Source organism: Eucalyptus grandis, chromosome 5, assembly GCF_016545825.1.
Source record: "Eucalyptus grandis isolate ANBG69807.140 chromosome 5, ASM1654582v1, whole genome shotgun sequence".
Taxonomy (NCBI): domain Eukaryota; kingdom Viridiplantae; phylum Streptophyta; class Magnoliopsida; order Myrtales; family Myrtaceae; genus Eucalyptus; species Eucalyptus grandis.
In genome coordinates, this window is record NC_052616.1 from 26,911,876 (window position 1) to 27,056,054 (window position 144,179).

The window sequence follows — 144,179 nt, forward strand, 5'->3', positions numbered from 1 at the left end:
ATCTCTTTTTATTTTTTATTTGTGTCGTTGCTGTAATTCATGAGAACATACCTAATGAGTATCTTTTACCACAAAATAAAACTGATATATTTCAATTTTTAAAATAAAAACGAATGCATCGTGAAGACTAATTGCTATTTTAAAATTAAATCTAAGCTAAAAGTGTAGTTTCACTTCAATGTTAAAGCATTTTATTATGCTTAGTAAACTATCGATACTCTCTTCTAAACCCAAAAAGAAAAAAAAAATATCAATAATTGCGAAGCCGCATTGTCCCTCAAGAAGTTTCCTAAGCCATAAAAACTATGCAGATGCACATGTTAGCACTCTTTTTCGATCCAATTTGGTAAGAAGTCGAAGTGCATGTGCGACTTATAGCAGGCTCGAGAGCATCGAAACAATGGCAGTCTGTATAAATGTATTATGCATGGCTGGTGTGTATGATGCACCGCACGCTCAATCTCAACTCGGTTGACTCATACATCACCGAACATGTATAATATCTCATTGTGCACGTATCACGGACTAGAGATTTCAAGACTCAATGGGCCAAAGAAGTGGCCAAGATGACCAGATAATTTTTGAAGCTTCTAAGGGCCTATGAACCTCATGTGTACTGCAAAATATTCTTGGGGCAATATGAGAAATATACACTTGTATTCCAGAGTATTCTTTGTAATTAAAGCCGGCCGTAGATGGAAAGATGAATATTCACTGTTAGATAAGGGGAGATGTGAGGTTGTAATCAAATGGTTCATGCATAAATAGGGTCCCTTCTCTTCATTTTATCGCCCAGCAATCTAAACACTGTTATAGACAATAGTCCTTCGCTTTTCTCGAACCATCTTGTTATTGTGAAACCCTGGATACCAAACACTCCATTACACTGTTATGACTTCACCACTTGTGCCTTTTGGGTGCAAGTTTTTGGTCTCCCTTTAGAACAATGTACAGAGGAAATGATAAGTAAAGCGGTGAGGAACATAGGTAAGGTGCAGGAAGTAAAATGTGGAAATAGAGAAGGCACATAAATAAGAGCAGCCAAAGTTCGTGTGGAACTTAGCTTACAAGAACCGCTGAAACCTGGGAAACTGATCCGACTAGATGGAAAGAACATATGGCTTGACTTTCGATATGAACGTTTATCCCACTATTGCTATTCCTGTGGTATTCTTGGCCATTATGCAACGTACTATACAGCTATTCCCTTTGATGAGACTAAACTGGAAGGGAAAGATAAGTTCAACTATGGTCAATGGTTAAGAGCAGAAGTACGAGAACACAGTCCATATTGGCGAGCCTTTTATGAGTTAGATCCTACTCAAGATGGAACAGAAGAAATCATACCTGAAACTCCTCAGAATTCAACTCTTTTATTACCTCTCACTCTTCACAACTCTGAGCAACAACAAGCAAATATGGAAGTAAGAAAAAATCAACTTGGTGATCAATCTACCTTTACTGTTGCTCCCCAAGAAGATATGGCGCTCAAGCTGAAGGCTCCTATTCCAAATCAGCATGAAATTATTAAAGATCCCGACGTAGGTTCCTCCAAATCAAAGAAACCTAAGAGTTCCAGGCTACATATCAAAGCAAGTCCTCTTAAGAAAGCTAAAAGGTATGCTCCTTATGAATCGCGCTCTATGCTCACTGAAGAAATTGATGACTCCCATCTTATGGATAATCCGATTTATGAGGTCGACAGGGCTGATAGTTGGGCTATGGTGGCTTGCCCCAAAAAGCCACTAAGTGACAAATGAAGCTAATTAGTTGGAATTGTCAGGGTTTGGGCAATCTCCTAACAGTTCAAGTGCTACGAGCCCTAGTGGCCCATGAAATGCCCGATCTAGTCTTTTTAATGGAAACCAAAAACCAGGACATAGTAATCCAAAAAATTAAGCAGAGGTTGAAATTCCCAAAATCTTTTATGGTGAGCCCAATGGGTTTGGCTGGGGGGATGGTAATTTTCTGGATTGATCAGGTATCATTATGTATAGAGAGACATAGTATGCATTTTATAGATATGATATGTACTATTGGCCCGAGTGGACACCCAATGAGAATTACCCGTCTTCATGCGCTAGTGGTCTATCAGCTACGACAAAATCTTTGGGCCGAAATGTGTCACCTCAGCTACACCAATAACCTGCCATGGATGTGCATTGGAGATTTTAATGAGATACTATACCATTGGGAGAAAGTTGGCAAGAGAATAGCTGAGCCCTACAGATTGCAATCTTTTTGGGATTTTATAAATGAGTGTTTATTAATGGATATTGAGAGTAAGGGATGTGCTTTCACATGGGTGAACAACAGAGATGGGGAGGATGTGGTTAAGGAAAGACTAGACAGGGTACTATGTATGATGGAGTGGAGATTGTCTTACCCAATTGCCGAAGTCTTTGCATTACCAGCTCTAGGTTCTGACCACAGCCCGTTGTTACTAAATACTGATCCCAAACCACCGAGTAAGTGCAAAATTTTCACTTTTGAAGCTTTTTGGCTTCAAAATCAAAACTGCCGAAAGGTTGTCACTGAGACTTGGGCCTTTGAACAGCTACCGGACTCCTCTTTAGCTCGCAAGTTTTAGGTAACTTCTCGGGCACTTGATAGGTGGAGTAAATCAACGTTTTCCAACAGTCGTCGTCAGATCCATATCCTACAGCAGCAAATCTAGCAGCATATCAATCAAACAGGACATAACTGTGATAAAGCAAGGTAAATCGCCTCAAAGATGAAGTTCAACAATTATGGCAACGGAAGAGCAATATTGGACAATGAGGTCACGCATTAATTGGTTGAGGTGGGGGGCGGGGGGACAAGAATACCAAATTTTTCCATGCGGCTACTATACAAAAATGGCAAAACAATCGTATCAGTATGCTTCAAGATGAGGATCAAGGCAGATCAGAGACTCTGAAAAACTGAAAAACATAACCATGGATTTCTTTCGCAACCTCTATCGTTCAGCAGGACACCAAGATTATCTTCCTATTCTAACGCAATGCCCCCAGATGGTCACAGCATAGATGAATGCAGCCCTAATAGCAGAGGAATCTCGGGAGGAAGTTAAACAAGCTACATTTCAAGTAGGGGCAACAAAAGCCCCGGGATTGGATGGCTTTAATGAGTTGTTCTATCATACTTACTGGGATGTTCTACAAGAAGATATATTTACCTTTGTGCAAGAATTTTTCACTTCAGGTGTGATGCCCCCAGTTTTTAATAGAACACTTATTACTCTAATCCCCAAGACATCGCATGCTCAAAGGTTAGATCAATACCGTCCCATCAGCCTGTGTAATTTCATATATAATATAATTTCAAAAGTGATGGCTAATCGCTTGAAACCTTGGTTACCGAGTTGATCTCCGAGGAACAGAGTGCCTTCATGACTGGTCGACAAATCCAAGATAACATTTTGGTAGTCCAAGAGGTCCTGCATTAGATAAAAATCAGGTCAAGAAAGAAACATTTTCAGGCCATACTAAAGCTGGATATGAAGAAAGCATATGATCGGGTTGAGTGGGATTTTCTAGAGGCTTATTTGCGACAACTGGATTTTCACAATACATGGGTTAAATGGGTAATACAATGCATAACCACAGTATCCTTAAGTATCAAATTAAATGGTGAGCCATTACCCTACTTCTATCCTACTAGGGGGCTTCAACATGGAGACCCTCTTTCTCCATATATATTCATCCTTGTAGCAAATGTCCTATCTATCCTCATCAAGCAAGCAGTCGACATGGGAAATCTGAAAGGGATAAAATTCAACAGGTGCTATCCTATCCTCTCTCATATGTTCTTTGTTGATGAAGCAATATTTTTCTTAGATGGCCGTCTCCTTGAATGCCAAAATTTAGCGAATATCTTTACGGGCCAGTTGTGAATAGAAATAAATCTGGTCTCTTCCTTAGTGAAGCTTCTCCAAGAACTCTACAGTAGAACCTAGCTAGAGAATTGAGAGTACCCGTGCTTGAAAAAACCGGGAAATGCTTAGGAATACCGTCGGATTGGGGGGTGTCTAAAAAGGATATGTTTGCTTGGATCTTAGGGTGGGTTAGTGCTAAGTTGGCGGGCTGGAAAGAAAAACTCATATCTAAAGGTGGGAAGGAAATACTGTTAAAATCTGTGGTTTAGGCTCTCCCATAGTACGCCATGTCAATCTTTAAGATTCCAGTATCTATCTACAAATCCATTGAACAGAAGATAGCTAAGTTTTGGTGGCAAAATCATAGTACTAGATTGGGAATCCATTAGAAGGGTTGGGACCTACTTAAAGAGCGTAAGGAAAATGGGGGGCTTGGTTTTCGTGATTTACTTGCTTTCAATAAAGCACTTTTGGGTAAACAAGCATGGCGTCTTCTCCAAAATCCATCACCCTTGTGGAGCCGACTATTCAGAGGTCTATATTTTCATTCTGCTGACTTCTGGCATGCGACTAAAGGACATAGACCATCCTGGGGCTGGCAAAGCCTTCTCTTAGGTCGTGATTCCATTTTACCTCGGCTCCAATGGTCTGTAGGTAATGGGAAGAATATTTTCATTAGAAAGGACAAATGGTTATCTAGAGGAATTATTGGGGGACCTGCAAATAGAGGGGATCCAGAGATGGTGGCTGATTTTTTACATTCAGAACAGTCTACTTGGAATGTTCCTCTTCTTAGGAGAAGTTTTGATGACCAAATAGTTGAAGATATTACTGCTATACACCTAGGTCCAATGTCCACTATAGATCAAATTATTTGGATAGGCACGCCAATAGGAGAGTATACGGTGAAAAACGGCTACCACTACCTTCGACATACAACCCCACCTAATGATCCTAACTCTGCATCTACATCATATCACACACCATCCCGATTATGGAGACAGGTCTGGACTACAAAGACTTCCTCAAAAATTCGAATTTTCTTGTGGTCCCTCTGCCACAACGCGTTTGCTGCAAGGGATAACCTATACCGACAACACATCCTTCCTAATTCGATCTGTCAATTATGCCCAGCTCAACTCCCTAAAACCACATAACACATTTTTCTCCTCTGCCCATGGACTCAGAGTATCTGGTCCCATCCCAAAGTCAACCTTGACATCTCAGTGTACAATACAAATCGTATGGATGCTTGGCCAGCAGATATATTCGCAAGTGGAATTATTGTACTTGATCTAGAAACAATTGCATCCCTCCTTTGGTAGATATGGAAAGCTAGAAATCATGTAATCTTTAGAAATCAACGAATAACGCCTGCACAACTTGTAGATTTGGCGTTCATAGATGCAGAGCTTCATCGTTGGTTTCGGTAGACGGCATAAAAAACAGAAACAGGGAAAACGTCGGTTTGTAACTCTCGGCGGTGGACTCCCCTGGATCCAGGTATTATAAAGGTAAACATCGATGGGGCTTTTCCCATAACAACAAAAATAGGATCCATGGCGTGCATTTGTAGAGATCATGCTGGACAGTTGATTGATGGATTCTCTCGGATTGTACTAGCTCTCTCCCCACTACAATTGGAAACTCAAGCCCTAAATATGACTCTAAAATACTTGCTACAGCAAGGCATGGGAGAAGCTCACGTACAGGTTGAATCAGATTGTTTAGTGCTTGTCGAAGTCGTTAAGCTGATCGCCACCATGGGACTGTTGAACGCTGTTCGTGGAGAGTGCCGCTTTGATCTCGCGTTTTCCTCATCTGAGTATCCGATACTGCAGGCGTGAAGCTAACACAATTGCATATTGGGTTGCCAAGGCCCATGGCCGTGATACACTTGTTGCAAATTGGGCCTTCACCTCCTCAAATACTTCTGGAAAAATTATGTATTGAGTCCCAGCATATGGGTTTGTAATATTTTCACTACGTAAACGAAATGCTACGTATCTTTAGACCAAAAAAAAATCTAAACACTATATAAAAATTCAAAACTTCTCTCTACAAGTCTCTCTACACTTTTTGTGTGAATGCGAGTAAGGCTGAATTTAAAATTCATGTAGCCCTACTAGCTAGAAATAATTCAAATACAATGATTGAGTTAAAATTAAAGCATACAAATTATATAAGCAACTTAAATCGTATGAAATTGTGCTTCAAAAGAAAACGAGATATTCTACAATTAGACATGAAATTTAAAAGCGAATAATGAGACTTTAATATTTTGAATAATATACATAATAAGGAAATATGTTGTTACATTTTCTTTATGTGGGGTCAGTGGTGTTATGATTCAAAGAACAAGTCTATTGGGGGTTTTAAAACTTGTCGCGATAATGCGATTAAGTTTTTTCAAAAAGTGTAGTTATGCTTCAAAACTTTCAATGTCGGTGCAATCAAGTTATTTTTTTAACTTCGTTAGTTTGGTTAATGGAACTTGTTAAGTAGCATTTTGTTAATTATTTTCTTTTACAAATCTTAATTAAACTATTTACAAAATGAAAAAGGATATTTTTTTTTAAAAGAGAAAACAAGCGAGAAAAAAAGGTTACAAGCTTTCGCCGGTGGGCCACTACGCCTCCTATTAGCAGAAAGCGCCGGTGGAGGTCGTATTTGTTTGTTTGAAATCATGTTGAAGTGTGAAGGGAGAAGAAGCAAGTCTTTTGCATTTGTTTGTTCAATCAAGTAGAGAATCATAGAAAACGTCTTCATTATGAACACACAGAATTTCGTTGCTGAAAGAAGATAGATGCTCGAGGGAGCAACGAGACCCTGTTTGAAGCCAAATTGAGCGCGCTTAAAAAGACCATACGCAGGGATTTTCCTCTTGTCAAGTAAAAGATCTCAATATCCTCCTTAAGTTGATGGCATCGAGAGCAATCTTTTGACATTTTAGATGTTCTGGGATTGCTTTGTATTTGTTAGCAGCAGCTTTTTATGAGCTGAAACTCCTAAAGTTTATGCGGGATGGAGTGAATTTGTGGAAGCCCTTAGCTTTAGCGATAGCATACCAAGCCTGCTTCTTTAAAGCCTCGCCTTGTATCATGTGAAAATGAAGGTTTGCTTGGATCTCTATGGATCGGGCAGCAAGTACATTGTGCAAATTCTAGAGTGTTCTTTAGCCCGGTGACCTCTGCCAGTCCTTTTGGGCGATGGGGGTGACGGCGGCCCACCGACGAGCTCTTTTTTTAGCTTGATTTTTAATTAAAAAATTATAATTTATTATTTTTTTAATCTAATTTAGTTAAGATACGTGAAAGAAAATAATAAAAAAGTGCCACTTCAAGAGAGAAAATAATTTAAAAAGTGTTGCATTGGCATTTTCGGTTTGCAAAATTGACAGAATTATTAACAAGCGCCATGGTCTATAAAGCACCAACACTCTTTGGAAGCTTTTGTGTTATGCTGGACACTTCGACACGTGTTCGAAGAGTATCGAACACGTCTAGTTTGAATTCATCGTCCAGCAGTTTATTATGTCTAACTTTTATGTTGAGATATCTGCCATCGGTCATTATTTGCCTTTCTTACATTTTAAGCTTAGTTTTAATTTTTATAGGAGTAACATTTTGCTTCTGGAGGCTACTTAATTAGATTAAGGGTGCGTTTGATAACGTTTCTGTTAAAAAATTGTTCCAGGGAATAGAAAAAAAAGAAGCTATTTCCATTCCGGGGAACAATTTTTTAACAGAAGAACGCGTTTGGTAACTACACAAAATTTCTATTTCTAAAATAGAAAAAGAACAAAAACACGTTTGGTAAACTTGTATAATTGTTCTATTTCTTTTTATTTTTTAATATTTTTATTTTTTTCATTTTTTCATTTTTCATTTTTCATTTTTCATTTTTCTTTTTTTTTTCTCTTTGGCCGGCAACTGGTTGGGCGACGTCTGACGAGCTCATCGGAGGCTAGGCTGGCCCTGGCAAACCTCCCCAAGCCACTGGTGAGGCACGGCCTCACCCAGATTTGGTAAAGCCGAGCCTCGTCGAGGACAGGTTGGCCTTCAACAAGCTTGCTAGGTCTTGCCCTAGCCTGGTGAGGCTCCGATGAGGCTTGGCCTCACCTAGACAGTGCGAGGTCGGCCTCACCCTGGCCTGGCGAAGCCCGACCTTGCGCCGGCTAGGAAGGCCGAGCCTCACCATGGCCGCACAAGGCTTGGCTGCCCGAGGCTCGGCCTCGCCTAGGCTGGGTGAGGCCACCTTGCCCAGATCTAGTGAGGCTGACCTCGCCCAGCCATCGGCGACACTCCGGTGAGGTCGCCAACGAAAGAAAAAAGAAGAAGAAGAAGGAGAAAAAAAATAAATAAGTTTTGTGTTTTCTTTTGTTTCTTCATAAAGTGTTATTGGGAACAAGAAACAAGAAAATATATTTTGAACAAACGCGTTTCTGTTCTTTTTTGGTTCCCCGGAACAAAAGAACATAAATTATATTCTGGGCCCTAACTCTCTTCTATCAGGTTACTCATAATTTCTTCATTAGGAACCTTTCGGGTCATTCATCTCAGATCTTCTTTCTAATTCAATGTTATTTTGTTTGATGATCATTTAACATATAATAAATCACCTCTGAAAAAAAAAAAAAACTTTGGCATTCGTCTTAACACTAATTGTTATTTGCAAATTAATTTCAAGCTAAAAATTCAAATGTGCCTTCACTATCAAGCGTTTTAGGAGAAAGTACCAAAAAAGTTATAAATCAATTGCAGTGGTACCAATTTGATCATAAACTTTTTAATTCGAATAATTTAATCCTAAACTTTACCACAATGGTATTAATTAAGTCCATCCGGCTAATTTTGATTAGAAATCGTTGACATTGACGCTGGCTATCCTACGTGGCACGATCAATATAGAATGACCTTGTCGATAAAATTTACATAGTTTTTAATATTTTTTTATTTTTTATTTTTTTATTTTCTATTTTTCTTTGACGACGGCAAGGGTCACCGCTACCCTCGCTAACCATTGGGTGAGGCCTTGCGAACCTTTGCTCGCCATTGATGAGGGTTGTGGGCCCTCAAACAAGCCATTGTTCGCCTAGCCGAGGGTCGACAAGGGTGGCCTTGGCCAAGCCACGAGGGTTGAGCCCTTGCCAAAGGTTGCAAGGTCGAAGGTTGGGCCTCGCGGTTCTCGCCTACGATCGATGATGGACTAGGCAAGGGCCCAACCCTCATCGGCCAAGATGATAAAATACAAAAAGAAATATAAGAAAACAGTAATAAAAATTTAAAAATTCAGAAAAAAATATTAAAAAAAGTTATAAAATTTGTTCACATAAATGCGGTTGTGTCATGTGAAATGGCTAGCGTATATGACAGTGATCTCCAGCAAAAATTAGCTAAATGAATTCAATTGGTACCAATATAAAAAAAATTATAAATAAATTTGTCCAATTAAAATGTTTAGAAATGAATTTGTATAAATATGATAAGTTTAGAACTTTTTTTTGCTTTTAGTTAAGTTGAAAATTTATATTGAGATATCTGTGATCCACCATGAATTGAGGACTCGTATTAAGTGAAATGTATTGGTTTTCTTATTTATGAATGCCCAAAATATTGACCTGAAATTGTTTGGTCAAAATTGGAAAAGGAAATTACTTAGCTAAAAAGGAAAATAACTCTTGAAATTCACTTCCATTGTCATAATTTTAACAGCTTATTATATGAGTAGACTAGCATAATGGATGCGACGAAAAGAATATTAAATATATATTAAAAAATAGGGAGTTGGATAAGAAAATAGGTAAAAAATCACAACAACAGTCCGCACAAATTAACTGTGTGATGGTTTTATTTGTATGTTGATGGGCCTAAGTTGGCCCGTCCGCCCATGTTGGGCCTAAAAGCCCGGCCCGCAATATAAAGGCCCATGGATGAAGGGTTGAGATATGAAGGGGTGTTACGTTGAGGGGATGTGCCTTTTGGAAAAGACGTATTTAAGGGGAGAAAAGAAAAAGAGAACGTACCTTTTGGTTGAACATACGCTTTTCTTTTCTCCCTCTCCCAAAACCAACGTAACTTTTCTCCCCCCTTAAACCAACAGCACGCTCCTTGGTAGACTGGGATCAGATTCTTCCTCGAACTTCAACGATTGGTATTTAATTTGTGGATAATAAGGTACGCTCGATTCCGTGGCGTGTCTTTGATCGGTGATACATGTTCTTCTTGGGCTCGTCTTCCACATTCATTTTAGGGATTCGATTTAGTGTCGAATCCGTTTTTAAAGAATCAGTAATTCCCAACACTGTGTAAATACTAAGTGTAAATACTAAGTCCTTAAAATAGATTGCAATTTGAAATAGATTGCAATGGTAGCTATAACAATAGAAACACTAATTTTAGGAGAAGTGAAATATATATAGATATATTTATATATACAATGATTTAATATACTAACACTTACGAAAAAAAAAAACGAGGTAGTCGTTGTCATCCCATGTCACATATTTTTATCATGATATGCATGGAGGTGGAAAGACCGCGTGGGCCCCAATCTCTTGTTTCCAACGCACGAAAGTGCCCTGGCCAACGGTTCCGGCAAGAAGCCGGACACAGATTTCCTTTGCTTGGCTCAATCTAATTCTCCAGGGGCTCTCCATAGACTTTTCCTCAATGGATGACTTTCCATCCCAACACTCCCCCTTAAAATAAAAGGAAATCCGCAATTCATCGCCATGTCCATCAACTTCCGATTCGATTCAGAGAAACTCCTGAAGAAGAGGACCCAAGGAAAGAAGCCAAGAAATGGGGTACGTCGTGTTCGTTTCGCTCCCGATGGTGATCCTCTTTGTCATCCTGTGCTTCTTATGCTACCGCTTAGGCAAGCGAAGGGGCCAAGAAGAAGGCCAGGACGTCACAGCACAGCAGCTCGCCACAGCCAATGGAATTCCGATGCCACCATCGGCGCCTGGGTATCCTCCTCCGCCACTGCCGCCCGCGGGATATCCTCGGCCCCCGCCACAGTACTTCCCTTCTCCTTCTCCTCAGAATCCTACCGCCCCCTACATCAAGCAACAACACGGCACGAGTTATCAGTAAATTTTTTGTAAATGATTACTAAATCCATGATTGTGCCAGTGCGATCATGTCATCAGTGAGATAAACTGGATTCCTTCTGTTTATCCGAGTTTTGATATTCCATCTGTAAATTTCCTTCTTATCAGTCTTGTCGGAAAGTCGGAGGGTGTAAATCAGTCCACTAAGATTATCATGTATTTAAGAATCCCAGCTTTTCTTTTTCCTTTTCTGGGCCAGATCCAAGAATCGAAGTATTGAGTTGATAATGACTTGATTGGTTTTCAAGGTGAGTCGGTTCCCACATTTGAATTAAGAACTGGACTAGATAGAATCAGTTTCAAGCTCTTGATATTAGGACCGGTTGTGAATTTTTCTCTTTTTCGGGGGGGAGTTAGTCCTCTCTCTCTTTTCTCCGTCTCATCTCTTGCTTGTGTTTTGGAAGTTTTCTGTCCTGATGATCGAGTGGGTTTCTAGAGGTTTACGGTGGATTAGATCATCTATGGCTGCCATTAGTTAGGTTTGATGTGGTTTTGTATCTCGTAATGAAGGAGAGTGATTTTTGCTAGTGTTTTTCTGCACACGAGCAAAGCGAATGTAATTAGCAAAAGAGATCGTGGTGATTTGGGTTGTCGATTTCATTCCCTGCCAGTAAGATGTATCTTGACAACTACTATCCCGTTGACGTTGTTGGCAAGGCTTATATTGTTCCACCAATTCGGTTCTGCTCAAGGTACTGGGAATTTGATTAATTTTCATCCTTTCTAAATTTTGGGCATTGGGAATTGGACCGATTTCCAGAATCACCCTATATCAGTTGGTCCGATCTGATCCGGTCTAGTTCCCAACTTAGATTGAGACCATACTCACTCTTAACAGCAACTAAGATTTTGGTAGCTAACACCTATAACATTTTATAAGCAACAATTTATGTAATTAATACTTTAGAAATTGAAATATTTCTTATTAGTTGTACTTAGCAAGAAATTGGGACACTCATTAACAAGACTCCAAGGTTTCGTTTGTTTCACGAAAAATAAATTATTTGAAAAATATTTTCGTAAAGATGATCGTTTGTATCGCTTGAAATAACTAACCACTAAAAAAATATTTTCATTACCGATAACTATCGATTTATCTCTAGATATTTTGTGGACCATGAAAGTATTTTTTTTTTTTGTCCATATTTATAAGTGATATAAGTAATCATTTTTATGAATTTATTTTTTAATTAATTTATTTTTCAGGAAACAAAATCACCCTAATAATTTGTTAGGTCTATCTTTTATCTAATAAAATCACTAAATGGATTTGATGCGCGACCATGTCTTATTTGGTTACAGTTAGAGAATAGACTTAACCGCGGTTATTTGTATGACAGCAAGACAATTAAGAAAATTTCGAATTTTAAAATCATATAAAGTATAAAAATTGAAAGATCTCATCTCTTTTTATTTTTTATTTGTGTCGTTGCTGTAATTCATGAGAACATCTGGCCGGCCACCTAGTCTTCCAACTGGCGCCATCATTTCCCTGTACCACGCCCCAAGTTTCTCTGGGGGAAGGCGTCGTGGGGATCAGACGTGGCTGCCCTCTCCCATAAAGGAGTGTTCGGGTCAGCCAATGGGGCCGGAATCTTTATTCAGGCCCGGATCCCGGCCTGAGAGGGGCGTAAGGGGTCACTCTCCCCAAGGAGGTTCTCCCTCCGTTTCTCTCTTTGAGCAGTTTAAGGACCTGCTTAGGTCCAACCTAATGAGTATCTTTTACCACAAAATAAAATTGATATCTTTCAATTCTTAAAATAAAAACGAATGCATCGTGAAGACTAATTGCTATTTTAAAATTAAATCTAAGCTAAAAGTGTAGTTTCAATTCAATGTTAAAGCATTTTATTATGCTCAGTAAACTATCGATACTCGCGTCTGAACCCAAAAAGAAAAAAAAAATATCAATAATTGCGAAGCCGCATTGTCCCTCAAGAAGTTTCCTAAGCCATAAAATCTATGCAGATGCACATGTTAGCACTCTTTTTCAATCCAATTTGGTAAGAAGTTGAATTGCATGTGCGACTTATAGGAGGCTCGAGAGCACCGAAACAATGGCAGTCTGTATAAAGGCATTATGCATGTGTCACGGGCCGATCAATTGGGATCGTGACCACGCGGCGACTCGGGCTCTTGAGTAGGCTCACTTTCGGCCCGTGACACATGGCTGATGGGTATGATGCACCGTACGCTCAATCTCAACTCGGTTGACTCATGCATCACCGAACATGTATAATATCTCATTGTGCATGTATAATGGACCAGAGATTTCAAGACACAATGGGCCAAAGAAGTGGCCAAGATGACCGGATAAGTTTTGAAGCTTCTAAGGGCCTGTGAACCTCATGTGTACTGCAAAATATTCTTTGGGCAATATGAGAAATATACACTTGTATTCCAGAGTATTCTTTGTAATTAAAGCCGGTCGTAGATGGAAAGATGAACATTCACTGTTAGATAAGGGGAGATGTGAGGTTGTAATCAAATGGTTCACGTATAAATAGGGTCCCTTCTCTTCATTTTGTCACCCAGCAATCTAAACACTAGATAAAAAAATCAGAACTTCTCTCTACAAGTCTCTCTACACTTATTGTGTGAATGCGAGTAAGGCTGAATTTAAAATTCATGTAGCCCTACTAGCTAGAAATAATTCAAATACAATGATTGAGTTAAAATTAAAGCATACGAATTATATAAACAATCTTAAATAGTATGAAATTGTGCTTCGAAAGAAAATGCGATATTCTACAATTAGACATCAAATTTAAAAGCGAATAATGAGACTTTAATATTTTGAATAATATACATAATAAGAAAAATATGTTGTTACATTTTCTTTTTGTGAGGTCAGTGGTGTTATGATTCAAAGAACAAGTGCATTGGAGGTTTTAAAACTTGTCGCCATAATGCAATTGAGTTTTTTCAAAAAGTGCAGTTATGCTTCAAAACTTCAATGCTTCAAAACTTCAATGTCGGTGCAATCAAGTTATTATTTTAACTTCGTTAATTTGGTTAACGGAACATGTTAAGTAGCATTTTGTTAAGTATTTTCTTTTACAAATCTTAATTAAACTATTTACAAAATGAAAAAGGATATTTTTTGTAGGGTTAATACCCTAAAAAATTTGAAACTAGTACACTTGTGACAAATTTACCCTAAACTATTTTTTTGACCATGAAAAAACCCAAACTATTATACTCGTGACAAATTTACCCTGACTAACTATAAACTATTTACAAAATGAAAAAGGATATTTTTTTTAGGGTTAATACCCTGAAAACTTGAAATTGGTACACTTGTAACAAATTTACCAAAAACTATTTTTTTGACCATGAAAAACCTCAAATTGGTACATTTATGACAAATTAACCATAAACTAATTTATTCGACCGTAAAAAACCCCAAATTAGTAAAATTGTAACAAATATACCCTCTGCTAAATTAGATTAATACCACAAAAAATCACAAAAATTGTAAATTATGACAAACGGAGCGTAAAATCTCAAATTAATATATCAGTCAACTGTTACATGTGATTTAACTTAATAATTTGACAATAAAATTTAACGAAAACTAATAAAGGGTAAATTTGTTACAAGTGCACTAATTTGAGGTAAATTTGTCAAAAGTATACTAGTTTTGAGTTTTTGGTGGTCAAAAAAATAGTTTTGAGTAAATTTGTCATAAATGTATTAGTTTGGGGTTTTTCAGAATATTAACCATTTTTTTAAGAGAAAACAAGTGAGAAAAAAAAGATTACAAGCCTTCACCGGTGGGCCACTACGCCGCCCATTAGCAGAAAGCGCCGGCGGAGGTCATATTTGTTTGTTTGAAATCTTGTTGAAGTGTGAAGGAAGAAGTCTTTCGCATTTGTTTGTTCAATCAAGTAGAGAATCATAAAAAATGTCTTCATTATGAACACACAGAATTTCGTTGCTGAAAGAAGATAGATGCTCGAGGGAGCAACGAGACCCTGTTTGAAGCCAAATTGAGCGCGCTTAAAAAGACCATACGCGGGGATTCTCCTCTTGTCAAGTAAAAGATCTCAATATCCTCCTAAAGTTGATGGCATCGAGGGCAATCTTTTGACATTTTAGATGTTCTGGGATTGCTCTGTATTTGTTAGCAGCAGCTTTTTATGAGCTGAAACTCCTAAAGTTTGTGCGGGATGGAGTGAATTTGTGGAAGCCCTTAGCTTAGCGATAGCATACCAAGCCTGCTTCTTTAAAGCCTCGCCGTGTATCATGTGAAAATGAAGGTTTGCTTGGATCTCTATGGATCGGGCAGCAAGTACATTGTGCAAAATCTAGAGTGTCCTTTAGCCCGGTGACCTCTGCCAGTCCTTTCGGGCGATGGGGGCGACGGCGGCCCACCGACGAGCTCTTTTTTAGCTTGATTTTTATTTAAAAAAATTATCATTTATTATTTTTTTTAATCTAATTTAGTTGAGATACGTGAAAGAAAAAAAAAGTGCCACTTCAAGAGAGAAAATAATTTAAAAAGTGTTGCATTGGCATTTTCGGTTTGCAAAATTGATAAAATTATTAACAAGCGCCATGACTATAAAGCACCAACACTCTTTGGAAACTTTTGTGTTATGCCGGACACTTCGACACGTGTCCGATACTTTTTTATATTTGATCAACACATGTTGGAAAATCCGATACCCTAATCCAGAATTTGGACATGCAAATTTGAAATTCTGACACTTAATTCCGACACGCATAGGGTCAATTTAAAAAAAAAAAAATCAGTAAATGAGGAAATGATAAAAAAATAATAAAAATAATAAATTGAGAAAAAGAAAAATCTAGTCTTCTCTTCCTTTCCAACTCTCATTTTCCGTGATATAAAATTTACCCGTCAAGTTTTTTTCCTCTTCTCTTCCGACATGCTTTGATAAGTGAGTGTAAAATGTGGATTGCTTGTTTTTTTTTTTTTTTTAAGTTTTATAGATTATTATAATAAAATTGAATCTATCAAATTGAAACAATGAATAATATGAACAAATGGTGGATTTATGTTTTTAGTGTAAATTCATTTTAGACTCTTTTTTTGGTTATTTATTCATTTATGAATTTGAATCAAATTAATTTGATTAAAATAATCATAAAAATGATCATTAATCATGTATATATAATATATTTAAAATATAATGTATCCCAACATATTGGAATCTCTATTTTTTGAGAAACGACATGTCAGCATATCGCGTTGTGTCATGTCGTATGTCGCATGTAAATATCGATACTTCTTAGGTCATGATGCACTCGTTAAGTTTGTTTAGTTTCAAAAATCAATTTTAAATTATTTACTTCACATAACATGAGAACTCGCTTTGTTTGGTTGAAAGAAAATTTTATTCATTATTAACTTCATGACAAGACAAATCCAAACAAAGCAATATTCAAAATATTGCAAAACAAAGCCAAGTTTAGAAAACATGAAGGATCAACAAAGCAATAGTAAGGTTAGGCACACACTTATTCCACAAGGACGAATCTGTCAAGCAAAATAATAGGCTACCAGTCACTGAATCTTATATTTTCATCAATGATGAATATACGCTGGAAATACCACCGCCTGCAATGGCGTTGCTAGCTTGAGCTCCCTCCCTCTTACGAAAGGGGAGGAGTTTGAATCCTAGAAGCGTTGCTAGGGATTCTTAAGCGTGACGTCGGGGTGATGGGTCCTTCACTAGCGTCACTCCAAGTTTGCTCACCGGTTGTCGGCTGTACGGGGTTCCTTGGGTCACCAAAAAATATATATATACACTGGAAATTCCTTCTTTAATAATTTTGGTGTTGCCAATTGGCAGCACTCGTCTAGGCTTGGCTACCTCTACATCATCGTCATACGAAAACAACCAAATAGGTTAAATAAACATAAATCTAACATGATTCAACAAAACACCAAAGTCCGTGTGATCACCATTGATATTGAAGGTAGAAAATTTGTATACAGACAAAGTAAAGAAGTATCGAATCCCCCAAAGTATATTTATTAAACTATTAGATCTAAATCGAAAGAAGGTAGTTTTCATATCTAAAACTAGATCGGGAGAAAAGAGCTCCCATATCTAAATCAGGACAAATGAAAACATAAGAGGAGAATAATAAAACACAAATAAAGCAAGAGAGGAGGGGAGCATGGAGGAAGGTTGAAGAAGAGAGCGAGAACTCAATAATTGAAATCTATAAGATTTTTGTAATTAATTATGTAACAAGTATTCGAAAACACTCGATAATTAAAAATCCTCATCAGGTGAAAAAAAAAAAAAAAAGACACTAAATTCACCCCTAAATGGCTCCATCCACCTGCAGAGGATTAAAGGGACGAAATGATTCGAATTGCAGGGTCCCATTCATGATTCCGCACCGTCTCAATTTTGTTTTTATTTATTTATTGCCTTGTCCTAATAATGGCAGACAAGGCGAGGTTTGGGCTGGAGACTTCAGACGTTCGGGATGGTGACTGGACGGTAAAGCAGATATAAAAAGCAGAAAATCATCTAACTCCCTACATACACCTTTTTGTGCGTAATTATTTTTATTACTCGATTGTCTTGCCTTGATTACGGCAACCGGCAATTATGTGCAATGAATTTTTTTTTTTTTAAAAGATGCAGAAAACCTAATTAATGTGATTTCTTGTAAGATCCATCTAATTTAACAATTTATGCGAATGGTATTATATGAATCATATGTAACAATAAATATTTTGAGCTCTCTGCAACTCCTTTACGACAATCAATGGCTTTTGGTCCCCAAAATCAGGCTTGCATTTCTCGTCGACATTGATCGGACTTAGAACAAGGAAAACCAGAGGTCCTTGATCTCCAATTGACCTTCTTAGAGATCAAGCTAATATTCATTTGCTCATGCTTGACCCAATCCTTAGAGCTCGAGCCATCATTGTTCTATTCTTTACCTCCTGTGAAAAATACAGAATAGGCTTCTTTCCTTGCTAATAGAATTTTCAAAACTCTTTAATAAATGTTCGATTAATATCTATTGAAAGGTTGTGGTCTTGCGTAATTATCTAAGCACTATGCAATTGGAGGTAGGGGACCAGGTTTTTCACTTGGATTTTGAAAAGTTATTACATGGATTTCCTCCATACATGGGAGTCTCATATGAACCTTGATTTTGACAAGGCCTACGCTAGATTTTGACTGAAATCAATCAAATTCAATGGATTTAGCGATTTGGCGACGTCAATTATATTATTGGTAGGGACCATCAAAATTTACTGGTTCGTAGAAATTAAATATGGTTGCTTGAAGTCCATGTAATGATTTTGTTAAACCAATACTTCATCTACGAAGATGGGTCTGAACAGATGCAATTAAAATTAAAATTACATTTGACTTTGTAATTTTTTAATGTGGAAGTGGAACTTTATGCCTTCGGTAACTACCCGTCAGTAAGATTCCTCTTTAACCTCATCAAGCTTGAATTTTTAGAAGACAGAATCAGATGTTTTTTTAATGAAAAATTTCTCCGACTCAAGTTAGCAAGCGGATTACGAGTTGAAAGGGTTAATTTTTCTTTGGCAAAAAAAGAAGAAGTTATATTGATATCTAGTTTTTTTGGTCGGCAAGTAACATTCATTACTAAAACATTGCTGAAGCTCAACTAAGTCTGGAATCAGTACATAATAAAGACCACGGTGGCCTCACGCCCGCCCGGGGGGATAGGGGTGATCGGTTCCGGTTCGGTCCGGTTCAACCTTGGAACCGGGAACCGGACCGGGAGCACCGGTTCCCAAAATTGCGAACCGTGGACCGGACCGTTTGGTCCTAGGACCGGGAACCGGACCGGACCATCGGTTCCATCGGTTCCGGTCCGGTCCGGTCCGGTCCAAAAAAATCAACTATACTTTTTTGCACTAAAGAACTAAAGAGTGACCGCGCTCTTGACTGATCAATTCCATTCGATTCTCGGGCAATTCAACAAAACTAATCACACGTGTTCCACATGCAAAATATTCAAACTTCACTTGTGTGATTCACGGGAACTCTTGAAGTCTTAGTCTCACGTCGAAACTATCAACGAGATTTTTTCTATAAATAAAAGAGTAATAAAAAGGATTTTAATGGTCTCTTGGCCACATAAGAGGTTGCTACCTAAAATTGCAATTTTGGTTGCAATAAGTTATCATGTTTATATGTTTTATTAATTCTATGTATATAAATTATATATAAAAAAGTTTGGTTCGGTCCGGTCGGTCGGTTTGGTCCAGTTCCCACCTTGAAACCGGGAACCGGACCGACCGGCCACCGGTTCCAAGATTAGGAACCGGAGACCGGATCGCCGACCGTGGGAACCGCCCAAAACCGACCGGTTCGGTCCGGTCCGGCCGGTTCCCGGTTCGGGCGGTTCCCGTTGCACACCCCTAGTGGTGGATTATGCAGCCAATTATTTGGAAGAGTATTGTCCCAATGAGCGTTTGCGGCCCAATTGGCAATTTGTTGGGTTCCCTAGGAATATAAGACACTGGTACAATTGTGAGTTGGGCCAATAAGCCTTCGAAGTCCTCTAAAATAGGGGGGGGGGGGTGGATTATGCAGCCAATTATTTGGAAGAGTATTGTCCCAATGAGCGTTTGCGGCCCAATTGGCAATTTGTTGGGTTCCCTAGGAATATAAGACACTGGTACAATTGTGAGTTGGGCCAATAAGCCTTCGAAGTCCTCTAAAATAGCATCGATAATGCATGGGCTTGGTGTTTGGCCTTATACGCACTTCATAACTGATAAGTTATCCCAATTTTTTTTTTTTTTGGTAATATGAAAAATCCCAAACTTTGTTAATTGTGACACATTTGCCCCACCAATGGCATTTTCGTCTTTTTTTTTTTTTTTTTTCTTCTTTTCTCTTCCCCCTGCCGTTGGGGGAGGGAAGAGAAGAAGAAGAGAAAAAAGAAAATAAAAATAATTTAAAAATTAAAAGATGAAATGCCCTATAGTTTAGGCTAAATGTGTCATACAAATATAAGTTTAGGGTTTTTTGTGTCACGAAAAAAATTTAGGGTAAATGTGTCACATTTGGTAAAGTTTGGGGTTTTTCATATCACGAAAAAAAATTATGATAAATTTGTTACTTTAGGCAAAGTTTGGGGTTTTTTGTGGTCTTTTCCATTTTCTTAATAATAATAAAAAAAATAGGGAGAAAGATGATCCCCTTTTACCTTATGCCTCTAGTTGGTATGAAAGAATGGAGAGGTTCCCCGTTAACTTTGATGCTGAAAGTGACTATAGATATACATGTTTTCACCAAGGAAACCCAGCGATCGTTGAATCCCATATTCTTCATGCATTCGCATAGGAAGTCCCATTCCACATGATCCTAAGATTTCTGCAAATCAAGTTTTAGTACCGCTCGAAACTTCCTCTTTCTTTTTCTGATTTTGAGTTGGTGCAACACTTCTTGGACAATTAGGATGTTATCTTATATTTGTTGTCCACTAATGAAAGCACTTTGTTTCATTTCAATCACCCTGATTAGCCAAGGTTTCAACTTATCAACCATAACTTTGGAAATGATATTATAGCTGGAATTGCATAAGCTAATGGGCTTATATTGTGTTATAGATTTAGGCCTTGCAACCTTTGGAATAAGGGCAATATGAGTTCTATTGAGAGAAAGGTCTAAAGTACCTCAAACAAAGAACTTTTCAACCATTTGGTGCACTTTTTTTTTTGAATTATCTCCCAGTGATATTGACAAAACTATCCATTCAATCTGTCTAAACTTGGTGCCTTTGTAGCCCCCAAATTGGAAAACGGTTGATTTTACTTCTTCTAATATCATTGGCCTTACTAGAGTTTCATTCATTTAATCTCTAACTATGCAAGGACATTGGTCTAAAATCGGCTGAAGATTTCTAGGGCAAACTATGCCATAGAGACTATGATAGAATTTATTTATGTGCTGTTTAATTAGTTGAGGCTACTTGCGCCAATTCTAATCATCTACTTTCAACATGGATAACTTGTTCCTTTGCCTTCGTTTCACTATTGTAGCATGATTTTATATGACTACAATTTTCACTCTTTAACTAGTCTATTATGATAATACTCTCAACTACTCCAATTATTTTTAGATCACGAGTCCAATAATAGACAAGTGTGTTGAAGAAGTAGAAGTTCAAAATGAGATTATCTAAGGAGTTTATCGAGTTTGAGAAAAGTAGAAGCCATACCTTTATACGAAGTGGAAAGGTGTTTACAAATGCATCAAGGCAAAAATAATATTCTAGAGTTGAACAAAAGGATGAAACTGTGGGAGGAAATGCCTAAATGATATTTATATCCGAATGAAGAAAAATAGAATATTAAAAGCAATACCTAAGGTGTTGGGATACTCAGTGTGAAAGGATAGAAGTACCTGGAGCAATGGCAATGCTAATAATTTATATTTGTGGGGACAACATAAGAAAGACAAAAGTACTCCATAACACAAGAGAATGAGAAATGTTGTCCACTACCTAGACATTGACTTGCGCATTTTACAAGAGGCATGGCAAGTGTCCCACATCGCCTCCCAAGAGCAAGGAATGTCTAGCTAGTGGTATAAAAGTAAGGATTTCATCTAGGATTAAGCATCTTTGCGCTTGGGGCAATGACGCAGCTAGTGAGGTACTAACCGAGGCGCGTCTATTGCTGGTTGAAAACTATTTCCAAACCCCCTCTTTGGCCTAGGTTCAAGCCTTGGCCATTGAGAATTTCTGGAAGGGCTCCCTTTGGGTTAAAGCCCTACAATCATTAGTTCAAAACTTACTAGTTTGAATGTTATTTTTGTTTCATATAATAAAAAAAAAATCAAGTTCTTATATTTATTTTGAATGGATGATTGTATCAAAAATCTTAAAATTTATCATAAAAGTGTGATAAAATCTTAAAACTTTCAACGAATTGGTCCAATTAACTAATAATGTTGCCTAGCTTTTTTCTATAACTTTCTTAACGCACTCACCAAGTGCCATTTTGGGAAAAAAAAAAAAAGCTGAGTTTTTACAAATAAAAAAAATTAACTAATAATGTTGCCTAGCTTTTTTCTATAACTTTCTTAACGCACTCACCAAGTGCCATATTTGGGAAAAAAAAAAAGCTGAGTTTTTTACAAATAAAAAAACATATATTTGTTTTTTAAAAGGAAGAGATCAAATAATAAAAACCTAAAAATTAGATGAAAAACAATCAGTCGCTGGCGAGCTTTGATGAAGCTCAAGCGGCCATGACATTACGAACTACCATGGTCATGAGCTTCCAAGCTCCTTCCCTAAGATGAAACTTGAGTGGCCATGGCCAAGGGCTCGAAAAAGCTTGAGTTTCCATGGCCAAGTGCTCCAAAACAAGCTCAATGAAGCTCAAGTAGCCAGGTCAAACTCAAGGAAGCTCCAGCAGCCAATGGTCGCGAACTCTTATCAATCTTGAGAACTCAATCACCGTCAAAATCCACAAATCGAAAATCATGTTTATAACAAAATTTCATGAATAATTAAAAAAAAATATCTATCTTTTTATTTTTGAAAGAAAAATTGCAGTTCTTTTTCTCACTTGTTCTTCTTCTTCTATTGTCAAGAGCCTTTTTCCTCAATAGGAAAACGTGCTTCTCTTGCAACATGCAATTTGCCTAATTTTTGTCTTCTTCTTCTTTTGTTTTATCATCAATTCATAAACTTGTATTTCACTTCCGCATCAAGATATGAACTTTTTGTTTGGTCTATCTTACTCTAATTTTTAATTCACTTTTAGATTTTTGTCCCGTCTCTCTGTAGGGTATGAGAGTCAAAACCCACATCTGAAGCTAATCTTCCCCACCTCAATCACCCTTTGAGAAGATGAAAATTAGAATCCTCCACCTCCCCCTTTTCATATGGGAAGGTTGGCTTTTAGGGCAAATCCCAGTGATTCAAGATATCAACTCGGAGAGACTTTTTTTTTAAAGATTATCCCTCTCTTTTTTTAAGGATTTCATTTTTTAGGAGAATTATTATATCTTTAATGGCTTTGTTAAAAAAGAAATGGCGTCCATTATCTAAAAATTGAGTTACACATTTACAAGGGCATGGCAAGCGTCCCACATCACCTACCAAGAACAAGGAAGGTTTAGCTAGTGGTATAAAATCAAGGATTTCATCTAAAATTAAGCATCTTTGCGCTTGGGGCAATGACGCAACTAGTGAGGTACTAACCGAGGGTCCATTGCTGGTTGAAAACTACTTCCAAACCCCTTCTTTGTCCTAGTTCAAACCCTGGCTATTGAGAATTTCTAGAAGGTAAAGCCCTACAATCATTAGTTCAAAACTTATTGGCTTGAATGTCATTTTTATTTCATAAAATTGCAAGAAAAAAATTTAAGTTGATCTACTTATTTTGAATGGATTATTGTATCAAAAGTCTTCAAATTTGTTGTAAAAGTATGATAAAGTCTTAAAATTTGTTGTGAAAGTATAATAAAGTATTAAAACTTTGAAAAAGTGCAATTAATATTAAAACATATAGAATTGGTTCAATTAGCTAAAAATGTTGCCTAGCTGCTTTTGTAACTTTCTTAACACACTCACCAAGCGCCACATTAGGATAAACAAAATTTTGATTTTTCATAAATAAAAAGCATATATATATATATACATATTTTAAAAAGGATGAAATTAAATAATAAGAAAATCTAAAAAACAAAAAAACAACCGGTCACCGGGCGAGCTTTGACGAAGCTCAAGCGGCCATGGCATTAAGCTCCATGGAGCACCAGCTACCATGGTCACGAGCTCCCAAGCTCCTTCTCTATGATGAAACTCGAGTGGCCATGGCCGATGGCTCGAAAAAGATTAAGTTTCCATGGCCAAAACAAGCTCGATGAAGCTCAAATAGCCAGGGTCGAACTCAAGGAAGCTCGAGCAGCCAATGGTCGCGAACTACTATCAATCTTGACAACTCAATCACTGTCAAAATCCACGAATCCAAAGTCATGTTTATGACATAATTTCATGAAGAATAAAAAAATATCGATCTTTCTATTATTCGAAGCAAAATTGCAATTCTTCTTTCTCACTTGTTTTTCTTCTTCTATTGTCAAGAGTCTTTTTCCTCAATATGACAATGTGCTTCCTTTTGCAACATGCAATTTTCCTCATTTTGTCTTCTTCTTTCGTTTTCTCATGAATTCATAAACTTGCATTTCACTTCCGCATCAAGATATGAACTTGAAGAGACCATTTTTTTAAATTTGCCCTCTTTTTTGTTTTAGGTTTTCAATTTTGAGAAGATTTATCATACCTTTAGTGGGTTTTGTTTAGAGAGAAATGACGTCCATTATTTAAAAATTAACTTGTGCATTTACAAGGGCATGGCAAGTGTCCCACATCGCCTACCAAGAAGGTCTAGCTAGTGATAAAAAACAAGATTTGCATGTAAGTTGAAGTCTTTTTGTGCTTGGGGCAATGACACAACTAGTGAGGTCGCATCTATTGCTGGTTGAAAACTATTTCCAAACCCCCTTGGGTTCAAGCCCTGGCCATTGAGATAATTTCTGGAAGGGCCCTATGAGGTAAAACGCTACAATTACTAGTTCAAACTTTATCGTTTCATATCATTGCATTCAAGTTGATTTATTTATTTTAAAGGGATAAATGTATTGGAAGTTTAAATATATTTGTAATAGTGCAATTAAGTTGATCTACTATATCTTTATCAGATTTTGTTCAAATATTGCTTGCTATTTTCAGTGGGTTCAATATTGGAGGAGCGTTTTCTGATAGCTCATGGTTGGGTTGTAGAATTCGTGGGAGGGACCTCGCCATGATGTAAGACAAGGAGATGGTCCAATCAGTCCGTGTTAGAGATGATTTTGCTGTACAAGACTGAGGATGTCTCGCCGAAATGCCAAAGGCGAACTGAAATTACGGCGGTTGCAGGAACCCTACTAGAGCAATTACAATTTCAATCATGCTTGCCTTTTTTAAAACAAAAAAATTAGCTTTTCTTTAAAATTCTGATCCTTTTTTCTTTTATCCTCCTTTTCGTTTCGTTTTTAATTTTTAATCATTTTTTCTTTTTTTAATTTTCAATTTTTTCCCGATGCACCCCTTAGTGGAATCACATCAGTGCCGCGTGATTTAAGGAAATAATGAGAAAAGGCATGACAGCATTTTCCATAGCCTAATTGGATGAAGTTAATAGAGAGGCTTAATTTTTTTTATTAGAACTTGATTGTACTTTTTGAAAAATTTAAGCAAAATGCAAAATTGCACTTTCACCGTAAGTTTAGAATTTATGGTGCATTTGTCCCCATGTTAGCATAACATTTTCTCATAAAATTTTTAACAAATTTCAAAATGAAATGAATTCTGTCTCATGAAAAGCCCCAAACTAGTAATGTGTTAATTTTTGTATTTGTCTTGAAGTTAGAGATATGAAGTGTTGAATTTGTTAGAATTCTATAATATTCCAATATGAGATGATAAATTTGTTAATTTTCGAAAATAGTGATAGTCTTTTCGCAAAAAATGACATCATCGAGAGCTATTTTAGTTTAGTAAATTTTGTTTCACGATATTGATAGTCTCTTCTCATAGAAAGACACTGTTAATAGCTTTTTTAGCTTATTGAATTTTAAATTATTTTTAGAAACTTTGTAAATTAAGAACATGTTCTCCTCATGTGGCTCTCATTCTTAACGGGTTTGACCAAATTTAGGCGCTTAAGGGTAAAACCAGTAGATCATACTAGCCAGAAATAATTTAAATATATATTTGAGTTAAAAAAAGAACCTAGAATTTGTACAAACAAACATAAACTATATGAAATTACTGAGCAAATACCATACGGACTGACCGAAAATGCAGTATTTTACAATTAACAACGAATTCGAATTTAAAACCGTATAATGTGGGTTTGAAATTTTAACTCAAAAATATAGAATAAACAAATATTATGGAGCATTTTCTGTCTGTTGGGTCTAGGATATTATTTTATTCAAGAATTGAAACTTTTTCAAACCACTAAAATAATTCATCAAATAAATGCTAATAAAACAAAGAGTTACGTAAAGGGTTATGAGTAGAATAACGTTTGAAAGGGTTGCCCAAGAAATAAACAGAAGTGCATTTAAAAGGGGGATGACATCCACTCGTTAGAATATGGAATGGCTGCAAGTGGACTGGGTTTATGTGTTTGATGTCAGTGAGAAACCAAGGACTTCATCTAAGCATCTTTGCGCTTGGGGGCAACAGAGCTAGTGGGTTACTAACTATGACGCGTGATTGCTTCTTGAAAACTATTGGACTAATACCAAAAAGAAAATTCCAAATTGATAGATCCATGATGCAATTGACTATATATATAGAACGAAAGGAAATACAGTATTTTAGAATTAGATAAGACTAGGAATCGACTACAATGATTTTCATATTTTTTATCTGAAACCTACCACCTTAAAATCGATCACCACCGTTTAACACCTTGTATAGATAAGACACCCACGGAGATCTAACGGAGGTAGCGGTTGTCATCCCATGTCACTTATTTTTATTTTGTTTATAACGCACGAAAAAGCATGTGGTCAACGGTTCTGGCTAGAAGGTGGGCAGAAGTTTCTTGCTTCCCGCAACCAAGTCCCCATGTCCTTTCCATTGACTTTCTCGCAATGGTCGACTTTCTATCGCAACACTTCCCTTGAGAAACAATCCACCACACATCACGATTTTCCATCACCTCTCGATCCGAATCAGAGAAACTCTTCATCTTGAAGAAGAGGAGCAAAGGAAGAAGCCGCAAAAATGGGGTACGTCGTGATCGTCTCCCTCCCGATGCTGATCCTCTTTGTCGTCCTGTGCTTCGCGTGCTACCACATGGGAAGGCGAAAGGGCCAAGAAGAAGGCCGTGCCCTCGCGTCGCAGGAGTTTTTGGCCGCCAATGGCATTGCCCCGCCACTGCCACCACCAGCCCCGCCGGTCGGCACGGTCGTGCCTCCTCCGGGATTTCCTCCGCCGCCTCCGCAGTACTTCCCCTCTCCTTCTTCTCATAATCCAAATCCCACCTACGTAAAGCAAGAGAACGGCAGGAGTTATTAGTAATTTGTTTTTCTTTTTTAAATATAAACTGAAATTCCATGAGGAGGATGAGTGCCCTTGTTTCAAGATATTGTAAATGTATCCCTTCAGTGAGATAAATTGCATTCGTTCTGTTTATCTGATTATTGATATTCCGTCTGCAAATTTCCTTCTTATCGGTCTGTTCGGCAAAAATACAGTTTTTCGTTTTCCTTTTCCGGAACAGATCCAATAATTAAACCTAACAGTGTAGTTTGAATTCATCGTCCAGCATTTTATTACGTCTAACTTTTATGTTGAGATATCTGCCATCGGTCATTATTTGCCTTTCTTACATTTTAAGCTTAGTTTTAATTTTTATAGGAGTAACTTTTTGCTTTTGGAGGCTACTTAATTAAACTAACTCTCTTCTATCAGGTTACTCATAATTTCTTCATTAGGAACCTTTCGGGTTATTCATCTCAGATCTTCTTTCTGTTTCAATTTTATTTTCTTTGATGATCATTTAACATATAATGAATCACCTCTGGAAAAAAAAAAAAAAAAAACTTTGGCATTCGTCTTAACTCTGATTGTTATTTGCAAATTAATTTCAAGCTAAAAATTCAAATGTACCATGACTTCACTATCAAGCATTTTAGAAGAAATTACCAAAAAAGTTAAAAGTCAATTGCAGTGGTACAAATTTGATCATAAACTTTTTAATTTGAACAATTTAATCATAAACTTTACCGCAATGGTATTAATTAAGTCCATCCGGCTAATTTTGATTGTAAATCATTATCCTACGTGGCACGACTGATATAGGACACTGATGTTGATAAAATTTACTTAGTTTTTAATATTTTTCTTTTATATATTTTTTTTATTTTCTGCTTTTTCATTGTCGACGGCAAGGGTCACCACTACCCTCGCTGACCATTGGGTGAGGCCTTGTGAACCCTTGCTCATCGTTGATGAAGGTCGCAACCCTCACATAGGCCATTGTTCACCTAGTCAAGGGTCGATAAGGGTGGCCTTTGCCAAGCCACGAGGGTTGAGCCCTTGCCAAAGGTTGCAAGGTTGGAGGTTGGGCCTTGCGGCTCTTGCCTATAATTGATGATGGATTGGGTAAGGGCCTTGACCCTAATCGGGCAAGATGAAAAAATATACAAAAAATATGAGAAAACAACAATAAAAATTTAAAAAGTCAGAAAAAAAAATTTAAAAAAATTATAAAATTTGTCCACATTAATGCGGTTGTGTCATGTAAGATGGCTAGCGTCTATGACAACGATCTCCAACGAAAATTAATTAAATGGACTCAATTGGTATCAAATTAAAAATTTTAGAACTGAATTTGTATAAATACGATAAGTTTAGAAATTTTTTTTATACTTTTACCAGTTTTTAGTTAAGTTGAAAATTTATATTGAGAAACCTGGGGAAAATTGTCCAAAAAGTCTTAAACCTATTGCACTTTTGCCGATTCAGTCCTAAACTTTTTAATTTTGCCAATTGAGTCATAAGCCTTTTCACTTCTTACCGATTCAGTTCATCCGGCTAATTTTGGCTGGAAAATGCTGACGTGGACGGCGGTGCCACGTAGGACTACCGGCACCAACGTGGACAATTTTTAATAATATTTTATAATTTTTTTAATTTTTTTTTTTTATTTTTCTTATTTTTCCCTTTTTCCTCTTATTTTTTTCTTTTTGGCTTTTTTTCTTGGCCTTTTCCGATGGCCAGCCACCGGCCACCAGCCATAGCCGGCCGGGCTGGCCTGGGGGAGGGTCGGCCTCACCCAGGCAACCCTGGCCGAGCCATGCCTGGGCGAGGGCTCCCTTCGTTGAGGCTCCTCCTCGCCCGGCCGGGCCTCGCCTGTGGCGGGTGAGTCTAGCTAGCTGGCTATGGCCGGTGGCCGGCCGTCACTTGTGGCCGGCCATTGGAAAAGGCCAAGAAAAAAAAAAAAAAAAAAAAATGCAAAAAAAAAAAAAATTAAAAAATATTAAAATATTATTAAAAATTATCAACGTCGCATTGACAGGTTCTCGTGGCACCGTTGGCATCTACGTCGGCATTTTCTAGCCAAAATTGGTCGGATGGACCGAATCGGCAAAAAGTGAAAATGTTTAGAACTCAATTGACAAAATTAAAAGGTTTAGGACTGAATTGGCAAAAGTGTAATAGGTTTAGGACTTTTTGGACAATTTTCCCCGGATATCTATTATCCACCATGAATTGAGGAGGACTCATATTAAGTGAAATGTATTGGTTTTCTTATTTTAGAATGCCCAAAATATTGACCTGAAATTGCTTGATTAAAATTGGAAAAGGAAATTACTTAGCTAAAAAGGAAAATAACTCTTGAAATTCACTTTCATTGTCATAATTTTAAACATTTTCTCCTTGCATAATTTTAATAGCTTATTATACAAGTAGACTAGCATAATGGTTGCGACGAAAATAATATTAAATATTAAAAATATTAGGGAGTTGGATAAGAAAATAGGTAAAAAATCACAACAACAGTCCGTACAAATTAACTGTGTAAATATTAAGTCCTTAAATCTCTTAACAACTGCAGCAAAGCAATTTGAAATAGATTGCAATGGTAGCTATAACAATAGAAACACTAATTTTAGGAAGTGAAAATATATATATATAATGATTTATAGATTAACAAAATATTTTAAAGTTAAGCAAAAGCAGAAGTATGTAGCACCTCACATGATCAAGGGAGGACTTTGACAACCATTGTAAAAGTCGAATGTTCCTTTCATGTTCCAAAGGGGGGCGGAACATCCGAGACAGATCATAGGATTCCGATGCCCCCACATGAAGATATTGCTAGCCCACTGGACCGGGTCAACTAGACCCATCTTAAGATCCATAAGAAAACAAAATTTATGAAGCGCCAAAGTGATTGATTTCGTCCCCAAGTCATCTATAAATTCTCGAGGCTTTTGTCGAAGATTGCTTCCGAAAAACTTGCTAATCATTTTAATAAGAAAGTATTTGGATTTGCAATACATAATTACACATAATGCAATAAAGATAGTGAATTAAACAATACAAAATTTTCCAAACCACCTGTGTATGTTGAAATAGTACATCAAAATAATGCTAATCAAAACAAAGAGCTATATATAAGACTACGATTAGAATCATATGAAGTTCCTAAGCAATAAAAAAGTGTATTCAAAAGGGACATGACAATCATCTTCTATTGACTCAATGGAACAAAACATCTTGTCAGTGATATGAAACCAACGATTTCATCTAAGATTAATCATCTTTGCGCTTATGGCTAATGATGTACTAATCGAGGCATGTCTATTGCTAATTGCAAACTACTTGCAAACCACCACTATTAATTTAAAGCTTATACATTGAATACTTTTTCAGTTCATATCATTAAAAAATTCAAATCGATCTATTTACTTCCATTTTTTTTTACAATTTTTTTTTTTATAAACTAAAGTAATTTTCATCTCACAAAAAGTTCCAAATGGTTAATTTTTGTAGTTGTCTTGAAATTACCGATATGAGGTCATAAATTTGTTAAAATTCTAGACATATTTCTGATATCAGGTGATAAATTTCTTATATTACCGCAAATATTAATAATCTCTTCGCAAAGATTGATATTGTGGATATCATTTCATCTTATTATTATTATTTTTTAAAGCTTTCACAAATATCAGTGTCTTCGCAAAGAATGAAATCATTGATAATTTTTTTAGCTTTGTAAATTTTATGTTAATTTCGGAACATTGTTGTTTGAGAACACATACCCCATATGTGGCTCTCCTTAATATGTCCGACCAATTTTAGGCGTTAGAAGCTATGACCGGTAGCCTATGCTTGCTAGAAAAAATTTACATTACATATAAATATTTGGGGTTAAATATATAAATTATAAAAACAACCATAAATTATATGAAATCAATGAGCAAATATCATATGAGATAAAAGAAAATGCGGTATTCTAGAATTAGATAAGACTGGGAATTGACTATGACATTTTTGGATCTGTGATATAAATTTCATCTTAAAACCGGCCATCCTATCAATGATTTAATAGATTAGAAATTTACGTAAAAAAAAAAAAAAAACGAGGTAGTCGTTGTCATCCCGTGTCACATATTTTTCTTATAATATGCATGGAGATGGAAAGACCGCGGGCGCACCAATCTCTTGTTTCCAACGCGCGAAAGTGCCCTGGTCAACGGTTCTGGCAAGAAGCTGGACAGAGATTTCCTTTGCTTCGCTCAGTCTAATTCTCCAGGGACTCTCCGTAGACTTGTTCTCAATGGTTGACTTTCCATCCCAACACTCCCCCTTAAAATGAAAAGAAATCCGCGATTCATCGCCATGTCCATCAACTCTCGATTCGATTCAGAGAAACTCCTGAAGAAGAGAACCCAAGGAAAGAAGCCAAGAAATGGGGTACGTCGTGTTCGTTTCGCTCCCGTCGGTGATCTTCCTCGTCATCCTGTGCTGCTTATGCTACCGCGTGGGCAAGCGAAAGGGCAAAGAAGAAGGCCACGTCGTTGCAGCACAGGAGCTCGCCCCGGCCAATGGAATTCCGATGCCGCCATCGGTGCCTGGGTATCCTCCTCCGCCCCCGCCACAGAACTTCCCTTCTCCTTCTCCTCAGAATCCTACCGCCCCCTACATCAAGCAACAACACGGCACGAGTTATTAGTAAATTTCTTGTAAATAATTACTAAATCCATGATTATGCCAGTGTGATCATGTCATAAGTGAGATAAACTGGATTCCTTCTGTATGTCCGAGTTTTGATATTCCATCCGTAAATTTTCCTTCTTATCAGTCTTGTCGGAAAGTTGGAGGGTGTAAGTGAGTCCACTAAGATTATCATGTATTTAAGAATCCCGGTTTTTCTTATTCCTTTTCTGGGCCAGATTTAAGAATCAAAGTATTGGGTTGATAATAACTTGATTGGTTTCAAGGTGAGTCGGTTCCACATTTGAATTAAGAACCGGACTAAATAGGATCAGTTTCAGACCTCCTGATATTAGGACCTGTTGTGTGATTTTTTTTTTTTTTTTTTTTTTGGGGGGGTGTTAGTCCTCTCTCTCTCTTTTCTCTTTCTCATCTCTTACTTGTGTTTTGAAAGTTTTCTGTCCTGATGATCGAGTGGGTTTCTAGAGGTTTACGGTGGATTAGATCATCTATGGCTGCCATTAGTTAGGTTTGATGTGGATTTCTATCTCGCAATGAAGGAGAGTGATTTTTGCTAGTGTTTTGCTGTACACAAGCGAAGCGAATGTAATTAGCAAAAGAGATCGTGGTGATTTGGGTCGTCGATTTCATTCCCTGCCGGTAAGATGTATGTTGACAATTACTATCTCATTGAGGTTGTTGGTAAGGCTTATATCGTTCCACCAATTTGGTTCTGCTCAAGGTATGGGAATTTGATCGATTTTCATCTGTTCTAAATTTTGGAAATTGGGAATCTGACCGATTTCACATAATTGCCCTATCAATTGGTCGGTTGGTTTCCGATCCGATTGAGTCTAGTTTTCCCAACTAAGATTGAGACCATAGTTCACAATCTGTGTAGATTTTTTCTTAACAGCAACTAAGATTTTGGTAGCTAATGCCTATAACATTTTATAAGCAACAATGTGTGTAATTAATACTTTAGAAACTGAAATATTTCTTATTAGTTGTACTTAGCAAGAAATCGGGACACTCGTTAACAAAACTCCAAGGTTTAGTTTGTTTCGCGAAAAATAAATAATTTGAAAAATATTTTTGTAAAAATGATTTTTTGTATCGCTTGAAATAACTAACCATTAAAAATATGTTTTCGTTACCAATAACTATTATTTATCTCTAGATATTTTGTGGAGCATGAAAGTATTTTTTTTTTTTTTTTTTCATATTTGTAAATGATATAAGTAATCATTTTTATGAATATATTTTTAATTAATTTATTTTTCAGGAAACAAAATGACCCTAATAATTTGTTAGGTCTATCTTTTATCTAATAAAAACACTATATGGATTTGATGCGCAATCATGTCTTATTTGTTTACAGTTATAGAATAGACTCAACCGTGGTTATTTGTATGACAGCAAGAAAATTAAGAAAATTAAGAAATTTTAAAATCATATAAAGTATCAAAATTGAAAGATCTCATCTCTTTTATTTTTTATTTTTTATTTTTTATTTATTCGTGTCGTTGCTGTAATTCATGAGAACATACCTAATGAATATCTTTTACCACAAAATAAAACTGATATCTTTCAATTTTTAAAATAAAAACGAATGCATCGTGAAGACTAATTGATTGCTATTTTAAAATTAAATCTAAGCTAAAAGTGTAGTTTCACTTCAATGTTAAAGCATTTTATTATGTTTAATATTTATATTGAGATATTTGTCATCTGTCAGGATTTGTCTTTCTTATATTAATTTTCAATTTTTTTCGGCTTAATTTTATCTTTATAGGAGTAACTTTTTGCTTTTTTATGTAAGCTATTTTTAAACTAAGTCTCTTCTATCAAATTACTCATTGTTTCTTCATTAGGAACCTTTCAGGTCTTTCATCTCAGATATTTTTCTGTTTCAATTTTATTTTCTTCAATAATCGTTTAATATATACCGAATCACCACCAAAGATAATTAATCTTTTGCATTCTTCAATTCTAATGTGCAAACTAATTCTAAGCTAAAATTTCCAGTGTACTATGACTTCATTGTCAAGCGTTTCAGTTAAGTTTAAAATTTATATTGAGACATCTGTGATTCACCATGATTTGAGGAGGACTCGCATTAAGTGAAATGTGTTGGTTTTCTTATTTTAGAATGCCCAAAAGATTGACCTGAAATTGCTTTTGTTGAAATAGGAAAAGTAAATTACTTAGCTAAAAGGAAAATAACACTTCAAATTCTCCTCCGTTGTGATAGTTTTCTTTTTTTTTTTTTTTTGAGCAAACAAGAAGTATTATATTACTAAGAGAAGTTATTAGTACACACATAAGAAGCATCAGCACACAATAAGTCCAAAAGTGCAGGTGGGGGATAATTAACCCAATCCCTAGGAAGGCATCCCAATCGATGGGCCTTGGCTAACCAGTCAGCCACCCTGTTTGTATCGCGATTACAATGGGCTAAAATAATACTAGAAGAGTCTTCCAGTTTGCGCTTGGCCCGGTCTACCAGAGGCTATATCTCCCAGCTTAGGGTTTCTGAAGAGAGAACCGCATCCACCAATTTCTCTTTGCGTAAAATTTTAGTAGCTTATTCTATATGAGTAGAGTTGCATGATGGCCCGAGCATTGTGCCAGATAATTATGTAGAAATTGTGAGCAAAAAAAGATTATTTATAACCAAAAAAAAACTGTTAGTAGTTGGATAAGAAATTAGGCAAAAAAATCACAACAACAATACGTACGAATTAACTTTGTAAAACTGAGTTCTCATATCCTTTTACCACTGGGAAGCGATATGAAATACAATGCAAGGGTAGCTATAAATTTTATGAGAAGTGACATATATAATGGTTTATATAAGCAATAAAGTATTATAAAGTGAAGCCAAGCAGAAGTATGCAGCACCATCATATATGATCAAGCGAGCAGTTTGACAACCTTTGTAAGAATCGAATGTTCCTTTTCATTTTCCAAAGGAGGGCGGAGAATCGGAGACAGATAATAAGATTCCGATGCCTACATAATATATTGCTAGCCCACTTACCAAGAAATACAAAAAGAAATAGAGGAATCATATCAAGACCCATAACAAATATATATAGACATACATACATATATAATTTCACACCGATTGATTTCGTCACCAAATCATCTTTAAATTGTCAGGGTTTTGTTAAAGATCACTCAAGAAACTCTTACTAACCATATTTATAGGAAAGTATTTGGATTTGCAATGCATAATTACACATAACGAAATAAAGATGGTGTACTAGAAATTGCACAATTTCCTTTATTGGTTATTTAACAGGTGCTCCAGAGCAGCCTTTCACAAGACCCACTTACACTATAAAAAAATATTTGTCCAGCCAAAATTCATTTTGCTTGTGAATGAGCTTACAGGATGATAAAAGAACCTAATGACTTGCCTTGCAATCATTGGACTATCGAAAAGTAGCCGTTGGGAGCTCGAACGTTGGAACCTGCTTTGCATCTCTTCCCGAACGTTGCGGGTCCTTCTTTAAATCCCATGTTCTCGTTTGTTTATTATTACAGAAAGCCCTAATATCTTCTGGACAGAATCTATCCCTTCTCTCTCTCTCTCTCTCTCTATATATATATACACGCTCCTCCTCTGTTTCTCACTCGAACCACATCTCTCTCTCTCTCTCTCTCTCTCTCTCCGGCAGTCGTTCTCTCAGTCTCAGATTCGTTCAGAAGAAAAGAAGGAGAAGATGGGTCTGGTGGTGGTGATCTCGCTGCCGCTGATCCTGTTCTGCTTGCTGCTCGGCTTCGGGTGCTACTTCTTCGGACGAGCCCGGGGGAGGCAAGACATCCGCACCAACCCCCAGGTGTACGGCACCCCGACCCCGCCCCCCGGCACTTTTGCTTCGCCGCCGCCGCCGTTCCCGCACTTCAAGCCGCCCCACCCCGACGAAAACGTCTGAACGCTCTCGACTCCTCCATCCTAAGACAGAGCTCGTCTTGTGAATTTCTCTTCGAAGTGGGGTTGCTTTTCTTTTTGCCTGATTTTTTTGTATTATATCGACAGCATTTCCTTATGAAATTCTTTGTTGGGTATATAAGGGGCGGTTTGAGATTGAGATTGGTGTATGATAAGCAAGGAGCATGTCGAGTGAGGTCGTGTGCTTGTGGATTTGTGATGTGAAAGTATTAAACCTTGTGGAAACTACCAAGTGGGAATAAATTCATCTTTAGATTTGAATTGGGTTAGGAAATTGAAGGGTTTTCCAGCTTGATTGATTCTATTCGTATGCTAAATTTTCTTGCAATCTTTCTGGAACAATCGGAATATTGTCGTCCGGGGTGTCTGGTGAACCAAGCGGAATTAGAAAACGGAAGAACAAAGCAATCGACCTGACGGAACCGAATCGAAACAATACTATTCAGACTAAAATTGGAATTTTGATTCGGTCGGGACGATCACAAACTACTCTGGGACTTATTGCAATAATGCACATGAATAGGTCGTTTCTTGGGTTTGAATTGTAGAAAATGCCTCCCTACGCAACCAAAGGTCCAGTTGATTCCAAGCCATAAAAGGGGAAAGGGCCTCATAAAATTTGGAACCTCAAATGGACCGAATTGAAAATTTTACTAGTGGCCGACCATATATTCTCGTTTATGTATGAAAATTAGTGACTCTAAATTTGCCACGTGGGTTCCACCCATTTCATCTTCTCTTTCCTTTTGGTCTGGTACGAAACTTGAGGACAATTTGCACCATCTCTCGGCAACTTTCGATGTTTTGGTACGTGAAGTCTCGCGAAGATTAAGTCCAGATTGAGGTCAACTTTTGTCAAGTTTTGAGCTGTAAAAGCTTGTAGTGGTTAGGACAAATCAAATGAAACTAAACATAAAGTAATTACCATCTCATGAGTTGCGATCTGGTAATTGACTGCTAAATTAGGTTTCTCGAAGACACCAAAGTAGGGTTAAGTTGGCCATCTGTTCAACGAAGCTCATGCTGAATAATCGAAAGAGCATTATGACCCATTTTGCATTTCGAAGACAATTTTATTGCCCATTTCTAAGATGTTCTTTTCTCTTTTCGACGAACGACACAACTGGGAACCTCTTGTACTGGTAGGGTTTTGGTATGCATAGCTGAATCACATGGAAAGATTTGTGAATTTTATCTCCTAGTATGTTTCCTTCATCATGTCTAACAATGAAATCCCCAAAGCCCCATCTACATTAACTTTTTTTTTTTTTTTTTTTTTTTTTTTTATGATCTGAAAACCCCGTGCGTCCAGTAGCCGGCGAGAAATGGCCGAGATGACGTTAGTGGATGGCCTCACCCCGACGTTACACTTAAGATCCCGTGCGGTTAGCAGGATTCGAACTCCTCTCATTTTCGCAAAGGATCATGGGAGCCTTATCCAACTGGGCCACCGCCGGTGGTGGTCCCATCTACATTAACTTTTACTTCGCCTAAAGCTATGCGATTGTGATGCTGAGTTGTAGTGTCTCCTCGAACCCAGCTGTTCTTCTTGGGCCTTGTCAAAAGCTTTCACGTTTGAAGGTGCAGCTTGGATCACCCCATAAGTACTTCACCTGACAAAAGATTGATCGATCTATTACGGTCCTTCCGGATATGTCAGAGGATTGGGGAACATTCCTGCTTGGAGATGGTGAAACTAAGTATTTGACCGATTAATTATAATTGGAACCAAGCTTCCATTCATTAAAACCCTAGAGATATTATGGAATTTCCAATAATTTTCCCCAACAATTTACATAAAAAACAACGTTCTTATTTTTCTAGAAGACAAAGAATATTTGATGGCACTTTAATGTTTTTGTGATTGATTAGATGAACACCGTTATCGTTCTTTGAAATTACTTTGAGATTATTTATCTATTAGGTAGTAGTAGGTAAGGGCTTTGAGTTTATCACACGAGAGAGAGAGAGCAACCTCACCATTGGTTCTGTAAAAAGTATACAATTTAGCACACAATCCATTACGAGTGCTGTGATTTTCGTTATTAACTAAAATATGCTTGAAATCACATCGCAGTCTTGATTCAATTTATTTATATTTCCATTTATAAACAATGAAATCATTTAAAATGTTTATTATGTATGTAAATCAAAATTTCTTGATGAAATGCCGATTATACGTGTTGTTTTATTTTATTGCTCCATGACACCTTTCAGTAATATGTTACATAGTTAATATAAATATCTACTAATTATGATTGGCAATGATAATGGGTTGTCAATAAATATCCACAAAAATTCCGAAGGTGCTAATAAATTTTACCAATTCCATGATAAACAAGAAGAAAATATAGGTTCTTATATAAAACAGTCTTTTGTTGTCCAAATTTCCCTTATCAGAATCATTTTTCTGATTATAAAAGTAAACTTTCTGCTTTTGAAATAATAACTCATTATTAGATTGTATATTTAAAATAAATCATTTTATCCATATTCAGCCAAAAGGTATTTTCATGTTGAAATATATATTTTTGCTTTATAAATTTTTTTACATAATTAACGCAATCAAGCCACCTTAATCATTCAAGCATAGTTTATTTCCACCGAAAATTGCACCCCACTTCAAAAAAAATCTGGGCCTACGAAGCCCACAGGCATGGCCCCAATCGGCAAGACGCCCCCAAAGAGTCGGGCCACACGGCCCGCCCGCATACCCGACCCGTTCACGAGACCGGCCCGACCCGAAAACCTATAGCGACGCCGTTTCACCTCACCTCGCAGTCTCTGTCTTCCCCTCTCTCCCTCTGCAACAAGCTTTCTCTCTCTAGAACCCCAGGCCGGCGCTCTGCACGGAGGAAGAGAGAGAGAGAGAGACGGCGATAAGCAATGGCGTCGTCATCGGGCTCCGGCGAGGTCGCGACGGAGAGGAGAGGGATCCCGGGCGCGCAGTTCGTGGAAGACGTCCAGACCTACCTCGCTCAGGCCGGCCTCGACGTCAACTCCGCCCTGGCCTTCCTCCAAGAGCGGTAAACTCACGAACCATCGCGTGCTTCTCCGGTTTGTGCTCTCGCGTTCCGTTCCCCGCGCGTGTCGAGCGTTCTAGATTCGTCCGATCTTCGGGAGCTGAGCTTTCGTGGCTCGATTCGGTTCGTGGAGGTCTAGGGCTTTCGCTTCCGCTAGGCGTGTCTGGTTGTTTTAGTGAGTAGCATTGCGCTGGATCGATTTTTTTCGATGCTCTGTGGAAGTTGTCCTGAATGAGCAGGCTGAAGGTGCTGGTGAAGGAAATGTTTGTTGAAATTTTGGTTTTTTTTTATTTTTTTGGGTATTAGAGTAGTAGTGGTGATTGGTGGGATGATGCTTGCAGGCTGCAGCAATACAAGCTGGTCGAGATGAAACTTCTAGCTCAACAGAGGGATCTTCAGGTGTGTGTGATGTTGTATTTTGCTCTGTCAGTTTGGCGTAATTGCTGGCTTTCTCTAATTCGTATTTTTGCTGGCAAAGGTTTCCTGACTTTATCGATGCTAGTTTGGGATTTGTTATTATCGACATCCCTTTAGATGTTTGTGTATAATTTCTCATCGACTGATTCTTATGTATCGTTATATCTGCTTTTGAATTCACTGTTGTGTTACATTTTGTCGTTCATTTTCTTCAAGTGATCACAGACAAAGATCCATATTCAAATGCACTGTTGAATACCGTAGACACCATCCCTCCTGTCTGCCCTTGTGCTAGCACTGGACTTTGTTTCTTTCTCTTCCTTTTCTTTTCTCAGTATAGACCTATGCAGTGTTGAAATGTTGCGCAATGGTTACCATGGAGGTGGGCGTACCTGCATGTGTGGGTAGACCCTTTTTTTAGAACTTTGAAGCATTTAAGTGTGCAACTTTTGTCTTGATTCTTAAGAGGTATAAAGACATGATTAGAGATATTGATACCAAAGCTTTAATCACAATGAATATTTAGTTTCAGGAAAAAGAAATGTACTAGGTTGAGACAGACAAGTAACACAACAAGAAGCTTGCTGGTTCTGAGTTCTGTCTTTTGTAGTGCCTTGTTTATTCAGTTCTTACATTTTTCATTAATGGAATGGGCATATCCTCAATTATGAAGGTTGCTACACTTGCGTTGTTTTCTTTCTCCTTATTTCTTTTATCTAGTTTCTGTTTTTCTAGTTCAACTTAAACCTCTTCTCAAATTCGAGTGAGTTTCACTTTCCCCTAAAAAAGGATGAGAAATTGGCTTACTGTTGCAATTATTGTGATCTAATCTATAATAAAAAGTTAAAACAAATCCAGGTTAGCACCTCTTTGATGTCTCACAATGAATTTCTCTTTACATTGACTTGTTAGATCCAATTGCACTTGGTTCTTTGATCCCACTATAACCATTGGTGAACTGGGAACCTGAGCACTTTGGTAGTATGTTAATGTTTACTTTGTCAGCATGATACTTTTTCATTTGCTTTTTAATGGGTTGTTAATTCAATGTCTATATTCAATGCCAGGCAAAAATTCCTGATATTGAGAAGTGTTTAGACACAGTTGCCACTCTACAGGCCAAGAAGGGTTCTGGTGAGGTTTGTTGTCTCACTCAACTCATACTTCTGACTATGTGAACTGCATTTTATGGGAATTTCCTTTTTATTTTCCACGAGTTGATAGGGAAGTGGTGGTTATTTGCTTTTTAACAACAAGCTGTGGATTCCGGTAATTTAGTTGAGGGGTGCCCAATTGATTGACAACCTTGTGTTGAAATTGCAAGGCTTTGAATCTTGAAATGATTGCAGTTGCTTACCTCTGAGCAAATTAGATCAAGATGTTCACATGTAATTAGAATGAGTAAGAGACTTTCCTTTCTAAAATGCTTGCTTGGCCAATCTATGGAAATGAAAAATGTTGATGCACATCACTAAATAGTAAGAATCTGTGAGATTTATCCTGCACAATTTGTCCTTCCAAAGCATTGACTATGAGGTTGCCAGGCATCTCAGCCCCTCTGCCAAGACATCTCTCTCTCTCTCTCTCTCTCTCTCACACACACACACACACACACATGCATGCACGCGCGCAAACACACGCAAACACACGCAAACACTAGTACTACTATGTGCTGCCTCCATCTTTCTTTGCACTGAGGTTTACTCCATTAAATAGGCTATGACCGTCAACCCTCTGACGGTACATAAACAAAGGTGTGATATTTCTCTCAATACGAAAATCCAGGATTTGAATTGATCAATCATTTCAAATTGGGGCACCTTGATGCAACAATTACTTCACCACTCCATTCCACCACAACGATATACTCCTGTTTCCTCTCTCGTTTATTTGATATGTAAACCTGCATAATGACTGAAGCAAACTGGCTTATTTGCTATAGCAAAGTGACCTGTGATTGAGGATGCCATTATATGCATGCACAATGAGCACGTGTTTCTATTACATCAAGATTGAATCATGGCCTCAGAACTGGAATTTAAGTTTGAAATTCAATCTGAACGCTTTTCGGTGCATGTATTTTAACTGAGAATACTTAATGGGTATCTGTCAGACTCATGCTGTTGACTGTTGAGGCTTTTCACAAAGTGAACTTGTTATCATGTAACCAGATCATAATTTTTTCAATCTGGAGTTCTTTCTCATTATATCCCCTGGAGTGCTTTGTATTGCCTTAGAATCCACCAACTTTTTCCTTTTCAGTTTCTATTTTTCATCTGGAATCCTCAACAGTCTATATCAGTCATCTTTTATGTATGATGTCAACTAAATTTTTCTCATAATCTTGTTATGCTAAAAAATATTATAAATCGTCTTGCTCCTCAATGCTCTCTTAGCTGATCATATCACCCCTTTCTATCTTTACAAAGCAAATGGAGGATAGGCTAGTTTAATTCTTGCCATACTAGGAACTAATTTTGGTGTAGTTGACATGATGTGAAATATCCGATCGTCTTTTCTCCTTTGCAAATGCACTTTCGGAAGCAATATTCCTAATAATCTGGGTGAGTGCTTTGAAGAGCCCATGCTGATGTCAATAATGAGGTGGTTTTAGATTTGAACACCTGAAATATCACCACTAATATTTAGCTAATTGCTTTGATGTCTGAAGGTCCGATTAGAAACTGACATGGGGTGGGATTACTGTATTGGGCTTCAAGACCTAAGACTATAAAACTTCTATGGCGCAAGAGATAATAGGCACCAAGCTGACTGGTTTTTATGACTCTTTATTTTGTATACAGGCACTCCTTGCTGATTTTGAAGTCTCTGAAGGCATATATTCACGAGCTCGCATTGAAGATACTGATTCAGTATGTTTATGGCTGGGAGCAAATGTTATGTTGGAGTATTCATGTGAAGAGGTTGTACTCAAGTTTAAGCAATGTTCCTTTCTCTCCAATAATGATGTCAAGTATCTTATTCATTGCATAAATTTATGTTGCAGGCCACAACCCTTCTACAAAAGAACTTAGAAAATGCTAAAGCAAGTTTAGAAGTTCTTGTTGCTGATCTACAATTCTTAAGGGACCAAGTAACAATCACGCAGGTAAGTCAGAAGTATTTGGAACTTGGAGGTCCATTTTTGTTTGAAGCCATTTACTATGTTAGTTTTGGGTAGGTCTATCAGGGTTGAACTACTGCTGCTCTGAATTTTGTAACTGGTGTGAGGCTATAAATTGTATGTTAATTGGCGATAAACTGGAGAGTGGTAGGTTTGCACGAATGTGAACTTGAAAAATTTCAAAGCTTGTTGTAGGACTATATCCTTTAGTTTATCATGGCAATTAGGTTGGTGGCCCTGGGAAATTTTCTTTTTTGGGGAGGTGAAACAGTCCTTGAGAGGTGAATTTTTATTTGGCAGGTTACGATTGCTCGTGTGTATAATTGGGATGTTCACCAAAAGAGAATCCGTCAAGCCGCTGCTCCTGCCAAAGACTCTTAAAGGAATCTTTCCAACTTGGATCATGGTAGCAGAATGTGTACTCCTGCATGAGAGTAGGACTTTGATCTCCCCATTTTCCATTAGGTGAATGAATTATGTACCGCTATGTGATTGCAATGGTTAAGACCTACGAGTGATTTTGGTTAGGTTTAGTTAGATTTATTGCATTACACAAAGCTTGTCATGTAAACGATTTTGACTGAGAACCTCTTGGGCTTGAGTTTTCACTTGTTGTGTTCGGTGCACTAGTTTTGAGTTAATGTTGGGGTCATATATTTTGAGTCGTTTCATCTTGACCATATAAGAACCAATTTAAATTTGAATTTGGAGGGAAACTATGGGCCTGCCTGAGGTCCACTGTGGAATACATGTCGGCAAGAGTGTTTTTGGATCAAGTGACTTGGTGCTGTAATTTGGTGATCTCTTGTTGTCAGATCTTAGAGATTTCTATTATATTAGAGCAATGCAGGTATAGTCTGGTTAGAAAGTCCGTGCCATGACAATATGTATATATATTACTAAAATCAACTTTTTGCAACTTTTAAGTATTTAATACGAGTACATTACTAAGTCAAATTTTCAATTCAAGCCAATACAGTAGTGCCAAGCTCGATTTCTACTCCTATTAGGTATTCGATATTTGAAACTCCCCTCAAGTCATGGAGTATTAAATTTTTGGCCCGAGCTCCACCAAAATAGAATTGAGGTATTCAAGATCAAGTCTACTCGATATGATCAAATTAAAAAAAGGGGCTTGAGCTCAAGCTCAATAACTTTAAATATTATCCTCTACATTTATGTGCTTCAAGTATACTACAATTTTCAAATGTCTTCCCTTATATTTTCGTAACCATCAATTATTTTCTGAACAAAATAATGGAACTTGGATTAGAATTGCGAGTCTCTCAAGCAAAGTCTTAGTGAGCTCCTTCTTGACTCGATGAAATTATTGGTGTAACTCTAGTCTAAGCTTGACTCGAAATTAGACCAATCGATTTCAAGTAATTATTAAGTCAAGCTTGAATTAGTCTTCACCCCTAGTGCTGGGCCCACAAAGTCTGATATATGTATGAGGACTTTTATGGGTCAAATAGTTTTTGCAACATTGAACTCCATGTTATGTGATGCAAGCTCTTCTTTGGTAGGAGGGTAGCGCACATCTATCCGATTACTTATGACCTCCGAATGAATGCAAATTACTAAAGAAGTTTATGGAAAAAAGAATATGATCAAAATTCAATGGGGGCAATTAAAAGTCACAATGGGATAATATTTTTATTTCCACATGGAAAGAACGTATCTATATTATGCATGCTAATTATTCCTACGATCATGAATATACCAAGATGATGGAATGTAGAAGGTCATCAGCAAATTTGGGAAAATTTTTGTGTTTTCTCAAACAATTTATTAATGGTACGTTATACATTACAATCGATCTATGACTCTTGAAAGCAGAAGGCAACCTAGAACCAAATTCACATTTCACTACTTTTTCATGGCAAAAGATTTTTTTTTTTTTGAACGAAATATAGTGCTTCCATTACTAACCCACTAAAGGGGTTACATTTGTTGGAGAGTCTAAACAAAAGATAAAACATAAGGGGCGAGTGGGGTAGATAACCAGTTGCGAGGGAGCAAATTCATTCGATGGGCTTTGGCGACCCAATCTGCGGCCTTGTTCGTGTCTCGGGCCACATAGATGAGCGATACTCCTGGAAGTTGGCCCAAGATGTCCTTACAATCTGCTATTATGGGCTGGGCTGTCCAAGGAGGTTCCTTCAGGCCTGATATGCTATTAATGAGTGATAGGCTATCGGAGGAAAGTACCACGTGCAGATCAGCTTCAGTTTGTGTGAAGACTTCTCCCGTTCGTGTAGATCTTCGGTGAAGAAGCCACTGTGCTGCCTCTCTCAGCGCTAGGGCTTCAGCGACCCATGCAGATGGAGCTGCAATCGTCTTCGCGAAGCCATGGAGGAGGACACCGGCTTCATTCCTGCAGATTCTGGCGATCGAACCTGTCATGGACTCTTCACACCAGGACCCATCTATGTTCACTTTCAGTTCGCGAGCTTTGGGTGGGTTCCATTTCTTCTCTAAAGATGATTGTTCACCTGATCCTCGCTCTATTTTGTTCCCCTGTAGGTACCATTTCGTGAATAAAGCAGCCGTGAGGTGCGCTTCTTCTTGAGCTGCAAGTGGGTCGGGCTTTTGGCCTTGAAAAACCAGAGCATTCCTACATTTCCAGATCTGCCATAAGGCTGCAGCAAAGAGGGCTTTCGAGGATTGATCCGTTCGTGAGGTAAGGTTTTCAAAAACCCACTTGTCGATTCGGGTGATCCTCTCTGGGGTTGTGTCGGCTTGAAAGTGGGGGTTTAACCATAGGCTCTTTGTCCAATTGCAGAGGATGAAGAGGTGCTCTGCTGATTCCGGGGCTTGTCTGCATATCTGATAGGTAGGATCATCAAGTATTCTCCTTTTGTGCAGGTTTTCTTTTGAGGGGATTGAGTTGCTACATATACTCCATAGGAAGTGTCTGATTTTTGGGAAAGTTTTGATGTTCCAGATCTTGCTCCATAGTGACTTAAGGGTTTGGTAGGATGAAGACGGGGTGTTTGGAATAGGAGTATCAGATTTGTTGTGCAAGTGGTTGTAGCCACTTTTCACTGTGTATGATCCTGATTTGTTTGCTGTCCACACTAGTCTATCTGGATGGTGTGTTTGGCTTATGGGGATTGCTATGATCTCTTTGGCAACTTCTTCCTCGAACAATTCATGTACTTGTTGGGTATCCCATGTATGTGAGGCCTGATCAATTAACTCAGCCACCACCTGTGGTTCATCCCTATTTGTTGGACCAAACAACTTCCCCGTCGATAGCCAAGTATCTTGTCTGATTCTGATTTGCTGTCCATCTCCTACTGCCCACCTTGATTTAGGTTCAATAGTTTCTCTTCCCATTAATAGGCTTTGCCAATCCCATGAAGGTCGAGAACCCTTATTTGCTGTCCAAAACTCCCCTCTTGGAAAATAAATGCTTTTCAGAACTTTACACCATAGTGCTTCCGGTGTTTGAATAAATCTCCATGCTTGTTTTCCCAGTATTGCTTTGTTAAACTCCGCTAAATCTTTGAAGCCGAGGCCCCCACTGTCTTTCAACAAAAGAAAAAGTTTAGTAAGTGGAATAAAGGCAAGTATCAATTGATCATGCCAATTAGTGTGGATTTGGATTAAATATTAGAAGATAAGCTTTGTTTACCTTAGCAAAAGAAGAATGGAATTCTAGCTCCAGCTTAGGGAAAGCTAATCCTTCTTAATTTAATGAGCAAAACCAAAGCAATCAAAATCTGTTTTTCTAACCTAGAAATGAAAGAAGAGATTCCTCCCCAAAAACATAACAAACAAAGAGAATAGGGGGGATCCATATGCTTCCTTTGCGGTCATGCCAGATTTGTGTAAAGCCCAATGGCCAATTAAAATCTTCTCTTTTTTGAATTGCAACACTTACAATCATCTTGTGTCATTACAATTTAATTTTGTCTAAAACCAAAAGGACTAGGAAAAGCATCTCAATTTGGATCCCTTGATTCACGCAATTATTCAATTTCATACTTTGAATTATATATAAATATGTTGTCAAAAAAGTTAAATATGATTTCAATTGATTTGTGAGCCTCTTCTGTCTCACCTTTTGTTTACAAAATTGAGGTGTGTGTATGAGAAGCCTAATTTTTCTATGATGTTAATTGTGGATATCGATAAAATATTTAACATATATATTTACTTTATTTTTAAAATATTAAAATATTAAATAAACTTTATCTAATAGCTTAAGCTTTCAAAATAGTTGATAATACTCCTATAAAATTTTACATTTATATATATATAAATATACCATGATATTAGATCTCAAACTTAGTGCCCACATTAAAGATGACATAATAACCCGTTTAGGACATGATGCGCCCGTTGCATGATTGTTATTCTTCTTAACATCAAACTCGTATAAAATTAAATCTTGAATTTGTTGGACAAATTTAGATAGATTATTAAAAGGGTCTTTAAATTTTTGCTATCAATCAAGAAGGACCAGCAAAGATTTTAATAGTGCATTACATATCAATACAATACTCGTCAAAAATATTATCATCCTTCTATTTAATCATGCATCAATTGATCTTGCTACTAGATGCAACATTGGATAATTGGATTAAATATGAGGATATTTGCTTTGTTGGGCTTAGCAAAAGTGGAATGGAATTCTAGCTCCCACCTAACAAGAGCTATTTTTTTCTGAATTTAATGAGCAAAACAAAAGCAATTGGATGTGATTGTACAATAAAAGTTCCATAGTGAAAGTAATAATTTTGATGTAATGATTTGATGGTTAACAATATCTTGTCTGCTGGTATCGGAGCCTGCCGGCATAGTGAAAATGAGCAATAATTTTGTTGTTGTGATTGGATGGTGAATATTATTATTACACATGCTGCTACAGGCGGCTATCTTCTCTCTTGGTGATTTTTTTTCTTCTTCTAATAGGTCAACCCCATACTAGTCATCTTCTTTTGTATCAAGCATAATGGAATTCTGGCTCTAGCTGACAAAAGCTAATCCTTCTGAATTAAATGAGCAAAATAAAAGCAATTGCACGTGATTGTATACTAAAAGTTCTATAAGTAATAATATTGATGCAATGATTTGATGGTGAACAATATCTTGTTTGCCAGTATTGGAGCCCACCGCATAGGCTCTGTTTGGCAACATTTCTATTTCTCTAAATTTCTTTTCTTTTGTTGCGTGGGATGGAAAAAGAATAGGAATCTATTTGGTAATATATATTAATTTTTCTATTCCCTAGAATAAAAAAGTAACTGGTGAATAAATTTGGAACAAAAATAAAAAATGGAAAAAAGTTGCTTCTTGTTTCTAGGAACAATTTTTGGAATAAGTCATTTTTTTTCCTTTTCTTTTATTTTTCTTCTTCCTCTTCTAACCGGTCGCCACAGTCAATTGTTGTCGTCGGTCATTGCCCACCTACCGCCCGCCCACCACCACTTCTCCCGTCGCTGGCCATTGCTGCCCTCTGCTGGTTGTCGGCCACCATTACCACTGGCTAGAGGAGGAAGAAGAAGACAGAAAAAAAAAGAAAAGAAAAAAGAAAAGTCTAAACAAATTATTAAAATATTAAAAGAAATTCTACGGTATAAAAAATATGTGGGTCGTATCAAAACGCATTCTTGTTCTTTTCTATTTTGAGAATATAAATTCTGTAGATAGTTACCAAATGCGATTTTTACTTGGAAACTGTTTCAGAAAATAAAAATAGAAAAAAATTGTTTCTGAAAAGAAATTATTCCTTGGAATAAAAATGTTACCAAACGCATCCATATTGAAAGTAAGCTATGATTCTACTGCAGTGATTGGACGGTGCACAATATTATTGCACATGCTGCTACAATTTCTAGTCGCTATCTTCTCTTGGTGATTTTGTTCTTCTAACAAGTCAACCTCATACCGGTCATCTTCTTTTGTATCAAGTAATGGAATTTTGGCACCAGCTGAAAAAAGCTAATCCTTCTAAATTTAATGAGCAAAACAAAAGCAATTGCGCGTGATTGCATAGTAAAAGTTTTACAATGAGAGTAAGTAATAATTTTGTTGCAATGATTTAATGGTAAACAATATCTTGTTTGCTAGTACTGGAGCCCGTCACCGTAGTGAAAGTAAGCAATAACTCTACTACAATGATTGGATGGTGAACAGTATTATTGCACATGCTGCTACAGTTTGTGGCGACTCTCTTCTCTTGGTTTTTCGTCCTTCTTCCAACAAGTCGACCCCATACCAGTCATCTTCTTTTATATCTTTGCTAATGGTGTGATTGGTAGGAGCTTTCCACAATTGGTGGGCTCCTTAATTTCGGAAATGATTTTCTCCATTATTGAAACATATTCATGTGGTGATTGTTCAACAACAAGGTGGGGTTGCCGCAAGAAATTTCTATTGCAAGAATGACGAATTTGATGATCTGGCTAATGTTGTTTGTGATCTCGTGGTGATTTGGGTGGTTTGGTTGATTAACCAACTCCTAACTGATTTTTCAGAAGTTTGTATCTTCAAAGAGCACAAACAACAAAGTTTATCCCCATTCCCGTAATTTATGCATTCTTACCTTAAAGGCCTGCATTTATTTCTTGAGTTATATACATTTTCTTGATAAGTGATCACCAAGCCTCACCTGATCTACACCAAAAAGTCGATGGAGAAATCCATTTCCTATATAATTAAATTTACCAAGTTTTCACTAAAAAGATAAAATTGCTCCAAATCATTCAATTGCAATTTTGTTGGTGGCTCTAGATTCATTAACTTTCCTTTCATTTTAGTTTTCTATTTCAATGTATGATTCAGTTATCATAATTAACAATTTCACATATTTAGTTTTCTTTATTGTAGGAATTTCAAATATATTAAAAACACCATTTCTTTTTTCATTTTTAGATTTTTCTTCCATAAAAAGAAGACCCGATTATGAGTATTCAATTTCCACCTTGAGCTTGACCAGAAAAAATCGAGATATCAAGCTCAAGTAGACTCGATACAATCATGTTATAAAATGAGTTCAAGTTTGAGCTCAATATGTTCAAATATTATCCTTTGCATTTATTTAATTATATATGTATATCACAAATTTTAAATATCTCGCCCTTTATTTTCCAAAACTATCAAATATTTAACTGAACAAAATAATAGAAAGTTCATTAATATGGCGAGATCTCTCAAACAAAGTATTAATGAGCTCAATCTTTTTTTTTTTTTTTTTTTGGTCATGAATAAAATTCTCATTGATAGATTAAGATTTGTTTGGTTTAAGGAAAGCAGAATGGAAGTTTGGCTCCAGCTGAGAAAAGCTAATCATTTTTTTTAATTTAAATAGCACAACAAAAGCAATTGAAATATGCTTTCTCTAGCCTAGAAATAAAGGAAGAAATTCCTTATTCCAGAAAACAAAATAGACAAAAAGGAATAAAGGGATTTATTATGCTTCCTTTGTGGTCACGCCAAATTTGAGTAGACCTAACACACCAATTAAAATTATCTCTTTTATGAATCATACTGCATAAATCATCTAATGTTATTATAATCCAATGTATGTCTAAATAATAATGCACTAAGAAAAACATCTCCATTGGGATCCTGTGATTCACACCATGATTGAATTGCATAGTTTGAATTAGAAAAAAATGTGATTCACACCGTTATTGAATTGCATAGTTTGAATTAGAAACAAATCTATGACCTTTTGTCTTTGCTTAGAACAAAGACAAGTTTATCGTCAAGTCTTTGTCCGACCCGCTTGTGAAGGCAAAGAAAAAGCACCAAAGTACATTTATCTAGTCAATTCGCTTAGCATGCATTGGTCTGGACACAGCCAAATTGCACATCAAATAGACTTGGCGACTCACCCACAACCACAAGACTGGCACAACATGTTTGGCCCACGGAAAATACCGAGAAACATGGGTCGATATCATGAAACAAATGCATAAAGACACTCATTTGAGAATAAAATGTTTCAAAAATCTCAACTTCGTTGGCATCATTGTCAAGGAGGAACCACATTATCTTCACAATTTCCATCAAGAATCGGCTAAAGTTCGGTGAGGGCTCTTTTGCTCAATGAAAGTGATCTATTTTGTACACCTAGTTCGCTAAGCAAAACTCAAATTGCGTGAAAGATTAAAATAAGCATGGACTTGAAATTAAAGAATTTTAACCAATGTCTTCTAATTTTTTGAATAATTAAGTCAATTTAAAGTGTGGGAACTTCTAGGTAGGTTGGCCAACTTAAATTGCAAGGTGACTAATTCTAGGCAAGGGCACCCCTTGCTTGTGGCAGTGAGGGCCGGGACCCTCACCTGTGGTTGGGATCTATTTGGTGCTGAGTCTGAATGGTGTTTTTTTTTTTTTTTTTAAATTAACTGATGAAGGAAGGCCCAGGTAACTTCCAGGCAAGTGGCACACGATAACAAAGTAATGGCAAGTGGAAAATATATACTAAGTTGTCCAATACGTCCAACATCTAACTGAACAAAATAAGAGAAACCTTCTGGCCAACAAATAAAAATAAAAACTTGATTAATATCCCGAGCCTCTTAAGCAGAGTATAAATGAGCTCGATTTTCTTTCTGTTCATGAATAAAATTCGAATTGAAATATTTAAGATTGTGCTAACACGAAGCACACAAAAATGGCTTTTTACTGATACATCATGCTAGCAGGTGGAATAAAATCAAGAATTAATTGATCATGCCAATTAGCGCGAATCTAGATTGAACGTAAGAAGATAAGCTTTGTTTGGCTTAGCAGAATGGAAGTTTGGCTCCAGCTGAGAAAAGTTAATCCTTTTTTAATTTAATTAGCATAACAAAAGCAATTGAAATGTGCTTTTTCTAGCCTAGAAATAAAGGAAGAGATTCCTCATTCCAAAAACAAAATAGACAAAAAGATCAAAGGGGATCATCGATTATGCTTCCTTTGTGGTCACGCCAAATTTGAGTGGACCTAACGGGCCAATTGAAATCATCTCTTTTATGAATCGTATTGCATAAATCATCTTATGTTATTATAATCTTATGAATGTCTAACTGAAAATGCACTAGCAAAAGCATCTCAATTGGCATCCCGTAATTCACACCATGATTAAATTGCATAGTTTGAATTGGAAACAAATCTGTGGCCTTTCGTCTTTGCTTAGAACATAAGTAGGTCCATCGTCATGTCTTTGTCCGATCCTCTTGTGAAGGCAAAGAAAAAGCACTAAAGTGTGTTTATCTAGTCAATTCACTTAGTATGTATTGGTCTACATATAGCCAAATTCCACATCAAGTAGACTTGTGTTTGTTGACTCGTTTTTCTTAAAAATCTAAACGCCAGAAAAATCGGAAAATATAATATTGGAAATATGTTTTCCACGAAATATATTTGGAGAATGGCAACCCACTAGCAAGAACGGCAAAACGTGTTTAAAAACCAGCAAGCTTGGGTTGATATTATCATAAAATCATAAAAGTCACACCTTTGAAATTAAAATGTTTGAAAAATTTCAACTTTGTTGGAATGATTGTGAAAGAGGAGCCACGTTTACTTCGCAATTTCCATATAAAACGTCGCAGACATGAATCCAATGCGAAATCAATTAATGTGCATGACAAACTACAATTTCTGTTCCAATTTTTTTTTCTATTCCAGACTTGTTTTTGGAATAGAAATCCGTTTGATAAATCTATTCCATTTTTCTATTTCTAAAATACATTTCGTTCCAGAAATAGGTTTGGAATATAAATCAGTAGAGAAATTTTCTACTTCTCTATTTCTGGAATATAAATCAGAAGTAGAAAATTTCTACTTCTCTATTTCTGGAATAGAAATGAGAAATAAAAATTATTCTCATCATTCGTCAATCGGTTCTTCATCCGTCACTGTCGACCACCGTCTCGGTGGTTGCTCACCGTTGCTGCCGTCGGTCGCCGCCGCCGGTCGCCGGCGGTTGCCAACCTCCAGCCACCGCCGCCGCCTGGTCGCTGGGCCCACCGCCATCTAAAAAGAAAATTTTGTGTGTGTTATTAAACGAATTTCCATTTTTAGAGTATAAATTTTGTGTCGTTATCAAACGGTTATTTTTCATAAAAACTCTTCTAGAAATAGAAATAAAAAAATATATTTCTCTTCCGAACCTATTTCTAGAACATAATGGTTATCATTCACCTCCTAAACAAGCAACATGGATGAATCAAATCCCAATAGAATCTACATTTGATTGTAGTATCAGCATGCAATTTTATTTAGTGAGTAATTTCAATTGGCAAAGAATTTCATTTTGTCATCGTTCAATCTAGTATCGTAGTGCAATCATAACGTGCAGTCTTAGTCTATATTCAGTTTCATGTAACTTCATCGCAATAGCGAATAATTTTGCAGTTAACATGCAATCTCTAGTCAGCATATGATTTTATAGCAGCCCAAAATTTTCAAGACAAGTGTGTGTGTTCATAAGATCGTTATAGGGGATTTTGGAAGTCTAACTGAGGGGAGCCTTACACAACTACAGCTAGTTGTATAAAAATTCAATCCGAAAAATTACTTATTTTATGTCAAACAACTTGAATTAGTGTTCTGGACATAGTAACAAAGTAATGGCAAGGGTAGCACGTGACGGTTCCTCTAAAGACTTCCATCAATTATTTCTTCAATTAGTTGGTGCAAGTCTGATTTTTTTTTTTCCTCTTCTTCTTTCATATACATGAAGGAAGGCCGCAGGTGGCTTCCAGGCAAATGGAGCTTAGTAACAATGTAATGCTAAAATATATTTCCGAGATCACCTCCGACGACGACTTCCATCAATTCTTTCTTCAACTTAGCCTCCTATTTAGTGCGATCCGTATGGCCCTTCTTTTAAGCTTATGAAGGAAGGCTGCAAGTGACGTCCAGGGAAAGGATTATTTCCTCAACCGAACGATCTCACTCTGTTTGCGTGGGGGCTTTTAGGCAAAGGAGCAAAGTGGACAAGGCAAGGGAAGTTTCATTAGATGTTCGTGTATTATAAATGATAGAGGGGAAGAGCTTCATTTTTTAGTTGGTCTGTTGTACTTGTTTCCGAGACCAAACAGACTTGCCTCTTCATAGGCTCGTTTCCACTGCCGTTCTTCAGTTAATTTCTCTGAATATTATATCTGCTTGCTCTTTTTGCTTGCTGAACATTATTTTTAACTATCACAACTCAAGCTAGAGAACACCAACTACAACTACCGACTAGAGACTTGAATGTTAGAGAAGTCTAGCATTTTGTGGAGATTTGATCAAGACGTCCACAGCTTTATCAAGTATCAGACTCAGACTTCCGAGTCACCCAGCGGACTAGATTAAGAGATCAATCACTCCATCGTCCTCCCAGAATGAATAGAAAGAGTGAGGCAGAAGAGATGGTGGTGCCTGCAGTGACGGCGATGGAGGCGGTGACAGCAGCTCCAGCAAGTAGTAGCCATGATGGCGGATCAGAGAGGGGGCTGATGGCGGTGACAGCACTGGCAAACAGTAGCCATGATGGTGAATTGGGGGGCTATGAGGTATTCTTAAGCTTCAGAGGGCCTGACACCCGCTTAACCATTGCGGATTCTCTCTACGAAGCCATTAAAGATGTAGGGATCCGCGTTTTCAAAGACGACAAAGAGCTCCGAGTTGGTAAAGAGATTGGAGGCAGTCTTTTGCAAGCAATCGACGAATCCAGAATTTACATCCCGATTTTCTCCAAAAATTACGCTTCAAGTAAGTGGTGCCTCCGTGAGCTCACGTACATAGTGAAGTCATCGAGAGATGATGCTGAGAAAGTGATACTCCCTATATTCTACTACGTGGATGCGGATGATGTTAAGCTAAAGACCGAGTTATATAGACAAGCCCTCCAAAAGCACGAGAATGACTCCGGGAAGGATACGGCAAAGCAGTGGGAGGAGGCTTTAAAAGAGGTTGTCAGAATTAAAGGATGGAATCTAAAAGATTACCGGTATCGTTAGCTTCTTCCGTTAAGTTTATTTCCATTTTGTCAATTTCGAGATTACTTTCAGTTTGCTGCTGTTCAATCTTATATGATGTATGGTTGGATCGGACGCAGTGAGGGAGCGAGAAATTTTGCTCTGGGAGCAAGGTTTCTTGCACAAATTGACTTTTCACTTTTAATCCCAAGTTATGGTAACAATAGTCTCAAGGTATATCAACTTAATTAATTAATTAATAGAGCAAAAAAAATTATTTATTAAAATCTAAGTGTGATAGAATAGTAATGCACATATGTGTGAAAAAGAAAATCTTAAATCTCTTAACTTTCCAGCTTATTTTTCGGCTAGCAAAATATTTCAAAAAAACTTTGGTCGTTGCTCTTGCTTTACCATGAACCTATTCACGGCCCCAAACCTCATTTAGGGCACCACGGGGTGAAGATTTCCTTTGCCTTGTGACCATCCTAGTTTTCAAGTTGTCAACTTTTATATGAAACAACCAACCTTAATTTGTGTCTTGCCAACTTCTTTTCGATTATTTTACAAACTAATTTTAGGTTACCTGTGTTTATTCGAGTCATTTACTAGGTTTATTTGATCGTTTGCTGACTAACAACTTTTATAAAACCTACCATCTCTTATTTGAATTTTGTACTTCACATTTCAAAATTACCAATATTTGAAACAAATTGCTAACCCTAATATGAGGTTCATACAAACTAATCTCTAATTAAGTTAAGAACTAATTTAAGTTACCTACTCTTATGTGAGCCTCTTATCAATATTTAATTTTTGCTTGAAAATTCCCAACTTTCGTAACAAACTTTTGTTAACAACTGACCCACTTTTATTAGCATAGTTCACGAACATTCTTACGGTAGGAACTCTATTATCAAATTACCAAGTATAATATGAGTAACTTACCAACTTATTCCGATTAAATTACTAACAAATTTAATGTGAGTGATGAGATTGCTAACTTAAACTAGTTGGTAGATTATTTGGAAAAATGATGGTTGCATGTTATGTATGTGGCAGCCAATATAAACTTACAAAGCTCGTGGTGGAAGAGGTTTCAAATTTGCTATGGACAAGACATACGGACATGTCTAATCATTTGGTGGGAATTAAGGATCGAATGGATGACATTATGAAGCTGCTAGATCTAGGAGCTTTTGATGTACGGTTTATTGTGATTCACGGTATGGGTGGCATCGGAAAGACGACACTAGCCGAGGCCGTCTTCAGGCAAATCTACCCTCAATTTCGGGGTCATTGTTGCTTTCTTAAAGATGTTCGAACTCATGATATAATAGGCTTACAAAAGAAATTGCTGTTTGACATTCTCAATCTTAGTTGCACAAACCCCTTCTTCATTGATGAAGGAGCTAACGTGATCAAGACAAGATTTCTTGGCAAGAAAGTCCTCTCGATGACATTGACAACTGGGACCAAATCATGAGGCTTGCAGGTGAGCCCAACTGGTTTGGTGGGGGTAGTAGAATCATCATAACAACAAGGAATATTGAATTCTTGGTAAAGGAAGGTGAGGATGACAATCTCCCAATCCCTAATGGTGGACAATTTTCATTCTACGATATGCTGGAGATGAATTCACATTATTCTCTTGAACTTTTCTGTGAGCGTGCCTTGGGATGTGCCAAGCCTCCGCTTAGTTACATGGATATCACAAAAAGGCTAATCGATGCACTAGGAGGACTTCCATTGGCTCTCAATGTCGTAGGTTCCACGCTCCGTGGAAAATGCCCAAGTACATGGGAAAATGCCCTATGTAAGTTAAAGAAGGTGATGAATGAGGATGTCAAGAAGAAGCTGATGATAAGCTATGAAGCATTAGATCATAATCAACAACAAATTTATCTTGATATTGCATGTTTCTTCGTCAACGAAAAGAAAACAATTGTAGTTAAATATTGGGATGTGATTTTTGGGTATTCGACCGAAATCGAGGTCAATATCCTCAAGCGCATGTCTTTGATAAAAATATCCAACGATAATAAACTATGGATGCATGACCAACTTAGAGACCTTGGAAGGAGTATCGTCCATCCAGAAAGTGGCGAAATCCATATGAAGGGTACAAGATTGTGGTCTCCCAAGGATGCCTTTCATATAGTGCGAACAGAAACGGTAATCTTTACCCTAAAAGTTTTCTAGTGCATCTATTAGCATGATCACCTTTTTGATCTAATTTCGAGTCAAACTAACATATGTTTTCATTGGTTGCTACTTTTATTTTCTAGGGAACCAAGGACGTAGTGGCGCTCAATCTTGGTACACTTGACCCCCATAAGACATACATATTTAAGCGCAAGCAATTCATGGGCTTGGTCAATCTTAGGTTCCTTCAATTGAACCATGGAAATTTTGAAGGAGACTTTAAGAATGTTTTCTTCGAGTTGAGATGGCTCTCTTGGAGCAATTGCCCTTCGAAATTCCGAGCTACCAACTTTGGGTTGAAGAACCTAACGATTCTCATGCTATATGGGAATAACGTTACTGAAGATTGGGGAGGATGGTGTCAAATCATGGTATGATCTCACAACATACTTTTGCATTACATTTACTCTTTTACTCTTCCTCTTTTCTGAGTTTCAAACAATTACTTTATAGGTGGCAGAACAATTGAAAATCCTACAGCTTGAGGACTGTCCATTCCTTAGAAAGATGCCCAAGTTCTCCACATTCTCGCAGCTAGAGAAATTGATTCTTAGATGCATTCGACTAAGAAAGATTGACAAGTCCATTGGCAATCTACAACATCTTGATTACCTAGAGATAAAGAGTGAAGCTATTGAGTCGCCATCGGAGTCCATTGGCAGTTTAAAATCTTTGACAGTGCTAAGAATAGAACGGACACCCTCAAGGAAGCCTCACTCAATTGGCAATTTAGCAAATGTGAAGTCTCTAATCTTGCCATGCAAGGAAATTCAAAAGCTTCCTGACTCTATCGGACAATTGGAGTCACTACTTGAGCTAGATGTCCAATATTTAAAAATTAGTGAATTACCTCATTCTATTGGAAATCTTGAAAGGTTAAAAGTTTTACGCATTTGGAATTCCTATCTAGAAAAGCTACCAGACTCGATTGGGAGGCTCCAATCATTGGTCGAGTTGAATTTGAGTGATTCAAGAATCAAGAGCTTACCTGATTGTATTGGAAATCTCAAAAAGTTGAAGGTACTAAATCTCCATGATAGTTGCATAAGTGAACTTCCGAAAACCATAGGAATGTTGGAAAATCTAGAAGAGTTAGATGCCTGCTCTGAATATCTGGTGGGGAAATTCCAAGTGAAATCGGGGCACTATCCTCATTGAAATATCTATACTTAGGCAACGGTCACTTTAGTGGATTGCCCACAACGATCAATCAACTTACAAATCTCAAAAGACTTTATTTAGAGCACTGTAATTCAATCCAACAGCTGCCGGAGCTTCCCAAGAGTCTAACGTTTTTAACCATTACATCAGATTCACTGACCACGATCCCCGACTGCTCAAACCTAACCAATTTAGTTAACCTTACGATAATTGGAAATTCAATTGAAGAAGCCAACATAGAGGGGATCGTGAGACTACCTGCTCCGGAACGAATGGTCCTCCGTGTTGGAAAAATGGCCTTGCCTCCAACCGATTTTAGTTCCCTCTCTCAGCTACGAAGCCTCGACATAAATTATGCTAAGCTCCAATCTCTTATCGGGTTCCCATCCATCCTTCAATATTTGTCGTTATGGGATGTCCAGTCACCAACAGATTGGTCAGTCTTTTCCAACTTGGAGAATTTGTCGACGCTGTCTATTGATAGATATTCGTTGAGAGAGATTCAATTTGAGGTGCTTGGAGAGCTACGGAAATTCAATACATTGCGGATGTACGACTGTCCATTGCTTAAGACATTGCTCTTTCTGCCTTGTTTGAAGGAGATCCAGTGTTTGTCCCTGAGCAGATTGCCTCAGCTAACTGAGATTCAGGGTTTGGGAGAATTGAAATCGTTGCAGCGTTTGTATTTTGGGGTATGCAATTCCATCAAAAGCTTAAGTGAATATGATCTATCTAATCTACAGAATCTGAAACATTTGTGGTTCTGGAGATGTGAATCATTGGAGAGGGTGCTGGGTGTGCCAAAATCTTGTGAACTTGAGGTTGATGATTGCCCGAGGTTCAATAGAGATTGATAAGATATGTATCATTTGATTGGCAAAGATAGTTGATGATGGTAAGTCCATAGAACTAGAGTTAGTTTTTTGTTGTGTCCTGTTTTGTGAGTTTTCCTTTAGCTAACCTTTCATCTTGGTTCTGGAATCACCTCTTGCATTCGTTCATCCTGTTGTCTCTGAGGGAAAATCCTCTTTCATGTATCGTGAACGCGTGATACGTTGACTTGCCTACTTGACGATGGTGATACCTAGCTGGTGTATGTTGTGCACCAGCATAACATCAGGATTGACATGCTTCGCGGCACCTGGCATACTAAAGATGCTGACAAATGCTAGGTTTTGTTGTAAGGCTGAGGTGGTTGAGACTTGAGAGTATTGGTGTGACATCTCAGATTTTCAGTCTTGTTTTCTACTAAATAAATCGGGCATTTCATTGACGCGTCTATAGGGCTGTTCTTAGAGCTGATCACTCTTGAGATAACTAGACTATCTGGGGAAATCATTAAGAATTTTAAGGCAAATAGACTTGAGAATTCGACTAGGAATCGGCTTTTTGACTGTGCTCATCTTTAGAGGTCATTACGGCACAGTATAAAATCAATTTGAAATCAGAGATATGTTGGTTCGACTGAGATGTATGGCTAATCGTGGGTGACACCACTAAATTAGAAAAATTCTCATCGATTAACACTAGACTGATTTTCTTATTGTTTTGGTACCCTGTGTCTGTATTTGGATCATCGGGATTTTCACAACAATCGAGAGTCGCTAATGAGTCGAGTGGGTTCATAGTGGCTCGAAGAAAATTGACCACGAGTCATTTGCACTAAAAATTTCTGAAAGTTACCCGATAGCCTAGGTCACGCTAAAAACGTGTCGAATGGAAATTAACCGTGAACTTAAGTCCGATTTCAGAAATTGAAAGTTTGTGATGTCACGATAATTTTAGGAACGTCGACTTGGTCTCAGAAGATTTTTCGGAGATTCTGGGATTTTTACGGAAAATCGATTCGGACGTCGCGGAAATTAACGGAAATTCGGATTGGCCGAATTGAAGAGATTTTCGACTTGCAAACCGAGCTATATGGCGAAGGGGACTTACAGAAATTATGTGGACTTTTTCTACACCAACATTGACTTTGAATTTGGGAAATTGTTGAAAATATTGAAGACTAAAATATGAAATTCGGAGCCTAGGATGAGAGGGTGCATTAATTTCATCAAAATTTGGGCAATTGGTGGAAATTATATTGGGAAAGTATTAGGGGACATGGTATTCAATGGAGGGGATAAATCCATTGACTTTACCCCTTAATCCTATCTTTTTATAAAGCAAAACCAGCTGGCCTCCCGTCGTTGTCGGTCGCTCCCTCCGTCTCTATCTCTTCCTCTCTCCTTCACAACCTTGGTCTTCTGCTTTTGCTTTTAAAATTTTCTTTCCTCTCTCGGACGAGCTGTTCCTGCTCTCCTTCATTTCCCTCCTTCGAACAGCCCATATTCCACTGAGTTCCCCAGCTGAAGACGTCCAACACTTGCTGCTCTTTGGTCAACACTCTCTCCACAGAAGCCCTTTCGTTTGACCGCATATCCTCATGCCAGCTGCCCCACTTCACCGAAGCAGTCCATCATCTCGTTCGTGTCTTGCGAGCAGCCACGAGGACCTGCAGCCACGCCAGCTTCACCGGTTCCCTTCACCCGCGTATCTCACTGCCACACGTCCGCGGTTTGCTCCTCCTTGGTCAAAATCAGCAAGCTTCTCCATGATTGACTGAAGCTGCCAGCATCTTCACGTCCGCACGGCCCACGGTCTCTCCACCAGCGAGCTTCTGTCCACGTCCAGTCAACCTTCCCCGTCGAACTCCCCATTTTGTTGACCACCGAGCGAAGCTGCTTCTCCTCTTTGCCGCGCCAATTGAAGCCAGCGAAGCCTGCAGCAGTCAATCCGCCCATTTCTCCTCTTGCGTGTGTCTTCGGTTAGCTGAAGTCCATGCGCCCAGCCACCGAGTCAACCGAAGTCGCACGCCAGCGAAGCCCGTAATTTCCAGCGTCTTCGGTCCATTCAAGCTGCAGCCCAACGTCAGTTCAGTTCGTAGCTTCAGTCCACGTGAATTTTGGGCCCATCTTCAAATCAGAAAAGCCCAAGTAACAGCTCAGCCCAGCAGTTGATCCATTTGAGGCCCAGGTCCGCAAGTGCAGCCCATCTTCTGTTTTCAGCCCTCAAGACCAAGAGGCCCAGCAACCCGAAGCCCAACTTCCATGAGCCCAATCCAGCGAGGCCCAAGCAAGTTAGGCCCAAGCCCAGCTTTTGCTGTGGGCTTGCGAGGCTTGTAGGCCCGGCCCGAGTGTCCGTCGATGCCGCCGAAAGTTTGGTTTGACGCGCCGTGCGGTGATCCAGTCCCCGCTTTTAATCAAGTGAGTAATCTCACTAATCCTTGCTTAGTAGACTAATGATGTTTAAGGGTTGATTAGATTTAATTAAGTGCAATTATGTGGTTAGATTATAGTAGATTAGTGATTATTAGATAATTGTGATGCATGTTAGACAATTGAATTGTGCAATTAGCAAGTAGAGACGTACTATTATTTATTGAATGCATCTCAAGATTTTTCTCGACCCGTTTCGGGCTCCAATCAAGCATTACGAGCCTAAATTGGATTTTTAGTATTTATTTATTAATTTTCGAAATTAATTATTTAATTATTTATTTTTCGGAAATTAGGCAATGATAGCCAACGACCGAAATTTCGTGCTAATTGTCGTGGTGCAGTCCATTTATTTATTTGAGCTCTACGTTGTGTTGAATTGAATTAATTGTGCAATTTGAGGAATTATTCCTAAATTGATTGAAATTGAGTGAAATTGAATGATTGATCGGTAGATAGCTGAGTGTGGTTATTTAGCATTGACAATGCTTTGATGAGTTGTAAAGTAGAGAAAATCGTGAGGTTGAACTAAGAATAATCTTGGCTGAGATCGATCAGGTACGAGGTATAGACATACGTGGTTCGGTGATAAGGAAATCACTGGTGAAAATGGCGCCTTAAAACGTACGAGTGCTGTCTATTACCTACATCAATATAGATATACGTGGTTCGGTGATAAGGAAATCACTGGTGAAAACGGCGCTTTAAAGAACGCACGATTGCTGTCTACTGCATGCCTCATTACGGACATACGTGGTTCGGTGATTAAGAATATCACTGGTGAAAACGGCGCCTTAAAGAACACACGAGTGCTATCCAGTACATATGTCACCTTGGCGAAAATGACGCCCGAGAGCATTACTGTAGCTCTGTGACTGAGAATGCAAATGGGAGGTTTTATAATGAGAAGTGATTTGACTTGGAAATGGTCCGGTTGACATGTAATTGATTAGGTCGATTGATCAATGATTTGATCCGTTGTCGTGAATTGACTCATTGAGTGGAAGTGACCTTGAATGGTCCGATTGACATGTAATCGACTAGGTCGATTGATTGAGATATCGATCTGTGATTGCTTAGGTGCTTATTGAACTGTACTAATATGTAGGTGGAATCTGAGGCTAAGGTAAGTCCTCTGACCCGTGTGTGTATAGGCAGCCCGATTAGCGTATTGGTTTCCTAATTGAGTATTAGTGGGGTAAAACTTGCTGAGACGTAATCCCATCCCAGTTGTGGGACAACATTTCATGCCCGTGGATGAGCCTGTGAAGAAGGAACCAGAAGAGGACGATGAGCCAGTAAAAGATGAAGAGCTTGAAGGATGTGAGCTTAGTGAAGAACAGTTAGAAGATGATCAGGATGATCTTGAGTACGACCCGGATAAGGATTGAGATCCCATCCTCTTTTGTGAACATTGTGTTGTGTATATAGAGTGTGACTAGAATGTTATGAATAGTCTTGTGAATAGACTTTGAGTCATGCCATGTATAAAGGTTCGGTTGTGAATTTCAATATGAAAAATATGGCATTGCTTTTCTATCCCATTGTTTTATTGTCTGGGGATTTATAACTGCTTCCGCATGTGCTTAATAAATGAAAAGGTCGGCGATACATAGTTCTGGGATATCGCATTATAAAATCGACCAAGTGAGAAGGATGTGTGCGTGCTCGAGGATCAGGGCGTGACAATTGGTCTCACCTTATGGAGTGTTTTTAATATCAGTAAAGAACAATCATGATTTACGAGGACTGAAATAAAGGAATTGATGCTTGGTTAGCAAAAGAGTGAATCCTTGATACCTATTATGCAATATGAGTGATTTAGTTATTTCCTTCATGAAGAATTAGAGGTGTTTTTCTGGTTACTTCTGAACTGACGTGGAGAAGCTTCAAGTCTTGAGTCATAGTGTGATTTGTGAACTATCTTTCTTCATTCTAGTAGTTAACCATTTATGTGTGAAATTTGTGCTGCGAGACAATTGATATTGGAGTAAACTTGTCTATATGGTCAAACCACTATTTCTTTGAAGACTAGGTTTAGCTGCATCGGGTTGTGCATTTTGCAATTTCTGGTGTTAGGAAAGAGGACCTTTGTGTCGTTGAAGACTAGATTTTGTTAATTCTTTTAGCTGACTTATTGCACCTTTCCTCATCTCTCTCTCTTTCTGTGCTTATAATGTTGTTACCGTTAACTTGTTAAATAAACATGTTTGATCTTTGTGTCTATCATTTTACATTTGCTGATAAAACGTTTTTGCACAAGCTCCTTCAACACCATGGTGAAATGTTCTTTTACATGGACGTCCAGGCTTTGGCAAGACATATTATTGATGCTACAACAATGACTTGTTATCTTCAATCCATATCAGTAAAAGGGCGAGCTGTGGATAAGTGCATCGGTACTTTTTAGCAAGCCGCAAGGGTCTTCTTTTCGACTACATGGATGTTTATTGAGTTCCATTATGCAATCTTGTATTGAACTCTGTTATTTCCATACGTTTCACAATTTTGTGCTTTCTTCTTTTGCTTTTGTATGCATTTAATAGAGGTCCCTTCATCTATGCTAGCAGTCGAAATAGGATAATTGCTAGCAGCAATGAGGATCCTACCACTATAGCCAAGATGCTCTAATTGTATTATTTTAAACAATAGCAATGAGGATTTTCCCATAACCAATGAAGAGCCAAGTTAAAATGGTTCTTGAGTTTTCTCACGCATGAATGAGAGAATCCTCTATGAAGATTAAGAGAAAGATTAAGATGTAAGATATTTGAAGTTTTCCTCTACTAGAAATTTGAAATTTATGATCAAATGTCTACTGGATCATATGTTCTGCATTGACAGCATTGATTTTGTGAACAAACTAGAGAAATTTTGAATATTTGAGAGTAATGGTAATTTTAAAATTACAGGTCTGGATATATTCTCGAAGGCAACAGCTATTGCACCTTGCCTTCTCTTTTTTCATGAATTTGATTCCATTGTGCTGAAGAGGGGGCATGATAATACGGGGGTCACTGACCATGTCATCAATAAGTTAGTTTCTTGCATTCAATGACACTTATAAAGTGGTCATGTGAAATATAGTTGATGGTATGACTCACTAATAGTATGTCATTCATTGGTGCAGTTTTTTTTACTGAATCAGATGGTGTTGAAGTTTTAAGTGGTGTGTTTGTGTTAGTAGGGACAAGGTAATAATTTCGTCTTACATGGTAACAAAAAGTACTCTCTTTACATAGCACACTAACTATAAACTACTGTTGGAAATTGCATGGCCATTATGAATGCTTTGCCAAAAAAATTTCTATGAAGCATTTAATATGAAGACTGCGTAATAACCTTCAAGGCAGACTATTAAATGCTAGACATGACTTTTCCTTGATTTAGAATTGTTTAACTTCGGATAGATAGTATTGGATAAACTACATATGTATCAAAGAAGGTAACAAACGACAGGATTGCTTGAATTACTTTTTAGTTGCTGAAGTAGCTTACAAGAAGTGTATTGAATTGGTCTTGAGCCTCTTCAACAGCATCAACGGATGTTGATCATTTCAGTTTGGGTGTGCCAAAATCTTGTGAACTCATCATCATTGACTGCCCAAAGCTCAATAGAGATGGATAAGGTATGTATCATTTGATTGGCAAAGATAGTCGATGATGGCAAGTCCATAGAACTAGAGTTCGTTTTTTGCTGTGTCCTGTTTTGTGAGTTTTCTTTCAACTAAGCTTTCATCTTAGTTCTAGAACCACCGCTTGCATTCGTTCATCCTCTTATCTCTGAGCAAAATTCCTTTTTCGCATGTCATGAACATGCGGTACTTTCACTTGCCTCCATGGTGGTGATGCTTTGCTGGTTTATGTTGCGCATCAGCATAATGTTGGGGTTGACATACTTCACGGAACGTAACTTGCTTAGAAAGTAAGAACACTGAAGATGCTAACAAATAGGTTTTGTTGAAAGGTAGAGGTGGTTGAGAGTACTGGTCATACCTTATGTAGTGTTTTTTCAATTTCACTACAGAACAATCATGATTTGTGAGGAATGAAATTAAGGACTTAACGCCTCATTAGCGAAAGAGTGAATTGTTGATACCTTTTATGCTGTATGAGTTATTTAGTTACTTCCTTCATGAAGAATTGGAGGTGCTTTTGTAGTTACTTTTGAACTTACATTGAGTTTGTTTGTCTCTTTGTTATTCGTTCATTCCCTCTTATCTTAAATTACCAAACACAGTTGGGGAAGATGTTGCAATCCGCCAAATAAGGCATTTACGTTCTTGAATTCTTATTTGTTGTGTTGATGGCTTAATGTGCTAAGTATTAACCTTAGCTTTCGTTTATTGAAGTACTTATTTTTAGTACTCATGATTAGCTTAATCAAAGTACATCATTTATTTCATAGATCTTGATTAAGTCAGTCAAGTAGTAGACGTGTTTGGAAACCGAAACTTGAAAGATCCGCAACTTCCTTTCATATCCTTGAGTGTGCTTCCCACATACTTCATGCTGTCTGATCGCTTAATTCACTTTATCTTGCTAGATGAGGGATTTGTTATGTTGTTAAAAAATGGAGTTGTTCCTCATACTCAAAATGTGCAAGGATCCTATTATTATGATATGAGTGTCTTTCTTGATCGAGTATCTCGACAAGCAATACTTATCTATGTAGTTGATTCCCAAGTGTCTGTTCTCCATTAAGTTGCTTTACTTTTCATGTAACGTCAAAGTCATCTTTTTATGATAAGCTGTCTAAACCTTCTTTTGCAGATTGACAATCAAGTGAAGGGAGCTAGTGGTCATGTTCTGCAGAATCTTCAATGAGATGATGGGTTTACCTGAGATTTTGGGACTTAACTACCTATTATTGTTTCCCTGATGCATTTTGTATTCTTGTGAGTGAGGTAGATTATGCATGGATTTTGTTCAAGAAAGCTTGTATAATTGCATTGGTTGTGTCTGAGCTATAGCTATTGTTTATTCTTTTTGGTGACTCATAACACCTTTCCTCATCTTGCTCTCCTTCTATCTCTGTCTAAAATGTGGTTATTGTTAACTTGTTAAATAAACCTATTTCTTCTTCGTGTCTATCATTCTTACATTTGCTGATGTAAAATGTTTTTGTGCCAAGATCCTATAAGGAATGGTTAAATGTTCATTTACTTGGACGTCTGGGCTTTGGCAAGACACACATTGTTGGTTCTGCAGCAGTAGCTTGTCCTCTTCAATCCATATAAGTGAAAGTGCTGAGACGTTCAATGAGTACACTTGTACTTTTGAGCAAGCTGTAAGAGGCTTCTTTTCAACTTCACCAATGTTGATTGAATTCCATTGTGCAATCTTGTATTAAACTTTGATATTCCAGACATTCCACAATTTTGTGCTTTCTTTTGTTGCTTTTGTATGCATTTAACAGAGGTCCCTTCATGTATGTTAGCAGTCGAAATCGGATAACTAGAGCAGCAATAAGGATGCTCCCATTGCAGCCAAGGTGTTTTAACTAAATTATTGTCAACAACAGCTCCCATAACCATTGAAGTGGCCAAATTAAAATGGTTGATGAGTTTCCTCATGCATGAATGAGAGGATCCTCCATGACCATTTGGTTAAGAGAGAGATTACGATGTAAAATATTTGAAGCTTCTCTCTATTTGAAATTGGTGACTAAAGGGTGCATGACAACCATTTTATTCCAAAAATAGTTTACGGAATAGAAATATATTTTTCTATTTCTATTTCTAGAAGAGTTTCTAAGCAAAAATAACCGTTTGATAACGACACACAATTTCTACTCTAAAAATAGAAATTCGTTTGATAATGACACAAAATTTCTTCATTTCGAACGGCGATGGACCGATGATCGGCGGGATGGACGGCTAGCGGCCGGCGGCGGTGGTTGGCGGCGGCGGCGGTGACCGGCGATGACCGTGATCAGCGACTGCGGCGGCGGCGGCGGCGGCGAAGCGACCGACAACCGACGGTGGCGGTGGTGGGGTCGGCGGTCGGCAATCGGCGACCGGTAGTGGCGGGCGGGCGGCGGCGGCGGCGGCGCGGCGACCGGCGCGTGGCGGCGAGCGACCAACGAACGGTGGTCAGCGGCGATGAATGAAGGACCAATTGACGAATGATGAGAAGAATTTTTATTTCCGATTTCTATTCCAGAAATAGAGAAGTAGAAAATTTTAGCTTATGATTTATCTTCCAAACCTATTTCTGGAATAGAAATCTATTTGAAAGCGAAAAACTGAATAGGTTTATTAAACGGATTTCTCTTCGAAATAGGTGGAACAGAAAAACTATTTTGAAACATAAATTTTGGTTATCATGCACCCCTTAAGGTGTCTACTAGATTTACTAGTTTGTACATTGATGGCATTGATTTTGTTAGCAAAATGGAAAGATTATGAATATTTGAGAGTAATAGCAATTAAAAAAAATACAGTTTGGATATATTCTCAAAGGCGGCAGCTGCAGCAGCTTGCCTTCTCTTTTTCGATGAATTTGATTCCATTGTTACAAAGAGGGGGTATGATAATACAGGGTCAGTTAAGATGTCATCAATCAAGTTAGTTTATTACATTCTACAGCACTTAGAAGGTGGTCATATGAAATCTATTCAATCGTTTGACTCATTATTGATGTGTTATTGATTGGTGCAGTTTGTTATTGAATTAGATGGTGTTGCAGTTTTAACCAGTGACAGTCAACTGCTATTGGAAATTGCACGGCTACTATGAATGGTTCAACAAACATTTTCTACGAAGCATTTAGTACGGATACTATGTAATAACAAGGCAAACCACAAAATGTTAGACATGACTTTGCCTTGATTTAGAACTGTTTTACTTCAGATACACAGTATTGGATAAACTACACATGTATCAAAAGATGGGATTGCATGAATTACTTTTCAGCTGCTGAAGTAGCTTACAAGAAGTGTGTTATGCTAGTCATGAGCCTCTACAACGGCATCAATTGATGTTGATCATTTGAGTCTCGTGACATCGAGCATGTGCAATTTCTCAGTTATCATGATATCTTTGCCATGTGAGGTGCTCTTTTGTTTTTCTCGGGGTTCATCCATCTACTAATAATTCTATTTCACTTTTCTTTCTGAGGATGCTTTTTCTTTTTATCATTGTCTATTCATGTGCTTTGAGTGCTACCTGAGTTACATTTGATGTGAAGCAGTAGACCGCGCTTACTTGACGCTGCACTTCTGAGACCTGGCTAGCTCAATTTATGTTCTGTGATTTTCCTTCTATACAGGAGAGGCAGGATATTCTTAGACTTCTATCCAGGAAGGTAGAAAGTTACCTTCCATCCATATGCCCCTGCTTTTGCTTTGAGCATTTCATCTTTGACGTGGTCTATAAAAGGTTGTACATATTGAAATTTATGGGATTACTTGTTAAAGATCTATATAACCGCAATCCTACTTTTTCTAGAAAGATGCATCCGAAAGATTACATATGAACAGAGAATTGCTTAAAAACAAACAAGAAGAGTTAGAAGCAGAGTCGACTTGAGCTGCTAAAGATCCTGGTTTGAACTTATGTCATCTGAAGGAGTGCATTTGGTGATACATGTTAAGTTAAAAGCTAAACTCTTTCTCCCATGGAGTTCTCAGTCCTTGCACCCCAAATCACCCTAAACATTGTAAATTACAAGAGAACATTGTAAAAGATGTTGTGGGGTGGATCTGCAACACGCTTAGGTGAGGCTCAGTTAAGTTTAGATGTCCAATAGTAAATCACTTTTAAACTCACATTTAAAATCTACTGATGTTGCTCCGAAAGAAAAATGAGAAAGGCCTTTACAGCTGATTCCGTGAAATGGGACTAAGACTTGCCTTTGGTTATCATTTAGTATAACCTTTTTAAGACATCATCATCCTCTCCTTTTCTTTTCTTTTCACTAATTAGGAAGATATTGGGTAAATTCAATTAATTATATTAATCCGATTCTGTATGATCAGTCAGTAAAAGTGGCAACCGTTAGGCAACACTGAAGTTTTGCTGAGTGTATGCTTTAATGCCCTTGTGTAGCTTTCTTTGGCCAGTGATGTGGACTTAGATGCTATAGCTCATATGACAGAGGGATTTAGCGGAGCAGATCTTCAAGCTTTGCTTTCAGATGCGGCAGCCTCAAGCTGTTCACGATCTTCTCAACAGTAGGGAGGGCGATCGGCATAGGAGAAAGCCAATTATATCCTCTGAAGTCCGTTGCTTCAAAGGCAAGGCTGTCAGTCTCAGCTGATGAGAAGAGAAGACTCTGTAGAATTTTTTTTTTATTCGTCGAATTGTATCATCTATCCCCGCAACAAGAATTGTGCATCTCCAATCAGAATTTCAACTCCAGATTCTGATAGTAGCTGATTATGCATCTGTTGGAGTTAATCCCTACAATAATCTCTTTCTCATATGGGAACACGACATTCATGGAACAATTCATCGGTTGAATTTGCAACTTCCAGTCACAAATTTCGAGTAGTCGCGACATTTTGGCAGGAGTTGCTATTTTCACAGCTTCTTTGGCTTAGAGCACCGCATTCAAAGTGATGAGACAAATCGTGGGCTCAAGACTCGGACTTACCTTTGGATATCATTTTGTATAAACCTTTCAAAGACATTGTCATCCCTCTCTTTTTCTTTTCTTGAGACTAATTAGGAAGATGTTGTGCGAATTCATTTAATCCTAGTACACCAGTTCAGCATAATCAGGCAGTTAAAATGGCAACAATAGGCGTCGCTGAAGTTTTGCTGTCTGCTTCAATGCCCTCATGCAGCTTCCTTTGGCCAGTGACGTGGACTTTGACGCTACACTAATCGATCTAATCATAATCAACGGTTCTTCAAGCTCTGCTTCCAGATGCACAGCTGCATGCAGAGAGAGTTCTCAAGCGCGGGAAAGACAGTTATAATGGACTCTTCTGGAGTTCACTGCTTCAAAGGTGAGCTCGTCAATCTCAGATGCCGAGAAGAGAAGACTCCACAAAAGTTATTTTTATTCTTTGAATTCTATCATCTCTACCCAAAACTACAAATTGTGCATCTCCAATCAAAAAATTCAACTGGGGAATTTGACAGTTGCTTATAACGCATCTTTGTACGTCAGTAGATCATTGATCAGCATACCTCCTCTGAATAGTCTACCCAGCCTCGTAGTTTATTGGACTATTAATGTTTGTGAGTCCAATAATGTCAAACAGCTTAATCCTTGCCAACAACATTTTCATCCTCATGTCTAGGATATTCGTCTTGCCAGTAAATCAATAAGATGGCATGCTCAGGTTGGTTTTTCACTTTACAGTCTGAAAATTCAAACAGTGAGCAGTTGCCGGGGTGATCCCTTTGCATTAGAAAATCGAAGAAATGAGGATGAAAAGATTGCCTTTTCACAACAGCTGCTATTTCCACAGCTTCTTTGGCTTCGAGCTGTTGGAATATAATCCAAAAATAAAACACAAACTGTTTATTGCAATCAGAACATGAAATTGGAGGTGAGGTACGGATATCCGAATCTCCTTAAGGCAATTAGTTCCCGCCAATGGTGCTCCGCAGATTCACGAACTATGCCTCCCAAGATACAATACCTCGAACCTGTTTGGATTAGCACTATGCAAACAGGACTCAGTCGAACCGTTCAATTGAACCAGCACACTCAGAAAATTCAGAAGAGTAGAAAAGTGTATCAGAGCCTTTTTGGAATCGAGTCAGAAAAACCAAAAAACCATTCTGAAGCTCTTATGCTCCCATCTATTTATAGATATTTTTAGTTCATGTACAAAAGAGATACATGAATTAAATAGACGCATGCATCCACAAAATTCATGAATCAAGATATACATGAATTCAAGAGATTCACGAATCCAGAGATACGTGAATTCAAGAGATTCGTGAACTCAATAAATACATAAATTAAAAAGATACATGGATCTAGGAAATTCATGAATTCAATAGATACATGAACGGAAAAGTTTAAGAAATTCATGAATCCAAAAGAGATACGTGAATAGAAAAGACGTATCTTAATTTATTGGCATTCGTTGATCCATTAACCATAATTACAACAATCCCCACATTAATGGATCAACAAAACATTTTTGACTCGAAGGAATCTGAGCATGCCTGTTGAAATAAACCGCATCAAGATAGGTAGCTTTCGCTTTGAACCTTCTTTAGTGAAAGCTTATCGGACTTACTTAACTAGTCGATGGACTAAGCCTTGAATCGCCAGTTGTTTGTGTAAGCCTAGACAATAAACCTCACACGGAGTATTTCCAATTCAAGATTGGTTCTCGGTTGTGTTCGTTCTTTCGGCCCTGAACCTCTCGGGATTCGTGCGTGCTTTAGAAAATCTAGCCTTTAAAGATTTTCATAGAGTCGGCCAGCTCCACGCATATAGGTGCATTCCTATTAAAGATATCCTACCATATCTTACTTGGATGTTACATCCCAAGTTATAGGAATCATTAAACGCATAGCGTACCCTTAATAATTTGTAGGAAAGCAACTGTTGCATCTTAGGAATGGGAGACAGTGCTTACACTAGAGTTTCCAAAATTTGTGTTGTCCTATTGAACCTAGTCCATGGGATCTCCAATCGCATAGGTTAAGTTTCCACCCTGGAATCTCTTTATTGGGTTAAGGCTTTTAAACCCATTCCCCTCAATGCGCAGTTTATCTGCTCTCTTGACAAACCTTTTGTCAGCGGATCCGCAATATTTTCCTTTGACTTTACAAAGTCTAAAGAAATTATTCCATTTGAAAGCAACTGCCTTACGGTGTTATGTCTCTGACGAATATGTCTAGACTTACCGTTATAAATCACATTATGTGCCCTTGCAATTGCCGCTTGATTGTCACAGTGTATGCAAATTGCAGGCATAGGTTTTGGCCACATTGGAACATCTTCTAAAAAATGTCGAAGCCATTCTGCTTCTTCAGCGGCTTTATCCAAAGCAACAAACTCGATTCCATTGTAGAGCGTGCTATTATAGTTTGTTTAGAAGATTTCCATGACACTACTGCAGCACCTCTAGCGTGAACACATATCCGCTAGTCGATTTCGATTCATCGAATCTGAAATCCAGTTTGCATCATGATAACCTTCCAAAACAGCTGGATATTTGCCATATTGTAGAAGATAGTCTTTTGTCCTTTTCAAATATCCTAATACTCTCATCAAAGCATTCCAATGCTCATGACTGGAGTTCTTGGTATATCTACTCGGTTTGCTGCGAGTACGCAATATCGAGGTCTAGTGCAATTCATGATATACATGATGCTGCCAATTACTTGAGAGTATTCTAGCTGTCTAACACTATTTCCAGTGTTCTTTCTTAAAGTTAGGTGTGGAAGAAAAGGATTGTTTGCATCTTTAATGCCGAATCCTTTAAATCTCTCAAATACCTTTTCAATGTAATGAGATTGTGTTAAACCTAAGCCATCATAATTCTTTACAATTTTGATGCCGAGTATAACATCTGTAACACCTAAATCTTTCATCTCAAAGTTCTTCTTGAGAATGTTCTTGGTGATTTTGATGACCTCAATGTTATCTCCAAAAATTAACAAGTCATCAACATATAGACAAATAAGTACATATCCAACTGTAGTGGATTTAGTGTACACACATTTGTCACACTCATTGATTCTATACCCATTTTGAATCATTACCCGGTCAAATTTCTCATGCCATTGCTTAGGAGCTTGTTTAAGTCCATACAATGATTTGACAAGTCTACACACTTTGTGTTCTTGTCCTTTGACCTTGAACCCTTCGGGTTGTTCCATATAAATCTCCTCGTCGAGATCACCATTTAAGAATGCAGTTTTCACATCCATTTGATGTATTTGCAAATTGTATAGCGAAGCTATAGCAATCAACATCCTTACGATGTTATTCTTGTGACAGGTGAATAAGTATCAAAGTAGTCAAGACCCTCTTTTGTCTAAACCCTTTGGCTACAAGCCGAGCTTTGTACTTATCAATGGAACCATCAGCTTTTAGTTTTTTTCTTGAAAATCCATTTACATCCAATTGGTTTATTTCAGGTGGAAGATCAACCAATTCCCAAGTATGGTTACTTAGGATAGAATGGATTTCATTGTCAACGACTTCTTTCGAAAGGAGCATGCGGAGATGACATTGCCTCTTTATATGTTTGGGGCTCACCTTCTAACATGTATGTTAGAAAATCAGGTCCGAAAGATTTTCGATTCGAGACCTTTTACTCCTTCGAAGTTCGGCTTCTTTTGGCCACAACTTCATCATTCTCAGATTCTGATTCTCTAAGCCTTTTCTGAGAAAGTTCTCCTTGATTTCTTTTTGCAGGATATATATCCTCAAAAAATTCAGCATCCCTTGATTCTAGGATTGTATTAACATGAATTTCCGCATTTTCAGATTTATGAACCAAAAATCTATATGCGCTACTATTTTGAGCATAACCGATGAATATGCAATCCACCGTTTTAGGTCCCAACCGAGTTTGTTTCGGAGGAGGAATTGCCACCTTGGCCAAGCACCCCCACACTTTTAGAAAATTGTAGGATGGCAACTTTCCATTCCATAACTCGTATGGAGTTTTACCTGTCTTTTTGTGGGGTATTTTATTAAGAATATAATTTGCAGTTAAAGCTGCTTCCCCACAAGTTCGAGGTAAGCCTGAACTCAAAAGAATGGCGTTAGCCATCTCCTTTAGTGTCTGTTCAATCGTTCAGCAACTCCATTTTGTTGTGGAGTATAAGGTGCAGTCGTTTGGAGAATTATTCCATGACTAGCACAAAACTCTTTCAAATTGATTGAACTGTATTCTCCTCCTCTATCAGACCTAAGCACTTTGATTCGTTTATCAAGTTGATTTTCAACTTCAGTTTTATACTTGACAAACATGCTCATAGTCTCATCTTTGCTAGTTAGTAAATAAACATAGCAAAATCTAGTACAATCATCCACAAATGTGATGAAGTACTTCTTTCCACCTCTACTTTCTACAAACTTTAAATCACATAGATCACTATGGATTAATTGTAGAGGTTCACTTGTTCTTTCAATGGATTTGAAAGGTTTCTTGGCAAACTTGGCCTCAACACAAGTCTCACACTTGTAACGAGCATCTAACTCAAATCTTGGAATTAATCCCAAGTTTGCTATTCTTTTCATTGTACCATAGTTTACATGTCCTAATCTACCATGCCATAGATAAGGAGACACAACAGTGTAAACTGAAGACTTTTCTTTATTAATAGTCTTTGGGCACACATACTTTGAGTTTACATCAATGACAGCCACATTGGCCTTAAACGAGTCATTACATAAGTACCCTTTTCCCACATACATCCCTCCTTTTGAAAGTACAAACTTGTCGGATTCAAATACAACTTTGAAACCCTTCTTGACAAGTATAGGGCCAGAAATTAGATTTTTCCGAATATACGGTACATGCAGCACATTCAGCGGGCGACCTCCTTGCCGGATGTAAACCGGGGATCACCTTTCCTCTTCCGGCGATCTTTGCTGATGCGAGTTAGCCATATAAAGCTTCTCATCTTCTTCAGCATTCTCATAAGATGAGAACATGTGTTTATTTGCACAGATGTGATTTGTGGCACCCGTGTCTAGCCACCAGCCATTAGTGTTCGACACCAGAGATGCTTCGGACATTACCATAGCAGACAGTCTCTCAATATTGTCATGCTCTGTCAAATTCAGTTGCTGGGCTGCACCTTCGTTCTTGCCTTTTTTCGAGCGCTTCTTGCAATCCTTAGCATGATGGCCAGGCTTGTTGCATATAAAACATGTTCCTTGGAATTTCTGGAACTGCTCCTTTTGCTTGCCTTTTCCTTGAAAAGACATCTTCCTTTTCTATCTTGCTTGGATTTGGAAGATTCCACAACGTTGGCCTTTGGCTCAGAAGAAGGATTCGCACTCCTTCTATTGTCTTCCTCGATCTTGAGGCGCACAATGAGATCTTCAAGGCTCATCTCCTTCCGTTTGTGCTTCAAATAATTTTTGAAGTTTGACCAGCCCGGAGGTAGTTTCTCAATCATGGCTGCCACTTGGAATGATTCACTAAGTATCATTCCCTCGGCCCGAGATGTCACTCAGAATTAATTGCAATTCTTGAACTCCGACTCATGATAGATTTAGAATCCACCATCTTTTAGTCCAAGAATTTGGCAACCACAAATTTCTTGGTGCCGGCATCCTCGTTTTGTATTTTTCTCTAAGGACTCCCATAAGCATTTTAGCAGATTCAATATTACAATAAACATTATAAAGAGAATTCACTAAACAGTTAAGGATATAATTTCGGCATAAGAAGTCCCCATGCTTCCAAGCCTCCAACGCACCGAGCGTCGTGACATCTTGCTCATTTGGACTAATTATCGGGCACACCTCCGATAAATATTTCGTCAGATTGAGCATGGTCAAATAGAAGTACATCTTCCGCTGCCACTTTGTTTAAAGCCCACTCCGGTAAATTTCTCCGGTTTCTCATTAGCTGTAACTGGAGGCGTTGCCATCACGGTAGGCAAGGTTTGTTGAACCATCCCTCTAGAAACAGAGCCAAAAGCCATTTGGCCTATACTGTTATGAAAAACAGTTCGAGGCATACCGGTCATATGACTTGCACCCGCACCACCAAAATTGGTGTTGGCCCAAGGGCCCGTAGCATTGACTGCTACAAATTCAGACCCTGAGGGTTGAACATCTTCCATAGCAACGGTCGAATCGACCATAGGAACGTCTCCAGAAACATTCGGGACATTGAAGGGCACTTGGTTGTTTCCAGCCATCTCAATAATCTGACAAGAACAACAAACAGTGAGTGATTAATTGCCTTAAGATTGTTGGAATATAATCCAAAAATAAAACACAAACTGTTTATTGCAATCAGAACATGAAATTGGAGGTGAGGTACGGATATCCGAATCTCCTTAAGGCAATTAGTTCCCGCCAATGGTGCTCCGCATGATTCACGAACTATGCCTCCCAAGATACAACACCTCGAACCTGTTTGGATTAGCACTATGCAAACAAGACTCGGTCGAACCGTTCAATTGAACCAGCACACTCAGAAAATTCAGAAGAGTAGAAAAGTGTATCAGAGCCTTTTTGGAATCGAGTCAGAAAAACTAAAAAACCATTATGAAGCTCTTATGCTCCCATCTATTTATAGATATTTTTAGTTCATGTACAAAGAGATACATGAATTAAATAGACGCATGTATCCACGAAATTCATGAATCAAGAGATACATGAATTCAAGAGATTCACGAATCCAGAGATACGTGAATTCAAGAGATTCGTGAACTCAATAAATACATAAACTAAAAGATACATGGATCTAGAAAATTCATGAATTCAATAGATACATGAACGGAAAAGTTTAAGAAATTCATGAATCCAAAGAGATACGTGAATAGAAAAGACGTATCTTAATTTATTGGCATTCGTTGATCCATTAACCATAATTACAACACGAGCATCGCATTCAAAGTGAGACAATGTTTGCCACTTAGCAATAATCGACGAAAGCTGTGGAACCCCATCTTTGTATCGTTTCATCTCTGATTGTAATAAGCTTCTGCCTCTACCCAAATGTTGCTCATTTGAGAAACCAAAAAGTGTAACAAATTGTGGACTCAAGATCCTGGCGTTGGCGAGGGACATGAGCCTGAGTACTCCTAGCTGGGTAGAACAATCTCTTCGGTGGGTCAATGGTATGGTGCACCATCTATTTTCAAAAAACTTCATATCAGAAAAATTCTAATGTAATCATCTGCACTATAATGCTACATTGTTCGCTGTTAATATGATATTTCAAGGTACAATTCATAAGTATTGTCATAGTGAGTCTTTATGTGATATGCTTTTTTTTTCTTGTTCTTGGCTTGAAAGAGTCTTTATGAAACTGTTGTCTGATTGAAGTAGTTCAAATAAATCATGAATATATCAAGGCACAAGAGCATAGGTGACTGGCTTAAAAATGAGGCATCGTGAAATGGAGAGACCACTTTTTTACTGATTTCATCGAATTAATCTTTTATAATTGGGAAAAGTGGTCCATTTCTTTTAAATGGTCAATTAGTGTAGATTTCATTGGTGGTCAATGCACTAGAAGAAATTGAACCGAAGGGATCACTTGGCCACTTAATCACTATTTCTATCAACCGCAGAAAGTATGTCAGTTAAAGCCGAAACCTTAAACCCATTAACAAATTTAGTGAGGTCCAATATCCCACAAAGCTTATGGGCCGACTAAATAAAGTAATTTTGGCCTAAATAAATTAAGATATGTAAACTGTTATATAACGTGTCAACTATTTGGTGTCAAACTGTACTCTCGCCTTTTTGACCAAAAAAAAAAAAAACTGTACTATTGCCTTAGTGTATTACCTTAGATTGGGCAGCAAAAGGAGGAGAGGCAAAAAAAGAGAAACAATATATTTGTATGATGTTGAATTTATGGAGGATAAACGAAATATTACAAAATGCTTGAAGCAAGTAATAGCTTGACCTGCTTAAAATAATTAGTCAGTGTAAAATATCTTTGCTATTGACAATAATTAATGTTCAAATATTTTCATCATGTATTTCGTTCGTTCATTTTTGTAAATAATCATATTTAGGAAAATATTTTTCAATAATTTATTTTTTGCAAAACAAATTGATTCTAATACATGAATTGATGCCCCAAGTATCTGTAATTTTTTTTTTTAGACATCACATGATGATGAAAAGGGCTGTTGGATTGGCAGAAGTAGTTATTCAAGTCAAGCTTTGTTGATAATGACATGACGTTTGCTTTTCTTGAAGAAAACATCCTTTGGTGTATGCTCTCGTAAATTTTCTCAGCTTTCACCGGATGGAGTTCAATAATGGAGGCAGAGAGCGCAAAGAAATTTGCGAGATGATATGATAATGAAGAGCCAAAAAGCTGAAGTCAAAGGTGCTTTATTTGGCATTTTGCCTTTTTGAATGTTTAGCCACCTAAAATGTATCTAGTTGTAATTGAATCGAGTTAATAGCCTTTCTTTTTTTTTTCTTTTTTTAAACATAACAAACCTATAACAAACTGTGAACTCATGTATGTTGTTAAAATACGTACCTGTGTATTTTGACATGATTGTGTAGACTCACTTTACTGTTTATGTAATGGATGAAAATAATCACATCGCAAGATTAATCTGAGGGCTGTGGATCTTTTTAATCTCTTGTATAAATAATTGCAACCTTTCGAATGTATGTTTTATTTATGATAAAAGCCTACAATCATTTCCGTGAATGGCGGGAGCCCAAATTGCTGGGCTTTGTGTTGAGCTAAGGCGCTGAATAAAATAATCTCTTTTGCGAATTTTTCAGTCGTTGCCTTCGTGTGGTCCTCGACGTATGCTCCCTAATGGCCTCAACAACCGGCCTATTATTTCTATTGGCTAAAAGGAGTTCTAAGCCCCCTCCCTCCATTAGTCCAACCCATTACTTTTAATTCTTTGGGCCCATCTCTTCATTTCTTTTTTTAGCCCATCTCCTTTTGTATTTCCTTGGCCCATCATAGAACCAAACACAAAGAAAGCCCAGCCCCAGCCTCAGCCTCCCTCTTCCCTCACGCGCGCTTCCCCCTCAACTTCCCCAGCGAGCACAGCGTCCGTGACGCAAGGAAGAAAGACAGGCCAAGCGTGCGTGCGTCTGTGAGCGAAGGAGGCGCGACAAGCCGTGACGAGAGCTGAGCCAGCACCTTCTAGAGCCGTGCTAGCTGTCGTGCGAGAGAAATAACAGAAAGATTCGATCGGTGAGGCGAGGGGATTGTGCTGATCCGGGAGGAAAAGATGAGATAGGAACGTCTTCACCGGAAAGGATGCTCGCCTCAAGAGGATCCTGTTCGCATAACAGGAGGAGGAGAGACGCCGCCGGTCTTCGGAGAGGGCGGCCGTTGAAGAGGCAAGTTGCAGAGAGATAGGCTGAAGAGAGATTCACGAGGGAGAAAGAGAGTCAGCCGAGAGCGAGAAGGAGAGGATGGCTGGACGCTCGCTTGAAAAAGGATTTGGCCATCGAAGAGCTCGGCTGAAGGGAACCAAGGAGGATAAGGAATCGGCACTACCCCTGCCAGGTCGTTTCTATTCCGATCGACCTTTAGAGTCGATTACGTGTTCAGAGTCTCCTCATCGCTCTGCTCCATTGTTCGGGATCTGTGTCCATCCACCTTGGAACCGAGATATAGGAGAGCGAAGCTGTCTGAAGCGGGTTCGTGAGTTTCGTTTCAGTCGAAGGGAGAATCGTCAGGATTTTATTGATCTGGATTAGTTGAAGTTCAAATATCAGTCTCGCCGAGAGTCCTTCGTGACCTGTTTGATGTTTTGTCTAGATGTCTTCAACGTTGATTTGTTCCTGTTACTGGTCAATCCGTGAGCATTTTAGTATGAGTCTCGGGCTGTTAAATGATGTAGTGTTATTATGATCCCTGATTCACTATTCCCGAATCGAAAACTATTACATGTGAGTTCGATCCAATCTCGATATTCTCTAATTAGCGTTAGTTTTTGGCTATCTCTCTGCTTCAGCCTATGATAATCTCAACTGTAGAAGTTAGTCTCTGTTATAAATCATTTTGTGTGTCTGAATACATCACAGAGTTGATTCTATGGTCTCAGTGACATGGATTGGATGTTGTGCTTGATAATCTTTACGAGTATATGTGGTGATCATGTATGTTGACAATTGGAGTCGATATGTTGATAACTTTGAATTGGGGATGGTCAGCGGTGATCAATGCCAAGGTAAAATGTATATATATATGTTGTTCTCTGCTTAAGATTTGTGTTAGGTGATTCTGTATATCACATTCACATGTGCTGATTTTGGGTAGATTGGGAATGCTCATGTTTGTTTTATGTTGAAACGTTCAGCTATTGTGGTTTTCAAGGAACATTGTTTATAGTTGAGAGAATTCTGTTTTGAATGGTTCAATAGGCTCCGGATAAGTAATTTTGTATATTTGTTACTTCAATAAAGATGGAAAAAGATTTGGCCGAGAATTAGAGAAATAAAAGGGAAGTTTGAGTATACTGGAAATGAGAATGAAGCAATTTTATCGAAATGAGTTGAGTCTTGTTAAAACATGCTGGAATCTTGCTGAATTTTGTTGAAAACGTGTTTGAATTGAATCGGATGCATGCCTCTTTGTATGTCTTTTGTTCTATGTTTCTCCGCGTTTCATGTTCCAGTGGATGTTGGCAGCACCTGCTGACAAGAAATGGCTGGATATAGAAGATAGGTACAACTTGTTATCCGGTTCTCCAAAGCATTTTTTGAGGAGCTACGCTTGGCCACTCCTTGAAATCTAGAGGTGTTTGGTTAGTTCATTTGAGCTCGACGAACAAGAAAACCAAGGTAATACTCTTTAAGCCTTTGATCCAATGAAGTGAGGTCACTTGTGATAATTTACGGATCACCCACAAGCTAGGATCATCACTCTGAATGCTCAGTGATAGTTCGAAATTGGTATGTGTGGATATGATGTCAATCAATGGCTGTTTGAGGTGTGATTAGTGGATGCTGATGATGTGAATGCGATTTTTGGACTGATTGCACGATTTTGACGATATGATGATGTATATGGCTGATTTTTATGACATGATCAACTAGAGAATGCTAGTAATCTTCATTATCTTCGTTTTGATATATCATATGTCATATCTTCGTTTTGATATATCATATGTCATCATATGACGTCGTTTGCATGCTAAAACTGTGCTGTGATCTTAGGTTTAGAATCTGAACTCTGAATGTGTTCTATTCTGTTCAACTTGGCTATTTTGTCAAATTTTTATGATGCAATATAGGTGTTGATGTCTTCACAGAATTTATTCATCACATCTAGGTCTAAGTTATAGAAAATTTTCATCTAATCGAGTTGGATCCGAAAGGGCATTATTCTTAGGACTAATGTAATCAAATCCTCGAGTCTAAAACCTTTGGTTGTGTAAATAGTAAGATATCGTCCCATATCTTACTTGTTTCCAGCCCATTGAAAAGGTTAATGATGACTCCTTAGTTAGAATTTGCGTAGGCTTAATTGATTTAAAATTTGAACACCTGATGTCGTACAAGATATGGGTTGGGAGAGCCCAAGTCAATGGAAGGTCATTAGCTTGAAGTTGACAATACCTCTAAACCTAATTCTCATTCCATAGTAGGGAAGGGTTAGGTCACAACAATGGCTTATCTAAACTAGCGCGACTTTATGATTAGCCGTGGTAGTTTAAAGTCGTGCAAGACTTATCTATCACTACAATGGTTCATATCTAGCTGACATGGACTGGAGACAAACCCATAACCCAACAACCATATCATGGGTGGATCAAGTGACATATTAAGTCATGACCAATTATATTATAATAATATATTAATTTTTAATATTAAAAAAAATCGAAATTACTCTAGATAGGGAAATTGTTCAATGGATCCATAGAACCGAAGTCCATCTGCACATGCCAACATGTATCTAAGCGCATGTGAGTACCTAAGGATAGCGAGGTAGATAAAGATATAGCTGGAGGCTGGAGGACTAGCAATACGTGCGCAAAGAAAAGAAATTCCAAGGCCATGTCTTCATTACTCTATACAACCATAACATACTGTGAACAAATCTTTAACTTTGATCATATAGCTGTTGAACAGATTGAAGAAACTTTTAGGCATTTCCATCTTCCAACGATTGAGCAAACATAACATGTCAATTTTAACGGTAAGATATAACCAACATTGCAAAAGCTTCCCTTTGGGTGGAATCAGCCACTACACAATCCTCTTGTAGCATTCGGCTCTACATAACACCACCCGACACGGTCCTTTCGGTCCTTTCCAGTAAAACAATTTCACAAGACTATTTAAGCAAGCAAAAGGCCCACGAACGATAAATTATAGTGCAAGCAGACATTTATCCCTTTCGACTTATGCCATTTTTATCGCGAAGGTTGGACCAATTCTATGGATCCACCTGGGAACTAGATGTGACACCCCGAACCCTTCGCAGGTCGTCACCAGCGCCGATGTTACACCTTATTACCTTTCTTTCTTTCGAAGAAGTGTCCAAATTCGCAGACACATTTTTTTTTCTTTTTTTCTTTTTAAAACAATCGGTCCCAACATGACTCATTAGTGGAAGCAAATTAAAATATCATCGTCTCTCCCCCTACCAACCATAATACAAATACACACCACTAATTTACCATCATTTTATAAACAAGCCTCGACACTTTACTTACATACATATATAACAAGATGGGATTCCCTTCGGGTCGGTACAACAAAAAGGAAAAGCTAGGACTCAGCCACGTCCAGCTTAAAACCTCAAAAAGAATCCTCAACCCTCAACATCATACGAGCACAAACCCCCCATCAAAAGTGTCGGCTATCTACATCCAAAAAAGATCCGGCTCCTACTCATCGCGCGCGGGTCTCACACCCAACCCGGTGCATCAGGCGGTGGCGGCGGCAACATCCCTCGCATCGCTCCATCCCGATGAACGTGCACAGAAATGAACTCCTGAATGACAGGGCCCCCAGCCAGGCCTATGTCGTACATCACTAGACAATGTACTCGAATAAAAGTCAGTCCGGGAACAAAGGGACAGTCTATCTCGGCACACTCGACCTCTACATCGGATGGTAGACCATAAAACACCCCCCGCGTGATGGCAGGAAGCGGCATACTGCTAATCTAAAATGTTATTCCCCAAAAGGGGTGAGTACAACCACTCAGCAGATGGGGAAATCCAATAACAACTCAATGCATCATGCAATTATACATGCATTGCAGGCATTACTTACCTTAAAGCCATGCGCGTACTATCATGCATCATCATATCAATTCATAACACATTCATGTGTATCATCATTGTAACATACATGTCATGACATTATTACATCATACATGACATCATCATCATAGCACCATTTCATCATACATGTCTTCGAGCCATATCATATATCATCATCATTATCATTACCATGCATATCATCATGCATATAATATTATGGGTGATCATCATTATTTCACATCACATATCATCACTATCATCATCATGCATATCATCATGCATATAATATTATGGGTGATCATCATTATTTCACATCACATATCATGCATATAATATTATGGGTGAACATCATTATTTCACATCACATATCATCATTATCATCATCATCATCATGCATATAATATCATGCATATCATGTCATGATTTAATTTCCACTTTTGGATTTCAATCTTGATCACCACATCACTCATTTCTCAATTTATCAATTTTATCATCTCCTCGGGCAAAGACCTCGAGGCCGGCATTGGCCTCCCGGGCCACTTAGGGCATCCGGCCCCTCACATTCTGGACATCTCGCATCTCAACTAGCATCACGAGGCATTCCCTTCGGGCAGAAACCTCCGACAGGGCTTCCGGCATTTACACTCCCTGGCCGGGCATCCCGCACCCCAAATCCTGGCATCGCGAGGCATTCCTTTCGGGCAAAGACCTCCGACAAGGCTTCCAGCCCCCCACATTCCGGGCATCCTGAATCTCCCAGGGAATCCGACAATGCATCTCTGTACATTCCGGCCTCATCCTCCACACAACCACTTACTCACTTATCATTATCCACATTTATCATCATTTTTATCTCATTATTACATGGCATATGATTCACACATGCATCACAATTCATGGTCATACATACACCAATGTCTTATCATACATGCAACAATGCATGATTATTTATTAATAAATTCAATGGAATTTATGGCCAATAAAATAATCCCTTTTATTATTATTATTATTATTATTATTATTATTATTATTATTATTATTATTATTATTATTATTATTTAATTTTATTATCATATTTATATTTTCACAAATAAATATTAAATTCAATATTTATAATTTCCCAAAATCATAAAATTCAAGCAATCATTAATCAAACCAATAGAATGACAATTTCATGCAAAATTCATGGCCAACTTGAATTTCACACAATTTCACAATTTCCAAATAGCACATAATATTCGGATAATAACCAGAATGCACAATTTCTGAATAAATTCGATTAAAATATCCATATGGCCTCCAAAAATTACTAAATTTTACAGAGTGATAGCCAAGACATTTTCGTGCAACTTTCATGAAGAACTCCAAGCCATATTATTTTTAGATTATTTTATACAACCTCACGAAGCTTCTGGATCCATTACCGCATCGTCCAGTGAACACATCTCCGAAATTTTTTAAGATTTCACCTAGCTATTCTCTTCCGTTTCCTCTGAAATTTAGGTATGTTATACATAAAGGTGTCCTTTACAAGTTTCATGAAGAGATATAGGTCAAATAACCAGATTATAGTCATCATTTAAGTCCTTGAAGTCTCGGGTATCTCGGAATACATCACCAGAATCATCATCTTCAAGATCTAGTCGATTTATTGCGTTATACTTGTTCATTTCACTTCAAATTTGAGTATGTTGTATTTTAAGATGTCTTCTACAACTTTCATGAAGAAATAAAAGTGAGATTCTCATCAAAAACCAACATGCAATCACGGATCTAGCAAAAGGTCAGTGAAAACTCTCCAGATCTGAGGTCTCCGTAGAACAAGAATTTAACCCCTCAAATCTCCATAATTTTCCACGAAAGTTCAGTATGTTGTATTTCAATATGTTAGCTACAGCTCTCATGAAGAAATCGAAGCCAAAATCGGACTCTAAACACACATGCAAGCTCAAACAAGTTACTGACTCACACGGTCCGAACACAAACAGCCATACCTTCCAACATGCATCATCCATGCTTCGGTTTTGCTCATTAAACACCTAAAACTCAACATGCAAACCACATATCAACAAGCAAGAGAAGCTAGAGGACTTCCACTTGCCTCTAGGATGGACAGTCGACGGCGTACGGCGGTGTACATGGCGAACGGACGGCGGACGGACGGCGGTTTCCCCCTCCTCTCTCTTGGCCGCTCCTCCTCTCTCTCGCACAACTCCCTCTCTCGCTCACTCTCTCTCTCTCTCTCTCTCTCTCTCTCTCTCTCTCTCTCCTTGGGCGAGCAAATGGCCGGCCACCCTCTCTCTCTTCCCTTTTATTTCCCCAATTTCTCATCATTTGCAATCATGAGATTGCCTCACCAATGGCCAATGCATGGCCTTCTCCTTTGCCACTTGGCAAGATCCATGCATCATGGGCCTTGGAGTTGGGCCTTTTGGGCCTCCTTTTGTGGCCGACGGCCACATCTCCTTGGGCCTAAATGGGCCGGCGACAGCCCCCTTCCATGGGCTTCTATTGGGCCAACTAGCTTGGCCCATCAAGCTTAGGCCAATGGGTCTAAGGCCCATTCGAAAATTAACCCCTTTTTCCCTTCTTTTTTTTTTTGAATTCCTTTCTATAATTATTTCCAAATTCAAATTTTATCTTGGCCAAAGCCTTGGGACATTTTGTTCATTAAGATTTAATTTATAAGGCACATGGCCAAGCATAAATTATTAATCTATCGAATTTGAATTTTCACAACCATAAGCACAAATCATCTAATTAAAAGACTAATGGCTAAAACATAAGCCATGGAAATTCTATCACCTAATTAAAGAATTTAACACACCTTATGGCTTGGTTTTGAATTTTGGGATGCCACACTAGACCAGACCGGCGGTTCGGTTCCTGAGTGGATCCATATAACTAGCGAGCGATTCCCGGTTCCAATTTTTTGGAACCGGTTCTTAGCGGGTGGTTCCCGGTTCTAAGTCGGGAACCGCCTATCCGGACCATGCACACCCCTAATATCCAGTAGAATCATAAAAAAGGGAAAGATTAAGTTAACAGAAAATTCAACTTTTTAAAAAATATATGAAAGTGCCTTATACAAGACGACGAACGAGCTCAAATGGATGTTCTATTAAACTTGTGCCTCTACCCAAATGTTGTTGATTTCAGAAACTACAAAGCTTAACAAATCGTGGGCTCAAGATCTCGGTGTTGACGAGGGACATGAAAAATTCTGAGCCTGAGCACTCCTTGCGGGGTAGAACAATCTCTTCGGCAGGTCAATGGTATGGTCCACCATCCATTTCGAGAAACTCCATATCAACAAAATTCTAATGTAATCTTTCTGCACTATTATGTTCACATTGTTTGTTGTCATTGGATTAAAGCGTTCGATGAACCATGATATGATACTTGATAATCAGTATTGTGGCAGAGAGTCTTTCTGTGAATATGCTTTTTTTTTCTTTTGTTCTTTGCTTGAAAGAGTCTTTATGAAACTGTGGTCTAAATGAAGTAATTCAAATAAATCATGAATATGTCAAGGCACAGTAGCATGGGTGGCCAGCTTCGGAACGAGGTATTGTGAAATGGAGAGATCATTTTTTTACTGATTTGATTGAATTGGTCTTTTGTAATTTGGAAAAGTAGTCCATTTCTCTTAACCGGTCAAGATAAGTACTGTAGATGTCTTTGGTAGTCAATGCCCTAGAATAAATTGAATCGAAGGACTTGGTCACTTAATCACTATTTCTGTCATCTGCGGAAAGTATGTAGGTTAAAGCCGAAACCTTAAGCCCATTAACAAACTTGGTGTGGTTCAATCTCACACAATGCTTACCCTATTATGAGCCGACTAGATAAAGTAATTTTGGCCCAAATAACTAAAATATATTAATTGTTCTATAACACATCAACTATTTGATGTCAAACTGTATAATTGCCTTGGTGTATTGCCTTAGATTGGGGAGCAAAAGGAGGAGAGAAAAAAGAAACAAAATATTTGTATGATGCATTACATGAGGAATTTCCGGAGGAGGATGAACAAAATATTCCAAAATGTTTGAAGCAAAGAATAGCTTAACTTGCTTAAAAAATGTTTAAAGTAATTAGTTAATATAAAATATCTTCGTTACCTACAACAATTTATATTTAAATATTTTCATTGATAAGGGAAATATATTTTGTTCGTTCATTTTTTAAGCGATTGATTTTACAAAAAATATTTTTCAAATCGTTCATTTTTTTTCGCCAAAATGGAGTTATGATACATGAATTGATGCTCCATATATCTGTCATTTTTCTTAGGACATCATATGATGATGAAAAGGGCTGTTGGGGTTGTAGTTGTGGTAATTCAAGTCAAGCTTTGTTGATAATGACGAGACGTTTGCTTTTTTTGAAGACAAAATCCTTTGGTGTATGCTCATGTAAATTTTCTCAGTTTTCACCGGATGGAGTTCCATAATGGAAGCAGAAACAAATAGAGATGCGACGTCAATTGAGGGGGCATTTTTGTGAAGCTGAGCAAAGAAACTTGCGAGATGAATATGATAATGAGGAGCCAAGTCAAAGGTGCTTTATCTGGCATTTGGCCTTTTTGAATGTCTAGCCACCTAAAATGTAGCTATTTGTAATGAGATCATTTTTAACTGAATCGAATTAATCTCCCTTCTTTCTTCTTTCTAAACATAACGAACCTATAATAATCTATGTACTCATGTATAGAAATAAATCGTTGAAAAACATATACGTGTATTGCATAGACTCTTTTTACTACTTATGTAATGGATGAAATAATCGCATCACAAGATTAATGTGAGAGCTATGGATCTTTTTCATCTCCTATGTAAATACTTGCAACCTTTCAAATGTATAGTTTATTTATGATAAAAGCCTACAATTATATCCGCGAGTGGTGGGAGACCAAACTGCATTGGAGTCCGTTTGGGCTTTGTGTGGAGCTAAGGTGCCCAATAAAATCATCTCTCTTATGAATTTTTCAGTCGTTGCCTTCTTGTGGTCCTCGACGTATGCTCCCTAGTGGTCTTAACAACCGGCCTATTATTTCTATTGGATATAAGAAGTCACTATTTCTTCATTTAGAAATAAAATAGGCTTACGAACAAATGTAATTGATGTAAGTATAGTTATAAACTCGATCATTCCCTTCATTGCTCCATGTGGGTCTTTCGTTTGCTCCATGTAAGTAGAATTATAAACTCATGGGGAGTTTGCACGTGTAGAAGGATCAAAGTCTTATATGTATCGTGGGATTAATGTGAGGGTTGTGGATCCTTTTCATCTCCTATGTAAATAATTGAAACCCTACAAATGTGTATTTTATTTACGATGACAGCCTACACATTTATCTCCGCGAACAATAGGAGATCAAATTGTAATCGAGTCTGATTGGGCTTTGTATGGAAGTAACACGCCAAATAAAATCATCTCTTTTGTGAATATGACTATTCAAATAATCTTATATTATTATGAGATAATTTCTCAGTAGTTGACTTCTAGCGCCCCTCGACGTATGCTCCCTAGTGGCCTTAACAACGGGCCTACTATTCCCATTGGCTTAAGAAGTCACTATTTCTTCATTTAGAAGTAAAATAGGCTTAGGAACAAATATAATTGATGCAAATAGAATAATAAACTGGTGACCTTTCATTTTCACTCCCAGAAGTCTTCCTCTGCGCATGCTCGCGCGTTGCCTTTGATAACTCTATAAAAATAGAGTTATTTTACCTATTTTAGGCAACAATTAATGCATTATCTATGAGAAAATATTTGGATTTTTTTTTCTGATTATTTGAATTTTCCTTGTTTATGTAGAATAATGAGATATTGATAAGATAAGGAAAAGAATGGCAAATATCAGAAATTCAAATAAAAAAACAGTAGAAGATGATATCAAATCAGGAAATTCTTAATTTTGTTCCCTAAGGTTATCTACAAGCGTTGGGAAATAGATATCTTGGATATATCCTATAAATATGAGAGCTAGAGAGAGAAGCTAAGTTTTTTTTTTTTGTTAGATCGTTTTTTATTCTTCTGAGATTTTTTCAAGTATTTTGAAGAGAAGACAGAGTGGTGACAGAATTCTTGTTCTTTGATTCAAGATGCTGGGTTTGATCTATATTTTTATTTTTCTTCTACTATGTTCTAATTTTCTTTTGTTAGGGCTACGATGTAGCCTAACCATGATAATATGAATTTCATGATTTTTATGTTTTACAATTGATTTCATTCATGTGAGTTATATATTATTGTGCTTAATGCTTCTGAGTGACTGGCTACCACTTGAATGATCTGATGTGCATGTTTGAAACTGAAAAGTGATAATATGCAATTGCTCATTATAATATATAACCATGAATTAAACGTGGATAGTGATATACCGCGTTATTTGTGTAGCTTTCGGTGATAATGTGATCCAAAAGACTCATTGTAAACTGGGAATATTCATAGTTTTTAATGTACTCATGTTTATTTTAATTCACATAGAGATATAGTGGATTAATAAGCTGAGTAGGTTTGCTATACCTAGAGATATGATAGTAAATAGATTAGGAAATTCCGCTATCACATGTTTGATATCGTTCTTGTATTCACAACAATATGAAATTCATATCTAGTGGTTATGGTGAAATCGGATGCTCTAACATATATATCTGATCGATTTACTGCATTTAGTCTATAAATTTCGTTTTTAATTTATTATTAATTATATTTTGATTTGTTAGATAAATTTTAGAATCAGTCTATTTTAGTATTTAATTAGTTTATTAATCATCGATCTCCGTGGGATGATACTTTATCTCGTCATTATATTACTTGTTTGATACGTGCACTTGCGTTTAGAATTTTACGAACAAGTCTTTGGCACCGTTGCTGGGGATCGTTTGTTTAATACTAATTAATATTGATACCAGATAATTCAAAGTTTAATCTAACTTTTGTTTTGTTTTATTTTCAGGGTGTACATCGGTTTATGACACGTAGTCAACAAGGGAAACTTGTTGAGCTTGATCCAGAAATCAAGTGTACATTCAAAAGGCGACTGAGAGAACAGAGAAATCACGCTAAGATGGCAGACGGTGAGAATGAAAATCCATGTAGACTCTTAAGAGATTATGCTGCGCTAACAGTTCAAGGCACCACATCAAGTATCAGAAGACCTGCAATTCAAGCAAATAACTTTGAGATCAAGCCGTCACTCATTCAGATGCTTCAACAATCGGTGCAATTCAGTGGACTACCAAGCAATAATCCAAACGCTCACATCGATGCTTTTCTTGAAATTTGTGACACCATTAGATATAATGGAGTTACAGATGATGCTATTAGAATGAGATTATTTCTATTCTCTCTTAGAGATAAAGCTAAGAGTTGGCTTTCTTCTCTTTCTGTAGGATCAATTACTACATGGAATGATATGGCTCAGAAATTTCTTGGTAAGTTCTTTTCACCTGCAAAGTCTGCGAAGATGTGTAACGATATTACTAATTTTATGCAGATGGATAATGAATCATTATATGAAGCATGGAAAAGATTCAAAGAATTTCTTAGGAGATGCCCACATCATGGACTACTCATATGGATGTAGGTACAAACTTTTTACAATGGCTCTAGTACAAATCTTTGTTCTATGATCGATGCAGCTGTAGGAGGAACTTTAAATAATAAAACACCAGAAGAAGCCTACAATCTATTAGAGGAGATGGCGTCCAATAGTTATCAATGGTCTACTGAGAGACTATCAATGCAAAAAGTTAGCGGAGTTCACGAAATGGATGCTTTTGCTGCAATTGCTGCACAATTTGAAACACTCAACAAAAAACTTGATAATATGAGCGTTTCAGCCATGAAAATTCAGAATTTTACATGTGAATTTTGTGGTGGAGGACATGTTAGTACAGAATGTCAGGTAGATAATACTTTTAAACAATCTCATGAAAATTCTAACTTTGTTGGGAATTTTAACAGGTCACAGAATGATCCCTACTCCAACACGTACAATTCGAGATGGCACTATCATCCAAATTTTTCATGGAACAATCAGAATGTGACGAGACCACCGGGATTCAAACAATCAGAAGAGACAAAGCAAAATTTAGAAGATAAGTCACCAAAATTGCTAACACAATTCATGACTTCATCAAAAGCACATATGTGAGATTTCAAAACCAAGAGGCTTCAATCAGAAATTTGGAGATGCAAGTGGGTCGGTTAGCAAGCATGATATCGGGAAGACAACGGGGTTCTTTGCCAAGCAACGAGAGAAAAATCCAATTGAAAACATAAAGGTTATTACCTTGAGAAGTGGTAAGCAAGTGAGAGAAGAAGAGATTTTCAGAGACAAGTAAGAGGTGGTCAATAAACAATTAAAGGAGACAAGCAAGAGTAAACTTTTTCTAGATAATCCCAAGCCATATGCGCCGCCAATTCCATTCCCTTAGTGACTCCAACAGCACAAAATAGATAAGCAATTTTATAAATTTCTTGATGTATTTAAAATTACACATTAACATCCCTTTTGCAGATGCTTTAGCGCAAATGCCTAGTTATGTAAAATTTTTGAAGGAGATTTTGGCAAACAAAAGGAAACTGGAGGATTATGAAACTGTGAAATTAAATGAGGAGTGTTCGGCCATCCTACAAAACAAATTGCCTCCGAAATTAAAAGATCCAGGGAGTTTTACTATTCCTTGCACTATTGGGGATTCCTATTTTGAAAAAGCATTATATGATTTAGGTGCAAGTATTAATCTAATGCCTTATTTAGTTTTCAAGAAATTAGGATTGGGCGAGGTAAAAGCAACCACAAGTATCACTTCAACTGGCTGATCGATCAATTAAATATTCGAGAGGTATTGTGGAAGATGTTTTGATAAAAGTTGACAAATTTATCTTTCTTGCAGATTTCATAGTTCTTGACATGGAGGAAGATTTTGAGGTACCACTTATCTTAGGTCGACCTTTTCTAGCAACAGGAAGAGCTCTTATTGATGTACAACAAGGGAAGTTGATCCTTAGAGTTCAAGATGATCTTGTTTCATTTAATTTTTTTTAAAGCAATGAAATATCCATCTGATGATAATTCTTGTTTTAGAATTGAGACAGTTGACAAGTTGGTGAATAAGGTTTTTCAGGAAAATATTTTTGAAGATCCACTTGAAGCATGTCTGATTCAATCAATGGACAAAGATATTTAGAATGAGGAGATAAAGGATTATGCAAATTTCATGGACGCAATTCCACCATATTTAAGGCAAAAGGCAATTAAATTTGAGGAGTTGGGACAACACATTACAAAGCCTAAACCATCAATTGAATAGCCTTCAATTCTTGAATTCAAACCCTTACCTTCTCATTTAAAATTTTCTTATTTAGATGGAGTTTCTTCTTTATCGGTAATTATATCTTCTTCTTTGATAGATTTAATGGAGGAGAAATTGCTCAGAGTATTAAGAAAGCATAAAGGTGCAATTGGATGGAAAATAGCTTATATCAAGGGAATTAGTCCTTCAATTTGCATGCACAAAATTTTGATGGAGGAACAATATAAACCTACTATCCAACATTAGAGGCGTATGAATCCGAAGATGCAAGAAGTAGTGAAAGCTGAGGTAATTAAGCTACTTGATGGAGGTATCATCTATCATATCTCTGATAGTTCTTGGGTAAGTCCTGTACAAGTTGTGCCAAAGAAAGGTGGTATGACTATCTAGAAAAACGACAACAATGAATTGATTCCAACTAGAATAGTTACTGGGTGGCGTGTGTGTATGGATTATAGAAAATTGAATGATACCACTAGAAAAGATCACTTTCCTTTACCACTTATTGATCAGATGTTAGAAAGACTTGTAGGACATGAGTTTTATTGCTTTCTTGATGTATATTCATGGTATAATCAGATTCCTATTGCACTAGAAGATCAGAGAAAACTACTTTCACTTGTCTCTATGGTACTTTTGCTTTTAGAAGAATGCCCTTTGGTCTTTGTAATGCACCAACTACTTTTCAAAGATGTATGATGGCTATTTTTTTTTTTGTTGATATGGTTGAAAAATATATTGAGATTTTCATGGATGATTTTTCCGTTTTTGGCCTATCATTTGATTCTTGTTTAAATAATTTGGCTTTGGTCTTACAAAGATGTGAGAAGACTAACCTTGTTTTGAATTGTGAGAAGTGTCACTTTATGGTGCAGGAAGGAATAGTGCTTGGGCATAAAATTTCTCGAAACGGAATAGAAGTCGATCGAACCAAAGTGGAAGTCATTGCAAAACTACCTCCGCCAACATCTGTAAAACTTGTCAGAGGATTTTTGGGGCATGCGGGATTTTACATGCGATTTATAAAAGATTTTTCAAAAATTGCTAAACCTCTTTCTAATCTTTTGGAAAAAGATGCTCTTTTTAATTTTTCTGTTGAATGCATGTAGGCTTTTAACACTTTAAAGGAGAAGTTAATATCAGCACCAATTATGGCAGCACCAAATTGGGATTTACCTTTTGAGCTGATGTGTAATGCTAGCGATTCTGCAGTAAGAGCTGTTTTGGAACAAATGAAGAATAAAATTTTTCAAACCATATATTATGTCAGTCGAACCTTGTCAGGTGCACAATTGAATTATTCAACAATAGAAAAGGAACTTTTGGCGGTAGTATTTACTTTTGATAAATTTCATTCTTATTTAATTGGCTCAAAAGTTATAATTTATTCGACCACTCGTTCTTAAGTATCTGTTTGAAAAGAAAGAATCAAAACCTATGTTGATCGGTGGATTCTATTATCGCAAGAATTTGATTTGGAAATCAAAGATAAGAAGGGGACTGAAAATCTAATTACAGACCACTTATCAAGAATTCCAAATTCAAAGGAAGAGGTAAGACCAATTTTGGAAGAGTTCCCTGATGAGAAATTTTTTCTATCAAGTCCACGAAAATTCCTTGGTACATTGATTTTGTAAATTATTTGGTAAGTAATATTCTTCCTCTTGAATTATCATATCAACAGAAGAAAAAAATTATTTTATGATGTTAAAAGTTATTTTTGGGAAGAACCTTTCTTGTTTACAATATGTGCAGATCAGGTCATAAGGAGATGTGTTCCAGACGAAGAAAAGGCAAATATTCTACATCATTGTCATGATGGAGAGACAGGTGGCCATTTTGGTGCCACCAAAACTATAACTAAGATTTTACAATTTGGTTTTTATTGGCCTACACTTTTTTAAGATGCATACTACTATGTAGCTTCATATGATAGGTGTTAGAGAACTGGAAATATTTCAAGAAAAAATGAGACACCTTTAAACAACATTATTGTGTGTGAATTATTTGATGTTTGGGGTATTGATTTTATGGGACCCTTTACACCTTCTTATGGAAATTTATATATTTTAGTAGCTGTGAAGTATGTGTCTAAGTGAGTAGAAGCTGTAGCATTGCCAACAAATAATGCTAAGGTTGTGGTTAAATTTTTGAAATTTTTTTTTTTACCCGATTCGGCACTCCTAAGGCAATCATAAGTGATAGGGGGACACATTTTTAGGGATAAGAACGCTCAAGTCTTAAAAGTTGGCACAAAGGGACACTTAAGTGCCAAAAGTTACGAAGGTACACTTAAGTCACATTCGAAAAAAACGGATCACTTAAGTGCCACTCCGGCCAAAATCCGCCAAAAGGCCGTGGCATTTTTCCTCGACGAATTTGGCGAAATGAACCCAAAACGACGCCGTTTTGCACGTTGACGTGGCAAATAATGCAAAAAACGGCGTCGTTTTGGGCCGACGTGGTAAAAAAAAATAATAAATAAATTAAATAAATTAAATTTAAAATTAGATTTAGTTAAAATATTAAAAAATAAAAATTTTAAAATTAGATTTAGTTAAAATATTTAAAAAATAATAAATTTAAAATTAAATTTAGTTAAAATATTAAAAAATAATAATTTAAAAATTTTTAAAATATAAAAATAATTCAAATAATAATTAATTTAAAATTACATTTAGTTAAAATATTGAAAAAATAATAATTTTAAAATTAAATTTAGTTAAATATTAAAAAATAATAATTTTAAAATTAAAAAATTTAAATAATTAAAAAAATAATTTTCGAATGAGATTTAGTTAAAAATTAAAAAAATTAAAATTAAATTTAGTTAAAATTTTTAAAAAATAATATTTAAAAATAAAATTTATAAAAAAAAATTATTTTAAAATTATTTTTAGTTAAAATATTTTTAAAAAATAATTTTAAAATTAAATTTAGCTAAAATATTAAAAAATAATAATTTTAAAATTAAAAAAAATTAAAAGGGGGCGATGGCTAAGGCTCCCTCAACCACCGGCCCCCTTTTATTAATTTTATTAATTTTTTAAAAAATTTTTAATTTTAAAATTATAATTTTTTAATATTTTGCTAAATTTAATTTAAAATTATTATTTTTTAATATTTTAACTAAATCTAATTTAAAATTATTATTTTTTATTTTTAAAAAATTTATTTTAAAATTTTTAATTTTTAATATTTTAACTAAATTAAATTTTAAATTATTTTTTAAAATTTTTAACTAAATCTAATTTTAATTTTTTTAAATTTTTAAAATTTTTAATTTTAAAATTATTATTTTTTAATATTTTAACTAAATTTAATTTTAAAATTATTATTTTTCAATATTTTAACTAAATATAATTTTAAATTAATTATTTTTGAATTATTTTTAAAATTTTTAATTTTTAATTTTTTAATTTTTAAGTATTTTAACTAAATTTAATTTTAAAATTATTATTTTATAAATATTTTGACTAAATCTAATTTTAAATTTAATTTATTTAATTTATTTATTATTTTTTATCCCATGAGTCCAAAACGACGCCGTTTTTGCATTATTTGGCCATGTCGGCATGCAAAAACGGCGTCGTTTTGGCTCGGTTCGCCGGAAAAAATGCCACGTCGGCATTTTGGCCGGATTTTGGCCGGATTGGCACTCAAGTAATCCATTTTTGCTCCGATTTTGGCACTTAAGTGTACCTTTCGTAACTTTTGACACTTAAGTGTCCCTTCGCGCCAACTTTTGGCACTCCAGGGGTCCTTGTCCCCACATTTTTACAATAAACAATTTGAAGCACTTTTGAGTAAGTATGGAGTCACACATAAGGTTGCAACCCCTTATCATCCTCAGACTAGTGGTCAAGTAGAGATTTCAAATAGGGTGATCAAGAGAATTTTAGAAAAAACAATAAATGTTTCTAGGAAAGATTGGTCAATAAAACTTGATGATGCACTTTGGACCTATAGGACAGCGTTCAAAACTCCAATTGGAAAGTCTCCTTTTAGGCTAGTATTTGGAAAAACTTGTCACTTACTAGTGGAATTAGAGCATAAAGCATATTGGGCATTGAAATTTCTGAATTTTGATATGCAGTCTGCAAGTGAAGAAAGATTGTTATAACTGAATGAATTGGAGAAATTTCGCAATGAGGCCTATGAAAATTCTAAGTTGTACAAGGAGCGTACAAAAAGATGGCATGACAAGCACATATTTAGAAGAGAATTTAAAATTGGTCAAAAAGTCTTACTTTATAACTCTCGTCTTAAACTTTTTCCAGGAAAGTTGCGGTTTCAATGGTCTTGTCCTTTTACGGTTACACGGGTATTGCTATATGGAATAGTTGAAGTTGCGCATGACACTGAAGGTGTGACACCCCGAACCCTTTGCAGGTCGTCACCAGCGCCGGTGTTACACCTTATTACGTTTCTTTCTTTCGAAGAAGTGTCCTAATTCGCAGACACATTTAAAAAAAAAAAAAAAAAACAATTGGTCCCAACGCGACTCATTAGCGGAAGCAAATTAAAATATCACCGTCTCTCCCCCTACCAACCATGATACAAATACACACCACTAAACATCAGGATTTTTTTATAAACATGCCACGACACTTCATTTACATATATATATATATATATATATAACATGATGGGATTCCCTTCGGGTCGGTACAACAAAAGGAAAGGCTAGGACTCAGCCACGTCCAGCCTAAAACCTCAAAAAGAAACTCTCGACCCTCAACATCATACGAGCATAAACCCCTCCCATCAAAAGTGTCGGCTATCTACATCAAAAAGATCCGGCTCCTACTCATCGCGCGCACGGGTCTCACACCCAACCCGGTGCATCAGGCGGTGGCGACGGCGGCGGCAACATCCCTCGCATCGCTCCATCCCGACGAACGTGCATAGAAATGAACTCCTAAATGACAGGGCCCCTAGCCAGGCCTATGTCATACATCACTAGACAACGTACTCGAATAAAAGTCAGTTCGGGAATAGAGGGACAGTCTATCTCAAAGCACACTCGACCTCTACATCGGATGGTAGACCGTAAAACACCGCCGCGTGGCGGAAGCGGCATACCGCTAATCTGAAATGTTATTCCCAAAAGGGGTGAGTACAATCACTCACAGATAGTGGGAAATCCAATAAAAACTCAATGCATCATGCAATCATACATGCATTCGGGCATTACTTACCTTGAAGCCATGCGCATACTATCATGCATCATCATATCAATTTATAACACATACATATATATCATCATCATCATGGCATCATTACATCATACATGTCATCATCATCATTATCATCACCATGCATATCATCATGCATATCATATCATGGGTGATCATCATATCACATCACATATCATCATCATCAGCATCATCATGCATATCATCATGCATATCATATCATGGGTGATCATCATATCACATCACATATCATCATCATCATCATCTTGCATATCATATCATGGGTGATCATCATATCACATCACATATCATCATCATCATCATCATGCCTATCATCATGCATATCATATCATGGGTGATCATCATATCACATCACATATCATCATGCCTATCATCATGCCTATCATCATGCATATCATCATGCATATCATATCATGGGTGATCATCATATCACATCACACATCATCATCATCATCATCATCATGCCTATCATCATGCATATCATATCATGGGTGATCATCATATCACATCACATATCATCATCATCATCATCATGCATATCATCATGCATATCATATCATGGGTTCATTTTTCATCTTTTATCTTTAAGTTTGATCACCACATCACCCATTTCTCATATCATCAATTTCATCATCCCTTCGGGCAAAAACCTCCGACAGGGTTCCCAGCATTCCAGCCATCCCATGGCCACCGGGCTTCCGGCCCCGCACATTCCGGGCATCTCGCATCTCAACTAGCATCACGAGGCATTCCCTTCGGGTAGAAACCTCCGACAGGGCTTCCGGCATTTACACTCCCTGGCCGGGCATCCCGCACCCCAATCCTGGCATCGCGAGGCATTCCTTTCGAGCAAAGACCTCCGACAAGGCTTCCGGCCCCCCACATTCCGGGCATCCTGAATCTCCCAGGGAATCCGGCAATGCATCTCTGTACATTCCGGCCTCATCCTCCACCACATCCACTTACTCACTTATCATTATCCACATTTATCATCATTTTGATCTCATTTAACATGGCATATGATTCACACATGCATCACAATTCATGGTCATACATACACCAATGTCTTATCATACATGCAACAATGTATAATTATTTATTAATAAATTCAATGGAATTTATGGCCAATAAAATAATCCATTTTATTTATTTATTTATTTATTTTTATTTTTATTATCATATTTATTTATTTCCATAAATAAATATTAAATTCAATATCTATGATTTTCCCAAAATCATAAAATTCAAGCAATCATTAATCAAACCAATAGAATGACAATTGCATGCAAAATTCATGGCCAACTTGAATTTCACACAATTTCACAATTTCCACTAAATAGCACATAATATTCGGATAATGACCAGAATGCACAGTTTCTGAATAAATTCGATTAAAATATCCATACGGCCTTCAAAAATTTTGAAATTTTACAGAGTGATAGCAAAGACATTTTCGTACAACGTTCATGAAGAACTCCAAGCCAGATTATTTCTAGATTATTTTATACAACCTCACGAAGCTTCTGGATCCATTACCTCATCGTCCAGTGAACACATCTCCGAAATATTGAGATTTCACCTAGCTATTCTCTTTCGTTTCCTCTGAAATTTAGATATGTTATACATAAAGGTGTCCTTTACAAGTTTCATGAAGAGATCTAGGTCAAATAACCAGATTATAGTCATCATTTGAGTCCTTGAAGTCTCGGGTATCTCGGAATACATCACCAGAACCATCATCTTCAAGATCTAGCCGATTCACTAGGCTATACTTGTTCATTTCACTTGAAATTTGAGTATTTTGTAGTTTAAGATGTCTCCTACAACTTTCATGAAGACATCGAAGTGATATTCTCAACAAAATCAACATGCAACTACGAATCCAGCAAGAGGTCAGCAAAAACTCTCCAGATCTGAGGTCTCCGTATAACAAGACTTTAACCCCTCAAATATCCATCATTTTTCACAAAATGTCGGTATGTTATATTACAAGATGTTAGCTACAACTTTCATGAAGACATCGAAGCCAAAATCGGACTCCAAACACACATGCAAGCTCAAACAAGTCACTGACTCACACGGTCCGAGCAAGAACAATCATGCGGTTTAAGAACAAGCCAACCCTACCTCGGTTTTTCTCACTTAAACGCCCAAAATCTAACATGCAAACAACATACAAACATGCAAGAGAAGCTAGAGGACTTCCACTTGCCTCTAGGATGAACAAACGACGGCGTATGGCGGACGGACACGGCGGACGAACGGCGGCTCCTCCTCGGCTCCGCTTCCTTCCTCTCTCGGCCTCTCCCTCTCTCTCGCACACCTCTCTCTCTCTTCGTCTCCTTTGGGTGAGCAAATGGCCGGCCACTCTCTCTCTCCTCCTTATTTCCCCAACTTCTCATGATTAGCAATCATGAGATTGCCTCACCAATGGCCAATGCATGCCATTCCTTCATGCCACTTGTCATTACACATGCAAGATGGGCCTTGGAGTTGGGCTTGGGCCTCCCCTCCTTGGGCCGGCGACTACTCCTCTCTTGGGCCACTATTGGGCCGGCGACTTGGCCCATTAAAGGCTTAGGCCAAATGGGCTTAAGGCCCATTTGAATTTTGACCCCTTTTTCCCTTTTTTTTTTTTTTTTAAATTCCTTTCTATAATTATTTCCAAATTCAAATTTTATCTTGGCCAAAGTCTTGGGACATCTTGGTTATTGAAATTTAATTTATTAAGCACATGGCCAAGCATAAATTATTAATCTATCGAATTTAAATTTTCACAATCATAAGCACAAATCATCTAATTAAAAGACTAATGGCTAAAACATAAGCCATGGAAATTCTATCACCTAATTAGGAACTTTAACACACCTTATGGCTTGGCTTTGAATTTTGGGATGCCACAGAAGGCACATTCAAAGTAAACGGTAAACATTTGAAGCCCTACTTTGAAGGTGGTTACAACAAGCAGAAGACCCCTATTGAACTTCATCCTCCAAAATAGCGACATCTGAGATAGTTTGGCTGGAAACTATAAAGCAAGCACTTTTAGGGGGCAACCCAAGCATTTTAATTATGTTTTTATTTATTTTAAAAACAAGATTAATTTTTATCTATTTTATCCAGGTTAATTTTTAGGGAGCACTTTTCAAGAGTTTAATCATCACGGTCATCTATGAACTTATTCTACAAACTGTGGGAGTTTTTTTCTTCCTATTCTATTTTTGGCATTGAGGACACTTTGCTTCATTCAAGTTTGGGGAGACAAATTTTTGGATAATTTTTTTTTTTTATCATTATTGCATTATTGGTTGTGAATTTTTGCAATTCTTAGGAAAATTTAAATTTTATTTAAACTTGCAATTGATGTGTGAGTTAATCTTAGTTCTGATTATGTTGATCCACTTACCGAGCACTAAAAGTCCTTAATTTTTGAATTGTGTGTAAATCTAGAGAACATTCATGTGAAGTATGTGATTTTCTTAAATTTCACCCAAATCTTAGAATTTGTTTGATTTTCTCTTGAGGCGAAATCCTAAGCTAAATCTAACTGAGAAAATGATTTAGGCAGTTTTTGGATCAATTAAGCCTTTCAAGCTAACCCTGTTTATTTATCCCTAGTCACTCCGTTGAGTCTTAATTACTACCCAATTTTTCATTGACACCCATATATATTTAGCCTAGGCGTTATCAAATTATATCATTGTCCCATGCCCTATGAACACATTGATTTTCTTTTGGGATAAAAAATTATTTGAGCTTGATAGAAATTTGGGAGGAGTGATGGAATGCAAAAAAAAAAAAAAAAAAAAAAAAGGAAGTGATTGCTATGGTTGTTTGGGGTGTATTGTCAAAAAAAAAAATTTGCTTTTATGGTTCCCAATCCAACTTTCAATTGAGTGAGCCTTTTGGATACTCAATATGTTGGAAATTTTCATGTTATATTAGGAGGGACTTTGGGAGAAACTCCACTATAAAGCAATTCAAAAAAAAAAAGAGAAAAAGAAAAAGAAAGAAGGAAAAAAAAAAGGGAATGATGATATATGGTGGTGGAAAAATTATTTTGAAGGAGTGAAATTGAATAGTGACATTGGCTCTAATTTGATCCTAGAAATCAACGTGTTGATGGGTGATTTGAGCTTAAAATTCCCGTTATCTCACCTTTAGCCCAGCCTTACATTACAACCCGAGAAAAGTCCTATTGATTTTTGGTTGGATAATTAGCTTACATTAGTGAAAAAATGAATGAAAAGCAAACCTATGAGATTTGGTCATAATTATTGAGAATTTTTTAGAGGTTACATGTTAATGTGAATTTATTTGGATTGCATATAATTCAAAAAAGATGAGGACTCTTACACACACACTTGGATCACATAGTTAGAATTGGTCTTAACTTATAAATCGATTTCAATGTTTGGATGAAATTTGTGTTTTTCTTTGAATTGTGAATTTGAGCAATTATGGAAAGATGTCATGGAGGAGGTTGCTAGTTTAATTATGGGTTATGTTTTGATTTTGCTCGAGGACTAGCAAAATGTTAAGTTTGGGGGTTTGATAACTCTATAAAAATAGAGTTATTTTACCTATTTTAGGCAACAATAATGCATTATCTATGAGAAAATATTTGGATTTCCTTCTAATTATTTGAATTTTCCTTGTTTACGCAGAATAATGAGATATGGAGAAAATAAGGAAAATAATGGCAAATATCAGAAATTCAAATAAAAAAAGCAGTGGAAAATGGATATCAAATCAAGAAATTCTTGATTTTGTTCCCTAAGGTTATTTGCAAGCGTTGGGAAATAGATATCTTGGATATATCCTATAAATGGGATAGCTAGAGAGAGAAGCTAGTTTTTTTTTTTTTAGATCGTTTTTCATTCTTCTAAGAGTTTTTTCAAGTATTTTGAAGAGAAGACAAAGTGGTAATAGAATTCTTGTTCTTTGATTCAAGATGCTGGGTTTGATTTATATTTATATTTTTTTCTTTTACTATGTTCTAATTTTCTTTTGTTAGGGCTACGATGTAGCCTAATCATGATGATGTGAATTTCATGATTTTTATGTTTTATAATTGATTTCATTCATGTGAGTTATATATTATTGTGCTTAATGCTTTTGAGTGACTGGCTACCACTTGAATGATCGATGTGCATGTTTGAGGCGAGAAGTGATAATATGCAATTGCTCATTATAATATATAACAACGAATTAAACGTGGATAGAGATATACCGCGTTATTTGTGTAGCTTTCGGTGATAAGGTAATCCAAAAGACTCATTGTAAACCAGGAATATTTATCGTTTTTAATGCACTCATGTTTATTTTAATTCACATAGAGATATAGTGGATTAATAAGCTGAGTAGGTTTGCTATACCTAGAGATACGATAGTAAATAGATTAGGAAATTCTGCTATCACATGTTTGATATCGTTCTTGTATTCACAACAATCTGAAATTCATATCTAGTGGTTATGATGAAATCGGATGCTCTAACATATTTATCTGATCGATTTACTGCATTTAGTCTTCAAATTTTGTTTTTAATTTATTCTTAATTATATTTTGATATGTTAGATAAATTTTATAATTAGTTTATTTTAGTATTTAATTGATTTATCAATCATCGATCTCCGTGGGACGATACTTTATCTCATCATTATATTACTTGTTTGATACGTGCATTTACGTTTAGAATTTTACGAACAGCCTTCTAGGCATTATCCTGGGGAGTTTGCGTGGGTAGAAGGAACAAAGTCTTATATGCATCCAATGTATATGGGCTTGCTTCATCTTAGCTATTAGATTATGTGGATGTTCGTATTATTTAACATGCTGAATTTTATCTAGGGAGGCACTAGGATAAGCGTCGAGATTAGGATCCCGTGATTCACGCAATGATTGAATTGCATAATTTAATTAAATGCAAATCTGTGGTAAAAAAAAATTACATTCAACGCCAATGGATTCCTTTGCCTCTTCCTTCTCCCTTCTTGTTTCCCAACTTGAGGTGCATGTATGAGAAGCCAATTTTTTAAGTGAAGTTAATCCTCGATATTTATAATATATTTCACGTATCCTTTGCGCGTGCTCGAACATTGCCTTCTAGGCATTATCCTGGGGAGTATGCGCGGGTAGAAGGAACAAAGTCTTATATGCATCCAGTGTATATGGGCTTGCTTCATCTTAGCTATCAGATTATGTGGATGTTCATATTATTTAACATGCCGAATTTTATCTAGGGAGGCACTAGGATAAGCGTCGAGATTAGGATCCCGTTATTCACACAATGATTGAATTGCATAATTTAATTAAACGCAAATCTATGGTAAAAAATTACATACAAGGCCAATGGATTCCTTTGCCTCTTCCTTCTCCCTTCTTGTTTCCCAGCTTGAGGTTCATGTATGAGAAGCCAATTTTTTTAAGTGAAGTTAATCCTTGATATTTATAAAGTATTTCATGTATGTCTACTTTACATCTATACAATTTCATAATGTTAGATCTCAAACTCGGTGCCCACTTTGAATATGACATAATAACATGTTCAGGATATGATGACATTATTAACATGTTAACTATGGGGTCAACTACTCCAGGAAGAAAATTTAAGATGTAAGATTACCCCTTAACAATAGAGAATCTCATGTTAAAAAGAAAAAAAAAACTTTAGAGGATCTCATTTTCTTATCTATTCCATCATATTCTATATTCACTTGTTCAAATAATATCGACAACCGAATGCACTTTTTTTCAATGGTATCAAAGATTCAAAGCCATCTATTAGAGTAGTCATCACCTGGATTAAGTTCTCAATATTGGAAAAAATAGTCGGTTTAATCATATCTCAAATCAACATTCAGAAATTCAATAAATGACATTCACTGCATGAATGCCAAGTATTTTTTTTTTAAGGAATGTCATTCCTTTGAGCCACATATTTCTTTTTTACATATAGTGTATTATAATAGCTTGATTTCTCTTATTTTCAAGTAATATCGTAACTACCATCTCGTAAAAATTACGCAGGATTAAAAAAAAAAATTGCCCAAAAAGGATGCCCGAGTGATGAGATATGCTCTTCCAAAGTTTTGCCCACTCAAACTTTTTTTAACCGGGCAAATAGCATGAGACGTGTTGTTATAGATTGGTTCGTCATTATTTTAATAATTTCATATTTCCCATTAGATTCCTCTTGGAAAGATATGCATGAGATGTATTCTAATAGGTCAATTGATCACATTTTCCATTAATTTCGTGTTTGCCATAATATCCTCTCGAAAAGTATATGGAATCGGGAAAAAAAAATGGGCCGAAAGGGATGAATGAGTGATTCAATTTGCTCCGGGCAGAGTAAAATGAGACTTGTTTTAAAAGATGGATTCCTGATATATTCTGGCAATTTTTGCGCTTTTCATGAGATCTCTATCGAAAAGTGATAGGGCATCAAACAAAATATCGCCTAAAAAAGATATCCAAGTAATGAGATACGCTCTCCCAAAATTTTACCCTCTCAAACTTGTCCAGATACATCCAAAATCTCACCGTTTTCAACATGCAATAATATAATATTTTTCCGAGACGACCTCATCTTCGAAGACTTCCGTAAATTATTTCATCAACTTAGCGGCCTGTTTTGGTGCGAGTCTGAATGTTTTTTGTTTTTGTTTTTGTTTTTGTTTTTTTGAACTTATGAAGGCCGGCCGCAGGTGATTTCCAAGCAAATGGAACGTGATAACAAGGTAATGCCAATTGGAATGTATATTAAATTGTGTCCAACGTCTAGATGTTCATCAATGTGCAATTATATAATACATTTCCGCGAACACCTCTCTTCTTTGAAGACTTTCATCAATTATTTCCTCAACTTAGCCTCTAATTTGATGTGATACACAAGTCCATCGTCAAGTCTTTTGTCTGACCCTCTTGTGAAGGCAAAGAAAAAGCACTATAGTATGTTTATATCGTCAATTTGCTTAGTATGAGTTGGTCTACATATAGCCAAATTCCATGTCAAGTAGACTCTTGTGTTCATTGTCTCATTTTCCTTATTAATCTAAATGCCGAAAAATGAGGAAATTATAATATTGGAAGTATGTTTTTCACGAAACATATTTGGAGAATGGCAACCCACTAGCAAGAATGGCAAAGCGTGTTTAGAAATTTTTCCCCTAGATAATACCAGGAAGCTTAGGTTGATATTATCAAAAAATCCAAAAAGTCACACCTTTAAGATTAAAATGTTTGAAAATTTTTAACTTTGTTGGAATCATTGTGAAAGAGGCGCCACATTTTCTTTGCAATTTCAACGTCCAATTAAGCGGACATGAATCCAATGCGAGATCAATTACTAAACAAATGACAAGATGAATCAAATCCTGACAAAATCTACATTTGATTTTAGTATCAATGTGCAATTTTATTTAGTGAGTAATTTCAATCGGCGAGGAATTTTATTTTGTCATCGTTCAATCTAGTATTGTAGTGCAATCATAACATACAATCTTAGTCTATATTTAGTTTCATGTAACTTTATGACAATAGTGAATAATTTCGAAGTTACCATGCAATCTCTAGTCAGCATGTGATTTTATAGTAGCCCAAAATTTTCAAGATAAGTGTTCTTTTTTTTTTTTTTGGTAACCGAGGAACCGCCAAAGACTCCCTTACAGGGTCACACCGCCCTCCAATGCCCAGAGGCTAGTATAGGACTCCACCACCATGGCTCCCCACTTAAGATGTGTATTGACAACGTAGGAGTTCGAACTCTTGACCTCAGCGATGAAGGAAAGAACGCCCAACCAACGTAGCTGCCCACCAGTGGGTGACAAGTGTTCTTAAGATCGTTATAGGGGATTTTGGAAGTCTAATTGAGGGGAGGCTTACACAACTACAACAAGGTGTACAAAAAATCAATCCAATAAATTACTTATTTTATGTCAAACGACTTCAATTAGTGTTTTGGACAGAGTAACAAAGTAATGGCGAGAGCAGTACGTGACTCTTCCTGCCAAGACTTTCATTAAGGGTGTGCATGGAAACGCTAAAAAAAAAAACGTTTCTGGAACACTTCTGTACGGATTTTGTTCCCGGGAACAAAAAAAAGAACAGAAACGCGTTTGGTTGCATTTCTGTTCTTTTTTGTTTTTGTTCCCGGAACAAAATTGGAGCAAAAAAAAAAGAAACACAAAAGTTGTTTCGAAGAAAAGAAACACTTCTTCGAAGCCAAAAAGAACAAAAAAATTTCTTCTCTCTCTTCTCTTTTCTTCTTTTTTTTTCTTCTTTTTTTCTTTGGCCGGTCGCAGCCTCGGCCATGGCCGGCGACCGGCCGTCGAGGGCCGGCGACGCCGTCGAGGGTGGGCGACCTCGCCGGAGCGTCGACAGCCCGGCGAGGCCGGGCCTCGCCTTGGCTGGGCGAGCTCGGCCTCGCCCGCTCCGGCGACGCCGAGCCTCGCCTTGGCTAGGTGAGCTAGGGCTCGCCCAAATCCGGCGAGGCCGAGCCTCGCCATGGCTGGGCGAGGCTGCCGGCCCTGTCGACTGGTCGCCGGAGGCCGGTGACAGGCCGAAAAAAGAAAAAATAAAAAAGAAAGGATAAAATAAAAATGTTTAAATAATTAAAAGAAACAAAAAAAGAATAAAATTTACCAAACGTGTTTCTATTCATTTTTTATTCCCGAACAAACGTTACCAAACGCGTTCTTTTGTTCAAAACCATTCCCGGAACATAAACACTTTTTTTGTTTTGTTCCGGGAACAGAAAAGGAACAGAAACATTACCATGCGGGGCCTAATTATTTCTTCAACTAGTTGGTGCGAGTCTGAATTCTTTTTTTCCTTTTTTTTTTTAATATACACGAAGAAAGGCCGCAGGTGACTCCCATGCAAATGGAGCTTAGTAACAATGTAATAATAAAATATATTTCTGAGACCACGTCCGAGGACGACGACTTCCATCAGTTCTTTCCTATTTAGTGCGATCCGTGTGGCCCTTCTTTTAAGCTTATGAAGGAGGGCGATCTCACTCAGTTTGCGTGGGGGCTTTTAGGCCAAGGAGCAAACGGGAAAAGGTAAGGAAAGTTTCATTAGATGTTTGCGTGGGGAAGAGCTTCATTTTTTAGTTGGACTGTTGTTTCCAAGACCAGACAGACTTGCCCATTTGTAGGCTCGTTTCGACTGTCGTTCTTCAGTTAATTTCTCTGAACATTGTCTCTGCTTGTTCTTTTTGGATGCTGAATATTTTATTAGCCATTATTTTTAACTATCGCAAATTAAGCTAGAGATCGCCAACTACAACTACCAACTAGAGACTTGAATCTTACAGAAGTCTAGCAGTTTCTTGAAATTTGATCAAGACGTCCACAGCTTTATCAAGTTGTTTCAAGGATCAGACTCAAGACTTCCCGAGTCACCCCGCAGACTCGATTCTGAGATCAATAACTCCATCGTCCTCTCGGAATGAACAGAAATAGTGAGGCAAGAGAGACGGCGGCAACCACAGCGACGGCGATGGAGGTGGCGACAGAAGCTCCGGCAAGAGGCAGTCATGATGGTGGATCGGAGAGGGGGCTGATGGCGGTGGCGACGGCAGCTCTGACGAGCAATAGCCATGATGGTGGATTGGGGAGGACACATGAGGTATTCTTGAGTTTTAGAGGGCCTAACACCCGTTTAACCATTGCAGATTCTCTCTACAAAGTCATTGAACGTGCAGCGATCCGTGTTTTCAAAGACGATGAAGAGCTTCGAGTTGGTAAAGAGATTGGAGGCAGTCTTATGCAAGCAATCAATGAATCTAGAATTTACATCCCAATTTTCTCCAAAAGCTACGCTTCAAGCAAGTGGTGCCTCTGTGAGCTCGCGCACATAGTGAAGTTATCGAGAGACGACACTGAGAAAGTGATACTCCTTATATTCTACGACGTGGATGCGGATGATGTTAAACTTAAGACCGAGTTATATAGGACAGCCCTCCAAAATCACAAGAGTGACTTTGGGAAGGATATGACAAAGCAGTGGGAGGAGGCTTTAAGAGAGGTTGCTAGAATTAAAGGATGGAATCTAAAAGATTTCGGGTATTGTTAGCTTCTTCCGTTAAGTTTACTTTCATTTCGTCAATTTCAAGATTATATTCTATGATACTTTTTCCAGAATAATAACTTTCAGTTTGCTGCTGTCGAATCTTATGTGATGTATGGTTGGATCGGCCGCAGTGAGGGAGGCAGAAATTTTGCTCAGGGAGCAAGGTTTCTTGCACAAATTGACTTTTCACCTTTTAATCCCAAGTTTTGGTAACAATAGTCTCAAGGCATATCAACTTAATTAATTAATCATTAATGCAAAAAAAAAAAAAATTATGAAAATCTAAGAGTTGATTAAATAATAAGACAACATATGTGTGAAAAATAAAAATTTAAATCTCTTAACTTCGCAGCTCATTTTTCTGCTAGCAAAATGCTTTTAAAAAAACTTTGGTCATTTTCTTGCTTTGACCTATTCACAACCCCAGATCCTATTTAGGTCACCACAGGGTGCGGATTTCCTTTGCCTTGTGACCATCCTAGTTTTAAAGTTGTCAACTTTTATATGGAACTACCAACCTTAATTTGCGTCTTACCAACTTCTCTTTGATTATTTTACAAACTAATTTTAGGTTACCAGCGTTTATTTGAGTCATTTACTAAGTTTAATTGATCGTTTGCCGATTTACAAATTTTATAAAACCTACCACCTCTTATTTGAATTGTTTACTTCACATTTCAAAATTACCAATATTTGAAACAAATTAATAACCCTAATATGAGTTTCGTACTAACTAATCTCTGATTAAGTTACTAAATAATTTAAGTTACCCATTCCTATGTGAGCCACTTATCAATATTTATTTTTTGTTGAAAATTCCCCCTTTTGTAACAAACTTTTGTTATGAACGAACCCGCTTTTATTAGCATAGTTCACAAACATTCTGAGGTTAGGAACTCAATTATCAAATTACTTATTGTTATTTTCATTCACTTTCATGTCTATTTATTTTCACTTCAAATGACCAAATGGTCCACGAAGGAATCTCAAGCTATTATTCCTTCATAACAATGCATCGGGACTGCTGGCAGCCTCCACATCACAACAATCCATGCCCCAAATTTATTCGTCCAACTTAGCTCGAATTCAAATTAGCAAAGCTTTTGCAAGGAGTACTCAAACGTTGGTCCCAAACAACGGACCATATCTTTATTAACTATCTTTTCATGTTAATAACACAACAAGCTTGATTATGAATATGAATATATCAAGACAAGCTCCTCCTTAACAATACATAGCCTTGCTGAGAGTGATATATATGACTATAATTTACAAGAGATTGATCATTCTCCTAGTATTTACTCGTACTGGATAGATGCATCGCATACTGGCCCCTAGGGGTGTTAGAACCAAACTGGTCCGAATTGAATAGAATTTTTTTATATTTTCAATTTGATTTGGGTTTTGATTCATATAATAAAAAGATAACTATCTTTTTGTTTCTATTCTAGTTTGAGTAGTTACCGAATCGAACTAAAAATCGTTTATCTTCTTAATATCACAATTCACACAGTCTCTCTCCTTTTCTACTAAATCTCTTTTTAATATTTCAAAAAAGAAAATCGAAAAATTGAACCGAACTGAGTCTTCACTTTGGGTTATATTTGGTTTGGGGGACTATTCAATTCAAAGCTAATTCATATCAAAACGGTTTGATTCGATTCGAGTAAGCTGAAAATCTGAATCGAACTGAACTGAAATGCTAACACCCTATTGGCCCAAGAACAATTTATAACCAAGGGACGCTTACAACATGCCCACGCCATGATGACCTCATGGAAAGACGATCATCTCTCGGAGTCAATAGGGTCATCCATCTTGGAAAATCTGGTGGGAGCCATTCATATCAAAACGGTTTGATTCGATTCGGGTAAGCTGAAAATCCGAATCGAACTGAATTGAAATGCGGACACCCTATTGACCCAAGAACAATTTATAACCAAGGAACGCTTACAACATGTCCACGCCATGATGACCTCATGGAAAGACGATCATCTGTCGGAGTCAATAGGGTCATCCATCTTGGAAAATCTGGTGGGGACTCCTGGGGGGAAGTAGAATGCGGCTCTTGTCAGAAAAAAAAAGAAGAAAAAAGAATGGGGCTCGTACGTTCCTTTGTCTAGAAGCTATAATAAAAGCGTAGCAAAGTTCTCTTTGATGTTTACCTGCTTTGGCAGACAATTACAAAGATTTCTGCGAAAATATATTTCGTCCGATGCCTTTAATTGCACAGCGAAACGCGAAGAACAACGACCAATCATAATCCCGCCGTGATGACTGAAAAAACAGGGGTGCCAAAGTTTCTTTTCCCACTCGCAAATAAGAGCTCCTGGAAACCTCAAAGAAGTGGCCGATGTAACTGAGTTACACTGGAAAAATGGGGCACTTCAGGTCACTGATATCAAAGTGTTCGATAAGCGATTAGAGATGCTTGAAGAAGGAAATAATACTCTCAACAATTGCAACGTAAACCACTTTCAATGACTTCTCCTTAATTTCATGGAAAGCAATCACAGGGAGTTCTTGATTACAGCTAGACGGAACCAATTCCTAGTCTTTCACTGAGGCGCTACGCTTGGTGAACTTACACAAGCGGCGACAGTGAGTTCAATTTATCGTTGCAGATAGACTATCTGCTGAGTAATCAGATGGAAAATTATATACCAACAAGATGTGAAAGAATCTTGTACTGTGCCAAGGTTCCCGAAAGAAGAACAAGCTCGAATAGTTTAAAAGAAAATATTCCGACAACTCTATAACATGTCCTAAAGTGTGTAGTTTTGAGGTTCTAGCAAATAGTTGACGGGCATTTTATCGCCTCTATGCAGCCGGAACAGTTGGGAGCTCTTCCTCCTTTTGAGTTCCAGTTAGCTAAACTAATCATGTAAATATACAAAAACATCTGCCATAAGATTTTCAAGTAGTCGCATGCTTATTAATTATTAGTCTCTTTGAACCCATCTGACGACCGATTAAATCTTTCTCTCAATCTTGCCTTATGCATTCACCCATACTCGGCCGCTGTGGGCGGTGGTAGTTTTTTAAAATTCTTTTATCTCTCAAATGGAGATTAAAAATGCCCAATCAGGCCGGATCGATCCAAAATTGGTCGACCTTCTCCTGACTCTCCTCACTATTCTTGGCACACTATTCATTACAGGATGCAAAGAAGTTAAATCCTCCTAAAATATTTGAGATTGATTAAGTTGAAGAAAGATTAAGATTGTACATTTCAAGAAGCAAGCGTACATAGATATATTATTTTTAATCGGACCAAAGAGGTGATCCTAGAGCCCTTGATTACGCACTTAATTAGCACAAGACTATATCAGAGTAAGGATATTGGGAAGGGGGGGAAGCAAGATTCACTAATTTGATTGTTAAAAGCCATAAATCAATGAATCGAAAATACGGTCTCCATAGTAGAGTCGGTGGGGTTCCACTTTTTTTTTTTTTTTTTTTTTGACGAGGGTGGGGTTCCACTTTACCGCGCGGTTTATCTGCAGAAGATTAACGTCCATTAGTAGGGACTAAAGTCACATGGGACCCGCTGCAACGACTTGACCAATTAAAGTCTTTGTCTAATGTTTTATCCTTCCAAACTAGTTTCCAAACTGAACATAGGTGGCTTTTTAATAAGTCCGATCTTAGAATAGGACAACAAAAGGTAACTTTCATGCGATTGGAGTAGGTATTATATGGGGTTCTCATTGACAATTCGATCAATCAAATACTTCATTCTTCTTTTTAACGTCTCTCTTACTCTTGCAAAGCGCACCCTAAGATCTTGATTTTTCACCACGTATGTTTGAACTATTTAGATGGCATAAATTTAAGATGTATATATTAATGCGATGTGATTATATTGGAGGTTGGTCACTTCTCAAAGTTCAGGAGTCATTGCGCTCCATATCAAAGTTCAGAAGAATTTTGCGTAATTACTCAAATATATGCATGTGTAGCATGTTTCCCCATGAATATTAACATGATTTTTTCCCCTTAGAGTCCATATTATAACATCGTCTAACTTTAGTTCATGTTACTATGCAATAAATTTACAATTTAGCCTGTTTCTTTCTATTTGTAAACTAAAGCACTATAATAATATTATTCATTTCTTGTCTATTTGAATAGTTTATTATATGAAGAATTATGATATCTTTTGCTCGTATAATATCCTGAAGGTATCAGCGATGTTTGATGGACCCTCGAGGTCTCTCCGAAATTTGAACTCATCATGGCCAACTCAAAGGTTAAAAGAAAGATACTTACAAAATTGTTATTTAATGTTCATATTAATTTAGGACATCCCCTGCTACATACTAGTAAAATATGTTCTAAATATGTATTGTGTCCATACTTGTGAAATTGTCCAATTCTAAGTGCTGTGATGACTAATTGAACCTTAAAAGATACATGGATATTAACATGATAGATTATTTAAAATGCTTGGATCCAGCATTTAACTGATGAATAATGTCTACGCTTTTTATGCCAAGAGATATTAAACATTTATGATGTCTATATAAAATCATAAGAAATGGACTAATTTTAGCTCATGAACTTTCCACGGCATGTCAAAGTTTCCGTGGTGGAATCTGATAAGAAAACAAAAAAACAAAAAAAGTTGAACTCATGATCTCATATCTTTCTCACTGACACTCCACGTAACTAAGTCGTTGAGATAACATCAACGTCAAAAAGGGTTCACAAGGCGGGAAAAAAACCAATTCAGCCTATACAATAATAAAGCCTTGGTATTCGTCTGAAATATCAGTGCATATAGGCATTGTCTTAAGGTGCAAAACGGAAAATGATCTGATCTTGTGTTTTTGTCTCCCAACTCTTCTACAGCGGAAGAGAGATGGAACTCAACCTATCGTCCCTTCATCTCGGTGTTGGATGGACCGGTAGGAAGAAGCGATCGCTGCGACCGCAAAGGGAGACATTCCATGCCCAGAAATTGAATTCCATACCTGTGATTTGTGTTAAATGGGTCCATACAAAGAAGAGATCGCTGCGACCGCAAAGGGAGACATTCCATGCCCAGAAGTTGAACTCCGTACCTGTCATTTGTATTAAATGGGTCGGTACAAAGAAGAGATCGCCACGACGACAGCGAGGGCCGACACTCCATGCCCATAAGCTGAACTCTGCTCAAGTTTCCAGAGTCTCAACCCTCCATCTCTCGGCGTCTGCAGCTTCATTTGTCTCCGAGGGAAATCTTGGAAGGATGGAACTCGATGTCTCATCTCTTCATCTCCTGGCAAATACAGCTTGGCTGGTCTCTGAGGGAAATCTCAGTCTGGAGTCCTTCCCATTTCACTCGTGATGATGAAAAGAAGGTCACGCTCTTGGCCACCACTTTTGGGCAAATTGATGTTTAGTTTCTTGGATCAACTGTGGTTGTCTATGTTACTTTCATGAAGGCTTTTGTGTTCTTGAGTTTTTTTTTTTTTTTTTTTTAATTTATGTTTGAATTTTCCATTTTTGCATTAGATAAACAGTCATCTTCCACTTTTTCGCCCAGAACATAAAAAAGGAAATATTTAGTCATAATTTTTTGCAATCAAGTTAATGGCAACAGAATATGTTTTACCTCGGATTAGGCCAAGAGACATAAAACGAGAAGAAAGGAAGACTGATTGACTATTGCCAATGCATATTTGATGTTTGTGACCATTTGGTTTGGTGTGAAACAAGCATTCTGTCTATGAAGGAGCTTTGAGAACTTCTTGCTGATGATTGTCCTCACAAACCCACATCGTGTTTTCATAAAAGTTGATTATAAGAGTAAGTTCAAGTATGTTGATGCTTCACTTTGAATAACTAGTGGGTCTTGAATCCCCGCAATATATATTTTGGTCTTGATAGGAAGGTTAGTAATGCAGATTCAAAGCTCATCTCACGAGCAATAAACAGTATTGAGCCATTTGTCTTGACAACTGTCGAGAAAGAAGTTTTTTCCTTTTGGCCAACATTATTCGGTCGAGTATGGGTGAATGCATAAGGCAAGATTGAGAGAAAGATTTAATCGGTCGTCAGATGGGTTCAAAGAGACTAATAATTAATAAGCATGCGACTACTTGAAAATCTTATGGCAGATGTTTTTGTATATTTACATGATTAGTTTAGCTAACTGGAACTCAAAAGGAGGAAGAGCTCCCAACTGTTCCGGCTGCATAGAGGCGATAAAATGCCCGTCAACTATTTGCTAGAACCTCAAAACTACACACTTTAGGACATGTTATAGAGTTGTCGGAATATTTTCTTTTAAACTATTCGAGCTTGTTCTTCTTTCGGGAACCTTGGCACAGTACAAGATTCTTTCACATCTTCTTGGTATATAATTTTCCATCTGATTACTCAGCAGATAGTCTATCTGCAACGATAAATTGAACTCACTGTCGCCGCTTGTGTAAGTTCACCAAGCGTAGCGCCTCAGTGAAAGACTAGGAATTGGTTCCGTCTAGCTGTAATCAAGAACTCCCTGTGATTGCTTTCCATGAAATTAAGGAGAAGTCATTGAAAGTGGTTTACGTTGCAATTGTTGAGAGTATTATTTCCTTCTTCAAGCATCTCTAATCGCTTATCGAACACTTTGATATCAGTGACCTGAAGTGCCCCATTTTTCCAGTGTAACTCAGTTACATCGGCCACTTCTTTGAGGTTTCCAGGAGCTCTTATCTGCCTCGTTAATGACCCTTTTCTCCCTCATTCACCGCAGACTCGATCCTGAGATCAATAACTCCATCGTCCTCTCGGAATGAACAGAAATAGTGAGGCAAGAGAGACGGCGGCAACCACAGCGACGGCGATGGAGGTGGCGACAGAAGCTCCGGCAAGAGGCAGTCATGATGGTGGATCGGAGAGGGGGCTGATGGCGGTGGGACGGCAGCTCTGACGAGCAATAGCCATGATGGTGGATTGGGGAGGACACATGAGGTATTCTTGAGTTTTAGAGGGCCTAACACCCGTTTAACCATTGCAGATTCTCTCTACAAAGTCATTGAACGTGCAGCGATCCGTGTTTTCAAAGACGATGAAGAGCTTCGAGTTGGTAAAGAGATTGGAGGCAGTCTTATGCAAGCAATCAATGAATCTAGAATTTACATCCCAATTTTCTCCAAAAGCTACGCTTCAAGCAAGTGGTGCCTCTGTGAGCTCGCGCACATAGTGAAGTTATCGAGAGACGACACTGAGAAAGTGATACTCCTTATATTCTACGACGTGGATGCGGATGATGTTAAACTTAAGACCGAGTTATATAGGACAGCCCTCCAAAATCACAAGAGTGACTTTGGGAAGGATATGACAAAGCAGTGGGAGGAGGCTTTAGAGAGGTTGCTAGAATTAAAGGATGGAATCTAAAAGATTTCGGGTATTGTTAGCTTCTTCCGTTAAGTTTACTTTCATTTCGTCAATTTCAAGATTATATTCTATGATACTTTTTCCAGAATAATAACTTTCAGTTTGCTGCTGTCGAATCTTATGTGATGTATGGTTGGATCGGCCGCAGTGAGGGAGGCAGAAATTTTGCTCAGGGAGCAAGGTTTCTTGCACAAATTGACTTTTCACCTTTTAATCCCAAGTTTTGGTAACAATAGTCTCAAGGCATATCAACTTAATTAATTAATCATTAAAAAAAAAAAAAAAAAATTATGAAAATCTAAGAGTTGATTAAATAATAAGACAACATATGTGTGAAAAATAAAAATTTAAATCTCTTAACTTCGCAGCTCATTTTTCTGCTAGCAAAATGCTTTTAAAAAAACTTTGGTCATTTTCTTGCTTTGACCTATTCACAACCCCAGATCCTATTTAGGTCACCACAGGGTGCGGATTTCCTTTGCCTTGTGACCATCCTAGTTTTAAAGTTGTCAACTTTTATATGGAACTACCAACCTTAATTTGCGTCTTACCAACTTCTCTTTGATTATTTTACAAACTAATTTTAGGTTACCAGCGTTTATTTGAGTCATTTACTAAGTTTAATTGATCGTTTGCCGATTTACAAATTTTATAAAACCTACCACCTCTTATTTGAATTGTTTACTTCACATTTCAAAATTACCAATATTTGAAACAAATTAATAACCTAATATGAGTTTCGTACTAACTAATCTCTGATTAAGTTACTAAATAATTTAAGTTACCCATTCCTATGTGAGCCACTTATCAATATTTATTTTTTGTTGAAAATTCCCCTTTTGTAACAAACTTTTGTTATGAACGAACCCGCTTTTATTAGCATAGTTCACAAACATTCTGAGGTTAGGAACTCAATTATCAAATTACCAAGCATAATTTGAGTTACTTACCAACTTATTCTGATTAAATTACCAACAAATTTAATGTGACTGATGAAATTGCTAAGTTAGACTAGTTGGTAGCTTATTTGGAAGAATGATTGTTGGCAACTCAAATGAACGCTTATAAATACTCTGAAAGTGTTCCTCATTTTCGGTTACTACCCTATTACTCGGATTCATTAAGAAAAATGCTTTTGAGCTTTTATTCTTGTTTCCTAAATTCCAGGTAACTGCCTGGTGAGAAAATCTTTTTCTTTTATGTCAATCCTCAAACTCATCCTTAGTGGCTAAAGAGATGAAAAAGACCGGGTTCACCGAGGAATTTTAGTCAAAATCCAATTAGACCTTCGTCATGAAATAACCTTTTCCCCACCATTCACCGGACCAAAGAATCCTGACAGTGGCAGCTTTCATTTTATTTTATTTTTGGCAAACGGCTCGTAGCATGAATGATCACTCTTTTCATGCCGGTTGCTTTCAAAGTCAATTACTTTGAATTTGATGATAACCTTCCAATGACACGTTATGCAGGCAAAGATTCCATATGTGATTTTTTTTTTTTTTTAATCTGAGATGATTGCATGTTATGTATGTGGCAGCCTATATAAACTTACAATCCTCATGGTGGAAGAGGTTTCAAATTTGCTATGGACAAGACGAACGGACATGTCTAATCATTTGGTGGGAATTAAGGATCAAATGGATCACATTATGAAGCTATTAGATGTAGGAGTTTTTGATGTGCGGTTTATTGTGATTCATGGTATGGGTGGGATCGGAAAAACGACACTAGCTGAGGCCGTCTTCAGGCAAATCTACCCTCAATTTTCAGGATCATTGCTGTTTTCTTAAAGATGTTCGAACTCATGATATAATAGACTTACAAAAGAAAGTGTTGTTTGACATTCTCAATCTTAGTTGCACAAACCCCTTCTTCATTGATGAAGTGATCAAGACAAGGTTTCTTGGCAAGAAAGTCCTCCTTGTTCTTGATGACATTGACAACTGGGACCAAATCATGAGACTTGTAGGTGAACACAACTGGTTTGGTGGGGGTAGTAGAATCATCATAACAACAAGGAATATTGAATTCCTGGTAAATGAAGGTGAGGATGATAATCTCCCAGTCTCTAATAGTAGACAATTTTCATTCTACGATATGCCAGAGATGAATTCCCATGGTGCTCTTCAACTTTTCTATAAGCGTGCCTTGGGACGTGCCAAGCCTTCACCTGGTTATATGGATATCAAAAAAAAGCTAATCAATGGGCTAGGAGGACTTCCGTTGGCTCTAAATGTTGTAGGTTCCACGCTCCGTGGAAAATGCCAAAGAACATGGGAAGACACCCTACGTAAGTTAAAGAAGGTGATGAATGAGGATGTCAAGAAGAAACTAATGATAAGCTATGAAGCATTGGGGACTAATCAACAGCAAATTTATCTTGATATCGCATGTTTCTACTTCAACAAAGAGAAAACAATTGCAGTTAAATACTTTACCAAAAAAAAAAACAATTGCAGTTAAATATTGGGATGCAATTTTTGGGTATTCGACCGAAATCGAGGTCAATATCCTCAAACGTATGTCTCTAATAAAAATATCCAACGATAATAAACTATGGATGCACGACCAACTTAGAGACCTTGAAAGGAGTATCGTCCATCCAGAAAGTGGCGAAATCCATATGAAGGGTAGCAGATTGTGGTCTCCCAAGGATGCCTTCTGTGTAGTGCAAACAAAAATGGTAATCTTTACCTTTAAATGTTATCCAGTGCATCCATTAGCGTCATCACCTTTTTAACTAATTTCAAGTCAAAGTGACATATGTACTCATTGGTTGTTACTTTTGGTTTCCAGGGAACCAAAGACATAGCGGCGCTCAATCTTGGTACACCTGATCCCAATAAGACGTATAGATTTAAGCACAAGCAATTTGTGGGCTTGGTCAACCTTAGGTTCCTTCAATTGGACCACGGAAACTTTGAAGGAGACTTTAAGAATGTTTTCTTTTATTTGAGATGGCTCTCTTGGAGCAATTGCCCTTCAAAATTCCGAGCTACCAACTTTGGGTTGAAGAACTTAACGATTCTCATGCTATCTGGGAATAACGTGACTGAAGACTGGGGAGGATGGTGTCAAATCATGGTATGATCTCACGACATCCTTTTGCATTATATTTACTCTTCCTCTTTCTTGAATTTCAACTCAATTACTTTATAGGTAGCAAAACAGTTGAAAATCCTACAGCTCAAGGATTGTCCATTCCTTAAAAAGACGTCCAACTTCTTTGCAATATTGCAACTAGAGAATTTGATTCTTAGATGCCTTCGACTAAGAAAGATTGACAAGTCCATTGGCAATCTAAAACATCTTGATTACTTAGAGATAGCGAGTAAAGCTATTGAGTCACTACTGGAGTCCATTGGCGGTCTAAAATCTTTGACAGTGCTAAGAATAGATCGAACATGCTCAATGATGCCTCAATCGATTGATAATTTAGCAAATGTGAGGTCTCTAATCTCGCCACGTAGGGAACTTCAAAAGCTTCCCCACTCTATTGGACAATTGGAGTCACTACTTGAGCTAGATGTCCAATTTTTTAAAATAAGTGAATTACCTCATTCTATTGGAAATCTTGAAAGGTTGAAAGTTTTACGCATCTCAAATTGCCCCCTAGAAAAGCTACCAGACTCAATTGGGAGGCTCAAATCATTGGTTGAGTTAGATTTGAGAGAGTCAAGTATCAAGTTCTTACCTGATTGTATTGGATATTTAAAAAAGTTGAAGGTACTAAATCTCAATGATAGCTGCATAAGTGAACTTCCGAAAACCATAGGAATGTTGGAAAATCTGGAAGAGTTACATGCCTGCTCTAAACATTTGGTGGGGGAAATTCCAAGTGAAATCGGGGCACTATCCTCATTGAAAATTCTAGACTTAACCCTTGGCTGCTTTAGTGGATTGCCGACAACCATCAATCAGCTTACAAATCTCCAAAAACTTAATTTAAGGGGCTGTAATTCAACCCAACGGCCGCCAAAGCTTCCCAAGAGCCTAACGTTTTTAAGCCTTTATTCGAATTAGCTAAGCCCGATCCCCGACTGCTCAAACCTAACCAATTTAGTTGACCTTGTGATAGTCAGCAATTCACTGCAAGAACCCAACATAGAGGGGATCGTGAGACTACCTGCTTTGAGACGAATGACCCTATTCATTGAAAACATGGTCTTGCCTCCAATCGATTTCAGTTCCCTCTCTCAACTACAACACCTCCACCTAAGGGGTGCTGAGCCCCAATCTCTTATCGGGCTCCCATCCAACCTTCGAGAGTTGACGTTATGGTATGTCCAGTCACTGATAGATTGGTTAGCCTTTTCGAACTTGGAAAATTTTTTGAAGCTGTGTATTAATGGATATTCACCGGGAGAGATTCGATTCAAGGTGCTTAAGGAGCTACGGAAATTCAATCAATTGATTATGTACGACTGTCCATTGCTCAAGACGCTGCCCGTTCTACCTAGTCTAAAGGAGATTCAACGTTTGTTCCTGTATTTATTACCTCTACTAACTGAGATTCAAGGTTTGGGAGGATTGAAATCATTGCAGTTTTTGGATTTCTGGAAATGCAATTCCATCAAAAGCTTAAACAAATCTAATCTATCTAATCTACAGAATTTGAAATATTTGGGGTTCTCTGAATGTGAATCATTGGAGAGGGTGCTAGGTGTGCCAAAATCTTGTAAACTTAGGGTTTATGGTTGCCAAGGTTTAATAGAGATGGATAAGATATGTATCATTTGATTGGCAAATGTTCATTTTTTGCCAAGGTTTAATAGAACTAAAGTTCATTTTTTGCTGCGTCTTGTTTTCTGAGTTTTTTTTCAGCTAAGCTTTCGTCTTTGTTCTGGAACCACCGCTTGTATTTGTTCATCATGTTTGTTCTGAGCAAAATTCATTTTTCGCATGTCATTTACATGCGGTACTTTCACTTGCGTCCACGGTGATCATGCTTAGCTACTTTATGTTGCTTATCAGCATAATGTTGGGGTTGACATGCTTCGCAGCACGTAACTTGGCTAAATAGTAACCACACTGAAGATGCTAACAAATGCTAGGTTTTATTGAAAGGCAAAGGTGGTTGAGAGTACTGGTCATACCATATGTAGTGTTTTTTTAAAATTTCACTACAGAACAATCATGATTTGTGAGAAATGAAATAAAGGAATTAACACCTGGTTAGTGAAAGAGTGAATTGTTGATACCTTTTATGTTGTATGAGTGACTTAGGTACTTCCTTCATGAAGAATTAAATGTGCTATTCTAGTTACTTCTTAACTTACATTTTGTTTGTTTGTTTGTTTGCTATTTGTTCATTCCCTCCCTCTTAAATTACCAAACACAGTTGGGGAAGATGTTGCAATTCACCTTATAAGGAATTTACATTCTTGAACTATCATTCGGTGTGCAAATGACATGTCTTTTTCTGAATCCTTTGCTGTTTTGAGCTAGGTCTGGGAATTTTATAACTCTGACTCATTTACGAATTAAATAAGGCAAATGCAATAACCTCAGTTGCTCCCTTTTGCATGATTTTTGTTTCCTACAGTTCTAGAGATTGAACTGGGATTATTTGATTCTGCACAATCAAAGATGAACTGGGATTGTCAACTTTACTCCACATCTAATGCCAATGGTTATAATTGCAATTTTCAAGTACTCCCATTCTTAAAGTAGAAGTCCTGCTTCTCTAGCCATAATTATTAGCTTTTTTCATCCTATTTATTCAGAGTCTTGGAATGCAGTCAACTATTCCTATTAAAATGTCTTCAGATGTAACGGTGGAGATCTACATGAGCAACTTCAAGTTGTTTGCCAGCCAAACTTTGTATGGTTAATAGTCTTATTCTGCTTAGGCATTCAATGGCTTAATGTACTAAGCAGTAACCTTAGCTTTTCTTTGCTGAAGTACTTATTTTTCAATACTCATATTTAGCTTAATCAATGTACATAATTTATTTCATAGACCTTGGTAAGTCAATCGAGTAGTGGGCATGTTGGGGGACTGAAACTTGAAAGATCTTCAACTTCCTTTCATATTCTCGAGTGTGCTTCCCACATACTTCATGTTGTTTGATCGTTTAATTCACTTTTTCTTGGTGGATGAGGAATTCGTTATTTTGTTGGAAAAAGGAGTAGCTCCTTGTACTCAACATGTGCAAGGATCCTATTATAGTTTTATGAGTGTCTTCCCCGATTGAGTATCTAGACGAGCAATACTAATCTCTCTCATAGGTTCCTAAGTGTCTGTTTCCCATTGAGTGCTTTACTTTTCGTGTAACATCAAAGTCATCTTATGGTGGTTAGTTGTCTAATCCTCTTTTTGCTGATCAACAATGTAGTGAAGGGTTAGACTCTGCAGAATTTCAATGAGATGATGGGATTACCTGAGATTGTGGGGTTTAACTACCTAACATTGTTTCCCTGATGCATTCTTGTGAGCGCGCTAAATTATGCATGGATTTTATTCAAGAAAGCTTGTATAACTGTATTGATTGTGTTTGATCTCTCTCTCTCTCTCTCTCTCTCTCTCTCTCTCTCTCTCTCTCTCTCTCTCTCTCTCTCTACGCTAATAATGTGGTTAATGTTAACTTCTTAAATAAAATTATTTGATCTTCATATCTATCATTCCTACATTTGCTGATGAAGTGTTTTTGCGCAAGCTCCTCTAAGGCCATGGTCAAATGTTCTTTTACATGGACGTACAGCCTTTGGCAAGACATGCATTCTTAGTGCAGCAATAGCAGCTTGTTCTCTTCAATCCATATCAGTGAAAGGGCTAAGCTGTTGGATAAGTACATTGGAACTTTTGAGCAAGCTGTAAGAGGCTTCTTTTCAACTACAGCGATGTTGATTGAATTCCATTGTGCAATCTTACATCTAAATTTTTTATTAACTCCATGTCTATATCAAATGCCAGGCAAAAATAACTGATTTTGAGAAGTGGTTAGACATAGTCACTACTCTGCAGGCCAAGAAGAGTTATGATAAGGTTTGTTGTCCCGCACAACTCTTTCTTCTGACTGTGTAAACTAGTCAAGATTTGGATTGGGTATTGTTCAATTCCATGGTCACCATCTTATTTGCAGCTCTTTGACAGATCCATGTCCTGAGGAGAGTTAGTCCAACGACAACATAATAAGTGGGTCACCTGGGGATTCTCATTGACTTTGCTATAGCTAGTATTGATTTGTCTACATCCTTCTTTTTTTCTTTTTGTATATTGGCTATTTTAAATCACTCCCAAGGCAATCGCTAGTGGTGCCATATGGTTCCATGTGGTTTTTCATCTTGTAAGCAGCTAATATCCCTTGCCTTCTTTAGATAGAGTCCTTCCCCGTCTCTTTCATACCAACTAACTAGCTTGCAAGAACTGTAGTTTGACAATCTTGTTCTCGTCTGTTCACTGGTCTCTGTGCAAGTGGTGAATTGTACATCCCAATACTTTCTGCCATCAACAAAGTTTCCTGCTCGTGTGCTGTCATTTGCATATCTCTATAGTGAACAAGAATCTGCTAGAATTATCCCGCACTAGTCCTTCAAAAAACCAACTACGAGGTAGCTAGGCATCTCAGCCTCTCTGCCAAAACACAGAGCGTGCAAGTAGTACTATGTCCTCCCTTCATCTCTCCTACCTCCATCTGTCTCTGCACTGAGGTTTTCTCCCTCAAATAGGCTACAACCTTTAAACCCCCCAGGCAATGTTGCATAATAAGGTGTGCTATCTCTCTCAATGCGAAAATCCAGGATTTGAATTGATCGATCATTTCAAATTGGGGCGCCTTGATGCAACAATTACTTAACCTCACCACTCCATTCGACCACAAAGATATCCTCTTTTTTAGGCTCTAGTTTATTTGATACTGAACTAGGAACCTGCATAATGACTGAAGCAAACTGGCTGATTGGAAAGCTCCCATTTTTTGACATTCACCTTTCCAACCTGCAAGTTTGTACTTGGATAGCTCAATTGTTGGATCCCAAATTGTTTTTGACCCAAGAGGAATGTTTAGATGTGCTATAGCAAAGTGACCTCTAATCAAGCATGCCATTATTTGTGTGCAACGAGCATGTGTCCATATTACTGAAAGATTGAACCGTAGTCTTAGAACTGGAATTTAAGATTGAAATTCAAGCTGAATGCTTCTCGGTGCATGTATTGTAACTGAGTATACTTATTGGATATCTATCGAACTCACGCTGTTGACTGTTGAGGCTTTTTACGAAGTAAACTTGTTACTCATAAACAGATCATATTTATCCAATATAGAGTTCTTTCTCATTTTATCACCTGAAGTTCTTCATGCTGTCATTAAACCACCAATTTTTCACGTGACAGTTTCATTTTATGGCAGGGAGCAAATGTTATGTTGGAGTATTCATGCGAAGAGGTACTCAAGTTGAAGCAATGTCCCTTTATCTCCAATAATGATGTCGAGTATCTTATTTATTGCATCCATTCATGTTGCAGGCCACAACTCTTCTACAAAAGAACCTAGAAAACGCTAAAGTAAGTTTAGAAGTTCTTGTTGCTGATCTACAATTCTTACTGGACCAAGTAACAATCACGCAGGTAAGTCAGAATTTTTTGGAATTTGGAGGTCCATTTTAGTTTCAAGCCGTTTATTATGTCAGTTTTGGGTAGGTTTATTGTTGTTGAATTACTGCTGCTGTGATTTTTGTAACTGGTGTGAGGCTATAAATTGCAAAGACATTCTGATTTGTGACAACCTGGAGTGTGGTGATATTGCACTCAAGTGAAATTGAAAAAATTCGAAACTTGTTGGAGGACCATACTCTTTCGTTTATATCATGGCAATTATGTTGGTGGCCCCTGGAAATTTTCTTTTCTTTTTGGGGGTGAAACAGCCCTTGAGATGTCAATCTTTATTTGGCAGGTTACGATGGCTCGTGTGTATAATTGGGATGTTCACCAAAAGAGAATCCGTCGAGCCGGTGCTCCTGCCAAATACTCTTAAAGGGATCTTTTCAAGTCGATTCATGGTAGCAGAATGTGTACTCTTGGATGAGAGTACGACTTTGATCTCCCCATTTTCAATCCGGTGAATGAATTATGTATCGCTCTGTTATTGCAGTGGTTAAGACTCTGACAACGAGTGATTTTGGTTAGATGACGGAGAGGATGTCTCTTCTATAAATATCTTCGGAGATTCAAAATCACCAATTGTCTAGCACGATGTAGGACGTGATGACATCGCTTAAAAGATGTGCATTGAGGAAAACGTTAGAGCTCGAAACATGCGAATCTCTTGAAGACAAAGCCGGCGATCGAATTGTAGTAACAGGAGATCCGGTCTGGGACTTGATGGCAAAGCCGGCGGGTATGTCGTGGTTGGATTGGTGGGTCATATCTTGAAGTACGGTTGTGAGGATTCATTCTTCTTTTGTTTCTCAATTTCACTCTTCAAGTTTTACATATTATTGGTGAGATCAAAATATGTGGCAAATGAAAATATTATATTTAGCCGGGTGAGTATTGGAGTGTCTAAATTTCAAATACCTTTTTTTTTTTTTACTTATTGAATTTTGAGATGTCATCAATGATGAATCAGTTCTAAGAGATTAACCACTTTTGAAATTAGCTTGTTTGGCTCTGTAGGCTTAAGAGGAAAAGATCAAGGGAAGAAATAAGACGATTAATTACACGGAAATAACTATCACATCTTGCTAGGTGACTATAAGGGTGTCTACATATCAAATCATCCTTTTGTATCTATAGAATTTTGACAAGCTGTTGACGATGGATGAGATGATGAAGTAGTTTATCTAGTGCAGCAGTTGGAAGGGTTAAAACCCCTCCTTGAAACTAGCATACTAGATGTGTAAGCTCTCCGATGACTCTTTTTCAATGAGTGATCTCATTGCATTGAGCTCAACTTTGACCATTTACTCTTGAAGTTTCGCCTTAGTGTCACAGACATCCCTATCTAGGCTTGAGCACGACATTGCCTACTTTGGTCACAGCTCACCCACACTTACTTTAAGTGCTATAGGTCGTATTTAGGCAAATATGAGATCGGAGACATAAATAAAAACCAACATTCCCACTTTTGAAGTCGTGCAAGATTTATCTACAAGCACAATAGCCCATATATAGGTAAGTGGGAACAGTTAAATATCTGAAACCTAACATCGCCACATTGGCCTTTGACCCTACTATAGGTAGCTCCATTAGAGGGTAAATACGATATTATCTGCTTCGGTCATTGCTATTGATACTCATATTTTTATCAATGTTTTAGGTATCCATTTATTTTACAAAAATCTGAAAATTTATAAAAATAAAATAATAATAACAAAAAAAAAAAAAAAAGATATAAAAAAGCGAAATGAAGTCGTGTGGGCCGGCCCCTTGGCAAAGTTTTCAGCCTTCTAAGTCCCCTCCCTCCATTAGTCCAACCCATTTCTTTTAATTCTTTGGGCCCATCTCTTCATTTCCTTTTTAGCCCATCTCCTTTTGTCTTTCCTTGGCCCATCATATAACCAAACACAAAGTAAGTCCAGCCCCATCCTCCCTCTTCCCTCACGCGCGCTTCCCCCTCAACTTCCCCAGCGAGCACAGCGTCTGTGACGCAAGGAAGAAAGACAGGCCAAGCGTGCGTGCGTCTGTGAGCGAAGGAGGCGCGACAAGCCGTGACGAGAGCTGAGCCAGCACCTTCTAGAGCCGTCCTAGCTGTCGTGCGAGGGAAATAAGAGAAAGATTCGATCGGTGAGGCGAGGGGAGCATGCTGATCCGAGAGGAAATGATGAGATAGGAGCTGATCGCCGAGGAACATCTTCGCCGGAAAGGATCCTGTTCGCATAACAGGAGGAGGAGAGACGCCACCGGTTTTCAGAGAGGGCGATGCTAGACATAAAATTCATGATGCGGAAGCCAGGATCAATTAAAGACAAACCTCCAGCCATTGTTCTTGTTCACGTTCGTCAGAAAAACCTGAAATCAAAGAAAATTGGAGACACTCTACTAACCTAATTCCCTCACGTACTGATGGTGTACTCTTAATATGAGAGTTTGTGTTAGACCTTGTCATCACCCGTCAGAAATGAACATATGTTCCTTTTTATACACCGTCTCCCATCAAGACGGTTACCAAATGGGCAGTTGTCACAAAAGGGTACGAAGCATGGAAAAACTTTACGTCGAATAATCGCAACTTTAAGAGAAAATGTGGATCCAAAATGTGGGATCACAAAAAAGAAATAACATTCTCCCACTTGATCCCATCATTTTCATCATACGGATTATTCAACTAATTCCACGAAAACTTTATGCTCAAAGAAAAGAAACAAAACACATGAATCATGGCGACATGTCCTCTAAGAGTAAGTAATATCTTCCATGTATCACAATACATCTTATTTCTTTAATGTCAGCCTATATGTAACAATAAAATCTTAATGAATAAACCCCATGTTTATTCCAGAACCAAGGATAAATGTTATTCTCGTAAACAACAAAATGTGTACACAAAAATTGAGAATCAACATTACAACTGAATAAGAGTTTCATATAACAAAAATCGTTCATATGACGACAAATCACAGGATAGGACATATTCCCATACTAGTTACATGATCCTTATACTTCATTGGCGGCATGCCTTTAGTTAAAGGATCGGCTATCATCATTCCAGTGCTAACGTGTTCAATGACCACTTTATTCTCCTTAACACGTTCCCTTATGGCTAAATACTTAATGTCGATATGCTTACTTCGACTGCCACTTTTGGCATTTTTAGCCATAAAAACTGTAGCTGAGTTGTCACAATATATTCTTAATGGCCTAGAAATTGAATCAACAATTCTAAACCCAGCAATGAAACTCTTCAACCATACACCATGCGAGGTAGCCTCAAAATAAGAAACGAACTCAGCCTCCATAATGGAAGTAGCAGTCAAAGTCTGCTTGGCACTTCTCCATGACACGACTCCGCCAACTAACATAAAAATGTATCCAGATGTTGATTTTCGTGAATCAACGCAATCCGCGAAGTCCGCATCCGAATAACCGACCACTTCCAGGTTGTCAGTTCGTCTATACATAAGCATATAGTCTTTGGTATCTTGAAGGTATCTCATCACTTTCTTTGTAGCTCTCTAGTGGTCTAAACCTGGATTACTCTAATATCTTCCCAACATTCCCACAGCAAAAGCGGTGTCAGGTTGAGTGCAAACCTAAGCATATATCAAGCTTCCAATAGCAGAAGCATATGGAATGTTGTACATTTGTTCCCTTTTTAGTTCATTCTTCGGGCATTGGTTCAAATTGAACCTGTCACCCTTCACAATGGGTGTTATACTTGGTGAACAATCTTTTATCTGAAATCTTTCTAGGACCTTATTGATATAGGTTTCTTGAGATAGTCCTAAAATTCCTCGAGGTCTATCTCTATGGTTCTTAATGCGAATGACATAAGATGCCTCACCCATATCCTTCATGTCAAAACTCTTAGAGAGGAATTGTTTCACCTCATGTAGCAACCCCTTATCATTGGTTGCAAGTAGTATATCATTCACATACAACACAAGGAAACAAATTTTGCTCCCACTGACCTTCTGGTATATACATTGATCCATGACATTCTCTATAAAACCAAATGAAGAGATGACATCATGAAACCTTAAGTACCATTGGCGGAATGCTTTTTTCAAGCCATATATAGATTTCTTAAGCTTGCACACCAAATGCTCACCTTTACTAGAAGGGAATCCTTCAGGTTGTTTCATGTAAACCTCCTCCTCCAGTTCTCCATTAAGGAACGCCATTTTCACATCCATCTGATGTAATTCCATATCAAAATGGGCAACCAATGCCAAAGCAATACGAAGAGAATCTTTCTTAGATACAGGAGAAAAAGTCTCCGTGTAATCAATTCCTTCTTTTTGAATGATCCTTTTGGCAATGAGTCTAGCTTTATATCTTTCAATGTTACCCAATGAGTCCTTCTTAGTTTTGAAAACCCATTTACAACCAATGGCCTTCGCATCATTAGGTAACTCAACCAAATCCCAGACTTTGTTCGATGCCATAGAACTCATCTCTTCCTTCATAGCATTGTACCACAAATTAGATTTATCACCATCCATGGCTTATGAAAACGTTTCAGGATCATTCTCAGCTCCAATATTGTAGTCAGACTCTTGTAAATACACAATATAATCACTAAGAATAGCCGATTTCTTTATTCTAGCAGATCTTCTCAATGTTGCATCAACATTCTCTTGAGGAACGTGTTGCTCAACTGGTTGTTCAACAGTTTCTGGTAATTGCTGAACAATTGGATCCACTAGATCAATATCAGCAGGTTGTGGAACTTCAACGATTGGTTGTTCAATAGCCGGCTAAACTGAAGGGGCATTATAAGCAACAACTAACCTTAAACTTGAGGTGGAAGGTTGAGTGTCTGAATGATCTTTCTTAGGAACAAGGTCATTCGATTGATCGCTCCCACTAATCAAGTCATTTTAAAGAAATTTTGCATTTCTTGATTCCACAATCCTAGTGGTATGAGATGGACAATAAAACCTGTATCCATTAGACCTTTCGGCATATCCAATGAAATATCCACTTATGGTCCTTGGGTCCAACTTCTTTTCTTGTGGATTATAAATTATCACTTCAGACGGGCATCCCCAAACGCGCACATGATGTAAACTCGGTTTCCAACCCTTAAATAACTCAAAAGGTGTCTTTAGGACAGCCTTGGTCAGAACTCGGTTTAATATGTACACTGCCGTCTTAAGTGCTTCAGTCCACAAGGATTTAGGAAGTTTGGAGCTGCTAAGCATACTACGCACCATGTCCAATAAGGTCTGGTTTCTTCTTTCCGCTACGTTGTTTTGGTCCGGAGAACCAGGCATAGTATATTGGGCAACTATCCCATGCTCTTGGAGAAATCTTGCAAATGGACCAGGTGCTTGTCCATCTTCAGTGTATCTGCCATAGAATTCTCCACCTCTATCTGATCTCACGATATTAATTTGTTTATCGCATTGTTTCTCTACTTCCGCCTTAAATACCTTAAAGGTATCTAATGCTTCATATTTATTATGAATCAAGTAGAAATACATATAACGTGAGTAATCATCTATGAAGGAGATGAAGTATTTCTGACCACAAGAGTCCATATCCGGACTACATATATCTGTATGTATGATTTCTAATATTTCTGTACTCCTCTTGGCACCTTTCTTTATCTTGTTAGTCTGCTTTCCCTTTATGCAGTCCACACAAGTATCACAATCAGTAAAATATAAAGTATCAAGTACTCCATCATTTACTAATCGCTTAATTCTTTCTATGGAGATATGTCCCAATCTCCGGTGCCATAACATAGAGGAATGTTCTTTCACAACACATCGTTTCATACTAGCTTTATCATGAACATGCATCGCATCATAATATGCATTGTCTTGTAAATTAATTCGAAAAAGACCATCAAACAAAGTACCACTCCCAACAATTTCAGATTTAAATGATAAACATAAGTTTGAATATGAAAAGTTAAAAGAGTATCCCAAAGGTACAAGTCTTGAAGCTGAAATTAAGTTTCTAGAAAAACTAGGTACATAAAAGGTCATTTCCAAATTCAAAACAAAGCCACTATTGAGAACTAGTTTGCATGTCCCAATAGCTTCCACATGCGAACGCATATTGTTTACTGAATAGATGCAAAGTTCACTTCCCACTGGCTTCATGTGGTTTTGAAAACCCTGCAAGGAATTCAAAATGTGGATTGTGATCCAGAATCAATCCACCAAGTATTGTGACTTACATCAACCATATTAGATTCATAACAAATACAAGAGATTGGATTACCTTTCTTCTCAAAGCATGCCTTAAATCTGACACAATCCTTCTTAATATGCCCCTTCTGTTTATAGAAGAAACATTTGGATTGTTTCTTAATGTCAGCTTGGATAGGTATTTCACATTTTCCTTTATGCTTGCCATAGCCCTTATTCTTTCCTTGTGTTGCCAAATGAGTATTTTCTCCCAATTCCATAATCAATCTTTCCTCCTCTTGAACACACATGATCATGAGTTCATTAATTGATCATTTATTCTTATGTGTGTTGTAAGAGATCTTGAAAGGTGCATACTATTGTGGGAGAGTGTTCAGAATATAATACACAATGAATGATTCAGATATCTCAACCCCAAGGTTCTTAAGCTGAGCCGCAATATCCCTCATTTGCATGATGTGCTCACGCACACCTTTAACATTAGTGAGCTTCATTGATGAAAACTTCATAATCAGGGTCATGGCATGCGCCTTCTCAGAACTCTCGAACTGCGCATTTATAGCCTCCAATAAAGCCTTAGCATTGTTATGCTAAGCAACAGAACCACGAATATTAAGAGATATTTTAGCCTTTATAAACATAGCACAAACGCAGTTAGACCGCTCCCATTGGTTATAAAGGGCTATCTTAGTTGCAGTGCTTGAATCAGTAGGAGCAGGTGGTTCGTCTTTCCTTATAGCATAGTCAATATCCATCCACCCTAATTGAAGAAGAACTTACTCCTTCCAAACTTTATAGTTTTCACCATTCAGTATGGGAACATCAAACTTAAATTCAGAGAAATTTACAGGTTGTAAAGCTGCATATCAAATAATCATGCTTATGTCACAAAATTTGAGGCATAATATACATAAAATCATGTTTTACCAATGTAAACATGTCACGAATATGAATCACATAACATAAAAACTGCATGTGGGCTAAGTTTTTAGTCTAAATAGATTCATAATTACTTCATGAAGAAACTACCATATTATATACCTTTTCTTAATCCATGTGGGTAAATTAAGAAAATAATATGATATTTCTTCCTAATTAATCATATTAATATAATGAAAATTCTTGTGGGATAAAATTCATCATATTAATATAGTTAATTACAATCAATGTCAATTTCTAAATATGATCCGGAGGCTCTTAATATATAATTTAATTAATTAAATATGATGTGGCTACTCTCTAATTAATTAAATATATGGACCATTGGACATTTAATTTCATGCATAAAATATTCATAAAAAAATTGCATGAAATGACATAATAAATAAATAAGGGCAGAACAGTAAATAAATAAATTGGCCAAGGGCATGATTGTAAAAACAAAAAATTTTGAGGCAAAATAGTTAAAGGAGACGCGTGGAGGGGACGTTAGGTGCGTGCCTAGCACGCGCCCGTTTCCACGGCAGGCGCGTGGTCCACACACGCGCAGTCCAATGCCCCTGCAACTGCAGGGCAGTTCCACACGCGTGGGCCCTACTGCTAGCGGTTAGCGCGCGTGAGGGCGCGTGGCGCGTGGATTTCACGCGCCTACAACCGCAGCGCGTGCGAGGGCTCCATGCGCCTTCTTCCTCGCACGAACAGAAGCTTTTCCGTCGGTTTTTCGCCATTTTCAGCCGCGATTTCAGCCCCGTTTCGTCTCCGGCAGCCCATCTTAGACTGAAATAAATTATGGGTTTTGTAAAACATGCCGGCACAACTACATGGATCCAAGTTACGGCGAAAATGACCAAGAAATAGCCCTCAAATCAAACGAAAAACTCCACAAACACAAATCCTCAACCACCATGACTTCCGCCGCCCGATTAGCCTCCGCAAACACCGATATACCGGAAAAACTCATGGCTAAGGTTCCTTATGGCGGTGCGACCGTGTGGGTCCGAAATCAAGGGGTGGGTCGCCAGAATTTGCCCGGAATTTGGGAGTTTCTCTGTTGGCCTCAAAACTCCGAATTACTGTTCATGTTCTAAAATGCCCGAAAATACATAAAAAAAAAAACAAAAAAAAACAACAAAACAAGGCCGAGGCTTTTAACATGCTCTGATACCAAATGTTAGACATAAAATTCATGATGCGGAAGCCAAATCAATTAAAGACAAACCTCCCGCCATTGTTCTTGTTCACGTTTGTCAGAAAAACCTGAAATCAAAGAAAATTGGGGACACTCTACTAACCAAATTCCCTCACGTAGTGATTGTGTACTCTTAATATGAGAGTTTGTGTTACCCGTAAGAAATGAACATACATTCCTTTTTATACACCGCCTCCTATCAAGACGGTTACCAAATGGGCAGTTGTCACGAAAGGGTACAAAGCATGGAAAAACTTTACGTCGATTAGTCGCAACTTTAAGAGAAAATGTAGATCCAAATGTGGGATCATAAAAAAATAAATAACAGGCGACCATTGAAGAGGCAAGTTGCAGAGAGATAGGCTGAAGAGAGATTCACGGGGGAGAAAGAGTGAGCCGAGAGCAAGAAGGAGAGGATGTTGGACGCTCGCTTGAAAAAGGATTTGGCCATTGAAGAGCTCGGCTGAAGGGAACCGAGGAGGATAGGAATCGGCACTACCCCTGCTAGGTCGTTTCTATTCCGATCGACCTTTAGAGTCGATTACGTGTTCAGAATCTCCTCATTGCTCTGCTCCATTGTTCGGGATCTGTCTCCATCCACCTTCGAACCGAGATATAGGAGAGTGAAGCTGTCTGAAGCAGGTTCGTGAGCTTCGTTTCAGTCGAAGGGAGAATCCTCGGGATTTTATTGATCTCGATTGGTTGAAGTTAAAAAATCAGTCTCGCCGAGGGTCCTTCGTGACCTGTTTGATGTTTTGTCTAGATGTCTTCAACGTTGATTTGTTCCTGTTACTGGTCAATCCGTGAGAATTTTAGTGTGAGTCTGGGGTTATTATTATGTTCTGAAGTCCTTTTGCCTTGTCGTCAGCTTTCTCCCTAAAGGAAAATGGACTCTTTCCCGATAAAAAAGAAGAAGAAAAGCATACGCATAGCAATAATCAATGTTGGAAACTAATGCGATTGCTAAACTTTTGGGCTTCAAATGGAAGCTTTGCATGAGATATAATTTGATCGATCGAGATGGAAGTGTCGGTTTTTTTTTCCCTCATTGTGAGAAACTGTCAAACATTGTTTGTGTGTGTGTGTGTGTCTCTCTAACATTGTTTCCCTGATGCATTCTTGTGAGGGCGCTAAATTATGCATGGATTTTATTCAAAAAAGCTTGTAGAACTGCATTGATTGTGTGTGTGTGTGTGTGTGTGTGTCTCTCTCTCTCTATATGCTAATAATGTGGTTAATGTTAACTTCTTTCATATCTATCATTCTTACATTTGCTAATGAAGTGTTTTTGCGCAAGCTCCTCTAAGGCCATGGTCAAATGTTCTTTTACATGGATGTACGGCCTTTGGCAAGACATGCATTGTTGGTCCAGCAATAGCAGCTTGTTCTCTTCAATCCATATCAGTGAAAGGGCTGAGCTATTGGATAAGTAACATTGGAACTTCTGAGCAAGCTGTAAGAGGCTTCTTTTCAACTACGGTGATGTTGATTGAATTCCATTGTGCAATCTCACATCTAAATTTGTTATTAACTCCTTTTCTATATCAAATGCCAGGCAACAATAACTGATTTTGAGAAGTGGTTAGACATAGTCGTTACTTTGCAGGCCAAGAAGATTTCTGATGAGGTTTGTTGTCTTGCACAACTCTTTCTTCTGACTGTGCAAACTAGTCAAGATTTGGATTGGGTATTGTTCAATTCCATGGTCACCATCTTATTTGCGGCTCTTTGACAGATCCATGTCCTGAGGAGATTTAGTCCAATGGCAACATAATAGATGGGTGACCTGAGGACTCTCATTGACTTTGCTATAGTTAGTATTGATTTATTTGCATCCTTCTTTTTTCTTTTTGTATATCATCTATTTTAAATCACTCCCAAGGCAATCGCTTGTGGTGCCATATGGTTCCATGTGGTTTTCATCTTGTAAGCAGCTAATATCCCTTGCCTTCTTTAGATAGAGTCCTTCCCCGTCTCTTTCATACCAGTTAACTAGCATGCAAGAACTGTAGTTTGACAATCTTGTTCTCGTCTGTTCACTAGTCTCTGTGCAAGTGGTGAATTGTACATCCCAATACTTTCTGCCATCAACAAAGTTTCCTACTCGTGTGCTGTCATTTGCATATCTCTATAGTGAACAAGAATTTGCTAGATTTATCCTGCACCAGTCCTTCAAAAAACCAACTACGAGGTAGCCAGGCATCTCAGCCTCTCTGCCAAAACACAGAGCGTGCAAGTAGTACTATGTCCTCCCTCCATCTGTCTCTGCACTGAGGTTTTCTCCCTCAAATTGGCTTTAACACCCCCCCGGCGATGTTGCGCATAAATAAGGTGTGCTATCTCTCTCAACGCGAAAATCCAGGATTTGAATTGATCGATCATTTCAAATTGGGGCACCTTGATGCAACAATTACTTAACCTCACCACTCCATTCGACCACAAAGATATCCTCTTTTTTAGGCTCTAGTTTATTTGACACTGAACTAGGAACCTGCATAATGACTTAAGCAAATTGGCTGATTGGAAAGCTCCCATTTTTTCGACATTCACCTTTCCAACCTGCAAGTTTGCACTTGGATAGCTCAATTGCTGGATCTCAATTTTTTTTTTACCCAAGAGGAATGTTTAGATGTGCTATAGCAAAGTGACCTTTGATCGAGCATGCCATTATATGTGTGCAACGAGCATGTGTCTATATTACTGAAATATTGAACCGTAGCCTCAGAACTGGAATTTATGATTGAAATTCAAGCTGAATTCTTCTCGGTGCATGTATTGTAACTGAGTATACTTATTGGATACCTGTTCAAACTCATGTTGACTGTTGAGGCTTTTTACGAAGTAAACTTGTTACTCATAAACATATAATATTTATCCAATAAAGAGTTCTTTCTTATTTTATCGCCTGAAGTTCTTTATGCTGTCGTTAAACCACCAATTTTTCACTTGTCAGTTTCACTTTTTTAATCTGGAATCCTTGACATATGTGATGTGAACTAAAATATTCTTATATCTTGTGTTAGAAAATTTGCATGTTCAAATATCTTCTTGCTCCTCGATGATCTCTTAGCTTATCATCCTTTTTATCTTAACAAAGTAGGTTGAGGATATTGTGGTCTTATTCTTGCCATACTAGGAACTACTTTTGGTGCACTTGACTAAATATGGAATATTTGATTGTCTTTTTTCCTTTGCAAATGCACTTCTGGAAGCAATCTTCCTAAGGCTCTCAATTAGTGCTTTGGAGAACCCACGTTAATCTCGATAATTGTGTGGTGGTTTTAGATTTCGACACCTGAATATCATCAGCAATATTATGCTTTCATGTCTGAAGGTCCTATTAGAAAGCCAAATGGGGTGGGATTACTGTATTGGGCTTTAAAACCTAAGACCATCAAAACTTCTACTACGCAAAATATAATAATAGGTGCCAAACTGACTGGTTTTTATGGCTCTTTATCGCGGATGCAGGCACAGCTTGCTGATTTCGAAGTCTCTGAAGGCATAAATTCTCGAGCTTGCATCGAACATGCTGATTCAGTATGTTTATGGCGGGGAGCAAATGTTATGTTGCAGTATTCATGCGAAGAGGTACTCAAGTTGAAGCAATGTTCCTTTATCTCCAATAATGATGTCAAGCATCTTATTTATTGCATCCATTCATGTTGCAGGCCACAACTCTTCTACAAAAGAACCTAGAAAACGTTAAAGCAAGTTTAGAAGTTCTTGTTGCTGATCTACAATTCTTACTGGACCAAGTAACAATCACGCAGGTAAGTCAGAATTTTTTGGAACTTGGAGGTCCATTTTAGTTTCAAGCTGTTTATTATGTCAGTTTTGGGTAGGTTTGTTGTTGTTGTTGAATTACTGCTGCTGTGATTTTTGTAACTGGTGTGAGGCTATAAATTGCAAAGACATGCTGATTTGCGACAACCTGGAGTGTGGTGATATTGCACTTAAGTGAAATTGAAAAATTTCGAAACTTGTTGTAGGACCATACTCTTTAGTTTATATCATGGCAATTATGTTGGTGGCCCCTGGAAATTTTCTTTTCTTTTTGGGGATGAAACAGCCCTTGAGAGGTGAATCTTTATTTGGCAGGTTACAATCGCTCGTGTGTATAATTGGGATGTTCACCAAAAGAGAATCCGTCGAGCCGGTACTCCTGCTAAATACTCTTAAAGGGATCTTTTCAAGTCGAATCATGGTAGCAGAATGTGTACTCCTGGATGAGAGTATGACTTTGATCTTCCCATTTTCAATCAGGTGAATGAATATGTATCGCTCTGTTATCGCAGTGGTTAAGACTCTGATAACGAGTGATTTTGGTTAGGTTTAGTTAGATTTATTGCATTACACAAAGCTTGTCTTGTAAACGGTTTTGATTGAGAACCTCTTGGGCTTGATTATTCACTTTCTGCGTGTGGTGCACTAGTTTTGAATTAATGTTGGGTCCATCTATTTTATGTCGTTTTCACCTTAACTATGTATGTTTAGTATGAACCAGTTTAAATTTGAATTCGGGGAAAAACATGAGCCTGCTTGAGGTCTACTGTGGAATACATGTTGGCAAGAGTGCTTTTGGATCAAGTGATTTATTAGTGCTGTAATTTGGTGGGTCTCTTGTTGTCGGATCTTGGAGATTTCTATTGTAACATCCTCAATTTCGACTCTTATTTTGGTCCCAACTAGGAGGCTAAGCTAGATAGGCCTTGGACTAGTCAAACTTTCTTAGAAAAACAAGTGTGAACAAATGTGAATTAATGTGAATGCATTAAATGATGTGTGAAAAAGGGTGTCCCTATAGCCTAGGCCTAATCATACCCTAAATACCTAAATGTGAACTGTGGACTTTGGAGGCCACAAGGAAAGGGCCACAAACCCAAGAGGAAAAGAGAGAAAAGCCAAGTCAAGTTCAAACTTTGAACTCAAGATAAGTTCACATTAATATCTCTTGGAATTAGGGCATTCAATGAGCAAGATGAAGTGTCCAAGCTAACCTAGGATCTAGTTGGAAACTTAGAGGATAAGGTTGTCGAACAATTAATGCTTCTTAACCAAGTAGGGCACCACCTCTTTCCAATTAGATATGCCACCTTTGATTTTCGAAACTGCTGGATCTTTCCCACTTTCCAATTTTATAGAGCTCTTTTTGCTTCGAATTTGGAGAAATTTCCTTCATGAAAGTTGTTCTAAAAATCTTGATATAAAACATACTTAAATTTTATATTTTTCTAAGGTGAAATGATAGGGACGAAGGCCCAATCATTCACCGTCTGGAACCTATCTCATGGAGTGAAAACAGTAACCAAGTTGCTTTCTTGAATTCTTATTAAATCTTCCATTTCGAATTTAGACATGCTTCCTTCACAAAATTTTTAAATGACATCAGTATCTATAATATATTAAAATTTCAAATGGTTTTGTGAAGATTTGGATTTAGAAATGAGTCACTCTCTTTGACTATTGAATCTGCTCAACGGACGGATTTTGGGTTGTGTTCAATGAATTTCTGCTCTTTCCACAGCACAAAATTTGGCTAAGTTTCCTTCATGAAAAAATGTTTCTTAAGATCTTCTTGGCAACATATTAAAATTTTATAATTTTTCGAGTCCGTTTAATAAGGTAATGATATGCTGATTTCAAAAGTTGTTCGAAACTGTTCTTCAACTTAGAATGGGAGGTTACACGCCAAACTTGGAGAGGAATGGTCTGCATGCCCAACTTGAGGTGCAAGCCATCTAGAATCTTCTTGGATTGGGATAAAGCTACATTAAATGCTCTTGGACCATAGTTCATTAATGCTAAGTTGAGTCATAAGGCTTAGGTGTCCCCTAATTAATATAATCATCATTACAAAGATGACTCAACTCCCAAATGGCCCAATAAGAGAAGGAACAAGTGTGGTCCAAGTGATTAGGCTAGCCACATCTTCCTCCTTAGCCTTGCCATCTTACCAACCTAGCCTTACCCACCTAAATGAATCATATTGGTCAACTTGGAAAGGTAATGATAAGAGATTTACTTATAGATAGAGGCATTCCCCCAATACCACACACACCACCCCATCTCTTCTTCCTCACTTGCTCTCCCTCTCTCTTTCTCTCACTCCTTCTCATCGTTGCCCTCTCTCTCTCTCTCTCTCTCTCTCAGCCTTGCTTGCCCACCACCTCGCAACACGACCCTTTCTTGGTAAAATCACTTATAGTTCATCGAGGTTCATCGAAGGTAAGTAGAATCTCTAACTCTTGGCTAGGACAATAGACTACATCGTCGAGTTTAGTGGTGTGCTCACCAGCCTCGTAGTTCATACGACTATTAATTTTTGTGAGTCCAATAATGTCAAACAGCTTAATCCTTGCCAACAACATTTTCATCCTCATGTCTAGGATATTCGTCTTGGCCAGTTAATCAATAAGATGGCATGCTCAGGTTGGTTTTTCAGTTTACAGTCTGAAAATTCAAACAGTGAGCAGTTGCTGGGGCGATTCCTTTGCAATAGAAAATCGAAGAAATGAGGATGAAAAGATTGCCTTTTCACAGCAGCTGCTATTTCCACGGCTTCTTTGGCTTTGAGCATCGCATTCAAAGTGAGGAGACAATGTTTACCACTTAGCTGTGGAAATCCATCTATGTATCCTTTCATCTCTGATTGCAATAAGCTTCTGCCTCTACCCAAATGTTGTTCATTTGAGAAACCAAAAAGCGTAACAAATCATGGACTCAAGATCTTGGCGTTGGCGAGGGACATGAGCCTGAGTACTCCTAGCCGGGTAGAACAATCTCTTCGGTGGGTCAATGGTGTGGCGCACCATCTATTTTCGAAAAACTTCGTATCAGAAAAATTCTAATGTAATCATCTGCACTATAACGCTACTTTGTTCGCTGTTGATATGATATTTCAAGGCGCAATTCATAAGTATTGTCATAGTGAGTCTTTATGTGAATATGCTTTTTTTTTCCCTTGTTCTTGGCTTGAAAGAGTTTTCATGAAACTGTTGTCTAATTGAAGTAATATGATGATGAAAAGGGCTGTTGGATTGGCAGTAGTAGTTATTCAAGTCAAGCTTTGTTGATAATGACATGACGTTTGCTTTTTTTTTAAGAAAACATCCTTTGGTGTATGCTCTCGTAAATTTTCTCAGCTTTCACCGGACGGAGTTCAATAACGGAGGAGCCAGAGAGCGCAAAGAAATTTGCGAGATGATATGATAATGAAGAGCCAAAAGGTTGAAGTCAAAGATGGCTTTATTTGGCATTTTGCCTTTTTGAATGTTTAGCCACCTAAAATGTATCTAGTTGTAAGTGAATCGAGTTCATAGCCTTTCTTTTTTCTTTTAAAACATAACAAACCTATAACAAACTGTGAACTCATGCATGTTGTTGAAAAACGTACCTGTGTATTCTGACATGATTATGTAGACTCACTTTACCGCTTATGTAATGGATGAAAATAATCGCATCGCAGGATTAATCCGAGGTCTGTGGATCTTTTTTATTTCATATATAAATAATTGTAACCTTTTGAACGTATGTTTTATTTATCATAAAATCCTGCAATCATTTCCGCGAATGGCAGGAGCCCAAATTGCTGGGTTTTGTGTTGAGCTAAGGCGCCAAATAAAATAATCTCTTTTGCGAATTTTTCAGTCGTTGCCTTCGTGTGGTCCTCGACGTATGCTCCCTAATGGCCTTAACAACCGGCCTATTATTTCTAATGGCTATAAGGAGTTCTGAGCCCCCTCCCTCCATTAGTCCAACCCATTTCTTTTAATTCTTTGGGCCCATCATAGAACCAAACAAAAAGAAAGCCCAGCCCCAGCCTCAGTCTCCCTCTTCCCTCACGCGCGCTTCCCCCTCAACTTCCCCAGCGAGCACAGCGTCTGTGACGCAAGGAAGAAAGACAGGCCAAGCATGCGTGCGTCTGTGAGCGAAGGAGGCGCGACAAGCCGTGACGAGAGCGCTGAGCCAGCACCTTCTAGAGCCGTGCCAGCTGGCGTGCGAGAGAAATAACAGAAAGATTCGATCGGTGAGGCGAGGGGAGCGTACTGATCCGAGAGGAAAAGATGAGATAGGAGCTGCTCGCCGAGGAGCATCTTCGCCGGAAAGGATGCTCGCCTCAAGAGGATCCTGTTCGCATAACAGGAGGAGGAGAGACGCCGCCGGTTTTCGGAGAGGCCGGCCGTCGAAGAGGCAAGCTGCAGAGAGATAGGCTGAAGAGAGATTCACGGGGGAGAAAGAGAGTCAGCCGAGAGCGAGAAGGAGAGGATGCTGGACGCTCGCTTGAAAAAGGATTTGGCCATCGAAGAGCTCGGCTGAAGGGAACCAAGGAGGATAGGAATCGGCACTACCCCTGCCAGGTCGTTTCTATTCCGATCGACATTTAGAGTCGATTACGTGTTCAGAATCTCCTCATCGCTCTGCTCCATTGTTCGGGATCTGTGTCCATCCACCTTCGAACCCAAATATAGGAGAGCGAAGCTGTCTGAAGCAGGTTCGCGAGTTTCGTTTCAATCGAAGGGAGAATCCTCGGGATTTTATTGATCTCGATTAGTTGAAGTTCAAATATCAGTCTCGCCGAGAGTCCTTCGTGACCTGTTTGATGTTTTGTCTAGATATCTTTAACGTTGATTTGTTCCTGTAACTGGTCCATCCGTGAGGATTTTACTACGAGTTTCGGGTTGTTAAATGATGTAGTGTTATTATGATCCTTGATTTTGTCAACAAAATGGAGAGATTTTGAATATTTGATAGTAACGACAATTAGAAAACTACAGGTTCTGATATATTCTCGAAGGCAGTAGATGCAACACCTTGCCATCTCTTTTTTCGATGAATTTGATTCCATTCCTCCAAAGAGATGGCATGATAAAACGGGGTCACTAACCATGTCATCAATCAAGTTAGTTTCTTGCATTCAATAGCAATTATAAGGTGGTCATGTGAAATCTATCTAATTTTATGAGTCACTACTGGCATGTTATTTGTCGGTGCATTTTTTACTGAATTAGATGGTGTTGCAGTTTTAACCGGTGTGTTTGTGTTGGCGGAAAAAAGGTAATAATTTTGTATAATATGATAACAAAAAGTATTCTCTTCTGATAGCACACTAACTATCAATTGCTACTGCAAATTGCATGGCCATTATGAACACTTCGACAAACATTTTTTATGAAGCATTTAGTATGGATACCCTGTAATAACCTTCAAGGTAGACAATAAAATGCTAGACATGACTTTTCCTTGATTTAAAACTGTTTAACATTTGATGCACAATATTGAATAAACTACATATGTATCAAAAAGTAGGTAACAAATGATGGGATTGCATAAATTACTTTTCAATTGTTGAAGTAGCTTGCAAGATATGTATTATGCTGGTATTGAGCCTTTATAATGGCATCAACTGATTCTGATCGTTTGAGTCTTGTTACATCGAGCACATGCAATTTCTCAGTCATCATGACATTTGCTGCATGAAGTGCTCTCTTGTTTTGCGCAGGGTTAATGGGTTCATCTATCTTACTAATAATTCTAATTCAATTTTCTTTCCAAGGATGCTTTTTCTTTATTTTATCATTATCTAGTTATGTGTTGCATTTGATGAGAAGCAGCAGATCGCACTTTTGAGAGCTGGTTGGCTCAACTTATATTCTGTGATTTTCCTTCTATAGAGGAGAGGCTGGATATTTTCACAACTTTTATCTCGGAAGGTAGAAACTAATAGCGCATATGGTAACGATTCTATTCGGGAGAACAAATTTTGATCAAAATTGGAGACAATTTCTAAGCAAAAGAACACATTTGGTAAATTTCCAAAATTCTAGTCCCGGGATAAAAATACGTTTGGCTTGATTTTTAGATTTTTAAAATTCTTTTATTATATTTTCTTATTTTTCCTTTTTCTTTTTCTCTTTGGCCGGTTGCCAACCACAGCGGAGTGAGGTCCAGCAAGCTCGCCAAAGCCTCACCAGGCCAAGGCGAGGCTCCACGAGCTCATTGGAGGCTAGCCTAGCCACGACGAGCCTCAGCCTCACCAGATCTAGGTGAGACCGCGCCTCGCCAGTGGCCAGGCAAGCCTTGCGCTAGCTGGGGAGGCCAAGCCTCATCGTGGCTGCACGAGGCTCAGCTCACCTTGGCTGGGCGAGGTAGATGTCACCCAGATTCGGCGAGGCCAAGCTCGCCTAGCCACAGTGAAGCTCGGGTCGACAAGCCTCGCCATTACTTGGCATCTCCAGGGACTGGCGACGCTCCGGCAAGGTCGTCGACCCTCGTTTGGCCGATCGCCGGCATTGGCCATGGCTAAACCCGGCAACCGGCCAAAAGGAAGAAGAAGAAAAGAGAAGAAGAGAGAAGAGAGAAAAAAATATATATTCTAGAAATTGTTCTTGGGAAAAAAAAAAAAGATCCTTTATTCATAAGAATAAAAATTTTACCAAACATGTTTCTATTCATTTTTCGTTCCCTGGAACAAAAGAACAAAAATAGTTATTCTAGAGAACAAAAACAAAATTTACCCTTAGCTTCCTTCCATCCATCTGCCAATTTTTTTTTTTTTTTTTTGCTTTTAGCATTTCATCTTTTACATGGTCTGAAAGAGGTTGTACATATTGAATTTATGGGATTACTTTTAAAAACTATATGACCGCAATCCTACTTTTTCCAGAAAGATGCATCGGAAAGATTACATATGAACAGAGAATTGCTTAAAACAAACAAAAAGAGTTAGAAACAGAGTCGATTTAAGTAGCTAAGATCCTGTTTAGAACTAATGGCATCTGACAGAGTACATTTGGCGAAACACGTTGAGTTAAATGTTAAAACCCCTTCTCCCGTGGAGTTCTCTAAAAGTCCTTGCACCCCAAATCACCCTAAACATTGTCAATTACAAGAGAACATTGTAAAAGGCGTTGTGGGTTGAATCTGCAACATGCTCAGGTGAGGCTCAGGTAAAGTTTAGATGTTCAGTAGTAAATCACTGTCAACCTCGGACCTTGAGACTGGTAGCTTTAACATCTACCGATGATGCTCAGAAAAAAAATAAAATGAGAAAGGCTTTTATAGCTGAAAATCCATGAGACGGGACTAAGACTTACCTTTGGGTATCATTTAGTATAACCTTTCTGAGACATCACCATCCTCTCCTTTTCTTTTCTTTTCACTAATTAGGAAGATATTGGGTGGATTCAATTAATTATATTTCTCCGTTTCTGTATGATCAGTCAGCGAAAATGGCAACCATCAGGCAATGTTGAAGTTTTGCTAAGTGTATGCTTTAATGCCCTTGTGCAGTTTCCTTTGGCCAGTGATGTGGACTTTGATGCTATAGCTCATATGATAGAAGGATTCAGCAAAGTGGATCTTCAAGCTCTGCTTTCAGATGCACAGCTTCAAGCTGTTGACGATCTTCTCGATAGCAGAGGTCAGCATGGGAAAAAGCCAACTATAACTGACTCGCTTCTAAAGTCCGTTGCTTCCAAGGCAAGGCCATCAGTCTTCGATGCCGAGAAGAGACCCCATAGAAATTCTCTTCATTCGACGAATTCTATCATCTCTCCCCAAGACTAGGGTTGTGCACCTCCAATCAGAATTTTAACTGCAGATTCTGAGAGTGGCCTATCACGCGGCTGTTGTAGTTAATCCTTGCAATAGTC

At 37.7% G+C, this 144,179-nt stretch overlaps 6 protein-coding genes, 1 long non-coding RNA gene and 3 other non-coding genes across 12 annotated transcripts; 7 read left to right on the plus strand and 3 right to left on the minus strand.

Annotated features, from left to right (window-relative positions):
- Positions 1–2,390: 2,390 nt before the first annotated feature.
- On the minus strand, positions 2,391–5,686 carry LOC120293156. Its single transcript, XR_005550856.1, has 3 exons — positions 5,554–5,686; positions 3,179–3,439; positions 2,391–2,659 (listed from the first exon to the last, which is right to left on the minus strand). It is a non-coding gene; the product is annotated as an uncharacterized LOC120293156 (long non-coding RNA).
- A 15,915-nt stretch (positions 5,687–21,601) lies between these two features.
- On the plus strand, positions 21,602–21,753 carry LOC120294175. Its single transcript, XR_005551666.1, has one exon. It is a non-coding gene; the product is annotated as a U4 spliceosomal RNA (small nuclear RNA).
- On the minus strand, positions 21,655–21,817 carry LOC120293396 (the record flags this gene model as incomplete). The annotated part of the gene is given in 2 exon segments (XM_039312585.1): positions 21,655–21,705; positions 21,707–21,817. Coding segments are annotated over 2 exon segments (162 nt in total), but the record flags the coding sequence as incomplete, so codon positions are not given.
- A 1,335-nt stretch (positions 21,818–23,152) lies between these two features.
- Positions 23,153–23,291, plus strand: LOC120294178. Its single transcript, XR_005551669.1, has one exon. It is a non-coding gene; the product is annotated as a U4 spliceosomal RNA (small nuclear RNA).
- Positions 23,292–35,287: 11,996 nt separating this feature from the next.
- Positions 35,288–35,987, plus strand: LOC120293292. The gene has a single exon (XM_039312363.1). The coding sequence runs from the start codon at positions 35,456–35,458 to the stop codon at positions 35,666–35,668; it is 213 nt and encodes a 70-aa protein (XP_039168297.1). The 5' UTR covers positions 35,288–35,455; the 3' UTR covers positions 35,669–35,987.
- Positions 35,988–38,478: 2,491 nt separating this feature from the next.
- LOC104444670 (probable prefoldin subunit 3) lies at positions 38,479–42,918 on the plus strand. 2 transcript variants are annotated; one of them, XM_039311795.1, is made up of 6 exons: positions 38,479–38,711; positions 39,050–39,107; positions 40,193–40,264; positions 41,930–42,049; positions 42,133–42,234; positions 42,550–42,918. In XM_039311795.1, the coding sequence occupies exons 1-6, from the start codon at positions 38,572–38,574 to the stop codon at positions 42,628–42,630; spliced, it is 573 nt and encodes a 190-aa protein (XP_039167729.1). In that variant the 5' UTR covers positions 38,479–38,571; the 3' UTR covers positions 42,631–42,918. The 2 variants fall into 2 exon arrangements, with proteins under 2 accessions (XP_039167729.1, XP_039167730.1); XM_039311796.1 differs by lacking the exon at positions 40,193–40,264.
- Positions 42,919–53,615: 10,697 nt separating this feature from the next.
- On the plus strand, positions 53,616–54,206 carry LOC120293793 (TMV resistance protein N-like). The gene has a single exon (XM_039313540.1). The coding sequence runs from the start codon at positions 53,616–53,618 to the stop codon at positions 54,204–54,206; it is 591 nt and encodes a 196-aa protein (XP_039169474.1).
- A 1,415-nt stretch (positions 54,207–55,621) lies between these two features.
- Positions 55,622–65,805, plus strand: LOC104443059 (disease resistance protein RPV1). Of its 2 annotated transcripts, none has more exons than XM_039311948.1 (3): positions 55,622–56,339; positions 56,453–56,740; positions 63,054–65,805. In XM_039311948.1, the coding sequence occupies exons 1-3, from the start codon at positions 55,647–55,649 to the stop codon at positions 63,198–63,200; spliced, it is 1,128 nt and encodes a 375-aa protein (XP_039167882.1). In that variant the 5' UTR covers positions 55,622–55,646; the 3' UTR covers positions 63,201–65,805. The 2 variants fall into 2 exon arrangements, with proteins under 2 accessions (XP_039167882.1, XP_039167881.1); XM_039311947.1 differs by lacking the exon at positions 63,054–65,805 and adding an exon at positions 56,823–57,751.
- A 24,298-nt stretch (positions 65,806–90,103) lies between these two features.
- Positions 90,104–90,210, minus strand: LOC120294190. The gene has a single exon (XR_005551681.1). It is a non-coding gene; the product is annotated as a small nucleolar RNA R71 (small nucleolar RNA).
- Positions 90,211–132,241: 42,031 nt separating this feature from the next.
- On the plus strand, positions 132,242–136,968 carry LOC120293794 (probable prefoldin subunit 3). Its single transcript, XM_039313541.1, has 6 exons — positions 132,242–132,327; positions 133,809–133,980; positions 134,081–134,152; positions 135,997–136,116; positions 136,197–136,298; positions 136,627–136,968. The coding sequence occupies exons 1-6, from the start codon at positions 132,242–132,244 to the stop codon at positions 136,705–136,707; spliced, it is 633 nt and encodes a 210-aa protein (XP_039169475.1). The 3' UTR covers positions 136,708–136,968.
- The last annotated feature ends 7,211 nt before the right edge of the window (positions 136,969–144,179 follow it).

What these genes read in the sequence shown, in the direction of transcription:
- LOC120293793 (XM_039313540.1), top strand. Translation starts at nt 53,616, where the DNA reads ATGGTGGTGCCTGCAGTGACGGCGATGGAGGCGGTGACAGCAGCTCCA.
- LOC120293292 (XM_039312363.1), top strand. Translation starts at nt 35,456, where the DNA reads ATGGGTCTGGTGGTGGTGATCTCGCTGCCGCTGATCCTGTTCTGCTTG.
- LOC104443059 (XM_039311947.1), top strand. Translation starts at nt 55,647, where the DNA reads ATGAGGCTTGCAGGTGAGCCCAACTGGTTTGGTGGGGGTAGTAGAATC. An exon ending in ATATAGTGCGAACAGAAACG is followed by an intron (nt 56,340 to 56,452) that starts GTAATCTTTACC and finishes TTTATTTTCTAG; the next exon opens with GGAACCAAGGACGTAGTGGC. An exon ending in GAGGATGGTGTCAAATCATG is followed by an intron (nt 56,741 to 56,822) that starts GTATGATCTCAC and finishes ATTACTTTATAG; the next exon opens with GTGGCAGAACAATTGAAAAT.
- LOC104444670 (XM_039311795.1), top strand. Translation starts at nt 38,572, where the DNA reads ATGGCGTCGTCATCGGGCTCCGGCGAGGTCGCGACGGAGAGGAGAGGG. An exon ending in CCAAGAAGGGTTCTGGTGAG is followed by an intron (nt 40,265 to 41,929) that starts GTTTGTTGTCTC and finishes TTTTGTATACAG; the next exon opens with GCACTCCTTGCTGATTTTGA. An exon ending in ACCAAGTAACAATCACGCAG is followed by an intron (nt 42,235 to 42,549) that starts GTAAGTCAGAAG and finishes TTTATTTGGCAG; the next exon opens with GTTACGATTGCTCGTGTGTA.
- LOC120293794 (XM_039313541.1), top strand. Translation starts at nt 132,242, where the DNA reads ATGACTTCCGCCGCCCGATTAGCCTCCGCAAACACCGATATACCGGAA. An exon ending in TTGGAACTTCTGAGCAAGCT is followed by an intron (nt 133,981 to 134,080) that starts GTAAGAGGCTTC and finishes ATCAAATGCCAG; the next exon opens with GCAACAATAACTGATTTTGA. An exon ending in TGCAGTATTCATGCGAAGAG is followed by an intron (nt 136,117 to 136,196) that starts GTACTCAAGTTG and finishes TTCATGTTGCAG; the next exon opens with GCCACAACTCTTCTACAAAA.